Source organism: Coffea arabica, chromosome 8e, assembly GCF_036785885.1.
Source record: "Coffea arabica cultivar ET-39 chromosome 8e, Coffea Arabica ET-39 HiFi, whole genome shotgun sequence".
Lineage (NCBI taxonomy): Eukaryota > Viridiplantae > Streptophyta > Magnoliopsida > Gentianales > Rubiaceae > Coffea > Coffea arabica.
The window spans coordinates 12,627,892-12,772,070 of record NC_092324.1 but is presented as its reverse complement, the minus strand read 5'-3'; the positions used below and the strand labels follow the sequence as shown (position 1 = coordinate 12,772,070).

General features: G+C 34.8%; 8 protein-coding genes and 1 long non-coding RNA gene across 26 annotated transcripts; 4 read left to right on the top strand and 5 right to left on the bottom strand.

Annotated features, from left to right (window-relative positions):
- The first annotated feature begins 10,553 nt into the window (after positions 1-10,553).
- On the top strand, positions 10,554-11,744 carry LOC140012660 (uncharacterized). Its single transcript, XM_072060940.1, has 2 exons — positions 10,554-10,860; positions 10,963-11,744. Exons 1-2 carry the CDS (start codon positions 10,554-10,556, stop codon positions 11,742-11,744), a joined length of 1,089 nt encoding a protein of 362 aa, XP_071917041.1.
- Positions 11,745-18,153: 6,409 nt separating this feature from the next.
- On the top strand, positions 18,154-24,415 carry LOC113704359 (uncharacterized). 13 transcript variants are annotated; one of them, XM_072061262.1, is made up of 7 exons: positions 18,155-18,596; positions 19,051-19,254; positions 19,788-19,845; positions 20,021-20,083; positions 23,142-23,220; positions 23,349-23,478; positions 24,077-24,125. In XM_072061262.1, exons 1-6 carry the CDS (start codon positions 18,397-18,399, stop codon positions 23,429-23,431), a joined length of 687 nt encoding a protein of 228 aa, XP_071917363.1. In that variant the 5' UTR covers positions 18,155-18,396; the 3' UTR covers positions 23,432-23,478; positions 24,077-24,125. The 13 variants fall into 13 exon arrangements, 9 of the variants coding, with proteins under 9 accessions (XP_027082021.1, XP_071917363.1, XP_071917362.1 ...); XR_011819832.1 differs by lacking the exon at positions 24,077-24,125 and adding an exon at positions 20,887-20,959 and having other exon boundaries at positions 18,157-18,596; positions 23,142-23,237; positions 23,349-23,997; XR_011819833.1 differs by lacking the exon at positions 24,077-24,125 and adding an exon at positions 20,887-20,959 and having other exon boundaries at positions 18,157-18,596; positions 23,349-23,397.
- Positions 24,416-24,848: 433 nt separating this feature from the next.
- On the bottom strand, positions 24,849-32,530 carry LOC113704355 (disease resistance protein RPM1-like). 2 transcript variants are annotated; one of them, XM_027226212.2, is made up of 5 exons: positions 32,402-32,530; positions 32,200-32,257; positions 32,061-32,103; positions 31,317-31,388; positions 24,849-27,903 (listed from the first exon to the last, which is right to left on the bottom strand). In XM_027226212.2, the coding sequence occupies exon 5, from the start codon at positions 27,845-27,847 to the stop codon at positions 24,965-24,967; it is 2,883 nt and encodes a 960-aa protein (XP_027082013.1). In that variant the 5' UTR covers positions 27,848-27,903; positions 31,317-31,388; positions 32,061-32,103; positions 32,200-32,257; positions 32,402-32,530; the 3' UTR covers positions 24,849-24,964. The 2 variants fall into 2 exon arrangements, with proteins under 2 accessions (XP_027082013.1, XP_027082012.1); XM_027226211.2 differs by lacking the exon at positions 32,402-32,530 and having other exon boundaries at positions 32,200-32,367.
- A 13,860-nt stretch (positions 32,531-46,390) lies between these two features.
- LOC140013053 (uncharacterized) lies at positions 46,391-47,390 on the bottom strand. Its single transcript, XR_011820121.1, has 2 exons — positions 46,902-47,390; positions 46,391-46,539 (listed from the first exon to the last, which is right to left on the bottom strand). It is a non-coding gene; the product is annotated as an uncharacterized lncRNA (long non-coding RNA).
- Positions 47,391-47,626: 236 nt separating this feature from the next.
- LOC113706697 (uncharacterized) lies at positions 47,627-81,283 on the top strand. Of its 2 annotated transcripts, none has more exons than XM_072061259.1 (9): positions 47,627-48,010; positions 73,537-73,740; positions 74,275-74,332; positions 74,508-74,570; positions 77,644-77,719; positions 79,901-80,016; positions 80,198-80,287; positions 80,375-80,506; positions 80,793-81,283. In XM_072061259.1, the coding sequence occupies exons 1-9, from the start codon at positions 47,679-47,681 to the stop codon at positions 80,925-80,927; spliced, it is 1,206 nt and encodes a 401-aa protein (XP_071917360.1). In that variant the 5' UTR covers positions 47,627-47,678; the 3' UTR covers positions 80,928-81,283. The 2 variants fall into 2 exon arrangements, with proteins under 2 accessions (XP_071917360.1, XP_071917361.1); XM_072061260.1 differs by lacking the exon at positions 47,627-48,010 and adding an exon at positions 72,119-72,572.
- Positions 81,284-82,311: 1,028 nt separating this feature from the next.
- LOC113704530 (disease resistance protein RPM1-like) lies at positions 82,312-85,197 on the bottom strand. Its single transcript, XM_027226425.2, has one exon. The coding sequence runs from the start codon at positions 85,195-85,197 to the stop codon at positions 82,312-82,314; it is 2,886 nt and encodes a 961-aa protein (XP_027082226.2).
- A 17,512-nt stretch (positions 85,198-102,709) lies between these two features.
- Positions 102,710-111,561, top strand: LOC113704358 (uncharacterized). Its single transcript, XM_072061428.1, has 9 exons — positions 102,710-103,153; positions 103,658-103,861; positions 104,395-104,452; positions 104,628-104,690; positions 107,723-107,822; positions 110,163-110,278; positions 110,457-110,546; positions 110,634-110,765; positions 111,034-111,561. Exons 1-9 carry the CDS (start codon positions 102,954-102,956, stop codon positions 111,166-111,168), a joined length of 1,098 nt encoding a protein of 365 aa, XP_071917529.1. The 5' UTR covers positions 102,710-102,953; the 3' UTR covers positions 111,169-111,561.
- A 1,816-nt stretch (positions 111,562-113,377) lies between these two features.
- Positions 113,378-116,260, bottom strand: LOC113704532 (disease resistance protein RPM1-like). Its single transcript, XM_027226426.1, has 2 exons — positions 116,101-116,260; positions 113,378-116,016 (listed from the first exon to the last, which is right to left on the bottom strand). The coding sequence occupies exons 1-2, from the start codon at positions 116,258-116,260 to the stop codon at positions 113,378-113,380; spliced, it is 2,799 nt and encodes a 932-aa protein (XP_027082227.1).
- An 8,202-nt stretch (positions 116,261-124,462) lies between these two features.
- Positions 124,463-128,249, bottom strand: LOC140012574 (cyclin-B2-5-like). Of its 4 annotated transcripts, none has more exons than XM_072060810.1 (8): positions 127,219-128,249; positions 126,626-127,090; positions 126,430-126,528; positions 126,288-126,346; positions 125,942-126,176; positions 124,958-125,006; positions 124,790-124,842; positions 124,463-124,702 (listed from the first exon to the last, which is right to left on the bottom strand). In XM_072060810.1, exons 2-5 carry the CDS (start codon positions 126,725-126,727, stop codon positions 126,068-126,070), a joined length of 369 nt encoding a protein of 122 aa, XP_071916911.1. In that variant the 5' UTR covers positions 126,728-127,090; positions 127,219-128,249; the 3' UTR covers positions 124,463-124,702; positions 124,790-124,842; positions 124,958-125,006; positions 125,942-126,067. The 4 variants fall into 4 exon arrangements, with proteins under 4 accessions (XP_071916911.1, XP_071916909.1, XP_071916908.1 ...); XM_072060808.1 differs by having other exon boundaries at positions 124,790-124,839; XM_072060807.1 differs by having other exon boundaries at positions 124,790-125,006.
- Between the last annotated feature and the right edge of the window lie 15,930 nt (positions 128,250-144,179).

Genomic DNA, 144,179 nt, shown 5'->3' with positions numbered 1-144,179 from the left:
TTTTTTTAATTTTTTTCCTTTATCTTATATTTTCTTCACATGCTTGTTTCTTGGTGGGAAACCTTTTTTTAGAAAAAAAATATTTCTTAAATCTTTGATGAATGTGTAAAATATAAAATTAAATTAGTATAAATCAAATTTTTTAATTAAATGATAAATGGGGCGAGGCGGGTACCCGTTGACCCGACCCTATCTCAGCGGGTACCCGATTATTGGGTACCCGCTGATATGCGGGGCGGGTAAGGATCAAAAAATGGCTGACCCGCAAGGTGCGGGTCGGGTCAGTCAAATGGTGAATGGGGCGGGTACCCGACCCGCGCCCACCCCTACCTGCTGCTGTTGAAGGATTTTGTGATACAGACTAGAATACATTGTCTGGAGATTCATTATCTACTACTGCATATATTTTTACTTTAGTTGGTGGTGCTATATCTTGGAAATCAAAGAAGCAACAAATTATGACAAAATCTATAATGGAAGCCGAATTAATTGCATTAGCTTCTTCTTGTGAAGAAGCAAGTTGGCTATGGGATCTTACACATGAGATTCCATTATGGGAAAAGTCGGTGCCGCCAACATTGATACATTGTGACAGCATCACAACAATTGGCAGGGTAAATTATCGATACTGCAATAGAAAATCAAGAGCAATAAGAAGAAAACATAGTATTGTGTGAGCATATATTGGAAATGGTACCATCAATGTAAATTATACAAGGTCAAGGGATAATATATCTGATCCCTCATCAAAACTTCTAGCTAGAGGAAGAGTTTGGGATACCTCAAGAGGGATGGGATTAAAATCCATAATTACATAAATCACATGTAAAGATACCCAACCTAATAATTGGAGATCCCAAGAGTTAGGTTCAAAAGGGAAAAACGAATTACATAGTGATTTGAATAAAGATATACACAACTATATATTAATACTCCATCCCTATGGTGTATGTGCATATATCCTGTAATGTAAGTAAGATTGAGTTTTTTTGCTCTTAATGAAATCTATAGGTCTTATGAGTAGAGTGTTTGAATTACAGGAGCACTCTTGATGGATTTCACCTATATGAGTGTTATGGGTGGGGATGCCCTGAAGAGAATTGGGATTTATTCTCTAATACACCCATGAAACTGGGATTTAGCACAGGGCCGAAAAGTGCCAGCTCTGAGAGTTCATGAGAACACCTAGACTATTATATATGTAAGGTAATATCTAATATCCCATAAGCAGCCATAGTTCAAGACTGTAGTTCACTACTGGCTCTGGTAGTAGAAATTACTGCAATACTAAATATAGGTTCAATGCATTACTACATATATTATGTATGATAGTCCTTTTTTGCCATTTAAATTTTATACTATTTTATCAAAATAAGTGGGGGATTGTTGTAGTATTTTAATAAAATAATTAAATTCTCAATTAAATATGCATGTTACAGGGGAAATAAATTAGTTAAATTTTCTGAAATTTATAGGTGTTTGAATGGTTTTTACTAAAGATTTATTGTATGAAATTATGGCTTTTCAATTACATTGAAGTTTTGTAACTTGCAATTCAAATTTGGATTGAATATGTATCATTATATGAAATTATGATTTTTTAATTACAATAAGTTTCTTGTAACCTACAACACAAATTTTAATGTGTTTTGAATGGCCAATAATTTCAGCATTTACTTGGTGTCTTATTAGTAACATAGGTTATGTTTGTCTAACTTTTCTTCATCTATATATATATATATGCATAGTTCAGATAGAAAAGTGATACTACAATAACTTATGTCTTTTCAGTCTAAATTCACTATTTTCTATCTCATTGTTAGACAAGAAACAAAAGGTATTTGTAGAGTTTTACTCTCCTAGTTGTGTAGTCTAGAGAGAGTGTTCGCAAGTATGGCTAGGCTGTTATATCTTGGGGGTGACAAATTAAAGAACCTGCTGCACTGGAGTTGATTCTTCCGTGGAGGCTTGAATCACCTTAAAGAGAGCGAGATATCCGTGCTTCAACCCTTCACACTTGAGTATCAATATATTATTATTGTCTAATCTTTCTTTTGCATGTTTGCTCTTAATTTTTGTTTCAGGTGAACAACAAGATGCAAAATTATCATGTTAAGTTGTGAAATCTCTGTCCAGATGTCCTCTAAAGTAAATTACATCTTTATGTTCTTGTATCATGGTATCAAAAAGTATGTTTTCCAAAAGAAATGCAAGGTTCTTAAGCTGTGACTTAGTGACAAACCATTCTGTACATGTTTTTCTTGATTTTATTTTATGCTTCTAATACAAGATTAGTGAGATGATGTAACACTGGGAATCTTCAATCTTATATCCATTTTGTAGTTATTAAAATGTATTTACAGATTGACATGTTTTCTGCTAAATAATGAAAGCACCAACATTATTTAGACCGTCCTCTAATTTATGTGTTAAGAATCTGAGAGATTTAGTTCTCTGGTCTCTCGATCATCCTCTGACTTTCCAATAAGGAAGCTGGTTATCCTTCATAGTTCTTCAAGTTTCTGCCATGGTCCGAGTCAGTCAAACAGGTTCACGATGTACCATGGTAAAAAATCTCTCTTTGCTAGCACAGATGTCTTTCTGTGTGGATCTTGACTTTGTTTTTGCTAGTGATTCACATATGTATCTGACTGGAAGATTGAAACAAGTCAATCATGTAATGTGCAGTTGTGCACTTTTGAAGACATCCTATTGCATCAAGTATACAATTTGGAATTTCCTTGTCATTTTCCTTGTCTTTAGAACTAATCTAAAACACAAGATTAGATCGTTAATTGAAAAGGTTCAAAATTTCTAAAGCAATTTTCTGTAACTCTCATTTTGTTCATTTTGAGCAGCAGTGCAGAAATTTTGTAAATATATATGCTTTTGCATTGACATTCAGTTCATAAAATTGCTAATCTCATCTTTAAGTGGTGCGTTTCTATTGATCTGATGTGAGTTTTCAAATGTGGCAGCAGCAGTAGTGCTTTTCCCATGGTGATTGTAGCACATCCGTCCGATCCAAGAGCAAATTGGTATGAGTGATGATGCTATTCATGTAATCGAGCCATCGGATACAGGGCCAAAATGGAGTAGTTTGAGCTCTCAGGATAACGGAACTCTGCCGACTAATCCCTCAAGTTCTACATTGAATAGTCAGCCATTTGAAATGCCTCCTAGGTGACATTTTGCACCAGTTACTGTTTCGGTAGGATGAAGATACTTGTTTGCTTGCCTTTCACCCTGATAGTTAAACTGTAAAGTTAAGTTCCTTGTCCCTCCTAGTGAGCCAAATGTTGAAAGGCAAAGATACATTTTTTTTATTAATTAGTTGTTTGCTTTTGAGACCTGCAAGGTTTCTTGATTTTTGACCAATGATTCATTTGTAAAATTTCAACAGTTAATCCTGCTATTTTGCAAAGTCCAATCACTCTCTCCCTAATGCAACTATTGAAGAAACTTAGGTCACTACCAGAAAGATCAAAAGAGACTGTTGACATAGTTGCCAATTCTGCCTTGGGCATTTTAAGACTTTTTTCAAGACACTTGTCGCTATTTTATACCATTTGCTCCTCCCCTTTTACGCCATGGTCCCAATTGTTTGCATCCATAAGAATGCAATACTAACGTGCACTTTGATTGCGGTTTATAGTTTCATTAAGAAGAGGAATGTGCGACTGCTAAAAATTGCAATGATTTGAATTTCCAAATTTCCCACTTCCACATCGAGAATTTTCCAATCATATCTATTAAGAATTCTAATTTTGCAACTTCACTGTATAGGTCCAGATCTACTTTGAAAATTTTTTTGTCAGTCCAGATCAATTGCTTGACTTGCCTAATAATTGGTTAACACATCTAACATTCATCTAATCTATCAAGGATATACGCATATTAATAATTATTACTCTCTTTTACATTTATGTACTTTTCTTATTTAATCTTACTTACACTTCCTTGTATTTATTTATATTTCATAATTAATCTTACATTTGAAAAATATATGGATGGTCTAAAGTAATAGCATTATGACAAAAAACTAGAACTTTAGTCAAACCCCAATGTCTTCTTCATTTAATCCAAGCTCTAGCAAATGACTAAATTCATATCTACTAGGTATGGTATAAATTGAGCACTAGTGTTGCTCTTCACACCTACAGGACAGTACATAAATAGTTTATTACGTACTAAAACATGAATATGCAGCAAGGTTGAAAGCTTTCTGATGTCGGTTGCAACACCACAAAGCAATCCAAGCTCCTTCTGGATCATGGAATTCAAAGTATTTATGAGAATTCCCACAAATGTTTCCATCACGTGTGACCTGAAAATCATAGTTCAAGAAAGTTAAATCAATGTTACCTACATTCTTACAAGTAAACCTAGAGAAAGCTAGATATCTTCACCAGAGTAACCCTACCCATAGGGTTAACGAGGTAGAGACGTCATCCATTCAACAGCAGCTATCAGAGCTAACATCTTTTGTTCGCCAATTAGTTATGGGGAACATGCATCAAGCTAAGGTCTGTGGAATCTGCACAAACGTAGGCCACCCCACTAACTCATACCCAATTCTGCAAGAGGATGGGGTTGAACAAGTAAACATGGCTGGAGGCGTGCCTCGTAGGTAGTACGATCCATACTCCAACACGTACAATCCGGGTTGGAGAGATCATTCCAACTTCAGTTATGGAAACAGGCCACAAAATTCGTTCTCAAATCGTCCACCAGGATTTCAACAACCATGGCAACAAAAGCCTCAACCTTCATCCTCCAATTCAGGAAGCTCTTTGGAGGATATTGTCAAAAGTCTGACCACGAGTACTGCTCAGTTCCAGCAGGAAACTAGATCCGACATGAAGAATCTGGAGACTCAAATAAGTCACATGGCAACTGCAATTAATCGCTTAAAGTCCCAAGTTTTTGAAAAATTGTCATCGCAATCCGAGACAAATTTCAAGAATGTAAGTGCCATGATACTGAGGAGTGACAAGGAAGTGAAGGGGTCTAAGACCACGAACCTAAAGAGTAAAAGTGAAGAAGAGATTGAAGAAGAAGGGAGCATTCGCGAAGACCCTAAGGTAAAATTTACTCATTCAACTCTTATTAAATTTAACTTACCTCCTTTTCCTTGCAGATTGGAAAAGACAAAGAAGCAAAATAAGAAAAAGAAGATTTTAGAGATGTTTCGAAAGGTGGCAATCAATATCTCTTTGTTGGACGTGATTAAGCAAGTGCCAAAATACGCTCAATTCTTGAAAAACTTATGCGTCAACAAGAAGAAATTGATGGGGGATGAACAAATTTTGGTATGTGAGAACGTTTCAGCGATTTTACAAAGGAAACTATCACCTAAATGTGGAGATCCAGGTATGTTTACTATCCCCTGTAAGATTGGACGTTCTAATATCGAAAATGCCATGCTAGATTTAGGAATTTTATTAATGTGATGCCTAAATCAATCTATGATTCCCTAAATTTAGAACTTTTAAAAGAAACAGGGATAATAATTCAATTAACTGATCGTAAATTTGCTTATCAAGATGGGATAGTTGAGGATGTTTTAGTGCAAATAGATGGATTAATTTTTCCTGCTGATTTTTATGTACTTTATATGGATGATAGAAGTGCTTCAAATCCATCCCCCATTATATTAGAAAGGCCATTCTTAAGTACTGTCCAAACTAAAATGGGTAAAATACATAAAACCCCCCTGTGGTTAAGGAAATTGGCACGAAACTTCCTCATTATTCAAAAACTCCCACATAACCTCCTTGTGTTTTGGGCTAATTTGGAAAATGGACGGAAATCATCCAAATTAACGGCGTTTGAGATGCGCTCGTCTATTAAGGGAGTTTCAAGTGATATTGTCAAGGACAATTTAGTATTTTGCAGTGTTTTGTTATTTTCTTTTTTTTTTTGTTTATTTTCCTTCTCCATTTCTTTCCTGCTCGCAACCAAACTGGTCAATAACACCAAAATGGTCAACGACTCCAGTGAACACCAATCATAATCAGTACCGCCACTGATCACCAGTAGCTCCACCAATCACCAGCAACTCTACCACCAATCATCACTGATTTCAACACTCAATGATCCCAAAATAACACCAAAAATTTTCTAATTAGATAGAGCACAAAATAACAATAAAAATTCTCAATCTAATAGTCTCAAAAATTAACAAAAAGTTCTCGATCAATTGATCCCAACATAACACCAATTGATCGTGAATGCAAAGAAGTAGAATAGCGGCCGTCCAGGGAGAGGGGATTGGGAAAAACAACGCCAACAACAACAAGTACCATTCCTTCAGAGATCGATTCTGATTCGGCGGCAGAGACAGTAGCAAGAATGCTGCTGTGCCGGAATCTAAAGATGGTGAACAAGGCGAGGCCGATAGACCTCAGCCGATCCACCGTATAAAAGGTTGAGTGCCTAGAGCATCCAAAGAGATGGTATGAAGGCCTTTGATGCCAATATGCTGCTGATTCCACTTCAAATAAGGCAATGGACGGGTTGAGTTCCCTGGCTCTGTCTTAGCTCCGAAGCTAGGAAGCTCGAAGATGGTATGTGGGATGAATCCGGAATGACCGCAAAGCCCAGAACGCAGTTAAATAGAAGAATGACGATAAAGAGGAAGTGATTCAAATTCAAGAAAAAAAGTAGAATTGGGCATCAAACCATTTGACGGAGTAAACTTGATTTGAGGAAACAGAAGGATGAACCCCACTAAAATAGCTAAATCTATGTCACTTGGGCGGGATCTAGCGCCTGCCTGTTCAACCGCCAAAGAATCAGACCTTCTTAAGGCACGGTGGGGCATTTCTCAAGGCCGGGAACGAATCAATTTAAGTCGTTGGGAAGTATAAAGCCTGGCTATCTACTAAGAGCTACTAGGAGCATGCCGCGAGAAATCCATCTCTGTTTCTTTGGCGGCGTCTTAGCTCCGAAACTAGGAAGCTCGAAGATAGTATGTGGGATGAAGCCGGAATGACCGCAAAGCCCAGAACGTTCTGACATTTCTTTGAAGAAGATGATACATCTTATAAAATTTCAAATGAGCCCCTTAGTTCTACCTTTGTTTCAAATGAAGGAAGAAAGCTTTTAAAACTTTAATTGAGCCCTGAGTTAAACTTTGATTCAGTTTGTAAATAGGGTTAATATAGGAAATTTATATCTTTCCATCAATTTGGATGATTTCCGCCCATTTTCCAAATTAGTCCAAAGCACAAGGAGGTTACGTGGGAGTTGTTGAATAATGAGGAAGTTTCGTGTCAATTTCCTTAACCACAGGGGGGTTTTATGTATTTTACCCAACTAAAATTGATGTTAGTAAAGGTACTCTCACGATGAAATTTGATGGAGAAATAGTCCACTTTAATATTTTTTATACAATTAAACATCCTATTAACTCTCATTCTGTATTTGCTATTTATGCCACTAATCCCTCTATGCAAGAATTCTCTGAGTTTGCTTGTAGGAGTAAATTCAAAGTTGCTGCGAACAAGTATAATGGGATGAAAGCAATTCATGAGTTGAAAATGGGTAGAAAATTAAGGAAAAATGTTGCACTCAATGGCTATTTGGATCTCGGAGGAGAGTCACCGATTACAAGAAAACTGAATTACATCCAGACTGAAGAGTGTTGTTTAACGTCTAGCCAAAGACGTTAAAGAAATGCGCTACTTGGAAGGCAATTCAAGGATTTCAATTGTGTTTTATTTCATATTTGTGTGTTCAAAATCAGTGGATTTAGGTTTCTATTGATAAACAATCTGTATTGTAAGTCATAGGTGTTTCTGTGCAGTTTTATTCTGAGTTGGGGGCACAAATTCGTGGGCAGAAAACTTTATGTTACAAGGCGTGCCCGCGTCTTGTATTCACAGAGCATGGATATTTGTCAAACTTGATGATCAGAAAACCTCGCCCTCCAAGGCGTGCCCACGCCTTCCAACCTTTGCGACAACGAAAGTTAAACGTAACCAGGACCATCTCTAACCCCACTTTTCTACTTTCCTCTTTTTTTGTCTTGTCAGGATTTTTCAATTTCCTTTGTTTGTCTTGGTTTCAATTTCTTTTTTTCCCTTTTCTTATTCGTCCACTGTCGCTCTGCATCCCGCACCACCACCGCGTCGCCTTTAATCTCACGCCACCTATCACACACCGCTATCCGCACCACTGTCGCCTCATCCTCTTCCACCTTAGTGTCTCGCTACACCCTCTTGGTGGTCAGGGAAGTTTCTCCCCGTTTTTGTCCTTACGCTTTATTTGTCTTTGCTACATTGAGAACAATGTAGATTTCAGATATGGGGAGATGGTTTCTATTGTTTCTTTTTGTTTCTATTATTTCTTTTTGCACAAAAAACAAACAAAAAAAACCAAAAAACTAAAAAAAATGGTAGTTAGTTGACTTTCTTTTTATTTTTACATTTGTTAGCTGTTAGAGTATGTTGCTATGATGGATTGCACAATTAGGATGCATGTGTATGTGGTCATATATGCTAGTTGTGCATTTTACTTTTCTTTGGCAATATCGTTGAATGTTGAATATGCTAAACTTGACCCATTTTTGAAACTTTTGGAAGCTTTTGAGCCATGCGCAAGCACATTATTCTTGTTTGCTTCTTTTGGGTTGTTGAGTGGGTATCACACATGGTATTGGTATTCTAGAACTTGCTATTTTATACATATCGAGACCATATTTTGTTGAACTGGATGCATTTGAAATGATAAGAGCATTTAGGATTAGGGAGAATTGTAATTTTGGTCCTCAATCTATAGTGTATGCCCGGATTGAGTCCCCAATCTATTTTGAAAATCAATTTTGGTCCCTAATCTATTCAATTTTGCGCTAAAAGTGGACAATTGACGGAATTTGTTCAATTTCAACCGGAACCATGTCACGTAAGATCACGTGCCGGCACTAAAACCCCCTTTTCAATTTTTTTAATTTTCGAAACACCTTTTTTAATATTTTCAGCTCTGTCTTACCTTTGGACATATTAAACAAAGACATTAATTGCTAAAATTCTCTAATTAATGACTGGAGCCCACCAAAAAGGTTGAATATCAGACAGAGAAAAAGAAGCTGTCGTCCACTGCTCAACCTAGTCAAACTCTCTTCAGCAAACAGCTCACCGAACTCTAAGAGCCAAAATCAAGAATCAAAACGTGAAAAAATTACGAAAAAATCTGTTGAATTCAGTCAAGCTGAAGGTACTCGTGGCATTGCAAAGTAGAAATGGCAGTGAGACCTAAGGAAATGAACAAGCTGGCAGCACCTAATTATGGTATGGAATTTTGCCTTGTTTTTGTGATATATATGCACAATCGCCAACTATAATGTTAGAATGTAGTGGAAAAAGATGCTTTTTGTACTTCCGGGGGGAAAATCTGACAATTTTGGCTTTATTAACGACCAATCTTGAAAAACTAAGGAAAAAATTTGTCATTTGTGGTGTGGTCCATGTGTATCTCTAAACGGGATCTTATTATGCTGGTTCTTACTATATAAGTGGGACTTATTTTACTGCAATTGATAGTCATTGTCTTTAAATGTTTGCTAAAGTATGCATTTTTTATTGTCGGTTTGTTAGCAGGACCTATTTCTGTCATCTAAATTATGGCCTGTGTTGTTTTTGTTTTTTTTTAATGTAGACAGTGATAGCACGGAAGTTACTATGAAGTGTCACTTATGAAAAAAATGCGAAACTAAACCTGATATTCATTATGAGAGAGGTGAATTAAGGGTATTTGATCATGTAAAGGTCACAGGTATAAGCCTTTTTGAAATGGATAGAATGTTTGAAAGTCAGGTTGGAACTATAGGTGACAAAAAATACCACATTTTGATAGAGAAACATGGCTTCCGTTTGTTAGAGCATGATAGAGAATTGCATGCCTATTGTGTTGATCAGTTTGAGTATGGAAGGGTAGTTGAGTTGTATATAGATGTTTCTTTTAGTGAGTTATTAGCATCACAATGGGGGTCTGATGTTGATGATGAAGATTTTGTATTAAAAGATGAAGATGATGAATCTGATAGTCAATACACCTTAGGTTTTGATTCCAGAGAATTTTCAGGAAAAGATTCTGATTATGAGCAAAATTCTGATGATAATGAGTATGAATAAAATGTTAATCATAATTTAGAATGGTTAGGGGTAGAAAATCACAGAAAAGAGCAGCTTAAGAGGAATGAAAAAAAGGAATGTGTAAAGGAAACTAGGTGACAAACAGTGAGTAATTTTGATACTGATGATGATAACTCTGACATGGATGTTGCACCAGATTCAAGTTCAGATATTGATAGTCTTTAAGGTTCAGATGAAGAGGGTCATTGTAGACCCCCTATGTATGACCCCAAGCATGCAGATAACCCTAACCTTGAAATTAGGTAGGTATTTACCATATTCAAGGAGTTTAAAGAGGCAGTTAAAACCTGAAATATCAAGCAGGATAGACCATTTAAATTTATAAAGAGTGACACCATTAGATGCAGGGCAATTTGTCCTAAAAAAAGTTGTGACTGGTACATATATGCTAGGAAGATGAAAGGTGATGGCAGACTAGAAGTTAGGACATTCCAGCAGAAACACAAGTGTGGGTTTTCATATCATAACAAGAGTGTGAAATCTGGGTCGATTGACAGTAAATATGTTAACACATTTAGAGAGAATCCCAAGCTGGATAATGGTAGCTTCAAAAACCTGGTAATGAAAGAGAACAAGTACTATTTTAGTAGACATCAAGGCTATAGAGTTAGAAAAATTGACAGAGAGTTGGCCCAAGGTAGTGATGTGGACCAGTACAATAAGTTGCCCAAGTATATTAATGAAATCTTGAGAAGTAAACCAGGTAGTACTGTAGTAATGAAGCTGGCAGAAGACTACTGTGATTCAGTCACCAAATAAGGAAAATTTTAAAGATTGTACATGTGCTTTGTTGGGGTGAAAAAAGGATTTTTAGATGCTTGCAAGCCTGTATTTGGGTTAGATGAAACTTTTCTCAAAGGTGCAGTTGGTGGAGTATTACTGAATGCAGTTGGAGTTGATCCAAATAATGGTTTGTATCCAATTGCTTATGCAGCAACTGAGGGAGAAACTAAGGATTCCTGGATTTGGTTTCTTACTTTACATAAGGAGGATCTAAAAATTGAAAATGACTATGAATGGACCATAATGAGTGACAAGCAGAAGGGCATAATTCAAGCATGTGATTCAGTTTTTCCACGGGCTGATCATAGATTTTGTGTGAAGCATATGCATAGCAATATGGTAGCTGCTGGATTTAAAGGGACAGCCATAAGGCAAGCCTTATGGAAAGCAGCTAAGGCAACTACTCATGCACAATTCATAAGAAGAATGGAAGCCATAGCAGAACTGGATGCTGATGCAATTAAGTGGTTAGAGGACAAGAATCCAGCAGAGTGGAGTAGATCATACTTCAGAACATTCCCTAAATGTGATATGTTGTTGAATAACATATGTGAATCATTTAACAACAAAATATTAGATGCCAGGAAAGGGTCCATTGTTGTCATGATGGAGGCATTGAGGCATGTTGTCATGCAAAGAATGCAAGAAAATAGAGATATAGCTAGGAAAAAGTGGAGCAAATTTGGTTTCTATCCAAAAATTAGAAAAAAGATGAAGGTCAATATTGACAAGGTAACTTACTGTGTGCCTTACAAATCAAATGATGTCAGTTTTGAAGTTGCTGATCCTTATGCTGAAAAGTAGGCAGTCAATATTGAGGATAGGACTTGCTCATGCAGGAAATAGGATTTGACAGGGATACCATGTGCTCATGCAATTTCAGCTTTGTGGATTGCTATGAAGGACCCTATACAGTACATTGATGACTGTTACAGTGTTGAAACATATCTTAAGTGTTATGATCCTTGCATTTTACCTGTGAATGGAGAGAATGAGTGGAAAGATGTAGATGTTCAGCCACCCCTGCCACCAACTTATGGAAGAGCACCATGAAAACCAAAGAAACAGAGGAGAAAATCTACTGATGAGATACAGCAAACAAAGGAGCAGGGCAAGAAAGTGAGGAGATTTGGTCAAATTTGTAAATGCTCATTCTGTGGTAGGCAAGGCCATAACACACGAATATGTAAGCTTAGAGAGGAAGCAGGTGTTGCAGCCAGTCAAATGAGTGAACAGGGACAGGAAACACAAGCAAATCAGGAGGATATGAGTATCTCACAACTAGATGACATGAGAGTAGATAACTCTGCAAGTCAGGTGTGTAATTTGTGTAAATAGCTATACATGAACTATGCTTGTAACATTGTAGCAGCTAATGCATTTTATGCTTTGTTTCAGGTCAGGGGCAACACTTCAAATGCAAAGAAAAGAAGAACAAAAAATCAAGAAAATCTGTTGTAATTTTATTACTTAATGTACATAATGCTATTGTTTCTTATGAGTTTAATATTTAGTGATTAAATGTTGATGTATTGCAGAGAAATGACACCAAATGAAATGCAAAGCAAATAGATTCATCACAGAATAACCCAGCAACTGGTGATGACAATATAATCAGTTCTGCCCCTACTGCTCAACCAAACTTGTATGAAGCTTTTGGGATCCCAGAGAATTTTGTGGTACATAGCAGTCAACCAGTTGGCCAAGGAGGAACAGGGATACCTTTTAGGATCAGAGATGTTCAAATCCACCTTGGAATGACAGAGGAAAAGCCAGCATCAACTAACTGAAGAGTAGCTAATCAGTACCTTTTGGATGTTGCTAATCAGTACCTAACTTAATGTTGTTAATCGGTAGCTTTTGGAGTGGTTGTGTTGTTGAATTTGGTTAGTAGTAGCTTTTGTCAGATTAGTAGCTTTTGTACATTGGTATTTGGAACTCATGTATCTTGAGAACAAGCCAGCGTGAACATGACATTCTGGCCATTTTGTAATCATTTCTGGCAAATGACAAAACAGTGTCTATTTGATGATTGTAATGATCACTGAATGTATCTTTTGTTCATTGGTTCCAATCTAGCAATGAATTCTTCTTTTATCTTGCACATAGATTGTGAACGTGAATTCTGACCATTTTATTTTGCTTACTTTCACATTTTGAAGTTCAGTTTTCATTCTGTTTTCTGGAAGTTCTGGATTGTGGAAATTATCATAGCTCGCTCCTTCAACTTTTATATAGGATTCTAGGCAGGGATTGTAGTGAATTTACTTCATTCCGTTTTCTGGTGTTTCTTTATATTTTGCTTTCATTCAAGTTTTCATTCTGTTTTGTGGTGTTTCTTAAATTTAATTCATTTTTCAAGGAGAACTCAACCTCTAGTTAAATTGTAAATGAACTTTAAAAACAACTAATTAAAAGCAGATTGGAACATCCAATATATGCATTCATTCAATAAACAGAATGTATTAGCCTGATAGTACATTCTAACTTACACATTCACCCATTCCAACAAAAAAAATCAAAATTACAATCTGGATGAATGTCTTTCATCTCTAAGTTCAGACAGTAACTAGCTTAGCTTAATACTTAACAAATTTTCCTTGAGCTGCTTAGTTGATACCAAGACTATCCAACCTTCGTGAGTTTTACACCAATAACACAATAACCAACAGAAGTAGCAACAACAAAATTGCTACCAGTAATTTTCTTTCTCTTTCTCTTAGCCTCTCAATTATAGCATTCTTAGAGTTCATGATATGTAGTAGTCCAGGAATCAGGGCTGTTGACCTTCTACACATTTTCGGATCATGCCATTCAAAATAATCGCATCCTTTTCCTCTGTCACCCTTCACAGCCAACATCATAAAGCTTTAGCACAAAACTCAGAAATAGAGACAGAAATCTCGAAATTAGAAATAGAGATAATCATACCTTCTTCATTGCACAAGTGAAATATCTTCTCTCAGGATTGTTGTCTGTCCAAGAAGTAACCATTATTGCTCGCTGTTTGCAGTCACAATTTTTCATTGGTTCCATGAGGAGCTAAATTGAAAATAGAATAAGCTTGATACAAAGGTTTTTGCCCAGATCTTGCAACTTTTTGTCACAATAACGTGAAAATGGTTTTGTCTGATTAGAATGGGATTGAAGCTCCTAGGGTTTCTTCTTGAGTTGGAAGAAAGAAGATGAGGAAAGAAGGAAGTAGTGGACGACAGCTTCTTTTTCTCTGTCTGATATTCAACCTTTTTTATGGGCTCCAATCCTTAATTAGAGAATTTTAGCTATTAATGTCTTTGTTTAATATGTCCAAAGGCAAGACAGAGCTGAAAATATTAAAAAAGGTGTTTCAAAAATTAAAAAAAAAATTGAAAAGGGGGTTTTAGTGCCGGCACGTGATCTCACGTGACATGGTTCCGGTTGAAATTGAACAAATTCCGTTAATTGTCCACTTTTAGCGTAAAATTGAATAGATTAGGGACCAAAATTGATTTTCGAAATAGATTGGGGACTCAATAAGGGCATACACTATAGATTGGGGATCAAAAATACAATTCTCGCTAGGATTTAACCTTCTTTAACTTTCTACAAACCACGCCTTCATCTTGTCTCCCAATAGTGAACCGATTTGAGTTTTTATCCTTCTCTTTTGTGTGTTAGTCGTATTTGATAACTCAGGACCTTTTTAGACTTTCTTATTCAACTTTATGTCGTTAAGAGATGTCTGAATTTCATTGCTTGTGCAAGACAAATAAATCTAGGGTCGCAAGTGTTGTCGGAATAGAAGTTGTATGGTGCCAGTTTTGTGCATCTGAGATCGGGAAAAAAAAAACTATCGACAAGCTGGTGAACAGAAGACTCTGTCTTATAGGGCGTGCCCGCGCCTTGCAAGACGTTCTTCAAAAAAAAAAAAAGAGAGAGAGTTTTGACACTTGCACAGTGGAATAGAAAATGGAAACGCCTTGCTTGTGAAATTTCTCCGGAAAGCGTTGTGATTATGTAGTGGATATTGAACATTCTCTTGACACATTACCCCCTGTCTTTACCTTCTTATCCCGCCTTTTACCTAAACCCCATTACAACCCTATTAAAGTCCCTTTGATTTGTGTATTTAGTTCACTTTTTAGTGGTAGAGATGTGATAAATGTGCAAGTCTATGGTAATGTCATCCCGTGATGTTGATTTCAGCGTTCCTAGTAGTTATACATTTTCTTGAAAGTGACGTGTAATACTGTTCATATTCTTTAAATAACCACCTGTCTGGTATGTTCTAATTTTGGCGATATTGTCGGGAATGCGGGATATTTGTGTTAGTATAGATGACTATGAAATCGTTGCTATCTTGATTGTGCTTCTGAGTTTCGAAATGCTTGAGCGCAAGCATTGTCTAGGTGTGGGGGGATTTGATAGAGCAATTGTTGGGCACTATTTTGTGATATTATTTGATCATAATTTTGGTTACTTACTGTGCGAAATATAGAGATTTTGCTCATATTTGATGTTTGTATAAATTGCAGGTGATTGGTGTTAAAAGTGGTATCTTGGGGAGAATTTCCAAAAGACATTTCATCTCAGGACGTGCCCACGTCAGAAACTGTAGAAGGATACCCAAAAGCGGACCCACGAGATTGGTAGCAGCAGGGCCAATCAAAAAATCAGGTCCACGTGAACCACGGAGATGCATGGGATTAAAATCCCTAGACAAAGTCTTGCTCCTGGACGTTTCTTTGCTTCTACTAGCGGCGGCTACAAAAGGCTCAAAAAAGCCAGAATTATTTGTAATCAGGAGATTTAGCTTTTAGTTTCTTTTCCTTGGCTGTCAGACGTAAAATTGTTTTACTTTTGCTTTGGTTCTGTACAATTTTAGGGTAGCTTTCCTTTCGCTACCCCTGGGAGACGATTTGGTTTTCGGCTTTTGCTTTTTTGTGTCGTACGACTTCTTCTTTAGACTTTGCTGTTACTTTTCTTCAGTACGAACACGAAACAAAAAAGGACGAAGACTTTTCGTTTGCCTCTTCATTTATTTCATCTTTTTCAATTCTTTGGTAATTGTGTGGATGGAATTAATTAAACCACGCGAGATCGATATGATGAGGAGCGGCTAGATTTCTCCTCTACCCAAAGATCGACGCGAAGGCGCGGTCCATAACATCTGTGAGATCTAATCGAACTTTCACTATTTCTTCCAATTTGTTACTATTCGTGCGTTTCCTAGATTAATTGTTCATGGTTGTTTTATTAATTGAGTATCAATAGCCGGATATTTTATTTAATCTAATAGCCTACTATCACGATTGACTAAATTGTCCGTAATTGTTCGCTTAGTTGATAATTAGTGATAACCACCATAGTTGACTTTATGTTGGGGAAACGTAAGATCTAATTTAAATAAACCCTCTTAGCGTGTTTATTGGTTAGGGTTGAGTTCGTCTAACTTTAATGCAACAGGATAATTAAATTCATACGGTCGTACCTAGGGTTGTTTTCTGATTAGAGAAGCAGTCAATGGTCGTACCTTGATTGTCGAAAAAGTAAGGAAGAATTGGCTGTCAGAACTTGTTGATGGCTATAACCAACCTAGTGACGAATGAATGAAATATTTTTGCATCGATAATCATTTAACTGAACCGTACTTGAAAAATTGATCCTTTGGGTAGAGTTTTATTAATTGCTATTTTTAGTAAATTGTGCTTGGTGAGTTAGCTTTTGAATTTTGTTTATTTTATTTTCATTTTCATTTCCTCAAATATCCCCCAATTTTGTTCTATTGATTTGGAAAGAAACAACTTCCTACCCGCTCCCTGTGGAGTCGACCCTACTTGCCATGTATGCAAATTTAATATTTTTATAGACAATTCTGGCATATCGGATTAAGCACACTCTTCGGGAACAGGATGAATCAAGTAATTCATTGCACACCTAAGATCCCTGCTCCAGTACTTGGATTTGTTTTATAATTAATTGTAGTGGTAACTAGGACTTTTTAGTAATTATTATTGCACAAGCTCGACACCTGTCACCTATAATTTAAAATACAAAATATTAACTTTCCCCAATTACAAAACAAATGGAAGGGAAATAAATAAATAAATAAGAATAAAAAAAGATGGAAGCGAAATATAAAACAAATAAATAAGAAACAAAAATACCAATTTTTTTACTACAAATATCATTATAGGTTTTTAAATCAAAATTTTAATGGTATTTTCTAGTTCTTATTTATGTAGTTTTTATTTCAATTTCTTCTTTTTTACATTTGGAGGGAAAAAAGAAATAATAAAAGCATAAGTTTGTCAATTTATTAGTTTGATTTTGACTTTTTACTATTGATCGTTAGTTTTAATGGAAAAATTAAAGGTGATATTTTAACCCAAACCATGAAGAGGTTTTATATACCTGGCAATTTGGGCGGATTGGACGGGTTTTGGGCGGGTTAATATTGGGTTTTCACTTAAATGGGTTATACCCAACCCGTCCAACTTTAAATTGGATTGATTTTGGGTTGGGTCATATTGGATTATCTCAAACCCATGACCCAAATATGACCCAACAAATTAATTAATACATTTTAATACATAAACTTTTCCACATACATTTTAACACACAAATTTTTTTTTCACATATATAAACACATTTTCACATACATAAATATATTTTCACACACACAAACACACACTCACTCCTTAAGTTCCTTGGAAACACATCATAAATAGAGTAATATTTTATATTGCTTGTATTGTGAATTTTAGATAATAAATTATACATTTAAATAGATTAGCTAAAAATATTGTTTACTTTGTACTTTTTTTAATATTACTAATTGATTGAAACTTATTTTTGTCATAACTTATTAACACTTATACATAGATTATTAAACCATAGAGGTATTATCTGATAAAGTATCAAACCACTGGAGAATAAAAAGATAATTTATCCAAACTTAAATGTGAAGTATAATTCGTGTGCATCTTAAAATAGAGACACATCTAATTTTACAATCAGTAGTCTCTTAATTGTACATGCATACATAAATGATTACTACACTAATACAATACTAATGATTTTTGACCAAAAAAAAAAAAGACTCAAAGACACAAATTGCATGTAAGGCCAAAAAAAAAAAGGAGAAATTAGACAATTACTCAATTATCACCAAACAAATGCACAAAATCCACTAAAATGGAGACTCCAAATCTAAATAGGAAATGTAGCGGACACAAAGGAGGCGCAATTAAAATGCCACGTACTGCCTCCCGCGCTTCACAATTTTAGCTCCAAATTTCCCCTCCCAACACCCAACTAGAACCTCCGAGTGAAGAAGGCCGGCCATGGCCGCCGTGGCTAGCACCACTTCTATTCTCAACAAATTCCAAGAATCAACAAATTTAAAGAAAGCCCTTTTCTCAATTATCTCTCCAGAGGGGTTTTCCCCACTGAGAATTGCGCAAGACCCTCAAAAATGACAATTTGCAGGACCCAAATGAAAATGGTTAAACCCAATAGCTTCAAGAACACTTCTTTTGTGAATCATAATGGTAGAATTTACGACAGGCTTGAGTCTTGTTTGGTCATTCCTCCTCCAAGAGGGAAAAAACCCAAAGCCATTATTAAATTTTTGGGAGGTGCTTTTGTTGGAGCTGTCCCTGAAGTTACTTACAGGTCAATCAACAATTTACTCTGTTTCAAACTTGACTATTATAGTTGATAATTTTCATGTCTTTTTTTTTTTTTTTGCTATTTTGATGAAGTGCTGTTAGATTTCTGGGATGGAACATTTTAATTTAATTTCTGGATTAATATATGTGGCAACTTGCTTGTCCAACTACAGTTTTAACACACTATATTAGATTAATCCTTGGATTAATTCTTGAAACACAGAAATTTTTTCCTGTGGTTAAAGTAATTTTTTTTTAAATCGGGAAAAGAGGAAGGAAACATTTTGCTGGAAAAACAAGGTCTACTTGATTGAAATTCAAACTGTGATGACATTGCGCTGGTGATGTTTACTACAGAACAGAGGGTTGTTAATTCAATTTTTTCTACTGTAAACTAAAATGCTAATAGAGTCTTATGATCTGTTTTGTTTGATTAGTTGTTTTTGTTGTGGTGGCAGCTATTTGCTTGAGCAACTGGCAAATGAAGGCTATTTCATTATCTCGGTGCCATATAACGTGACGTTTGATCATGAAAAAGTAATTAGGGAGATTTATGAGAGGTTTCGTGCTGGCTTTGATTTGATTTTGGGGTCTGAATTGCCAGAATATGGCCTTTCACCTGATGATATTGTTGATCTTCCACTTTACTCGGTTGGCCATAGGTGAGTGGAGGTTAATTGAGCATTAATGATCACAAATTAAACTTCATAAAGCCTTAATTGTGTTGTCTAACGTTAGTTTGTATGTTCAATGATATACTTTGTCCCGAGGATGTTAGGCATGTCCTCTTTTTTTCTTGAGGAATCTTTACATCAATGTGTATTGGAGCTGCTAACCTTCAGAGCAACATTCATTTTATCATAGTAGAGGTTCAGTAAAGCTGTTTTGGAGCTGAACATGGGATAGTTTTCCAATGAATTGTTTTTTGAACGTAAGATGATCGAGTTAAGCTTGGGTAGATTGGAGGAACTTGTGACTGATTGAATTAACAAAATGCTGGGAACGTTTAATTTGAAATGGTGAGGGTGATGAAGAACACTTCAAGGTTAAAAACCTCGCTAGTACTCCTAAGTTTCATTCCGATGAGACTCCGTTATAGATAACCATGCCTAAAATGCTATGTAATTTATCTAACTTTTATTTCAATCATATCACGAAACTATCTTTGATGTTATTTGGTTTAACTATAATGCAGCAATGGTGCACTTCTACAAGTGCTTACTGGAAGTTTTTTTTGTGAGAAGATACCCAAGGTTCCTTCTTTCTTCCAAAGTTTCATAAGTGCTTAACCAAAATTGAACTTAATTAAGATAAGAAAAATATAACTAAAAAGTTATGCTTTTGCAGCTTTAATGTGTGAAAATGCACCATAGTTCAGTGTTTAGTACTTTTTGACTTAATGAATGTTATACTTGTCTCTCAATGAAGGCAAATGCAATAATATCATACAACAACAGGCCAGCGTCGGAGGCAGTACCATACTTTGAGCAGGTAATTCTGTTCCAATGCTAATTTAAGGGGCTTAGCTGTTATCCTGATTATCCAAAAATAAAAAAAAGGTGGCTTTTAACCTTTTTTGCTGTTGAAGTTGAGCAATTAATCTTTATTAAATTGGATGTTTGCTAATTTTTTATTTATTTCAACGCTAAAGGTCTTTCTTTATTTAAGTATTTACAGTACTTACCCTTATTCCTTCACACAAAAAAGAAAGAAAATTGCCCTTTTTGCCCCCTTCATCTCTAACTGCCATAAATTGGGCTATTCATGCAATGCTCCTGAGGAAGGAAAAATTTGCAGTTTCTGCTTTAGTTTCTTTCATTTTCCTAGTTCTGGCTTTTACTGGCTTCCAAGGAACATGGATGGGGATTTCCTTTTCTTATACAGTTGTGGCCATGAACTCTTGAAGGCCACCCTTCAAGAGCCCAAAAACCTTTGGGGATTACAATTCTTCCTGGCTGGCTCATAATGACTAAAGAGCTGTTATGTAATATGTGAAGCTGGGAATGGACTTCTATGGGTAGAATGAATAGTTCAAAACAATGTTTAGTGAATCAGGATGCATCTGTGTTATGCCACTTGCTGAAATAGTCTGTATGAGTTCATGCACAGGATGGCAGCAACTCGTGAGTGTAGAAGTTGGTGTTGCACCTGCACCCTAGTTGAATCCTGCAAATTGATTCATTTCAGTGCTATCTGACAAATTTGCTTAGATTTGGGTATTCTTTCATATATATCATTTTTACTATGGATAATAAGATTAGTTTGTAAAATCATCCTTTTCGATTTGTATATAGGGCATTTTGTTTCCCTCTTAGTTCCGACCATGTGACATAAGAGCTGCTGCATACTATGCCAAGCAGGTAACAGGTAATGGTGCTCTAGGGTGGATCAAATAATTGTAGCCACGGCTTAGCTAGTGTGACGCAAGACATGAAAGACATCAATATATCGAAGGAAAAAAAACTTCAGTTTCACAATCTTTTAGCTCTGGATTTGATTTAAGATTCAGATTGTGGTTCATTTGCCAATTTTCTGTGTGCAACTGTTGAGCTTGTTGCTGTAACTTTTGTTGGCAAGTAGTTGGCTGCCTGATAATGATACTGTACTTGAAACTAGTAGTGGAAGTCTAAGGGTAAAGCATGATTGGAAGTCCAATGGGCAGGCATGGGTGGACTTTCAAAGAACACCCATGGTTGGGAGTTCAATGGTCATCCTACATAGCTACTATTGTAGTGGACAACAATTGCCACAGACTCTACTCTTGAACGGCTGCTTTTTTTTACAAGAGAAAGCTTTTAGGTTGCTGTTTTAGACTCTTTGAATAGCTTGCATTAGTTTTTGTAAATGAGAGTGAGTTTGAATCAAGAAAGTTTCAGAACAAAACCCCTCTTAATCTCTTACCTGTGAAGTCTTAGTAGTCATCTTTCCTTCCTTCCTTTCTTTTGCCCTTTACCTCTCCTAATCTCTATTTAACCTCTACTTCTTAAATCTAATTTCAGCTCAAATTTCACCAGGCAAACAGCCTATTCTTTCATTGCCTCTCTAAATCTTCAAACCAATATATATATAGGGTAAATTTAAAAGAATCGTGGTTTCTATTGAGGATCTATGATAGCGATGCAACTGACTGATGTATTTTGTCTGAGTTCATGAACAAGGAACTCTATGATTTGTGAGTGTAGATGTTGCTGAAGCGTTGCACTCTAAGCCCTCCCCCACCAGTGAAGTAAAAGTCATGTCCTGTAGATATTTGACATTTATCCAGCTACTGCCATTTGTGAGAGCATACTTGGTGGATGAAGGGCTCTTTAGCTACTAAGATTGCTTTCATTATCGAGCCATGGCATGAGTTTATTACCTTTTTCAAGTGCAATTCTACTAATCCTTCAATAATCCTATGGATGATAACATCTTAGTTGTCGAAAGATGTATACATGACCCATTGTGTCGGATCACATGCCTATCATCCTCAAAATCTCCTTAATTGTCATGTTATTCCCTTTACATTGGAATATGTATAAGATGTAAAATGTTAAAACAAACATGAAAAAGCTAATGCATAAAGGAATGTAAAGGTGCCATCACATCAATGTCATACTATGACTGTCAATTAACAAAGAAATTTTTTTATAATATTTCAGATAGTATTTGCTCATATAATGGGTGGATTGTGAGTAACTTATATTGCTTCAGCTATGCCATGAAGTTGATGTAAAGTGAAGATTTTTTTTTTGGAAAGGAAATAATTGGTGACGTTACAGGGAGCAAGAAAATGGGTAAACTTATAAGTGAAACAGGACAAATGGTAACTGAACGTAGCAACTCAGAAAATAAAGGGAAAAAAATGTGAAGTAGAAAGTGTAATATGCAGTTTATAAATTAAAAGAGTGTCCATAGTAGATTGCATATATTTGTGGAAATGGTATGTCTGTGCATATTACTGACTTTGCACTTCATTTCTAGATCTTTCTGCTTTGAGTTTTAGCATCTATGCTTCTGCTTGCTGATGGCTTCTACAGCAACTAACGCACTTTTGTTCATTTGTGATTGTTGTAATTTTGTCCTTATACTGAACTGTTCACCAATTATTATTCATCCAAATGGTGAAGTCATATCAGTCTTCCATTCATTCAAGAATACAAATTAGTTCATTATAAAAGGGAATTGATGTAAACAACATTATAGTTGATGGTTGAACTGGAGCCAATCAACATTGAGGATTATATGGAAATTTGGATCTAAACATTTATCTAGTTTGTTTAATTTATATTTTGATATTGCATAAATATTATACCTTGAGATTTGGTGGATCAATTTTGTCATATGTTTTTGAACCTTAATTTCATTTTAAATCTTATATACCAAGGCGGAGTTGATTGTAAATATGCTTATATGATGAGTTGTTACTGTACTCGTTCAATTGGTAGGGCTCCAGTTTCTCAGCCCTTGCTTTAGAATCCGTGTCAAATTTTGTCTACTGCCTCTCAAAGAACTAATATTGCTTTTGTAACATTCCTCATTTTTGAAGTTGTATTATGCTATGATGCAGTTAGGACCTCTTGTCAGTCAAATATTTCCAATTATGGAAGCGTCTCCAGTACTATATTCATTCACTCGAAATGCCTCAGGTTGATCACAGTGAAAGGTTTCTTAATTTTCTTAATACTCCTTTAAAATTAAACATCATTAGTTATGTTGCTTTACCTACTCATACATCAATGCTGCGTTAGTCTAATAGAAATCTTTTGAATCCCAGGATTAATTGTATGCTCTTTACAAAAGCAGCCTACTGAGAAATTGCCAAATCAATCCCTCTGTTGTTATTATAATCACCATTGACATTAGCTTTGATGAGAAACAGCGTGGCTTTGTTTGGACTCTTGAAGGTCATTTTTTGCTCTCACCTTCCTGTGATCTAACTTGTACTTTGGGTTAGGTGGAGGAATTTGTGTTGTAAACTGATGAGTATTGGTGGAGTGGAAGAAGGGATGGGGTGGTAGGGAACGTTCCTGTTCTGTTTTATTTATCTATTGTAAATTGCAGTGATAGTGTAGAACTATTTTCTTTGAGTTAGTCTAACTTTTTAGGGTTAAGTTCTGTATAAGGGTGTTAAACAACAGAGTGGAAAACTGGTTACCTATGAGGTGGTTTATATAGAAGAACTCTATTGATGGTCATAGATAGCTCAAGAATGAGGGGTAGGTCTTAGGCTTTTCAGAAACTAGCAAGGCATGCTGTAGAAATTGTATCCTACAATTTGTGTCGACACAAATACTTGTGGAGCTACTAATGTGTGGATATCATGAATTTGTAGCCAAATCAAAGCTTCTAGTTGTAGGTACCAACTTTATTATCCACAGATTGACGATCTGCACTCAACATGGTTGGGTAGTTTTCTATCTGCACTTAATTGAGTAGTTCGCGTGACTGTTGTGACATTCTTACCAATGTTTATTTACCTTTTTCATTTTCTCTTCTATTCAGAAAACAAACCTTCTGTTAATGTAATGGAGGATGAGTACATCTACCGTATTGGACAAAATTTGAATAGGTACCACCAGTTAGATTTAATCTTATACTAATTCCCTGTCCTGAGCAACTCTTTGGGTTCCTGAAGACCAATTATTTGGAACTATAGTTTGTTGAAATGTCTCTACCCTTGATTTCCTTATAGATATGCTAAAAGAGAATTTTCTTGCAACCATTTTTTTCTGTGGCGTTGAAACATACGCAAGATTACCCAGGCATACAAGTGCTCTTTGGTCCTGATTCCATTTTAATGCTTTGAAAGAGGCCTCAACACTATCTGCATTAAACAGGAAATGAGACATTATTTGATTTTTTTTTGGGGGGGGGGGGGGGGGGGGGGGGGAGGGAGAGTAAGTGAGAGATCCCGGGTTCAAGCCCTCCCACTTACATTAAAAAAAGGAGACGTTATTTGATATTTTGCAGAGAGTGTACTTCATTGCAACTTTCAAATGTTAATACGCTATTGAATGAATTGATTTTGGGCTAGGCAAAGAATAGCCGCACAAGGTTTGAGGCTTTATGTTTCTAGAGTACTCTCAATTCTTTCCTGAAACTTCAATATTATTAATCCGAGGCTATAATTACTAGACCTGAGCTTTCCTATTTCTCTGTGTTGTTTTGGGCTATATTATTTTGGGCTATTGTTTTAGATTGTATATAGGCACTTCTGACCTGCAACCTCTAAATTATTTGTTAAATCAATTAAAGAAAAAATTAAACAAGCAAAAACAAAAAATATAGAGTGCAATAAGATAAAAGATAAAGCAAATTATAAACTCAGAAGTTACAAACAAACGTGCAAAAAAAAAAAAAAAAAAAAAAAAAGAAATAGGAAGGAAATATTTACATCATCTTCCCCCACAGCCGGTGCTTTCTCCATCCCTCCTCATCTGTCCACAATTCAATGACAACTTCAGAAATGTGTGCAATTTTTCTATAATCTTCAGTCTCTTCATTTAGATTCTCTAGCTTCTCCATCAGTTGAGAACTCAACTCAGACAAATACAGCTTTCGAAGATTCCTTGAGTGCTGAATTCCCAAAGGCAACTCCTCTAGCAATGGAAGTCTATCCAGACTAAGTTCGTGGAGACTGGGTAACGCACCCTCTTCCACTTTCAGCCATTTCAACTTCTCTAATTTCACTAGGTACAATTCCTTTAACTTCGGGAATCCTCCAGCCTTGAAACACAGCCCCTCTCCTTGGTAAGATCCGCAAAAAATAATCCTAACCAAATTTGGCAAATGGTGGAGCGGTTCAAGCGGATCCTCTTCAACCCTTAAACGGCTCCACCTCAAATCTATTCTTACCAAGCTTTGAAGATGAGCTATCCATTTCGGCATCTTTTCTAAGGGGCCATGCAATACTAGCATACGAAGAGATTGGAGAAATGAAGAAGGCATTGAAGATGAAAGAGAATGTTGTTGTTGATCATGATGATTCAGATCCATTACCTCATAATCACCAGCTTCATTTCTAATTGAAGCAATGTTTAATTCCCATAGTCTAGTGAGGGTGGCAAGGGAGGAGCAGAGAACCTTTCCATCTTCTCTTCTCAGATTTGAAATCCCTAATTGTCTTAATTGAGTCAATTTCCCTATCTCTTTAACTACTACGGATCCGCTACTCGCATCTATGGTATCTAATGATTGTAGTGCAATAAGCCCTCCCAATTTTGATGGAGCTTTAAACCCATGATATCCTTGACTGTCATCAGAAGAATCAACTTTTTGGTATACCATAAGATGCTCAAGCTTTTTTAGCTTCAGGATTTCCACGGGTAATTCCTTGACTTTAGTTTCACGCAAATCCAAATACTCCAAATTTCGCAGCTTTCCTATGAATTTCGGGACTGCTTTAACTCCTGTCCTATATAGGTTCAGATACCTGAGACGATACAAGTTGAAAATCTCATTTGGGAGTTCCTCCAATGTCTTTTCATGACTCAAATCCAAAACCTTTAACAATCTACTACTCTTTAAAACTTCTGATAACAAGGTTCTGGATATTAGTGGATTCATGGATTCAATCGTAATAAAGGATCGAAGGTGGTTAAAGCTATAACATTGGCTTTCTTGGTGCTGCTCGGTGGTGTTGCTGCTACTATGGACTACCAAACGGCGTACCTTCTCAGATGGCCACTTTGTGTATTGTCCAGTAGTAATTGTGATCATATTTTGCTCCCTTGACTTGGAAAGAACAACTTCTCGCACTAAGTCATGGATTCGACAAGTGTCGGGGATTCCTTCATAAAAACTTTGAGTCACTTGAATTAGACTCCTATTGACAAGTTCTCTGAGGTAATTGTAGCCTACATCTTTCATTGTCATTCCTTCTCTCTTTCCTAAAAATCTTTCAGCTGACCATAATTGAACAAGTCTATGACAACCTATTTCATAATCCTCTGGGTAAATGCTTAAATACAACAAACAGGTCTTAAGATGGCAGGGCAGATCATTGTAACTAAGAGAAAGTATCTTTCTGACCCGGTCCAGCATACCAGAGCCTTCTAATTCACCTCCTAGGCTGTGTCGAACCATCTCCCACTCTGCAATACTGAAGTCTTTCAAAGCCCAAAGCCCACTGATTGCAAGAATCGCAAGGGGCAATCCCTCACATTTCCCCAGTATACCTTTTGCAACATCTATTAGATGGGCAGGACAACCATTTCCTTTGAAGATCTTGTTGCAAAATAGGGTCCATGAATCCTCGAAAGACAGGGGCACCATTTTGTAGACATAATCTTGAGATTTGTTGCAAGATGCAGAGGCTACATCGGCTTTTCGTGTCGTTAGCATGACACGATTGCCATAGCCATTTTCGGGCAGTGCAAATCTAATCTCATTCCAGAATTCCACATCCCATACATCATCAAACACAATTGCATACCTTCCAGCTTGTTGAAGAAAATTTTTAACACATAGTTTCAGCTGAAATGCAGTCATTGCCTCAATCGATTCCGGAACTGGTTTCTTCAAATCATTGTGTAACTGCCGAGTCAAGTCTTTCAGGAGCTCCTGGAAGTTGCATGGTTGAGAGACAGTTACAAAGGCACGAACTGGGAAATGCCTTCTAATATCTAAATCTTCGTGGACTTTTTTCACTAAGGTAGTTTTACCGAGTCCTCCCATGCCAACCACAGAAACAACTTTGAGTTGGGAATCATCCCCCTCGAGTAGTTGAGAAATTAGCTGTTGTTTGGGGTTGTCAATGCCAACTAGTTCAGCTTCTTCCACGAGAAGTGCATCATCCCTGCTATAGCGCCATGTTGTGTTGTTAGCAGCAGCAGGAGACCCAGATACCTTAGTAGTAACACCGAATTCTAATTGGTATCTCTGATGCCCTTCAGAAATATTCTTTATTCTGGCCTTCATGCTTTGCATTTGCACAGCAAGCTTATGACGAGTTCGCAGAGTCTTTATGGAGTTGAAAATTCTCCGAACAGAGCCACGGAACCCTGTTACTGAATGGCGAGCAAAGCGAGCTACGAATTCATCAAGAACATCTTCAGTGTCATAAGCTGCTTCTCGTACTTGCTTGATCCATTCTTGGAGCCTGAGATCAGCATCTTCTTCTTTTGTTTCTGCCACTCCCAGGAAAGCTCTCATGTGCCCCAACTCATCGCTGATGAGTTGAACCTCTTGGCGAAGCCCTCCCAATAATCTGCCCTCTTCACGCAGAAAAATTGAGAGCTGATCTAACACAAAAGCGAGAACTGTTTCTGCCATTTTCAGTCCTTTTCTTTAACTTGAGAATATCAGGAAAGGAAGAGAGGCTCCTTGACCTTGTACAGAAAAGGAAGAAATTAGAGTTGGTCATCGGTTCGTAATATGATGAAGTTTAATAATGGGCGATTCAGTACTATTGGTCAACAAATCAAACCGCGTTCAGATCTGTTAATATAAAAGGTGTGGGGCTAAACTTACACACTTCCAGACAATATTCACATGTGAATCTGTCCTTTACTGATTTACTCATGCAATGATGTCTAATTTGTGGGACAGTTGTGTTACGTATCATTGTGATGACTCTAAAAGAATATTTATTTTTTTAATTGCTCTTAAACATGTTTTACAATTACTTATTTATCTTAAATACATTATACTACAAAACATGCTACAGTGAATTATACAAAAGTTTTTCTAAGTAATATTCTATCCATGCAATCCCAACAAAAAAAAAAAATAAAAGGAATTCTTTTATTGGCTTTTCCTGAATATATTTTGGAGTGATAGGCTAAAAAGCAGTAGTTCAATTGATTGAGTTATTACCTTTTATTTTTTTCAAATTCCTATATCAAAACAGTTACCTTAGTTAAATATTTAAAATTTACCGGTGAAATTTGTTGCTAGTTATAACTTGAGAGTCAATTACTCGAGTTACTTGAATCCCATGACAACTAAAACCATATTCTTTTCGGTAAGTGTTTGTCATCTTGATACCATTCCTACAAAAAGAATTGTTATAGTCGTGTGAGAAAGATATCTTGTCATTTTTTTACTTTTTTTAGGGGTACACTTTAATAATTTAATATTGTTGGCCATTATTTTCTAAATATATATAGTCTAAGCAGTTTTTAGTAGTACCAATATTTATAAGATGATAAGTTCCACAAATTTTTGAGTGCATTTGTGATTTCAAGGACATTAATAAAATTCTAATCCATATCTTTATTTCTTAAAAGCAACCAGAAACTAGAAAAAAATACTGTGAGAAAAATAAGACAAACCGGAAGAGGATAGTATTTTAGGGATTATCAAGAACTGCATTGTCAAAAGGAAAAACAAGAAAAGTGTAAAAAAAAAAAGAAAAAAAAATAGAGCAGTAGTTCAAATAGGATAATCATAAAGCACAAATAAGTGATTCTACCCTTTTTTTGGTTTATCCTTTAAAGGGATATACTCTTTTTTTTTGCTGTCACTATTAACTCGTATAAATGATTATGCTCTTTTTTTTTTCTTTCTGAAAAGTGCGGAAGATAGAGGCAAAAATCAGCATAGCCTTTTCTGAAGTAATGATCTTGTCACTTGACAAATGGAGTTTGTGGCAGTACTTTTCACCTGCAATGGTATGTTCTTTAAAAAGCAACATTTTTATTTGGCATGTGATTAAAGTTAGTAGGAAAAACAGGAAAAATCTCCTACTAAAGTATTTTTAATACTAGCCCAAAAGATTTAAGAATGTGAGCATTAGTTGTGTTTAACTTTTTCTAAGATATTTCTCTTTTCCATTCTTCTTCAGTTTCCAAGAAGTTTGCCAACAAGTAGCATCAAATTCACTTAATTTTCCTAAAGTCCTGTTTAGTCTGCCATACTATTTTTCATTAACGAAGTTACAAAAGTTCCCCACTAATTGCAATGTGCTGCTCGTGTTTTATAAGTTCCCAGCTTTTTAACCACTAACTAGATGGAATGGTTCAATTAAATAGCTTTAAAATTTTAGTGGGTCAATCCATACGAAAAAGATGGTACAGCAAAATTCTGAAGTATTCTAACATTATCCTAAACTTTAGGAATATTGATTTTATAAGACATTTGTGTGCTTCTTTAAAATCTCGAGTGTTATGCTTCCAAAAAAAAAAAAAAAAAGATCTCAAGTGTTTTTAGTTTTAGATACATTTGGACCTTGGAATTATTTTATAGGGTTTTGTGTTCTCTCCCTCTTTTGTACTCTTTTAGTTACTTATAGTGATACTGTGTTGCTTCTTAACCCATGATCCACGATAGTGGTTCCTCAGAAGAAAGAAACTGTAGGGAAATGAAGTATTAATTGTCAAGAAGGAAAGAACACCCTAAAGCAAAATGATGGAAATTAAAAAGAAGAAGCCAGACAACGACTACCCTGTCTGCAAATGAAGCTAAAATGCAAATTCGTGGAAACTATTAGAAAGACTTTGCTGTCCGTCGGGTCTTCACCCTTCAGGACCTTTCGTATGATTTACTTTTGCACCCTCTTGCAAAAGTAAATAAATGATGGACGAAAAAGTGTAATATATGCCTTTTTGTGTATGTGTGTGTGTGTTTTAACTACTGTAATTTGTGTAATTTTTTGTTAATGTGCCACGATGATTTACAATTTTAAATCAGGCCAACTAAAAGAATTGAAAGTCATAACTGATAAGTTACTTGCGATTTGACTTTTACTTTTTTTACTAACCAGTACCATCCTCTTTTAGTTGTGATAGGTGTTCATGCAGATTTTTAAAATTTTGAATGTTTCAAGGTAAGACAGTAACATTATGAATCCTGGTCCTAATAGTTTGTGGTTGAAAAGCGTGCAGAGAAGGGAGAAAGTATAAAACAAAAAAGGTGAGATAGTAAAAATTTGACTTTACATAATTGTGTATTTGATTTTCCCCACTCATTTTTTTTAACCACTAACTACACGGAATGGTTCAATTAATTAGCTTTAAAAGTTTAGTGGGTCAATCGATACGAAAAAGATAGTATAGTGGAATTTTGAAGTATTCTAACATTATCATTATATCATTATCCTAAACTTTAGGATAATTAGTGTCCCTATTTCACTTCTCATTTTCTTTTCAAGGACTGTTAATTTTTCTTTTTTGGTTTCTCATTTCAAGTTTCTGATCTAAGAAAATGTCATGAATTATGACTCTATCAAATTTTCATGATTAATTGCAGAAAGGAAACTCTTGAAAGACAAAAAGCACTGTCACTAAGATAAGGTATGAGACTGACACAAAATGTCTTACATACACAAATTACTCTTTAAAAACTACAGTAGAAAATTCATGTAAAAAATACAAGTTTAAAAATGTTATGCATAAAAACTTATCCATGAATATTATTAGAAAGCATGTCAACCTAGAATTTCCTACTCCAATCATTCCCTTCCAAAAGATAGATTATTCATCTATATGCCCATAACGGAGAAAAAAGGAAAAGCTTTCATTCTAAAACTTACCTAGCATTAAAAAAATAATTTAAAAAACCACGCAATATAAGAAAATTATCACCGAACACGGGTAATGTGCAAAGCACGTGCATCCAAACTAGTATGATATACTACCAAGAACAACAGGAAGCTAATTCCCAGTCCTGGAAGCTACTCGGCAACATATAAAAGTACATAGTAGCAGAAGAATAAATGTCAAAAGCACATGGAAGCCAGATATATATATTTCAACCAAAAATGTGTATAATAATAATAATAAAAAAGAAATTCAGCACTTACTTTGGAGAGAATAAACACTCTGGCAAAAGCTGATCTGTTGGATTTGCAGAAATTCCCTTTATACTGGCGAGGCTACGTCGAAAAAAATAGAAAAAATAAAAATTCCTTTAAGTTTGAGGGAAAAAAAAAAACAAAATTAAGCACTTACTTGAGAGTAAAATAAAAGAAAGAAAGAAACCACTGGGAGTAGCTGATCTATTGAATTTGGGAAAATTGCTAGTATATCGCGAAGCTACTTAATTACTCAAAAGTAAAGTTTAAGAAAAAAATGTAGAAACTGTTCGTATATGCAAGGCTTTTTGGCAATGGAGATGATCCATTATTGAGGAGAAAGGAGTAGTATTGTTGTTGATAAGAAAGTAGATCTGTGAAATTGGTCATGAGTTTCCTAGCCTTGTAGCAGTACAATTATTGAATGTGGTGGACCTATAGATTAGAATTTTTCCAAGCAATGGCATAATAAAGTAGAATGAAAAAATAACTGCATGACCTTTCAGGGTTGTCTAGTAATAGAGTTTTGAACAGGGGATGCATATTGCACATTTGCACTGTACAATTTTGAGTGTCTTACCCTTCTTATTAGTTTCAAGAATAGCAGGAAGCAAAAATTCTAGCCTTGGAAGCTAGTCGCCAACATATGAAAGTATGCTAGTAGAATGAATGTCATAAACACATGGAAGCCATTTATATTTCAACCAAAATATGTGTATGAAAAAAAAAAAGAAAAAGAAATTCAGCACTCACTTTGGAGAGAATGATCACTCCGGCAACGGTTGATCCGTTGAATCTGCAGATATTCCCTTATATGGTGAGGCTATGTTTATAAAAAAGAAAAAAAAAAAGCCTTGAACTTCAAGAAAAGTAAACAAATCTCAGCACTTACTCTGGCAATAGCTGATCTGATGAATATGGGAAAATTGCCTGTTTATCGTGAACCTACCCTGTCAAATCCAAGTTTGATGAAAAAGAGAACACGGGCGAGGAAGATGATAATTTGAATCAAAATTAAAACAATTATGCAGTATGTGCAAGGCTTTTAGCTAGGAAGATGGAGTATCATATAGAGGAGAAAGCAGGAGCAGTACCGTAATTGATAAGAAAGTGGGGTGAAATTGGCCGTGACTTTCCTGGTTGGATAGTAGAACAATCACTCAACGTGCTGGACCTATAGAGGCATGCTCAAATTATTGCATGACCTAACTTCTGAATATGGGGGACCTAAATTAAGATTTCATCTTACCGGTTGGAACTTGCAAGTTAAACTTTAAATGTACCAATTGAAAAAGAAAGGTTTGATAATTACCATGCTTCTTTTGTTTTTGCTTGTACAGTAGCTTTTTTTTCGCAAGATTATTTTAAGTCGAAAATAAAGACACTAAAATAAAATTATGAGAAACCCGCAAGATGAAATGAAGTTAAAGATGGAGATGTTAAAATAACTTCCAGGACATGTTAAATTAACCCATACTCAAAAATCATACAAGTAATATAGAATTCGGGGCATTTTCTTGCGATCTTGAAATGGTTGAGAAGATTAAAATTTTGGCACTAGATTGCAATTGTTTATGACCCAATAATTGTCAAGATGAGTCAGCACAAGTAGTAAAATCTAGCCCGTTTGGATTGCTATTTTAAGAGTTTCTGCAAAAAAAAAAAAAAAGGTATATTGTAACAGTTTGATGTATGTGAGGTAAAAAAGTAATTGAAAAATATGTTCGTGAAAAACATAAAAATTTTTCTGCGAAATATCACAATCGGGGTCAAAGTTTTTGAATGCCATCTTCAATATCATTTTTATAGTAGGCTATTTGTAGTTACAACCATATGATCCCATTGAAAATTGTTGAAGACGTGAAATACCTTATTTGGGAGTGAAATAACTTCCATTGTGTTTTTGTTCAATCATTCTATGATTCCCTCTAAGAGCCGCATTTACTCCTATTTATCGGTAGAAATTTCTCGAATATGATGCAGGAACATTTTTAATTTTTTTCCATTCCCAAAGTAAATGACTTTTTTCTTTTTTATTTGTTTTATGGAGAGTTTGAAATTGATCATTTGTGTATGCAAGGTTTTTTTGGCAATGGAGATGGTCTATTAACGAAGACAAAGTAGTGGTACTGTTATTGATAAGAAAGTAGACTTGCGAAATTGCTTGTGAGTTTCCTAGCAGTGTAGTAGTACAATTATTGAATGTGGTGGACCTATAGATTACATTTTTCCAAGCAATGGCATAAGAAAGTAGAGTGAAATAACTGCATGACTTTTTTGGTTGTGTAGTAATAAACTTTGAACATGGGGGACACAATTTAGATTCCATCCTAGAAAATTTTTCACGAACATGGAAGCTAACTATGAACTAAAATTTGCCATTGTGTATTCTTCTTTTGTTTTTGCTTATACAGGAAGCTTTTTCACAAGATTATTTTAATTAAAAAATAAGGATGCTAAAATGAAATCACAAGAAATTCACATGATGAAATGAAGCTAAAAATAGGTATTTTCATGGTAGGTTATTTGTAGTTACAACCATATGATCGCGCTGAAAATTATTGAATATATGATTTTTTTCTTATTGGATAGGGGATTATTTGAAATATTATTTGGAATAATTACTGTAGCACTTTTTGTGATGTAATGTATGTGAGATAAAAAATTGATTGGAAAGATAAAAAGGTGTTTTGAAAATTATGTTTGTGATGCAAACAAATAATTTGAAGCCAAATAATGGCTATCGAAACACACTTAAGTTGAAATGTTTTTGTTGAATCATTCTATGATTCTCTCGTAAGAGCAGCATTTATAATTATTAACCTAGTAAGTTGAAATTTCTCAAATATGGCTCAGGAACTTTTTCATTTTTTACTTTGCCAAAATTCTCAAATTACATGGAAGAATCAATAGTGGTGATCATAAGGAGTTTCAAATTTTATCACTCTATAAGAATCTAAAAATAATGTAGGTGTGAATGTTACAAATCAATTAACACTCAAGGAGTTCATTAAAACTTTGATGGAAGGGAGGAGGAAGTAGGATGAAATTTAACAAAAATTAAAATAATGAAAATTAAAGAATAGGAAAAGAACATTAAATATGCCTTTGCAAAAAGTAGAGTATAATTATTGAATTGGTAGTGATTTAAATTTACTTACTAACGATTGAATTTGAATCTACATCTAATTTAATTAGCTCTAAATAAGTGATCCCATTCCTTCCATTTAATAGTCACTAATTAATGGGTGTCATTAGGTTATCCATTTGAACCTAAGTAGACGGCATACCCAAACTCATTTGTTCAAGAACAAGTTGCAAAATTGGTCACTATTTATAACTATAAATGGGTGGAAAGAACAATAGGATGGCAGTAAATAGATTACGAAATTAGTAAGAGATTGCGCAATTTGAAAAAAGCAGAGTAGGGTGAAGGGAAGGTAGAGTTTGTGGGAGAGAAAAAAGTTGGAGGAATGTGGGAAGTTTGAATTAAGAAGGTAAGAAAGAGGGTAATGAAGAGTAGTGGAATGTTAAGAGAAAGTGGCACAAAGAGGAAGAACATGGAGGGGGGAGGGGGGGGTTAATAATGTTGTGTTTGATGCACTTTTAATATTTCTTTAGGTATTTTTGTGATCTTTGTTCATATTTTTTAATATACTTTAAAGTTTTAGACAATGTACATAAATACAATAAAAATTAGATACAAAAGTAGCACTTTTTTTATTTCTTAACTTTTTTTTTTCGTGTAATTAATAAAAAATAATTTATTTATTATTATTATTATTATTATTGTATTAAATATAAATTCGTGCTTAGCATTGGTCAAAATACTAGTTGTGTAATGGGAGTTGGGTACGTGGGAAGCAGTGGTAAAATAGAGTGGAAGATCGGTACAAGTTGAAGAGAAAAGTGCGTAATATATGAAGCCAAAATTTTCAGGAAGGGAATCAAAGATCTGAAAATAATTATAAAAAAAAACAAATGTTCAACCGAAAATGATTTTCAATGAAAATATTTTTCCCATGAAAAGATTTTACATCCAAGCAAACAAACCCTAAAATATGTTGATTTTCTGTGTTCAAATGCCACTACCTGCAAAACATAAAGGAATTGTGTGCACTTAACCCATCTATGTTCACTAGTTAAAAGATCAATTCGTGCATGCGCCCGTAGTTCGTGGGGAGTATTGGGCTTCCATTATGTCTTCCATTATGTGCACTTATGGATTTCATCCTCAAATGCTTGCCTAATCTAATTTGAATCACATTGTTCTGAGTTCTGAGACAGAAGTTGATGGATAACATTCAACCATTGAAAGCTTTCAGAGACTGAGTCATTTCGCTGTGTTCCTTTCGAACAACTAACTCAATAAGCACTAATTCAACATCATGGACATCGATGCTTCTTTAAAGAACCTGACATCCATACTTTTCACAGCGATTGCTGGATTTTTTGCTAAAAATTAAAAAGAATGATCAATAAAATTATTACTAGCATTATATAAATATATAAAGAGAAAAAATAAGACTAAATAAAAACTGAAAATGGCATTGGGGCAGGACAGGTGCACCTGCGAGAGTAACGAGGCTAGTCGGGATGGGGGACGAGTGAGGATTCCTCCACCTCAAACCCGTCCCATTGCCATCCCTAAATGTATGATTTTGGGACGTATCTTGACTTGTGGTGGTTATTAGCGTTAAAACCATTTAAATATTTATTTTACCAAAAAAAATTTAATGGACAAGACACTGAGTATGCCCACTATTTCTTTTTTCAGTCTAATCTTTAGCCTTAATTGCAAAGTTATATATGCTGTTTAAAATCGACCGCAACAAGAAAAAGTTTCTCCATTCATATTAGTACAGAGTTGATTAGTTCATACTGCTTGAGTTAGAGAATTACAATTAATCAGATGTAGTTTGCATTGGACTGTTTGGCCAGTTATTTTGCAAGTGCAAGATTTTTAGCAAGGGAGATGGGATTACTTAGAGGAGAAAGTAGAGTGAAATTGATCGTGACTTTCCTGGCTGGGTAGTAGTACAATAATTCAATGAACTTGGTGGGCCTATAGAAGCAGAGTGAAATTATTGCATGACATTTATGGGTGTGTAGTAGTAATAAACTTTTGAATGTAGGGGACCTAAATTCCATCTTAGAAATTTTTCCACCTGCTGGAACTTGGAAGTTTATTTTGAGGGTACTAACTGAATAAAGTGAAGGTTGAACAATGGCAGTCAGGACCCTAGGTCAGCAGGGACAAAAGATAGAATAGGAAAGGAAAATTTTCGTAGATTATGCACTAAAATCACAGTTATATGAAGATCTTAAGCAAGTTTTTTATCAAGTTTATTTGCTACAAGTGTTTTAATAATTTTAACTATAATAATTTTAAAAAACTTCTCAAATTTTTTAAACCATATACTTTGAAATATCCATATGTTTATACACTTCAAAAATTTTTTCTACAACTTCTACAGTAAATTACAATACAATTTTAGATAAGCATCCAAAAAACTCACTTGCCAAATGGGACCTATATGTGATCAAATAGCAACACACTTAGGACGAATGCGATCATTTGCCTGCCTGACTCACTTGGCCGTGATTTTCTAATTCGATTTGTTTAGCGAGTGTCTTGTGGACATGCATTAAAATATATTTCAAGTGTTAAAATTTTAAAAATATAAAATTAATTAATATATATAAGGAGATTAATTTTAAAAAATTTATAAATGTAAGAAAAAATAATTATTATTGGTGTGTGTGTGTGTATATATATATATATATGATAGATTGAGTGAAATATCGATATGTTAACGAATACAGACAACATTCGTTGCGGAAATCCTTCCTAATTCGCACCACTCTTAGACCCTGTTTGGCAAATGAGTTTTTTAGGTGTTTGTCTAAAACTTTACTGTAATTTACTGTAAAAGTTTTTTAAAAAATTTTGGAAGTGTGTTTTTTTTTAATATTTTGAAGTGTATAATTTAAAATTTTTGAAAAATTTTTTGAAGTTACTATAATTAAAGTTTTTAAAAAACTTGTAGCAGAAAAACTTGTCTGTCAAACAAGGCCATTATTTTCAATTACATATTTTACAATGAACAATGTACAATATATAGATGTTCAGTAACTGATTGGGGATGTCATGAGCCATAGTGATAACTTGATCTAAAACCACGTAAACGTTTATTTTTCCAATAAAACCAAAAAAAAAAATCACCGAAATTGACATCGAGTATGCCCATTGTTTCTTGTCGGTCCACCAACGTTGACGCTGAGTCTTCCCGCAATAATGTGATGGATGGAGACAAAATAAATATGGAGAGGACTTGAAAAACGATCTGGTGTCCCGTGACAAATTTGTTGTGCATACAGTTTTGAAAAATAAAATGAGATATACTTCTACGAAAAGAGAAAATATTTTTTGGAACTTATTTTATAATTTTGTTAATAATCAATATCCATGATCAAAGGAATGGAGACACTAACAAAACATATAGGTAAATCATTAGGAGATCTATGGCAAACGGTTATCAATTAGTACCCAATCCATGTAGAAGGAAAATGTAATTTTTTTTATTTGGATGTCCAACTGAGGGAAAATATTCTTAGGTCCCTTAACTCAATTTAGTAAGAAAATGTACATATAATCTCATCTTTAGCCTTAATTGTGGATATTTGTTAGCCTTAATTGTGGATATTTGTTACTTAAAATTGACCGCAAGTGGATGGGAACAGCTGCAACGAGGAAAGGTTTCTCCCTTCATATTAGTAACGAGTTCATTACTTCAAACTATTTTAGTCTGCATTTAGATTGAATGATTTGACAAAAGATTTGAAATTTTTTCAAAATGTATTTGAATTTATAAATCATCAATTATTTTAGTATTTAAAATATATTTTGATAATTGATACAAATCTAAATACTTCTTAAACAATTTAAACTACTAGAACAATTCAGATGAATTTGAAATCCTTTGTTAAATTCCTTAGCCTAAACGAAAAGACTACCATTAATTAACGAGCAAATTATTTGGATAGCCACTAAATTTTTTGAATAGTCAATATTTGCCCACTCAACTATTATTAGTATATTTTTACCCATTGAACTATAAAAAAAGCAAATTTTCGGTAATTTCATCTAATTTTACTATTAACTCTGCCGGATCTTAGAATTTGCACTGTTCACGAGACATACTATTAATTGTTAGATCTAGTAGAATTAATGGTGAAATCAGATGGAATAATTCAAAATTTATATTTTTTTAATTCAGTGGATAAAAATATATTATTAATAATTGAGTAGCCAAAACTTGATTATTCTAAAAGTTCAATGGCTACCAGGGTAATTTGCTCTTAATCAACACTAGTTTGCATTGGATTGTTAGGTCAGCTAATTTAGTTTAGCAAGATGTTTCTAGGGGCGGGCACGGGCCATGTATCTGCCTCGTGTACCAATTGGCTGACTCAATCCGCATCTTACGGGTCAGACATTTTCTTACCCTTATCCGCTCTAATAGGTAGTCGCTCTACCTTGCTTATCATTTAATTTTTTTTAAAAAACTTATACTAATTTAATTTTTGTATTTTACATATTCATCTATAATTTAATAAAAAGTCTCCCACTAAGAAACAAACATGCGAAGAGAATACAAGAAAAAGGAAAAAATTAAAAGAATTCAAAATCAATGAAATTTTGAAATAAGTAGTACCTTTTTTTAAGTATATATTCCACATTAATTAAACTCTTTTCTAAAAAATATAGGATCATGATTTCTGCAAATAAATCTTGTGAACAGACTATAGTCTCCCGTATTTGTAATGTAATTTAAACAATGAAATTACTTATTTAGCTCTAAAAATATTATTTTGTGGTATGTGTATAAAAATAATACATATATGTGTGTGTGGTGGGGGGGAGGCGGATTGGGTACCTGTGGCTTTTTAATTTATGTGATCCTACCCCATCCCGCATCTAAGCGGGTATCTGACACTCTTTTGATTCGGTCAAATAATACAAATTGGATATTCTAATTTTCAGGTCCGATCGAATTAGGTATGACGAATTTTTGAGTTAACGGTTGTTTTTGTCCACCTCAAATTGTTTTTGCATTGACATATGGGCCAGAAATGTCACTAAAAGTTCTCTACAAAGGCCCATGTATCCAAATCATATCATGGGTCTCTATAAACCTTGGTGGCCTTGCGAAGTCCAGGTATACGAGGCCCATCATTTACATTTTTAATTTTTTTATTTTTTGGTGATTACTTTCAATTATTGATTCAATTTATATGGTAATATGGTTGCGGTTTGCGCATATTATTGTGCACTTATGGTACCAATGCTGTGTTTTTGTAGAATAATTTTTACAAAAAAATATATATATAAGCATAACACTTTTGATTAGAGTAAATTCCCTCAATTATTTTTCAGACAAGGTAGAGTCATAAGAGATATCATCAGATGAAAAGAAAATAAAATAAAAATGAGAATACATCTAAGAAATTAATTAATGTTTGCCAAGTGGATATAGATTATGCTCCATGTAGCATGTGATTTCACCTGCAAATCATGATTTCGCATAAAGTTACAGATGATTGCTATACGAATTACATCCATCGTGAATCAAGATAAAGCTGAGAAATTTTTCAAGTCTATTCTACTCTCTATCATGGATTTAGAATGTCTAGCTAGTATTGCAGTGGAATCCACAAGACTCATTTTCTTCCTCTGCATTGCAAGTGCAACATATTGCTGTGATGGCCTCTGGTATATATAGGCTTTTCTGATGGTGCAATTGGAATATATGATGCCCATAGCTTGAGGCTCAATGTTGGATAGTCGCCTGGCATACAATACAGAATTTCCTTGGCATTTTTCTTATCTATACTGAAATAGTTTGAAATACAAGAGCAAATTATTAGCTGTAAGAGTTCGAAACTTCTTGAGGTATTTTCTGTAACACTCATCTAGTTCCTTTTGCATGGCAGTGCAGAAATTCTGATTACATATATGCTTTTGTATTTACATTTGGTTCTGAAAATTGCTAATGTCACCTTTAAGCGATCTGTTTCTCTATTGAACTGACATGAGCTTCAAATAACAATCCAAGTCATTTTCTGAATTTTATCCAAATATAGTAAATTCCAAAATTTTAACAAATAATAAAGCATTAAATTGCTACATTTGAACATGTAAACATATTTAAACAATCTTAATAAGTATATTGAAAGTCAATTTTAGCCATAAACATCAATATAAAGGGCTTAAATAACAATCCAAACTATTTTTTCAATTTTATCCAAATATAGCAAATTGTAAAATTTTTAACAACTAATAAAATATTAAATTGCTACATTTTAACATGTAAACATGTTTAAACAATCTTAATAAGCATATTGGAAGCCATAAACATCAATAATCATCATCAAAAATTTGAAATTAGAAGATGTCTGAAAACTCAGGAAATTGAAAAATACAAACTTCTAAAATACAAAGATTTAATAAAGAAACTTACCTCAATCACGTAGAATGATGTTTAACGATGAAAATTATGGAAAAAAAACCCTATGAAACACTCTCTAATTGGCCCCCAATTGCTTGGACAAAAGTAAAGAAACCCTAATATTTAATATTTTTTAAATCATTTCAAATCATCAATAATCATCCAAATATCTTCTTACTTAACTCCCTTTGATGATTGAATCATTAAACCTATAAAACATAAAATTTTCACCATTAAATCCATAGGAATGCAATTTTTAATAGTTAAACTACAAAATGCATAACTTCACTAGAAACTTAGGCCCCGTTTGGTAAGCGAGTTTTTTAGGTATTTGTCTAAAATTTTACCGTGACTTTCTATAGAAGTTGTAAAAAAATTTTTTTTTGAAGCCTGTAAATTTTTGGATACTTTGAAGTGTATAGTTTAAAAATTTTGAGAAGTTTTTTTGAGGTTACTGTAGCATATAAATTTGACCAAAAACTTGCTTGCCAAACAAGGTCTTAGTTTATAAGCTATAAAAATGGATAAAACACACCAAAACTAGATAATAAAACACACTTAAATCACTCAAAATACACACTTATCATCTACATTCATTATCAATCAATTTTTCATGTCAAAACTACCTTCACCCCTTGGCCCACCACTAGGACTGCAAACGAGTCGAGTCGAGTTGAGTTTTGGCTTAATCGAGCCGAACCTTGACTTAATTTTGTTGAACTCGAGCTCGAGCTCAACGATCTAACAATTTTGAAGCTCAAGCTTGAAAAAATAAAAATAATTATTTTATTTTTTAAAAAATAAATAAAATAACATTTTTTTGATAAATAATAAAATATTAAGGATATTTATGTAATTTTATTATTAAAATAAAAAATAAAAAATATATATATTCGAGGCTCGCGAGCTAACGAGCTCAATATTTTGAATTCGAGTTCGAGCTCGACTTTGACTTGACCAACTCGAGCTAGACTCGAGTTCGATATTGATCGAGTTTGAGTCGAGTTGCACCCAATGTTTTTAAAACCGGACCGTTCATTGAACCGGTGAAGTGAAAGGGTCGAGGTTCAACCGGTCGGACCGGTTCAACCTCGGTTCAATGAATTTTTTTAAAAATTATTTATATAAATATATATATGTACAAAATAAGACATGTAATGGATTAATTTAATACTTTATATGATGAAAGGTTTACTATTTTTTAATAACTTGGATTTTTTAAAAATAAATTTTTTAAATTATAAGTTAAAACAAATAAATTTCATCTCAATTTCAATTATATCTAAATCCAACCCAAAAATATCACAATATTTTGAAATTATACAAAATTCACGTCTATGAGAATTTAGATATTGTGAACTTAAATTTTAATTTACGTTTTAGAGATTGCAATTTAAAAAAGGAAGTTTGGAGTTCGAAGGAAGTCAAGAAAATCGAAAATAGAAATGTAAACTTGATAAGAAACAAAAAATGAGATAAAAGTGAGTGGTTGTAGCATTAAATAATTTGGGTTAAAAAAATAATTCTTTTTGAACTTTTTTCAATTTAATGGACAAAAACAAAATTAAAAGATGGAAGAAAACATCAATAAATTAAAAATAAAGAGGTTTGATTAAAAAGGGAGTGACAAAAAAAAGAGGATAGAGAGAGAGTTGAAAATTAAAAAGAAAGAGCCATGGGAGAATGAGATTTTGTAAGAAAAATGAAAAAAAGAAATATGAGTGTTTGCTTTATATAAATAAGTTATAAAAAAAAACTAATAGGATGTGATGGTGCAACGGTTAATACATTAGTCTTGTATTACAAAGGTCTTGAGTTCGAATCTTAATAGCTGCATTTTGCAAAAAAAAAAAAAAAAGGGGAAGGTTGAAAACCGGTTCAATAGCGGTTCGACCGCGATTTTTACGGTTCGACCGGTTCTTGACCGGTTTTCTGACAAAGTCAACTGTGGCATTGAACCGGACCGGTGCCATGGCTGGTTCGCGGTTTAACCGGTCGAACCGGCCGGTCCGGTCCGGTTTTCAAAAACATTGGTTGCACCCCTACCCACCACTGACCAAACTAAAATTATTGTCCCTATTGCACTTCTCATTTTCTTTTCAAGGATCGTTAATTTTTCCTTTTTGTTTCTCATTTCAAGTTTCTGATCTAAGAAAATGTCATGAATCATGACTCTATCAATTTTTCATGATTAATTGCAGAAAGAAAACTCTCGAAAGACAAAAAGCACCATTACTAAGATAAGGCATGAGAATGACACAAAAAGTGTTACATACACAAATTACTCTTTAAAAAGTACAGTAGAAAATTCAGGTGAAAAATACAAATTTAACAAAGTTATGCATGAAAACTTATCCATGAATATATAATACAAACATGTTTGAAAATTATGCAATTAAAAAATACGAGTGTCTAATATGACTTTCATGTGCTAAGCTATATTAATATTAGGTTTAATTTTTTTCTAACCAGGGAGGTTTTGATCTAGTGATTAACATCTTAACACTAAGAATTAGAGGTCCTAGACTCTTCCCCTGCCCCCTCCCCTCTTCTTAATACCCATCCTCTCCTGTTAGGAAAAAATTTAGTTAAAAGAAAAGGTTTAATTTTTTTCTAACATTAGTTTAAGCTTGTATTTTTTGTTACGAGATATTTATTTTATCAAATTGTTGATATTGTGTTCATTGAAAAAAATGATATAAATCTTTGTTATATTTTGCACAACTCATAAGTTACATGTTTATCTAAATACAAATTATGAAAATTTTTCATAAATGGAAGTGTTACTTTTTAAAGTATATGAATGGAAGTATTATTCGTGAAGTATAAATTAGCATCCATTATGATATGAATCCGGTCACTATCCATGAGAGTGTGATAGTTCCAATTGGTCTAGTGGCGAGTATTCAAATATCGTTGCATTGTGCGACAATTCAACCTTTGGTTCGTGCTAAACAAAAGCAAATTGAAACACATAAACTCATACAAGGATGCTTGCTCGAGTTGAAGAAGGTGAGGAAAATGCTGATTGACATGATCCGCGACCCGACCCGCCCGCGAATCACCTCGCGGATGGGATGCAGGTGGTTGTCCCGCTTTCACGTTCTTTTTTGTTTTCGTTTCTTTAGGAGAGAATCGGCCATGAATCCGTGGAAGAATCTGGCTATGGATTCCCCTCGTTAATTTTCTAGGTTTTTTTTTATTTTTTATTTTTATGTTTTGTTCCATTTTGCCGAGTTCATTCAAGACTTTGTTGACTGTTTAATTAGTGGCTAATATGAATAAAATGGCCTACTTTTTTGGTATTTGGACCAATAGTTTATTAGATTAATAGTTTTAATGGAATAAGTGACGTAATCCATGTCCATTTTGGATCTAGATTAGTTTAGGACTTTGGCCTATAAATAGTTCTTATTTTTACTTGTAATAGGAAGATCTGATAATTAAGATTGAAAATTTTCTCTCGTTTCCTTTAGAACTATTCTTGAATTCATTTTGAGTGTGTCTCAGCATTTTCAATTTTGCTTACCAATCAAGAACCGCGCTTGATTATGGTGTCTTTTGCCTTATACAAACATTCTTTAATTATTCTTTCGCGTCGGGTTGAGATATTATCAAGGTTCGTGTGTTACTGTTCTTGTTGGTTCAAACTTTCCGCAACTCTAAATTTATCCATAAAACGATCCTGTGACTTATCTAGGTATCGAATTTTGCTATTCTAGAGATTTGTACTGGATTATTTTTCAAAATATTTGTTAATAACACTATACGAGAGTGATTTTGAATTTTATAATATGAATTATACAAAATTGAGGAATTCTTAATCTAGTGGTTAAAATTAACATTCTAAAACTTAAAGATTTTGAATTCAAAATCTCCTTTTCCCTTTTGATTCTTGAATTTCACTCCTCCTTTGATGAAAAAATAAAGAAAAAGTATGAGGATAACACGAGTTTTTACTAGCTATAATCAAAAGAAGCTTGAGAAGAAGACATCATATATTTTCCATCTTTTGCGCAAATGGAGGCGGCAAGAAAACGATGCACTATAAACAAACAATAATAATATGTTTTCGCCCTTTAATGAAAGAAAAGCTAGTGAGGGCTTGTGGATATCGTTAAGGGTGAGCCCTTTAACAAATGCATTAGTGAAAGCAAGTCTGGCAGAATAGCTAAAAAGTTAACTTTTTTTCGGTTTCAAACAAAAGTGAATAATTAGAAAAAGAAAATGAATCATTAGCTGCATATTGAATCTGAAAATCTTGCATTTGGTTTCCTTTTTTTTTTTTTTTTTTAATTTTGCAAATGTTACTAACAGTTAATTCCCTCTGTGGCCAAAACATTATTTTCCTGAACCGTAGAGGTTTATTTACCTTTTTTTTTCCTATTGGTTGGAAGAGGGGTAGGAAAAGCATGCTAGCAATTGTTTGACAAAATTTACCATTCAACTGAACCAAATTCCTATGTGCGAAATATAGCTTTTTATGTGCCTTAAAATAGAGACACATCTAAATTCTACATTAGGGTCCCTTGAGTGTACATGCTTATATAAACGATTATTACGATGATACAATACGAATGACTTTTGACCCAAAAAAAAAAACTCGATCATGTTAGCAATTGTTTGACAAGATTTACCATTACTAAACCAAATCTTAAACGGTTGATTACCTTTCACCTCTATGGTTTGATGCTTTACTACATAAGTCTCTATAATTTAAAAAACTATATATAGCTCTCTTGTAGTTTAGGTTAAAGTGTCATTACTAGTTTTTTTGGTTAAAACTAACTGTCAATAGTAAAAAGTCAAAATCAAACTAATAAATTAACAAATTCATCATTTCATTACTTTTTTTTCTTTTTTTTTTTCTTTCTTTCTCTCTCTGTTTTTTTTGGGAAGAGAAGAGATTATTTTGAAAGCATACAAAATCTTAACTTTCTCCAATTACAAAACAAATGGAAGGGAAATGAAAAGTAAATAAATAAGAAACAAAAAGAATGGAAGCAAAATATAAAAAAATAAATTAGAAATGAAAATACCAAATTTTTTTTACTACAAATGTCATTATGGTTTTAAACCAAAATTTTAATGGTAATTTCTAGTTTTTACGTTTGGAGAGAAAAAAAGAAGTAATAAAAGAGTCAATTTGTCAATTTATTAGTTTGATTTTGATTTTTTACTATTGACCATTTGTTTTAATGGAAAAAGTAATAGTGACATTTTAACCCAAAAACATGAAGGAGTTATATATAGATTTTTAATCTATAGAAGGCTTATGCGGTAAATTATCAAACTTCAAGGGATAAAAGAAAATTTATCCAATCTTATATACAAAGTATAATTTCCTGTGCATCTTAAAATAGAGATACATATAAATTTTACAACCAGTAGTCTCTTAATTGTACATGCTTACATAAATGATTACTACACCTAGGGATGGCAATGGGGCGGGGTGGATCCCCCGTCCCTTGCCCCCCATCCCCACCCCGCCCCCGCCCCCACTCCGTTTCCCCCGCGGTCCCCGCGAGGAAAGCATACAGACAATTGCTTTCTGAATTCAGAGCACAAAAATTTTCTGAAAGTATTGGCAGATGAGTTTTTGGACCATCACAGATACGGCATCAATTTGATCAACCCACTTGGTAAGTCTCTGTAGTTAGCAGTGTTCTCTGAGAAAATTTAGGAGCGGGTCCACCTCCCAGTGGCAAAATATTGGCAACCTGCAATATGTTTACGATTGCATATACTCAGGAAACAAATACTACTCAACAAAATGGTCAGTCTAAACAAGTAGAGAAGCCTCAAATTCTGGGTATATGATGCAGGAGTGGATTATAAAACACTAGATTTATGAACCTTCTAGGTGTCTAAGCACAGAATATATCTTCAAGGGCATTACTAGGCAAAATATAGATGGGTGGGTATTTACAGAGTATTAGAAGTTAGAGTTTGTAATGCACCCAAAAATTAATTCAGGAGATGCTATAGATCTCCGAGGAGGCAGTATAACCTTTTTTCATACGTGTCCTCTTTAAATATCATCTTCATATGTTAAGACACAGAACATGAAGCGAAAGCCAACCTTCAAGTCACTAAATGTGCTTGCAGCAGTAAAACGCACGGAATTTGGGAAAAAGGATGCTGGGTCTGCTGGGGGAACCACAAATTCCATAGATCCACTGCCAAGATCACATGCAATCAATCAGAATAAAAATGCCAACTGTAGTTTAGGTTAAAAGGATAAGATTCCAAATCAAACAGATCTGCGGTTTGAATTATCAATGAGTACAATAGACCACTCCAAAATAGAAGGGAACGAAGGAGGAACTGAGGGGATAATAAGGGACGGCAGTGGCTAAGAAGGAAGGAACGAAGAAGTAGGGTTTTGTTACTTTTGTGTATAATATATATATTTTGTATATATAATTTTTTATGCGGGGAACGGGGCAGGGGATGGGACGGATGTATGTTGCCCCATCTCCCGCCCCGTTTTAAGGCGAGGGTAAATTTTTTGCCCCCGCCCCCGCTCCATTTCTATCCTCGCGGGACGGGTGTCCGCGCGTTGCCATCCCTAACTACACCAATACAGTGCAAATGATTTTTGACGAAAAAAAAGACTCAGACATAAATTGCATGCAAGGCAAAAAAAAGAGAGGAGAAATTAGACAATTACTCAATTATCACCAAACAAATGCACAAAATCCACTAAAACGGAGACTCGTAATCTAAATAGGAAATGTAGCTGACACAAAGGAGGCGCAATTAGAATGCCACGTACTGCCTGCCGCGCTTCACACTTTTAGCTCCAAATTTCCCCTCCCGACTCCCAACTAGAAGCTCTGAGGGAAGAAGGCCGGCCATGGCCACAGTGGCGGGCACCACTTCTATTCTCAACAACTTTCCAAGAATCAACAAATTTAAAGAAAGCCCTTTTCTCAATTATCTCTCCAGAGGGGTTTTCCCCACTGAGAATTGCAAAAGACCCTCAAAAATGACAATTTGCCGGAGCCAAATGGAAATGGTTAAACCCAATAGCTTCAACAACACTTCTTTTGTGAATCATAATGGTAGAATTTACCACAGGCTTGAGTCTTGTTTGGCCATTCCTCCTCCAAGAGGGAGAAAACCCAAAGCCATTATTAAATTTTTGGGAGGTGCTTTTGTTGGAGCTGTCCCTGAAGTTGCTTACAGGTCAATCAGCAATTTACTTATGTATATTCACCTGTCGTTAATATCTCTGTCTCAAACTTGACTATTATAGTTGATAATTTTCATGTCTTTCTTTTTTTTTGTTGCTATTTTGATGAAGTGCTGTTAGATTTCTGCGATGGAACATTTTAATTTAATTTCTGGATTAATATATTTGGCTACTTGCTTGTCCAACTATAGTTTTAACACACTATATTAGATTAATCCTTGAGTTAATTCTTGAAACACAGAAACTAAAATAAATTTGCTTGTAGTGTTAATTTTTTTTGGAAGATTTTTTTCTGTGGGTGAAGTAATTTTTTTAACTTGCTGAAAAGAAGAAGGAAACATTGCTCTGGAAAAACAAGGTCTACTTGATTGAAATTCAAACTGTGATGTTTACTACAGAACAGAGGGTTGTTATTTCAATTTTTTCTACTGTAAACTAAAATGCTAATAAAGTCTTATGATCTGTTTTGTTTGATTAGTTGTTTTTGTTGTGATGGCAGCTATTTGCTTGAGGAACTGGCAAATGAAGGCTATTTCATTATCTCGGTGCCATATAACGTGACGTTTGATCATGAAAAAGTTACTAGGCAGATTTATGAGAGGTTTCATGCTGGCTTGGATTTGATTTTGGGGTCTGGATTGCCAGAATATGACATTTCACCTGATGATATTGTTGATCTTCCACTTTACTCGGCTGGCCATAGGTGAGTGGAGGTTAATTGAGCATTAATGATCACAAATTAAACTTCATAAAGCCTTAATTGTGTTGTCTAATTTAGTTTGTATGCTCAATGATATACTTTGTCCTGAGGATGCTAGGCATGTCCTTTTTTTTCTTGAGGAATCTTTACATCAATGTGTATTGGAGCTCCTAACCATCATAGCAACATTCATTTTATCATACTAGAGGTTCAGTAAAGCTGTTTTGGAGCTGAACATGGGATAGTTGTCCAATGAATTGTTTTTGAATGTAAGATGATCGAGTTAAGCTTGGATAGATTGGACGAACTTGTGACTGATTGGATTAACAAAAATGCTGGGAACGCTTACTTTGAAATGGTGAGGGTGATGAAGAATACTTCAGGGTTAAAAACCTCGCTAGTACTCTTAAGTTTCATTCCGATGAGACTTCATTATAGATAACCATGCCTAAAATGCTATCTAATTTATCTAACTTTTATTTCATTCTTTTCACGATACTATCTTTGACATTATTTGGTTTAACTATAATTGCAGCAATGGTGCACTTCTACAAGTGCTTACGGGAAGTTATTTTTGTGAGAAGATACCCAAGGTTGCTTCTTTCTTCCAAAGTTTCATAACTGCTTAACCAAAATTGAACTTAATTAAGACAAGAAAAATATAACTAAAAAGTTACGCATTTGCAGCTTTAATGTGTAAAAATGCTCCTTAGTTTGGTGTTTAGTGCTTTTGACTTAATGAAGGTTATACTTGTCTCCCAATGAAGGCAAATGAAATAATATCATACAACAACAGGCCAGCGTCAGAGGCAGTACCATACTTTGGGCAGGTAATTCTATTCCAATACCAATTTAAGGGGCTTAGCTGTTATCCTGACTATCCAAAAATAAAAAAAGGTGGTTTTTAACCTTTTTTGCTGTTGAAGTTGAGCAATAAATCTTTATTAAATTGGATGTTTGCTATGTTTTTGACGCAGCACGAAAACTTGGTAGGCACAACAGCTTTATAGAAAAGCTTAGGTGTTGGATGTCACCGAACTTATAATAGCAACTTGGAATAGGATGTCAGAATATGCTTAAGAAGGTGAAAACTGATTGGTAATTCCAGGAATCACTCCTAGGAATCTTTAGGCCTCACACCTAAAGTTGGGATGTATCACACAGCCCTAAGGAAGATGTTAAGTCTGCAGGAAATTTTGTTAATGACCAAAAACTGACTTTTCTTTGTGGAAAGGTGGTTATTTATAGACCTTAGAGCGAAGCTCATTCCAATCCTAATTAGGACTCCTAACTAGAATAGAATTCTAGTAGAAAGCTAGAAAGCTAGAAAGCTAAGGTTGTGTTTGGATTGCATTTTCCGTGATTTTTCATGGAAAAATTACTGTAGCGATTTGATGTATGTGAGGGAAAAAGGTAATAGGGAAATGTGATCACGAAAAACGACGTAATTTTTCGACGGAAACCGGCAATCCAAACAAGGCCTAATCAAATAGAAAATTACCATAAACATAAAATTCCTGCAGCTAATTCAAATTACTAAAATACCCCTGCCGGCAATAATCAGAAAATAAACTCCATAGAATTCAAACCAACTCCCAAGTTGGTTCCTGGTCATCAAAAGAATGCCAAATCAATGCTTGGGCATTCGACGCATCCTTTCCACGTCTCCTATAAACCTTAGTGGATTTTTGCAATTTATCTCTATCAGTTTTATTTATTTCAATGGTAAAGGTCTTTCTTTATTTAAGTATTTACAGTACTTACCCTAATTCCTTTGCTCAAAAAATGAAAGAAAGAAAATTACCCTTTTTACCCCTTTCATCTCTAACTGCCATAACGTGGGCTATTCATGCAATGCTCTTGGGGAAGGAAAAATTTGCAGTTTATGCTTTAGTTTTTTTCATTTTCCTAGTTCTGGCTTTTACTGGCTTCCAAGGAACTTGGATGGGGATTTCCTTTTCTTATACAGTTGTGGCCATGAACTCTTTGAGGCCACCCTTCAAGAGCCCAAAAACCTTTGGCGATTACAATTCTTCCTGGCTAGCTCATAACGACTTCTATGGATATGTGAAGCTGGGAATGGACTTCTATGGATAGATTGAGTAGTTCAAAATAATGTTTAGTGAGTCAGGATGCATCTGTGTTATGCCACTTGCTGAAATAGTCTGTATGAGTTCATGCATAGGATGGCAGCGACTCATGAGTGCAGAAGTTGTGTTGCACCTGCACCCTAGTTGAATCCTGCAAATTGATTCGTTTCAGTGGTATCTGACAAATTTGGTTAGATTTGGGTATGCTTTCATATATATCACTTTTAATATGGATAATAAGAGTAGTTTGTAGAATCATCCTTTTTGATTTGTATATAGGGCATTTTGTTTCCGTCTTAGTTCCGACCATGTGACATAAGAGCTGCTGCATACTATGCCAAACAGGTAATGGTGCTCTGGGGTAGATCAAATAATTGTAGCCACGGCTTAGCTAGTGTGACGCGGGACATGAAAGACATCAATATATCGAAGGAAAAAAAAAAACTTCAGTTTCACAATCTTTTAGCTCTGGAATTGATTTAAGATTCAGATTGTGGTTCATTTGCCAATTTTCAGTGTGCAACTGTTGAGCTTGTTGCTGCAACATTTGTTGGTAAGTAGTTGGCTGCCTGATAATGATACTGTACTTGAAACTAATAGTGGATGTCTCAGGGTAAGGCCTGATTGGAAGTCCAATGGGCAGGCATGGGTGGACTTTCAAATAACACCCATGGTTGGGAGTTCAATGGTCATCCAACATAGCTACTATTGTAGTGGACAACAATTGTTATTGACTCTACTCTTGAATGGCTGTTTTTTTTGTAGAAGAGAAAGCTTTTAGGTTGCTGTGTTAGACTCTTTGAATAGCTTGCGTTAGTTTTTTGTAAATGAGAGTGAGTTTGAATCAAGAAAGATTCAGAATGAAACCCCTCTTAGGCTCTTACCTGTGAAGTCTTAGTAGTCATCTTTTCTTCCTTCCTTTCTTTAGCCCTTTACCTCTGCTAATCTCTATGTAACCTCTACTTCTTAAATCTAATTTGTGCTCAAATTTCACCAGGCAAACAGCCTATTCTTTCATTGCCTCTCTGAATTTTCAAACCAATATATAGGGCAAATTTAAAAGAATCGTGGTTTCTATTGAGGATCTATCATAGTGATGCAACTGGCTGATGTAGTTTGTCTGAGTTCATGAACAGGGAACTCTACGATTTGTGAGTGTAGATGCTGGTGAAGCGTTGCACTCTAAGACCTAACCCCCCCCCCCCCCGGCGTGATATAAAAGTCATGTCCTGTAGATATTTTACATGTATCCAGCTGATGCCATTTCTGAGAGCGTACTTGGTGGATGAAGGTCTCTTTAGGTACTAAGATTGCTTTCATTATCATGCCATGGCATGAGTTTACTACCTTTTTCAAGTGGAATTTCTACTAATCCTCCAATAATCCTATGGATAATAACGTCTTAGTTGTCGAAAGATGTATACATGACCTGTTGTGTCAGGTCACATGCCTATCATCCTCAAAATCTCCATAATTGTCATGCTATTCCCTTTACATTGGAATATGTATAAGATGTAAAATGTTAAACACGAACATGAAAAAGCTAATGCATAAAGCAATGTAAAGGTGCCATCACATCAACGTCATCTTATGACTGTCAGCTAACAAAGAAAATTTTTTTATAATATTTCAGACAGTATATGCTCGTATAATGGGTGGATTGTAAGTAACATATATTGCTTCAGCTATGCCATGAAGTTGACGTACAGTGAAGATTTTTTTGGAAAGGAAATAATTGGTAATATTACAGGGTCCAAGAAATTGTGTAAACTTATAATTGAAACAGGACAAATGATATTGAAGGTAACAACTCAGAAAATAAAGGGAAAAGAAAAAAATAAAAAAAGTGAAGTAGAAAGTGTAATGCGCAGTTTATAATTAAAAAAGTGTCCACAGTGATTGCATATATTTGTGGAAATGGTATGTCTGTACATGTTACTCACTTTACACTTCATTTCTAGATCTTTCTGCTTCGAATTTTAGCACCTATGCTTCTGCTTGCTGATGGCTTTTAGAGCAACTAACGCACTTTTGTTCGTTTGTGGTTGTTGTAATTTTGTCCTTATACTGAACTGTTCACCAATTATTATTCCTCATATCAGTCTTCTGTTCATTCAAGAATACAAATTAGTTCAGTATAAAAGGGAATCGACGTAAACAACATTATAGTTAACATATCCTTGATCTTGGTGATGGCTTAACTGGAGCCAACCAACATTGAGGATTATATGGAAAGTTGGATCTAAACATTTGTTTTGTTTGTTTAATTTATATTTTGATATTGCACAAATATTATACCTTGAGCTTTGGTGGATCAATTTTATCATTTGTTTTTAAACCTTAATTTTATTTTAAATCTTATATACCAAGGTGGAGTTGATTGTAAATATGCTTATATGAGTTGTTACTATCCTCGTTCAATTGGTAGGGCTGTAGTTTTCTCAGCCCTTGCTTTAGAATCTGTGACAAATATTTTGTCTACTGCCTCTCAAAGAACTAATATTGCTTTTGTAACATTCCTCATTTTTGAAGTTGTATTATGCTATGATGCAGTTAGGACCTCTTGTCAGTCAAGTACTTACAATAATGGAAGCATCTCCAGTATATTCATTCACTGGAAATGCCTCAGGTTGACCACAGCGAAAGGTTTCTTAATTTTCTTAATGCTTCTTTAAAATTAAACATCATTAGTTATGTTGCTTTATCTACTTATACATCAATGCTGCATTAGTCTAATAGAAATCTTTTGAATCCCATGATTAGTTGTATGCTCTTTACAAAAGCAGGCTACTGAGAAATTGCCAAATCAATTTATCTGTTGTTAATATAATCACCATTGACATTAGCTTTGATGAGAAACAGCATGGCTTTGTTTGGACTCTTGAAGGTCATTTTTGCTCTCACCTTCCCATGATCTAACTTGCAGTTTGGGTTAGGTGGAGGAATTTGTGTAGTAGACTGATGAGTATTGGTGGACTGCGAGAAGGGATGGGGTGGTAGGGAATGTTCCTGTTTCTGTTTTATTTCTCTATTGTAAATTGCAGTGATAATTTGGAACTATTTTCTGAGATAGTCTAACTTTTTAGGGTTAAGTTCTGTATAAGGGTGTTAAAACAACAGAGCAGACAACTGGTTACCTATAAGGTGGTTTATATAGAAAAGCTCTAGTGATGGTCATAGATAGCACTAGAATGAGGGGTAGGTCTTGGGCTTTTTGGAAATTAGCAAGGCATGCTGTAGAAATTGTATCCTACAAATTGTGTGGACACAAATACTTGTGGAGCTACTACTGTGTGGATGTCATGAATTTGTAGCCAAATCAAAGCTTCTAGTTGTAGGTACCAACTTTATTATCCACAAATCGACAGTCTGCAGTCAACATGGTTGTGTAGTTTTCTATCTGCACTTAATTGAGTAATTCATGTGACTGTTGTGACATTCTTGACAATGTGTATTTGCCTTTTTCATTTTCTCTTCTATTCAGAAAACAAACCTTCTGTTAATGTAATGGAGGATGAGTACCTTTACCGTATTGGACAAAATTTGAATAGGTACCACCAGTTTGATTTAATCTTATACTAATTCCCTGTCCTGTGCAACTCTTTGGGTTCCTGAAGACCAATTATTTGGAACTATAGTTTGTTGAAGTGTCTCTACCCTTGATTTCCTTCTAGATATCCTAAAAGAGAATCTTCTTGCAAATGTTATTTTCTGCAGCTTTGAAACATACACAAGATTATCCAGGCATACAAGTGCTCTTTAGTCTTGATTCCATTTTAATGCTTTGAAAGAGGCCACAACAATATCTGCATTGAACGGAAAATGAGACATTATTTGATTTTTGGGGGGAGGGGGAGGGGGAGGCGGAGGGATGGGTTGGGTGGTTCAGGGAAAGGGAGAGTAAGTGAGAAATTCTGGATTCGAGCCCTTCCACTTACACTTAAAAAAAAAAGAGACGTTATTTGACGTTTGCAGAGAGTGCACTTCATTGCAACTTTCAAATGTTAATATGTGCATTTTCATTGTAGACAGCAAGTGTAGCAGTAACAACAAAAAGTAATTTTTTTGGTTTGTACAAAACTAAATAAATGAAAACGAAAATGAATCATTAGCTATATTTGAATTTGTACTCTTGCATTTGGTTTCTTTTTCTTAATTTTGCAAATGTTTACTAACAGTTAATTCGTTGTGTGGCCCTGTTTGGATTGCTATTTTTAGGAATTTTTGTAGGAAAATGTACTGTAGCGATTTGATGTATGTGAGGTAAAAAGGTGATTGGGAATGTGTTCATGGAAAACGTAAATTTTTTTTTTTTGCAGAAAATCGCAATCCAATTATTTTCCTGAACCATAGAGGCTTCCCACCCTCCCCCTATCTCTGATTGTGTTGGGGGGAGGGGGGGATGGGGAGTCTGCACATGCTAGGCTGTAATCTACGTCCTCCCAAGTCCTTCCTTCACACAACCCACATAATGTTGTTTCTCATTTATTCCTGAAGATATGAGTGTGATGGACACTGAAGCAAGTAGTGTATTCGTTTAATCCTTGATCAAGCAAATCGTGCATAAAGCTTTTATAACACTGCGATGCAGATTGATGCTTGAAAACTGGGCTTTACCAAGAAGAGGAACTTAATGCATGAAGTGTTTTGATGTCAGGCTTTAGATCATCTAAAACATCATTCTTCTATTTTGTGTTGAGGGAGTAGAATATTGTTTTTAGGGTCTTAGGAAATACAGAGATATTTACCTGCAAACTATGGCAGGCTATGTTTCATGTACTTTATTATTCCTGAACAAGCAATAGAGCACAAGAGTGACATATAATTAACTTGTCTTTTCATTTTTTATGATTTACAAGAAACAGAAATCAATTCAAGACCTTGAAATTATTATTTTTAAAACTTTTATTAAATCCTCCTCAAGTTTCACAATTACCAAATATAAGGTATCTCTGTAAACCAAGGCAAGCCTTCAAGTAGTAATGAAAATATCCTAGTAATGGTTTTAACATCAAATTTGGATTTTTTTCATAGGTATGATACTATGCTTCATTTGATTGAAGACATATAGCTGATGAGGTTGAATAATTGCTTTTGTTGTCTTTCTAATTCTAATGCCTTCTCCTTTCATTGATACTAATAAACAGCAGATGCATGGAAAGGACTACTCGATACTGCTGGAACCATGATTCCAAATTACGATCCGGAAGTTGCCAGTCAACAAGTCTGTTGATCAGTTGCCAGCTGTTTTTAATCAAGTGACATCCCACTTACATGATGATGCCTATCCAACCTGGAAAACAAATCCTGCCACCTTTGTGGCTGAACATGTCTATATCTCCATCATTTATCTGTCAAATGGTGAAATGGCTTTGTTGCTTTCTGTCTTCTGGTCATTCTCTAATCCTCAATCTGCCTCAATGGATGTTACTTCAGCTTGCTGAAGGAATTTCAGAGTTCAGGCCAACGCCCTTTGAGAATCTTGACTGTTTCCAGAAGTCATACAATGTTCAGCATACATTACTGGTTTGAACATGTTATTCAAGTACCAGAATTGATTGAATTGCTCCAACTTCAATGTTCACTTTTAAGTCTATATGATTCTTTTTTCAGGTCAAGTTCAATGTTGATGCAATTGATCAGACTGATCTCCTTGAAGAGACACTGAAGCCTCGAGTGGAATCTATTGGTGGAAAACTACAGAAAATAATATTGAATGGAACTCATATTACACCTTGCATACAGGTTTGCTGCAGTAACTTTGTGCTCCTTTTGTATCATAATCTTTAGTCCTTTGCTTTCTGGGAATTTATGCTGACACGTTGTGCTGCGCCTTGTATCTTGTGCCAATTGTGTATGTATTACTTAGCATGATCTTTAAGTTACTTTTGGTAAAAAATTGGAAAGTGGCACGGTAATCAGAACAATCAAGATTCAGAAAATGACATGGTCAACGATTGTTCTCTAACTAAATTTCTTCTTTTTATTCTCCATTTATGCTGAAATTTGTTTTGTTGGACGATCAGGAACCTAGATGGCAAGTGGGAGATATATACACGCCTGTAGATGCTGTTGCTCAAGGTCTTAAGACAATTTCTTTGAACGACACTAGAGTCCTCACAAGAACAATTACAGACTGGTTTAGTCAACTTGAAGGATAGAGACACATGAATCAGACCCATGATGCGGCAATATCTGAATCATGTGAATCCTTCCTGGTATTGGGTTGACCTTCTTCCCTTTGGGTTGTTTGCATAGAATTTTTCTCGGAAAGTTTTGCATGGAAAAGCATCCTATGTTTGCATAGAACTTTCTAGGAATTTGCAGGGAAAAGCATCCTATGATGCATAGGATGCACGGAATTTGGTTAGATATGATATAAATACGTAGTTTCGATAGTTGTTACAAGTTACATGACTTGTAAAATATAAATCTCAGACACTCTCTCTCTACAGTTCTGCACACACTTACACAGATGCAGCTTCAAATGGCACGTCAACATTTAGCCTACTTTTGGTAATTGATACCAGCAATCATTTGCTTTCTGTTTGGTGATACTGAGATTTAAGGGGTAGCCTTGTGCATAGTTTGCGGGGAAGGGCAGACTGTACATCTAAATCTCCTATTAGCATCATCTGATATGCTTTGTCATGTCTTGTAATCTTTTCCTTTAGGTGTATGTCATTTGCAGCGTGGAAATAGACTATTTTATGGCTTTTCATCAAAAGCTGCAAGAAAGTTTAAACAGGCCTTCAGTAATTGAAGTAATTTGAGCTCTCTATCAGATCAAAGATTTCTTGTCCATCAGTTGCACCAATAATCACTGGCACGAATTGCAGCTATGGAATGAATTGATTTAGGACTAAGCAAAGAATAGCCGCACAAAGTTTGAGCCTATATGTTTCTAGAGTACTCTCTCAATTCTTTCCCGAAACTTCAAAATTATTAATCCGAGGCGATAATTAGTAGACCTGAGCTTTCCTATTTCTCTGTGTTGTTCAAGGACTCTTCCACTACCAACACGTTAGTTTGTTGTAACGCCATGGTCTTTGACAATCCCAAATAATGTCCAGAAGTATTTGTGTTTTAAGGACACTAAAAGTCTCATTTGGATTGTTATTTTTTAGAATTTTTATATAAAAATGCGTTGTAATGATTTAATGCATGTGAGATAAAAAGGTGATTCAAAAATATATTAACAAAAAATTTAAAATTTTTTTGGGAGAAAAATTGCTTTCCAAACAAAGCACTATTATTTGCTTTTTTTTATACTTCTGTGTTGCCTTACAAATATTGACTGCATTCATCAACAAATTGTAGTAAGTATTAAAACAAGATTGTGATGTATTACACCAGTAGTCATCACAAGAAGAAATTATAGCCTGTGATGTAGAAGTTCTCAATTTTAGCAACTTCAATATTTTTGGTTTAAAAATGAACCTTGGTGGATTGGGCATGGAAAAAGAAATTGTTTTACTTGACATAATATTAATTCATACGTAACAAGTGGGCATGATTGAAAATAATTTACTTGAGAATATTAATTTGTCCAAAAGGACAGATGGATGAGCATAAAGGACCGATACAACCATTATTTGTCCAAAAATTACTATATTATTAATTACAAGAGAAATCAATTTCTAAGTCATACTAGCGTATAAACATAAGCTTCATGTTTTAATTTTGTACCAAAATTTTAGGCTGTTGTTTTAGATTGTATATTGAAATTGTGTGCAAGATGCTAAGGCACTTCTAACCTGCAACCTCTAAATTATTTGCTAAATCAATTAAAGAAAAAAAATAAACAAGCAAAAAAAAATATAGAGTGCAATACCGTATATAAACAAGATTATGCAATACAATATTTATACAATAAGATAAAAGATAAAGCAAATTATAAACTCAGAAGTTACAAACAAACGTGCAAAAAAAAAAAAAAAAAAAGAAATAGGAAGGAAATATTTACATCTTCTTCCCCCACAGCCGGTGCAGTCTCCATCCCTCGTCTGCCCACAATTCAATGACAACTTCAGAAATGTGTGCAATGTTTCTATAATCTTTAGTCTCTTCATTTAGATTCTCTAACTTCTCCATCAGTTGAGAACTCAACTCAGACAAATACAGCTTTCGAAGATTCCTTAACTGTTGAATATCCAAAGGTAACTCCTCTAGCAATGGAAGTCTATCCAGACTAAGTTCTTGGAGACCGGGTAATGCACCCTCCTCCACTTTCAGCCATTTTAACTTCTCTAATTTCTCTAGGTACAATTTCTTTAACTTCAGGAATCCTCCAGCCTTGAAACACAACCCCTCTCCTTGGTAAGATCCACAAAATTGAATAGTAACCAAATTTGGCAAATGGTGGAGGGGTTCAAGCGGATCCTCTTCAACCCTTAAACGGCTCCAACACAAAACTATTCTTACCAAGCTTTGAAGATGAGCTATCCATTTCGGCATCTTTTCTAAGCGCCCATGCAATATTAGCATACGAAGAGATTGGAGAAATGTAGAAGGCATTGAAGATGAAAGAGAATGTTGTTGTTGATCATGATGATTCAGATCCATTACCTCATAATCACCACCTTCATTTCTAATTGAAGCAATGTTTAATTCCCAAAGTCTAGTGAGGGTGGCAAGGGAGGAGCAGAGCACCTTTCCATCTTCTCTTCTCAGATTTGAAATCCCTAATCGTTTTAACTGAGTCAATGCTCCTATCTCTTTAACTATTACGGATCCGCTACTCGCATCTATGGTTGTTAATGATTGTAGTGCAAGAAGCCCTCCCAATTTTGATGGAGCTTTAAACCCATGATATCCATAACTTTCATCAGAAACATCAACTTTTTTTAATACCATAAGATGCTCAAGCTTTTGTAGCTTCAGAATTTCCACGGGTAATTCCTTGACATGAGTTTCACGCAAACCCAAATACTCCAAATTTCGAAGCTTTCCTATGAAATTGGGGACTGCTTTAACCCCTGTCCTACATAGGTTCAGATGCCTGAGATGATACAAGTTGAAAACCTCATTTGGGATTTTCTCCAATGTCTCTTCATCACTCAAATCCAAAACCTTTAACAATCTGCTACTCTTCAAAACTTCAGATAACAAGGTTCTGGATATTAGTGGATTCATGGATTCAATCGTAATAAAGGATCGAAGGTGGTTAAAGCTATAACATTGGCTTTCTTGGTGCTGCTCGGTGTTGTTGTTGCTGCTACTATGGACTACCAAACGACGTACCTTCTCAGATAGCCACTTTGTGCATTGTCCAGTAGTAATTGCGATCATATTTTGTTCCCTTGCCTTGGAAAGAACAACTTCTCGCACTAGATCATGGATTCGACAAGCGTAGGGGATTCCTTCATAAAAAATTTGGGTCACTTGAATTAGGCTCCTATTGACCAGTTCTCTGAGGTAATCGAAGCCTATATCTCTCGTTGTCATTCCTTCTCTCTTACCTACAAATCTTTCAGCTGACCATAATTGAACAAGTCTATGACAACCAATTTCATAATCCTCTGGGTAAATGCTTAAATACAACAAACAGGTCTTAAGATGGCAAGGTAGATCATTGTAACTGAGAGAAAGTATCTTTCTGACCCTGTCCAGCATACCAGAGCCTTCTAATTCACCCACAAGGCTGCGTCGAACCATCTCCCACCATTCCTCTGCAATATTCAAGTCTTTCAAAGCCAAAAGCCCACTGATTGCAAGAACCGCAAGGGGCAATCCCTCACATTTCCCCAATATACCTTTTGCAACGTCTGTTAGATGGGCAGGACAACCATTTCCTTTGAAGATCTTGCTGCAAAATAGGGTCCATGAATCCTCGAAAGACAGGGGCGCCATTTTGAAGACATAATCTTGAGATTTGTTGCAAGATGCAGAGGCTACATCGGCTTTTCGTGTTGTTAGCATGACGCGATTGCCATAGCCATTTTCGGGCAGTGCAAATCTAATCGCATTCCAGAATTCCACATCCCATACATCATCAAACACAATTGCATACCTTCCAGCTTGTTGAAGAAAATCTTTAACACATAGTTTCAGCTGAAATGCAGTCATTGCCTCAATCGATTTCGGAACTGGTTTCTTCAAATCATTGTGTAACTGCCGAGTCAAGTCTTTCAGGAGCTCCTGGAAGTTGCATGGTTGAGAGACAGTTACAAAGGCACGAACTGGGAAATGCCTTCTAATATCTAAATCTTCGTGGACTTTTTTGACTAAGGTAGTTTTACCGAGTCCTCCCATGCCAACCACAGAAACAACTTTGAGTTGGGAATCATCCCCCTCGAGTAGTTGAGAAATTAGCTGTTGTTTGGGGTGGTCAATGCCAACTAGTTCAGCTTCTTCCACGAGAAGTGCATCATCCCTGCTATAGCGCCATGTTGTGTTGTTAACAGCAGCAAGAGACTCCGCCGCTTGGGTAGTACCGCCGAATTCTGATTGGTATCTCTGATGCCCTTCAGATATATTCTTTACTCTGGCCTTGATGCTCTGTATTTGCTCAGCAACCTTACGACGAGCTCGCAAAGTCTTCACGGAGTTGAAAATTTTCCTAACAGAGCCATAGAACCCTGTTGCATGATGGTGAGCAAAGCGAGCTACGAATTCATCAAGAACATCTTCAGTGTCATAAGCTGCTTCTCGTACTTGCTTGATCCATTCTTGCATCCTGGGATCTGCATCTTCTTCCTTTGTTTCTGCCACTCCCAGGAAAGATCTCATGTGCCCCAACTCATCGCTGATGAGTTGAACCTCTTGGCGAAGCCCTCCCAATAATCTGCCCTCTTCAAGCAGAAAAATTGAGAGCTGATCTAACACAAAAGAGAGAACTGTTTCTGCCATTTTCAGCCCTTTTCTTTAACTTGGGAATATCAGGAAAGGAAGAGAGGCTGCTTGACCTTGTACAGAGAAGGAAGAAATTAGAGTTGGTCATCGGTTCGTAATATGATGAACTTAATAATGTGTGATTCAGTACTATTGGTCAACAAATCAAACCCGCGTTCAGATCTATTAATATAATATAAAAGGTGTGGGGCTGAACTTACAGGTTCCGGGGCTGAAACGGTTGAGAAGCAACAGTTTTTTGAGACTATATGTATTTTACGCACGATATAATTCTATTTAATCATGATATAACTTACTTTTAATAATACATGATTCTAAAATAAAATTTTATGAGTTTCATATATATTATTAAAGATGTGGTATAAAATAAAATCTAAACCTTACCATTTTTTTTTTTTTTTATCAAATCTTGGCCGTAGCAACCGTCCGTGCCCATCCGAACTTACAAGTCGTTGATCCTGCAAAGACTTCCAGACATATTCACATGTGAATCTGTCCTTTGCTGATTTAATTTGTGGGACACTTGTGTTACATATTATCGTGATGACTCTAAAAGAACATTTATTTTTATTAATTGCTCTTAAACATGTTTTACAATTACTTATTTATCTTAAATATATTACACTACAAAACATGCTACAGTGAATAATACACAAGTTTTTCTAAGTAATATTCTATCCATGCAATCCCAACTAAAAAACAAAAAAGGAATTCTTTTATTGGCTTTTGCTGTTATTACCTTTTTGCAGATTCCTATATCAAAACAGTTACTTTAGTTAAATATTTAAAATTCACCGGTGAAACTTGTTGCTAGTCATAACTTGGATGTCAATTACTCGAGCTACTTGAATCCTGCGACAACTAAAACCATATTCTTTAATTCTTTTGTAAGAGTTTGTCATCTTGATCCTGTTACTACAGAAGAATTGTCAAAATCGTGTGAAAAAGTTAAGGATGAAATGCTTAGAAAATATATATCGTAATCACTAATCAGAAGAAAGAAATCGGTGGGAAAATGAAGCCATAATCGTCCAAAAAGGAAGAAAAAAACTAAAGCAATAGGATGGAAATTTAAAGAAAAAGCCAAACGGCGATTTGATTTTGAAAGACGAAGCTGCCTTACCGACAAAAGAAGCTGCCTAAAATGCAAAAATGAGGAAATTATCATGAAGACTTTTTTAGTCAGTGGAGTCTTCACTCTTCAGGGATATTTAATTGACTGTGGGTTCTTCGAACGGATAAAGGAGCAGCCATTGCACCATCTTGCAAAAGGAAGATTGTTTATATTTATATGCCTTGTGTTTATTTGTGTGTGTCTCTGTGTGTGTGTCAATGTGCATTTTATTTTAAATTACTGTAATTTTGGGTTAATATTTGCCATGAGGGTTTGGAATGATAAATCACGCCAACTAAAGAAAGTCAAAAGTCATTTTTTCACTTTGTTTTTTTAGGGGCACACATTAATAATTTAATATTGTTGGCCATTATTTTCTAAATATATAGAGTCTAAGCAGTTTTTAGTCTTACCAATATTTATAAGTTGATTAGCTCCACAAATTTTTGGGTGCATTTGTGATTTCAAGGACATTAATAAAATTCTAATCCATATCTTTATTTCTTAAAAGCAACCAAAAACTAGAAAAAAAATACCATGAGAAAAATAATACAAACTGGAAGGGGATAGTTGACAAGTGTCGGCCCTATGTAATAATAAAAATCTATTCTAATAAAAGTACAGATTTTGTATATAGTGGTGAGTAGGGTTGAATTCACAGAGATTGGAAAAATTTTGTTTCTTTTAGAATCTAGAGTACGGGAGGTGTTTAAAAAAAGAGAATAATTAAACAGCTCAAATAAAGAAAATTACTAAATTTTTCTTTAGTATATAGAGTCTAAGCAGTTTTTAGTCTTACCAATATTTATAAGATGATAAGTTCCACAAATTTTTGAGTGCATTTGTGATTTCAAGGACCTTAATAAAATGGGAAAAGAGTCCCAATGGCCCTCCAACTCTTTTCCAAGTAAAGTTTTAGCCCTCCAACAATTAATAGTAAAAGTTTGGCCCTCAATCTAATAAAATAGCATATTTGTGGTCCTTCTGTCAAATCCAATAGTTAAAATTAACGGAAAGCATCATCTCGTGAGACGCGCAGCTAAATATCAAGGGCATTATAGTCTCTTTCCTGGACAGAGTAAAAGCATTTTCACCACTGATTTTCGCTCCAACAATTTCCACTCCTTTTCCCTCCAACATTTTCACCACTGATATGATCCACCACCGGTGAGTGAGTTTGCACCACAGGCAGCGAAAGCAGAGACGCCTCTCGCCGATCCACTGAATCAAGAAGAGACACACGTTTCTTGCTTCGACAAGGTGTTCAGGCCACCGGAAAGGGGAGAAGATCACACAATCCTGCAAGCAGTGTGCAGCATCGATATGCTAATTCTGTTCGCGGCTAAAGACAGAAACAAATCCAGTGCTGACTTGAGGCAAAATTGGTAATCGATTTAACGGCAATTGATAATTTGGGCCAAATTGGTAAATCCTTGGGCTTTCCCAAGAAGAGCATTGCCACATTCGTGTCACTAGTAAGCATATGGTCCTATTTAGGACATGTGGCCGCCGGCTTTGCTTCTGAAATCCTACTGGCCAAGTATAAGTTTCCACATCCCCTGATGCTAACGATGGTACTTCTCGTCTCCTGCGCCGGCCATCTCCAAAGGGTCAAGAGGGTTCTCAAATCGACCACGGAGGCGGTGGGGGTAGATGTAGATGAGGAGAGGAGGAGGAGGGATGGAGTGATTTTTTCTTGGATTGGATGATTGTCGAGGAGAGATTGGGCAAGATATATGCCATCCCAGGAGTTCCCGAGTAAGTAGCAATTTGTGTTCTTCTTTTATTTGGCAGAATTTGTGTTCTTCTTCAGAGACTATAATACCCTTGATATTTGATCGCGCGTCTTACGAGATGATGCTTCCTGTTAATTTTAACTACGGGATTTGACAGAAGGGTCACAAATATGCTATTTTATTAGATCGAGGGCCAAACTTTTACCGTTAATTATTGGAGGGTTAAAACTTTATCTAGGAAAGAGTTGGAGGGTCATTGGAACTCTTTTCCCTAATAAAATTCTAATCCATATCTTTATTTCTTAAAAGCAACCAGAAACTAGAAAAAAATACTGTGAGAAAAATAAGACAAACTGGAAGAGGATAGTATTTTAGGGATTATCAAGAACTGCATTGTCAAAAGAAAACACAGGAAAAGTGTAAAAAAAAAAAGAAAAAAAAATAGAGCAGTAGTTCAAATAGGATAATCATAAAGCACAAATAAGTTATTATAACCTTTTTTTGGTTTATCCTGTTAAAGGGACATACTCTTTTTTTTCTGTCAATAGCAGCTCATATAAATGATTATGCTCTTTTTTTTTTCTTTCTGAAAAGTGGGGAAGATAGAGGCAAAAATTACCATACCCTTTTCTGAAGTAATGATCTTGTCACTTGACAAATCGAGTTTGTGGCAGTATTTTTCACCTGCTACGGTATGTTCTTTAAAAAGCAACATTTAATTTGGCATGTGATTAAAGTTAGTAGGAAAAACAGGAAAAATCACATGGTCACCTACTAAAGTATTTTTAATACTAGCCCAAAAGATTTATTAAGAATGTGAGCATTAGTTGTGTTTCACTTTTTTTAAGACATTTCTTTTTTCCATTCTTCTTCAGTTTCCAAGAAGTTTGCCAACAAATAGCATCAAATTCACTTAATTTTCCTAAAGTCCTATTTAGTCTGCCATACTATTTTTCATTAACGAAGTGACAAAAGTTCCCCACTAATTGCAATGTGCTGCTCGTGTTTTATAAGTTCCCAGTTTTTTAACCACTAACTAGACGGAATGGTTCAATTAAATAGCTTTAAATTTTTAGTGGGTCAATCCATACGAAAAAGATGGTATAGCAAATTTCCTAAACTTTAGAATTTTGATTTTACAAGACATTTGTGTGTGTGTGTTTTTGTTTAACTACTGTAATTTTGTGTTAATGTGCCACGATGATTTACAATTTTAAATCAGGCCAACTAAAGAATTCAAAGTCATAACTGATAAGTTACTTGCGATTTGATTTTTACTTTTTAAACTCACCAGTACCATCCTCTTTTAGTTGTGATAGATGTTCATGCAGATTTTTAAAATTTTGAATATTACAAGGTAAGACAGTAGTAACATTATGAATCCTGGTCCTAATAGTTTGTGGTTGAAAAGCGTGCAGAGAAGGGAGAAAGTATAAAACAGAAAAGGTGAGATAGTAAAAATTTGACTTTACATTTGTGTATTTGATTTTCAAATTTACAAGGGTAATTTTACAATTATGATCCTTTTATAAAATAGCAATTTTACTTGGCTTCGAGTCCCCATCAGTTTTGGCTCAACCAGTACGTGGTGCAAAATTTTTTATCAACAGAGCAAAACCATGACTTCCTAGCAAGGTCCTACTTCACTTTGGTTCCTTTTTGATGACCCGTTCCTTTTTGATGACATATGGGTCCATAATCTTTAAAAAAGAGAGAGTAAACCAAGGCAAAAGATGGAATCTTAAAAAGAAAAAGCCAAACGATGACTTGATTTTGAAAGAAGATGCCTAGGCTACGACTGAAGCTAAAATGCAAAATCATGGAAATTATATATTTGGAAGATTGTGTCACTCTTCAGCAACTTCCAATTGATTGTAGGCACTTCAACCGCATAAAGGAATAGCTACTGCGCCATCTTGCAAAAGTAAATAAATAAACGAAGAACTGAAGATTTTAAACATGCCTTGTGTGTGTGATTGCATGGTTATTTTTAGCTACTGAAATTTTGGGTTACTATTTTATAACACGATACATTATGTCAACTAAAGAAAGCTAAAAAGTTACGAGTACTGTTTTTTTTTTCCTTTGAACGGGAGACTTCAGCCTTACAATGGGGAAGAAAAAAATGAAGGACTTGATAGTCGAACGTCTGATCTTATAGTCATCTGACTAAAGTATCTCTGATACTAGCTCAAAAGATTTGAGAATGTCAGCAGTAGTTGTGTTAAACGTTTTCTACGACATTTCTTTTTTCTATTCTTCTTTAGTTTCCAAGAAGTTTTCCAACAAATTGTATCAAGATTCACTTAATTTTACTAAACTCCCATTTAATCCGCCATACTATTTACCATTAACAAAGTGGCGAAAGTTCCCCACTAATTCCGAAAGTTCCATATATTTGAATCAGTAACTAGGCAGAATGGTTCAATTAATTAGTTTTAAAAGTTTAGTGGATCAATCGATACGAAAAAGATAGCATAGTGGAATTCTGAAGTATTCTAACATTATCATTGTATCATTATCCTAAACTTTAGGAATTTTGATTTTATAAGACATTTGTGTGCTTTTTTAAGATCTCAAGTTTATGCTTTAAAAAAAAAAGATCTCAAGTGTTACGGTCTCGGAGAATAAAAAATCGAATTCACATTTGTGATTGTGCTTTTCAGAACTAAAGTGATTATGATACTACTTATGATCCTTTTCTGAAATAGAAAAGAATTTTAGGTAGTGTCATAATCCCCTTTGTGTTGAAAATCACAAACCTATGTTTCTGTTGATGTTTGAAAAACGAGGAAGGCCCCAACATTTTTTCTAAGTGATGAACAAGAAAGTTTTTAATGAGCTTTGATGAACAGATATAATATTCATAAATGATATCCGCATAACTCAAAACTACCTTCACCCGTTGGCCCACCACCCGCCAAACTAAAATTAGTGTCCCTATTTCACTTCTCATTTTGTTTTCACGGACTGTTAATTTTTCTTTTTTGTTTCTCATTTCAAGTTTCTGAACCAAGACAATGTCATGAATTATAACTCTATCAACTTTTCATGATTCATTGCAGAAAGAAAACTTCTAAAAGATTTTCTAAAAAAAAAAAAACCATTACTAAGATAAGGTATGAGAATAATACAAAGCGTTTTACGTACAGAAATTACTCTTCAAAATGTACAGTACAAAATTCAGTTGAAACGTACAAGTTTTACAATGTTACGCATAAAAAGTTATCCAAGAATAATACAAACATGGTTGAAAGTTATAAAATAAAAAATACGAGTGTCTACCATGACTTTTATATGTTAGGTTGCATTAATTTGTATTTCTAACCGAAGAGATCTTAATCTAGTAGTTAAGGTTGAGACTCTAGGAATTAGAAGTCCTGAATTTCAATCCTCCTTCCCTCCTTTCCACTTCTCCCTTACTAGAATTTCAAAAAAAATTTAATTCTTTCTAACATTAGGTTATGCTTGTATGATACAAAAAATGAGTTGTATCTTTTGCTACAAGATATTCATTTTATCAAATTGTGGATATTATGTTCATTATTTGAAAAAAAAAATGATATAAGACTTTGTTATTTTTTTTGCATAACTCACAAGTTACATGTTTATCTGAATACAAATTATGAAAATTTGTCATAAATTTCAATATATTTGTTAATAATACGTAATATAAGAGTCTTTTTGAATTTTAAACTGATATTTTCCATCTTTTGCACAAATAGAGGTGGCAAGAAAATGATGTACTATAAGCGAAAACTGTTTTAGCCCTTTAATGAAATAAAAGCTAGTGATGGCTTTCGTTTTGTCCTAAAGAAGCAATAAAGCACAAGAGTGATACACAATTAATCTGTTCTTTCATTTTTTTTTAATGCTTTACAAGAAACAGGAATCAATTCAACCATGTTCCCTGCAGACCTTGAAATTATTATTTTTGAAACTTTTATTGAATCCATTCCAAGTTCCACAATTACCAAATATAAGGCATCTTTGCAAACCAAGGCAAGAATTCAACTAGTGATAAAAATATCCTTGTTACAAAACTTACTATTTTAAAGCAAAACTTTTGACTTCATTTGACTAATCTTTCTACTTTTTTGGTAAAACTTACGACATCATCATCAAACCTTACTAACTTTCAAGCAAAACTTACTATTTTTATACATAACTTACTAATTTCTTCAAGCAAAACTTATGACTTAATTAACAAACTTTACTCCATTTTTAGCAAAATTTTTAGTATGTTTCTAACTAATTTTACAATTTTTTAGTACTAAACTTACTGCATTATTAATGAACCTTACTAATTTTCAAGCGTAACTTACCCATTTTTTTTTACACAAAACTCACTTCTATTACAAGTGAACTTATGATTTCATTAAGAAATCTAACCACATATTTAGCAAAATTAGTTTATTGAAATATTTTACTAATTTTGTGGCAAAACTTAAGAGAACACAACAAGTTTTTTAAGTTTCTTGTGAAATATGCAACTTTAATTTTACAACATAAAATGATACTTGACTTAAAAGCTTTGCTAAATTGCAGCAAAACATATAACATTTTTTTAGGAATAATATTATTAACTTCCCTTCCAGTTTTCCATAATATCAAAATGAATATATTAAGCCTCACTTGAGACTTAATTCCCATGTCAAACAAATGGAGCTGAAAAACTTAAAGAAAAAGAATAGATGCTAGTGACATTAAAGAAAATCTCAGGGGAATTTTTTTTGATGTTAACCCTTTTTAAGCAAAACTTATCTATTTCATTGAAAAATCACCGCATTCCAAGCAAAACTTGCTTCGTTCAAAGAAAATTGTTAAATCTTCATTAGTTATAAATTTACTGGTGTAGATGTAAATTTACTAAGAAAATGGTATATTTTGTAATAGAAAAAGACTTTGCAATAAAAATAATAATTTTTAGAGAAAAATGATATACCTAAGGGCTAGTTTAATGAGAACACTCAAGGCATTGGTTAAGTAGAGATGAATAGTTAGTAGTTTGTGAAAATGAAGATTTATTTTTTAAAAAAAGTATTCAAATGTAAAGAGATAATGAATGTGAATATATAACCCACGGATGGAAAAGTTAGTGCACTAACTAAGCTGATGATGAAAAATCTTTTTTGGAATAAAAAAACAATTTTTGCTAGTCGTATATATATGTTTCTGCCAGGTAAGATTATGTTTAAAAAAGTACTAAAACTGCTTAAGGAAATTTGAATGTCACTGATTAACATAATAGTACATTTTACTCAAAACTTTATTTGTCAAAAAGTACTAAAAGTCGTTGAAGAAGTTGTAAGTTTGACTAAAAGAATTAAATTACTTAAGAACTGGTACATTTTATTTGGTATGCTTTCTTTTTTAACTTGTGGTAACTTTTATAATTACTGAACTTTATCGATTCAAGAGTAAAACTAACTAATTTTGATGGTAAACTTACAAAACTAATAGATTCACTTTGATGATTGGTCACAACAGGTGGTTACAGAAAAGCACCAAGCTGATAACCACATATGACAAGCTTCAGCAGTACGTCATATCAATGAAACAACAATTTTTACAAAAGAAAATGTAGTAAGATTTTTTAATGAAGTTACAAGTTTTTGCTTAAAATAGTATTGACTTTTGTGCAAAGTTGCTTGAGCTTAGTTTTGTTAAAAAATAGTAGTGAGTTTTGTTAACAATATAGTAAGTTTTACTAAAATATGGTAAGTTATACCAATGGCCATTTATATCATTTAGTAAAATAGTAGGTTTTGGAGAAAAAGTAGTAAGTTTTAATTAAAAACTTAGATTGTTATTTAAAATGTAAATTACAAAAATTATGAAATCAGTAAATTTTGAACAAAAAGTTGTAAGGTTTAGTTAGAAACTTAATTACCAAAAAATAGTAAGATTTTTTAATGAAATCATAAGTTGTGCTTGACAAAAATAGTAAATTTTGTATAAAATAAAGTGTTAGTTTTGCCTGAAAGTTCGTAAGATTGATTAATAATGTAGTGAGTTTAGTATAAAAGTGGTAAGGTTTTGAAAATATTCATAAGCTTCGATTGAATAAAGTAGTAAGTTTTATATAGGAAATGGTAAGTTTTGGAGAAAAAGTGTTATGTTAAAATTTTAGTAACTTTTGTTATTTAAAAGTAATTTACATGAATCGCAAAACATACTTGACTTACACAAGAAAACAAACTTACTATTATTTGCAAAAAATTACCGCTGCAATTATGTACCCAATAAAACCTGTAATAGCAGGTTAAAACCTACACATGGCATCATTTAAGCCACTCATTTGTGGGAAAGATAATATTCATAAATAATATCCACATACTCATGGAAAAGATTTGGGACTTGTCTTGGAAGCATTAGGTTTTAAGTTCGGTGCTAACTATAGTGTTGTTGGTAAACTATCTGTAAAAATCCTTGTAAATTACATAGTTGTCGATGGCATACGCCTGGTAAAAATCATTACTAAAACATCTATTCAGAAGAATTGTCAAGGTCTTGTGAGAAAAATAAGGATGGAATAGGAGGAAATATTGTACTCGTAAGAGAGAAATTGCAGGAAAATTAATCGTAATTAAGGAGAGAACAAACTAAAGCAAAAGAATGGAATATTTAAAAGAAGAAGCTAGACGATGACTTGGTTTTAAAAGAGGATGCCTTGCTTACAACTCAAACTAGAATCCAAAATCATGGAAATTATTAGTGCTCTTCACTCTTCAATACCTTTCATTTGATCCTGGGTTCTTGAATCGAATAAAGGAATAGCTATCGGGCACGGGTCTAAACCCTTAGCGTGCAGCATGGGTCTTTTATTAGTGCTCTCTCTCTCTCTCTCTCTTTTGGGAAGAGAAGAGATTATTTTGAAAACTTATATAATTTAAAATACAAAATATTAACTTTCTCCAATTACAAAACAAATGGAAGGGAAATAAATAAATAAATAAATAAGAAACAAATAAGATGGAAGCGAAATATAAAACAAATAAATAAGAAACAAAAATACCAATTTTTTTTACTACAAATATCATTATAGGTTTTTAAATCAAAATTTTAATGGTATTTTTTAGTTCTTATTTATGTAGTTTTTATTTCAATTTCTTCTTTTTTAGTTTGGAGGGAAAAAAGAAGTAATAAAAGCATAAATTTGTCAATTTATTAGTTTCATTTTGACTTTTTACTATTAACCGTTGGTTTTAACAAAAAAATTAACGGTGCTATTTTAATCCAAACGATGAAGAGGTTGTATATAGATTATTAAACCATAGAGGGATTATGTGGTAAAGTATCATATCACAAGAGATTAAAAAGATAATTTACCCAATCTTAAATGTGAAGTATAGTTCATGTGCACCTTAAAATAGAGACACATCTAAATTTTACAATCAGTAGTCTCTTAATTGTACATGCATACATAAATGATTGCTACACTAATACAATACAAATGATTTTTGACCCAAAAAAAAAGACTCAAAGACACAAGTTGCATGTAAGGCCAAAAAAAGAGTGGAGAAATTAGACAATTACTCAATTATCAGCAAACAAATGCACAAAATCCAGTAAAACGGAGACTCGTAATCTAAATAGGAAATGTAGCTGACACAAAGGAGGCGCAATTAGAATGCCACGTACTGCCTCCCGCGCTTCACATTTTTAGCTCCAAATTTCCCCTCCCTCCCAACAGCCAACTAGAACCTCCGAGTGAAGAAGGCCGGCCATGGCCGCCGTGGCTAGCACCACTTCTATCCTCAACAACTTTCCAAGAATCAACAAATTTAAAGAAAGCCCTTTTCTCAATTATCTCTCCAGAGGGGTTTTCCCCACTGAGAATTGCGCGAGACCCTCAAAAATGACAATTTGCAGGTCCCAAATGAAAATGGTTAAACCCAATAGCTTCAACAACACTTCTTTTGTGAATCATAATGGTAGAATTTACAACAGGCTTGAGTCTTGTTTGGTCATTCCTCCTCCAAGAGGGAAAAAACCCAAAGCCATTATTAAATTTTTGGGAGGTGCTTTTGTTGGAGCTGTCCCTGAAGTTACTTACAGGTCAATCTACAATTTACTTATGTATATTCGCCTGTCGTTAATTTCTCTGTTTCAAACTTGACTATTATAGTTGATAATTTTCATGTCTTTCTTTCTCTCTCTTTTTTTTTTTTTTTTGCTATTTTGATGAAGTGCTGTTAGATTTCTGGGATGGAACATTTTAATTAATTTCTGGATTAATATATGTAGCTACTTGCTTGTCCAACTACAGTTTTAACACACTATATTAGATTAATCCTTGAGTTAATTCTTGAAACACAGAAACTAAAATAAATTTGCTTGCAGCGTTAAAATTTTTTTTTTGGAAGATTTTTCCTGTGGTTGAAGTAATTTTTTTTTTTTTTAAACTCGGGAAAAGAAGAAGGAAACATTGCGCTGGAAAAACAAGCTGGGAAGGGTGCCATCTCGTTTTAGAATGGATCTGAGCCGAGGAGTCAAGAATTCCACTTTGTCAAGAATCCCGTGCTTTTACACTGTCTGCCGACATAGAACAGACCGGACTCTAGGAGGGGTCAATACCTGTAGCAAATAAATCGGTGAGATAGGCAGACGGGGAGTGCGCAGCCGAACAAGTTTGATCGATTTTGCTGTTTTTGTCTTTCTGTGCAATAGTTTAGTCTGCCTTGATGAGTGGGAGAGGTAGCCGAATTAGGATATCACTACGGGCACCGACTTCGCAGGAAATTGCGATCCTTACGGGCTAATTGCCACGGTAGGAGGAGTAAAGGAGTAGCGGCGAAAGTACTTCGTTCATTCTTCTTTAGCAGCGGTTAGCAGACCCCGACATTGCTTGATAGGATCCAAAAAACTACTTGATTGAAATTCAAACTGTGATGACATTGCGCTGGTGATGTTTACTACAGAACAGAGGGTTGTTAATTCAATTTTTTCTACTGTAAACTAAAATGCTAATAGAGTCTTATGATCTGTTTTGTTTGATTAGTTGTTTTTGTTGTGGTGGCAGCTATTTGCTTGAGCAACTGGCAAATGAAGGCTATTTCATTATCTCGGTGCCATATAATGTGACGTTTGATCATGAAAAAGTTACTAGGGAGATTTATGAGAGGTTTCATGCTGGCTTTGATTTGATTTTGGGGTCTGAATTGCCAGAATATGGCCTTTCACCTGATGATATTGTTGATCTTCCACTTCACTCGGTTGGCCATAGGTGAGTGGAGGTTAATTGAGCATTAATGATCACAAATTAAACTTCATAAAGCCTTAATTGTGTTGTCTAATGTTAGTTTGTATGTTCAATGATATACTTTGTCCCGAGGATGTTAGGCATGTCCTCTTTTTTTCTTGAGGAATCTTTACATCAATGTGTATTGGAGCTGCTAACCTTCATAGCAACATTCATTTTATCATAGCAGAGGTTCAGTAAAGCTGTTTTGGAGCTGAACATGGGATAGTTGTCCAATGAATTGTTTTTTGAACGTAAGATGATCGAGTTAAGCTTGGATAGATTGGAGGAACTTGTGACTGATTGAATTGACAAAATGCTGGGAACGTTTACTTTGAAATGGTGAGGGTGATGAAGAATACTTCAAGGTTAAAAACCTCGCTAGTATTCCTAAGTTTCATTCCGATGAGACTTCGTTATAGATAACCATGCCTAAAATGCTATCTAATTTATCTAACTTTAATTTCATTCTTTTCACGTTACTATCTTTGACGTTATTTGGTTTAACTATAATTGCAGCAATGGTGCACTTCTACAAGTGCTTACTGGAAGTTATTTTTGTGAGAATATACCCAAGGTTCCTTCTTTCTTCCAAAGTTTCATAAGTGCTTAACCAAAATTGAACTTAATTAAGATAAGAAAAATATAGCTAAAAAGTTATGCTTTTGCAGCTTTAATGTGTGAAAATGCACCATAGTTCAGTGTTTAGTACTTTTTGACGTAATGAAGGTTATACTTGTCTCTCAATGAAGGCAAATGCAATAATATCATACAACAACAGGCCAGCGTCGGAGGCAGTACCATACTTTGAGCAGGTAATTCTGTTCCAATACTGATTTAAGGGGCTTAGCTGTCATCCTGACCATCCAAAAATTTAAAAAAAGGTGGTTTTAACCTTTTTTGCTGTTGAAGTTGAGCAATTAATCTTTATTAAATTTGATGTTTGCTATTTTTTATTTATTTCAATGCTAGAGGTCTTTCTTTATTTAAGTATTTACAGTACTTACCCTTATTCCTTCACACAAAAAAAAGAAGAAAGAAAATTGCCCTTTTTGCCCCCTTCATCTCTAACTGCCATAACTTGGGCTATTCATGCAATCCTCCTGCAGAAGGAAAAATTTGCAGTTTATGCTTTAGTTTCTTTCATTTTCCGAGTTCTGGCTTTTACTGGCTTCCAAGGAACATGGATGGGGATTTCCTTTTCTTATACAGTTGTGGCCATGAACTCTTGGAGGCCACCCTTCAAGAGCCCAAAAACCTTTGGGGATTACAATTCTTCCTGGCTGGCTCATGATGACTAAAGAGCTGTTATGTAATATGTGAAGCTGGGAATGGACTTCTATGGGTAGATTGAGTAGTTCAAGACAATGTTTAGTGAGTCAGGATGCATCTGTGTTATGCCACTTACTGAAATAGTCTGTATGAGTTCATGCATAGGATGGCAGCAACTCGTGAGTGTAGAAGTTGGTGTTGCACCTGCACCCTAGTTGAATCCTGCAAATTGATTTGTTTCAGTGGTATCTGACAAATTTGCTTAGATTTGGGTATTCTTTTATATATATATCATTTTTACTATGGATAATAAGATTAGTTTGTAAAATCATCCTTTTCGATTTGTATATAGGGCATTTTGTTTCCGTCTTAGTTCCGACCATGTGACATAAGAGCTGCTGCATACTATGCCAAGCAGGTAATGGTGCTCTAGGGTAGATCAAATAATCGTAGCCACGGCTTAGCTAGTGTGACACAGGACATGAAAGACATCAATATATTGAAGGAAAAAAAACTTCAGTTTCACAATCTTTTAGCTCTGGAATTGATTTAAGATTCAGATTGTGGTTCATTCGCCAATTTTCAGTGTGCAACTGTTGAGCTTGTTGTTGCAACTTTTGTTGGTAAGCAATTGGCTGCCTGATAATGATACTGTACTTGAAACTAGTAGTGGAAATCTAAGGGTAAAGCATGATTGGAAGTCCAATGGGCAGGCATGGGTGGACTTTTAAAGAACACCCATGGTTAGGAGTTCAATGGTCATCCTACATAGCTACTATTGTAGTGGACAACAATTGCCACAGACTCTACTCTTGAATGGCTGCTTTTTTTTACAAGAGAAAGCTTTTAGGTTGCTGTGTTAGACTCTTTGAATAGCTTGCATTAGTTTTTGTAAATGAGAGTGAGTTTGAATCAAGAAAGTTTCAGAACGAAACCCCTCTTAGTCTCTTACCTGTGAAGTCTTAGTAGTCATCTTTCCTTCCTTCCTTTCTTTTGCCCTTTACCTCTCCTTATCTCTATTTAACCTCTACTTCTTAAATCTAATTTCAGCTCAAATTTCACCAGGCAAACAGCCTATTCTTTCACTGCCTCTCTGAATCTTCACACCAATATATAGGGTAAATTTAAAAGAATCGTGGTTTCTATTGCGGATCTATGATAGCGATGCAACTGACTGATGTAGTTTGTCTGAGTTCATGAACAGGGAACTCTACGATTTGTGAGTGTAGATGCTGGTGAAGCGTTGCACTCTAAGCCCTCCCCCACCAGTGATGTAAAAGTCATGTCCTGTAGATATTTGACATTTATCCAGCTGCTGCCATTTCTGAGAGCATACTTGGTGGATGAAGGGCTCTTTAGCTACTAAGATTGCTTTCATTATCATGCCATGGCATGAGTTTATTACCTTTTTCAAGTGCAATTCTACTAATCCTTCAATAATCCTATGGATAATAACATCTTAGTTGTCAAAAGATGTATACATGACCCATTGTGTCGGATCACATTCCTATCATCCTCAAAATCTCCTTAATTGTCATGCTATGCCCTTTACATTGGAATATGTATAAGATGTAAAATGTTAAAACAAACATGAAAAAGCTAATGCATAAAGGAATGTAAATGTGCCATCACATCAATGTCGTACTATGACTGTCAATTAACAAAGAAAATTTTTTATAATATTTCAGATAGGATATGCTCATATAATGGATGGATTGTAAATAACTTATATTGCTTCAGCTATGCCATGAAGTTGATGTAAAGTGAAGATTTTTTTTTGGAAAGGAAATAATTGGTGACATTACAGGGAGCAAGAAAATGGGTAAACATATGAGTGAAACAGGACAAATGGTAACTGAAGGTAGCAACTCAGAAAATCAAGGGAAAAAAATGTGAAGTAGAAAGTGTAATATGCAGTTTAAAAATTAAAAGAGTATCCATAGTAGATTGCATATATTTGTGGAAATGGTATGTCTGTACATATTACTGACTTTGCACTTCATTTCTAGATCTTTCTGCTTTGAGTATTAGCATCTATGCTTCTGCTTGCTGATGGCTTCTACAGCAACTAATGCACTTTTGTTCATTTGTGATTGTTGTAATTTTGTCCTTATACTGAACTGTTCACCAATTAGTAGTCATCCAAAGGGTGAAGTCATATCAGTCTTCCATTCATTCAAGAATACAAATTAGTTCAGTATAAAAGGGAATCGACGTAAACAACATTATAGTTAACATATCCATGATCTTGGTGATGGTTTAACTGGAGCCAATCAACATTGAGGATTATATGGAAATTTGGATCTAAACATTTATCTAGTTTGTTTAATTTATATTTTGATATTGCATAAATATTATACCTTGAGATTTGGTGGATCAATTTTGTCATATGTTTTTGAACCTTAATTTCATTTTAAATCTTATATACCAAGGTGGAGTTGATTGTAAATATGCTTATATGATGAGTTGTTACTATACTCGTTCAATTGGTAGGGCTCCAGTTTTCTTAGCCCTTGCTTTAGAATCCGTGTCAAATTTTGTCTACTGCCTCTCAAAGAACTACTATTGCTTTTGTAACATTCCTCATTTTTGAAGTTGTATTATGCTATGATGCAGTTAGGACCTCTTGTCAGTCAAATATTTCCAATTATGGAAGCGTCTCCAGTATATTCATTCACTCGAAATGCCTCAGGTTGATCACAGTGAAAGGTTTCTTAATTTTCTTGATACTTCTTTAAAATTAAACATCATTAGTTATGTTGCTTTAGCTACTCATACATCAATGCTGCGTTAGTCTAATAGAAATCTTTTGAATCCCAGGATTAATTGTATGCTCTTTACAAAAGCGGGCTACTGAGAAATTGCCAAATCAATCCCTCTGTTGTTAATATAATCACCATTGACATTAGCTTTGATGAGAAACAGCGTGGCTTTGTTTGGACTCTTGAAGGTCATTTTTGCTCTCACCTTCCCATGATCTAACTTGTAGTTTGGGTTAGGTGGAGGAATTTGTGTTGTAGACTGATGAGTATTGGTGGAGTGCAAGAAGGGATGGGGTGGTAGGGAATGTTCCTGTTCTGTTTTATTTATCTATTGTAAATTGCAGTGATAGTGTAGAACTATTTTCTTTGAGTTAGTCTAACTTTTTAGGGTTAAGTTCTGTATAAGGGTGTTAAACAACAGAGTGGAAAACTGGTTACCTATGAGGTGGTTTATATAGAAGAACTCTATTGACGGTCATAGATAGCTCAAGAATGAGGGGTAGGTCTTAGGCTTTTCAGAAACTAGCAAGGCATGCTGTAGAAATTGTATCCTACAATTTGTGTCGACACAAATACTTGTGGAGCTACTAATGTGTGGATATCATGAATTTGTAGCCAAATCAAAGCTTCTAGTTGTAGGTACCAACTTTATTATCCACAGATTGACGATCTGCACTCAACATGGTTGCGTAGTTTTCTATCTGCACTTAATTGAGTAGTTCGTCTGACTGTTGTGACATTCTTGCCAATGTTTATTTACCTTTTTCATTTTCTCTTCTATTCGGAAAACGAACCTTCTGTTAATGTAATGGAGGATGAGTACATCTACCGTATTGGACAAAATTTGAATAGGTACCACCACTTTGATTTAATCTTATACTAATTCCCTGTCCTGTGCAACTCTTTGGATTCCTGAAGACCAATTATTTGGAACTATAGTTTGCTGAAGTGTCTCTACCCTTGATTTCCTTATAGATATGCTAAAAGAGAATCTTCGTGCAAATGTTATTTTCTGAGGCCTTGAAACATACGCAAGATTACCCAGGCATACAAGTGCTCTTTGGTCCTGATTCCATTTTAATGCTTTGAAAGAGGCCTCAACAATATCTGCATTAAACAGAAAATGGGACATTATTTTATTCCACTTACACTAAAAAAAAGAGACGTTATTTGACATGTTGCAGAGAGTGTACTTCATTGCAACTTTCAAATGTTAATACGTGCATTTTCATTGTAGATAGCAAGTGTAGCAGTAACAACAAAATATAATTTTTTCGGTTTGTACAAAACTTAATAATTAGAAATTAGAAAAAGAAAATGAATTATTAACTATAATTGAATTTGTACTCTTGCATTTGATTTCTTTTTCTTAATTTTGCAAATGTTTACTAACAGTTAATTCCTTGTGTGGCCTAAACATTATTTTCCTGAACCCACCCTCTCTTTCTGATTGTTGTGGTGTCTGCACATGCGAGGCTGTAATCTACGAGTCCTCCTAAGTCCTTCCTTCACATAACCCACATAATGTTGTTTCTCAAGTAGTGTATTCATTTAATCCTTGATCAAGCTAATGGTGCATAAAGCTTTTATAACAATGCGATGCCGAATGATGCTTGAAAACTGGGCTTTATCAAGAAGAGAAACTTAATGCATGAAGTGTTTTGATGTCAGGCTTTAGATCATCTAAAACATCGGTCTTCTATTTTGTGTCGAGGGAGTAGAATATTATTTTTAGGGTCTTAGGGAATACAGAGATATTTACTTGCAAACAATGTTAGGTTATATTTCGTGTACTTTATTATTCATGAAGAAGCAATAGAGCACAAGAGTGACAATTACCAAGTTTTGAAATTATTATTTTTGAAACTTTTATTAAATCCTCCCCAAGTTTCACAATTACCAAATATAAGGTATCTCTGTAAACCAAGGCAAGCCTTCAAGTAGTAATGAAAATATCCTGGTACTGGTTTTAAAATCAAATTGGGATTTTTTTCATAGGTATGATACAATGCTTCATTTGATTGAAGACATATGGCTGATTTGGTTGAATAATTGCTTGTGTCATCTTTCTGATTCTAATGCCTTCTCCTGTCATTGATACTAATATACAGCAGATGCATGGAAGGTACTACTTGATACTTTTGGAACCATGATTCCAGATTACGATCCAGAAGTGGCAGTGTCAGTCAACAAGTTTGTTGATCAGTTGCCGGCTGTTTTTAATCAGGTGACACCCCACTTACATGATGATGTCTATCCGACCTGGAAAACAAATCCTGCCACCTTTGTGGCTGAACATGTCTATATCTCCATCATTTTTCTGTCAAATGGTGAAATGGCTTTGTCGCTCTTTCTTTCTTCTGGTCATTCTCTAATACTCAAACTGCCTCAAATGGATGTTACTTCAGCTTGCTGAAGGAATTTCGGAGTTCAGGCCAACACCCTCTGAGAATCTTGACTGTTTCCAGAAGTCATACAATGTTCAGCATACATTACTGGTTTGAGCATGTTATTCAAGTACCAGAATTGATTGAATTGCTCCAACTTCAATGTTCACTTTTAAGTCTATCTGATTCTTTTTTCAGGTCAAGTTCAATGTTGATGCAATTGATCAGACTGATCTCCTTGAAGAGACACTGAAGCCTCGAGTGGAATCTATTGGTGGAAAACTACAGAAAATAATATTGAATGGAACTCATATTACACCTTGCATACAGGTATGCTGCAGTAACTTTGTGCTCCTTTTGTATCATAATCTTTAGTCCTTTGCTTTCTGGGAATTTATGCTGACATGTTGTGCTGCGCCTTGTATCTTGTGCCAATTGTGTATGTATTACTTAGCATGATCTTTAAGTTACTTTTGATAAAAAAAATTGGAAAGTGGCACGGTAATCAGAACAATCAAGATTCAGAAAATGACATGGTCAACGATTGTTCTCTTAACTAAAATTTCTTCTTTTTATTCTCCATTTATGCTGAAATTTTGTTTTGTTGGACGATCAGGAACCTAGATGGCAAGTGGGAGATATATACTCGCCTGTAGATGCTGTTGCTCAAGGCCTCAAGACAATTTCTTTGAATGACACTAGAGTCCTCACAAGAACAATTACAGACTGGTTTAGTCAACTTGAAGGATAGAGACACATGAATCAGATCCATGATGCGGCAATATCTGAATCGTGTGAATCCTTCCTGGTATTGGGTTGACCTTCTTCCCTTTGAGTTGTTTGCATAGAATTTTTCTCGGAAAGTGTTGCATGGAAAAGCATCCTACGTTTGCATAGAACTTTCTAGGAATTTGCAGGGAAAACCATCCTATGATGCATAGGATGCAAGGAATTTGGTTAGATATGATATAAATACATAATTTTGATAGTTGTAGGCATCGTTACAAGTTACATGACTTGTAAAATATAAATCTCATACACTCTCTCTAGAGTTCTGCACACACTCACACAGATGCTTCTTCAAATGGCACGTCAACATTTAGCTTACTTTTGGTAATTGATACCAACAATCATTTGCTTTCTATTTGGTACACACTGAGATTTAAGTGGTAGCCTTGTGCATAGTTTGCAGGGAGGGGCAGACTGTACAACAATCTGAGATGCTTTGTCATGTCTTGTGTAATCTTTTCCTTTAGGTGTATGTCTTTTGCAGCGTGGAAAAAGACTATTTTATGGCTTTTCATCAAAAGCTGCATGAAAGTTTAAACAGGCCTTCAGTAATTGAAGTAATTTGAGCTCTATTAGATCATAGATTTCTTGTCCATCAGTTGCACCAACGATCACTGGCACGAATTGCATCTATTGAATGAATTGATTTAGGGCTAAGCAAAGAATAGCCGCACAAGGTTTGAGGCTTTATGTTTCTAGAGTACTCTCAATTCTTTCCTGAAACTTCAATATTATTAATCCGAGGCCATAATTACTAGACCTGAGCTTTCCTATTTCTCTGTGTTGTTCAAGGACTCTTCCACTTCCAACACGTTAGTTTGTTATATAACGCCATGGTATTTGTCGAGAAGTATTTGTGTTTTAAGGACACTAAAAGTCTCATTTGGATTGTTATTTTCTAGAATTTTTATATAAAAATGCGTTGTAATGATTTAATGCATGTGTGATAAAAAGGTGATTAAAAAATATATTCACAAAAAACTTAAATTTTTTTTTTTTTGGAGAAAAATTGCTTTCCAAACAAAGCACTATTATTTGCTTTTTTTTTTATACTTCCGCATTCATCAACAAATACGTCTGTGTGATGTGGGCTTCATGTTTTAATTTTGAAATTGTGTGCAAGATGCTAAGGCACTTCTAACCTGCACCCTCTAAATTATTTGCTAAACAATTAGAGAAAAAAAATAAACAAGCAAAAACAAAAAATATAGAGTGCAATACCATATATAAACAAGATTATGCAATACAATATTTATACAATAAGATAAAAGATAAAGCAAATTATAAACTCAGAAGTTACAAACAAACGGACAAAAAACAAACGAAAAGAAATAGGAAGGAAATATTTACATCTTCTTCCCCCACAGCCGGTGCAGTCTCCATCCCTCCTCATCTGTCCACAATACAATGACAACTTCAGAAATGTGTGCAATTTTTCTATAATCTTCAGTCTCTTCATTTAGATTCTCTAGCTTCTCCATCAGTTGAGAACTCAACTCAGACAAATACAGCTTTCGAAGATTCCTTGAGTGCTGAATTCCCAAAGGTAACTCCTCTAGCAATGGAAGTCTATCCAGAAACAGTACGTGGAGATTGGGTAATGCACCGTCCTCCACTTTCAGCCATTTTAACTTCTCTAATTTCTCTAGGCACAAATCCTTTAACTTCGGGAATCCTCCAGCCTTGAAACACAACCCCTCTCCTTGGTAAGATCCAAAAAATTGAATAGTTGCCAAATTTGGCAAATGGCGGAGGGGTTCAAGCGGATCCTCTTCAACCCTTAAACGGCTCCACCTCAAATCTATTCTTACCAAGCTTTGAAGATGAGCTATCCATTGTGGCATCTTTTCTAAGCGGCCACGCAATATTAGCATACGAAGAGATTGGAGAAATGAAGAAGGCATCGAAGATGAAAGAGAATGTTGTTGTTGATGATAATGATCCAGATCCATTACCTCATAACCAGCACCATCATTTCTAATTGAAGCAATGTGTAGTTGCCGAAGACTAGTGAGGGTGGCAAGGGAGGAGCAGAGCTCCTTTCCATCTTCTCTTCTCAGATTTGAAATCCCTAACCATCTTAATTGAGTCAATGTTCCTATCTCTTTAACTATTACGGATCCGCTACTGGCATCTATGGTTGTTAATGATTGTAGTGCAAGAAGCCCTCCCAATTTTGATGGAGCTTTAAACCCATGATATCCATGACTCTCATCAGAAGAATCAACTTTTTTGAATACCATAAGATGCTCAAGCTTTTGTAGCTTCAGGATTTCCACGGGTAATTCCTTGACTTCAGTTTCACGCAAATCCAAATACTCCAAATTTCGAAGCTTTCCTATGAATTTCGGGACTGCTTTAACCCCTGTCCTACATAGGTTCAGATGCCTGAGATGATACAAGTTGAAAATCTCATTTGGGAGTTCCTCCAATGTCTTTTCATCACACAAATCCAAAACCTTTAACAATCTGCCACTCTTTAAAACTTCTGATAACAAGGCTCTGGATATCAGTGGATTCATGGATTCAATCGTAATAAAGGATCGAAGGTGGTTAAAGCTATAACATTGGCTTTCTTGGTGCTGCTCGGTGTTGTTGCTGCTACTGTGGACTACCAAACGGCGTACCTTCTCAGACAACCACTTTGTGTATTGTCCAGTAGTAATTGCGATCATATTTTGTTCCCTTGCCTTGGAAAGAACAACTTCTCGCACTAGATCATGGATTCGACAAGCGTAGGGGATTCCTTCATACAAACTTTGAGTCACTTGAATTAGGCTCCTATTGACCAGTTCTCTGAGGTAATTGTAGCCTACATCTTTCATTGTCATTCCTTCTCTCTTACCCACAAATCTTTCAGCTGACCATAATTGAACAAGTCTGCCACAACGTATTTCAAAATCCTCTGGATAAATGCTTAAATACAACAAACAGGACTTAAGATGGCAGGGCAGATCATTGTAACTGAGAGAAAGTATCTTTTTGACCCTGTCCAGCATACCAGAGCCTTCTAATTCACCCGCTAGGCTGCGTCGAACCATCTCCCATTCCTCTGAAATATTCAAGTCTTTCAAAGCCAAAAGCCCACTGATTGCAAGAACCGCAAGGGGCAATCCCTGACATTTCCCCAATATACCTTTTGCAACATCTGTTAGATGGGCAGGACAACCATTTCCTTTGAAGATCTTGTTGCAAAATAGGGTCCATGAATCCTCGAAAGACAGGGGCACCATTTTGTAGACATAATCTTGAGATTTGTTGCAAGATGCAGAGGCTACATCGGCTTTTCGTGTTGTTAGCATGACGCGATTGCCATAGCCATTTTCGGGCAGTGCAAATCTAATCGCATTCCAGAATTCCACATCCCATACATCATCAAACACAATTGCATACCTTCCGGCTTGTTGAAGAAAATCTTTAACACATTGTTTCAGCTGAATTGCAGTCATTGTCTCAATCGATTCTGGAACTGGTTTCTTCAAATCATTGTGTAACTGCCGAGTCAAGTCTTTCAGGAGCTCCTGGAAGTTGCATGGTTGAGAGACAGTTACAAAGGCACGAACTGGGAAATGCCTTCTAATACCTAAATCTTCGTGGACTTTTTTGACTAAGGTAGTTTTTCCGAGTCCTCCCATGCCAACCACAGAAACGACTTTGAGCTGGGAATCATCCCCTTCGAGTAGTTGAGAAATTAGCTTTTGTTTGGGGTGGTCAATGCCAACTAGTTCAGCTTCTTCCACGAGAAGTGCATCATCCCTGCTATAGCGCCATGTTGTGTTGTTAACAGCAGCAAGAGACTCCGCCGCTTGGGTAGTACCGCCGAATTCTGATTGGTATCTCTGATGCCCTTCAGATATATTCTTTACTCTGGCCTTGATGCTCTGTATTTGCTCAGCAACCTTACGACGAGCTCGCAAAGTCTTCACGGAGTTGAAAATTTTCCTAACAGAGCCATAGAACCCTGTTGCATGATGGTGAGCAAAGCGAGCTACGAATTCATCAAGAACATCTTCAGTGTCATAAGCTGCTTCTCGTACTTGCTTGATCCATTCTTGCATCCTGGGATCTGCATCTTCTTCCTTTGTTTCTGCCACTCCCAGGAAAGATCTCATGTGCCCCAACTCATCGCTGATGAGTTGAACCTCTTGGCGAAGCCCTCCCAATAATCTGCCCTCTTCAAGCAGAAAAATTGAGAGCTGATCTAACACAAAAGAGAGAACTGTTTCTGCCATTTTCAGCCCTTTTCTTTAACTTGGGAATATCAGGAAAGGAAGAGAGGCTCCTTGACCTTGTACAGAGAAGGAAGAAATTAGAGTTGGTCATCGGTTCGTAATATGATGAACTTTAATAATGTGTGATTCAGTACTATTGGTCAACAAATCAAAACCGCATTCAGATCTGTTAATATAAAAGTGTGGGGCTGAACTTACAAGTCTTTGATTCTGCAAAGACTTCCAGACAATATTCACATGTGAATCTGTCCTTTACTGATTTACTTATGCAATGATGTCTAATTTGTGGGACAGTTGTGTTACGTATCATTGTGATGACTCTAAAAGAATATTTATTTTTTACAATTACTTATTTATCTTAAATATATTACACTACAAAACATGCTACAGTGAATAATACACAAGTTTTTCTAAGTAATATTCTATCCATGCAATCCCAACTAAAAAACAAAAAAGGAATTCTTTTATTGGCTTTTGCTGTTATTACCTTTTTGCAGATTCCTATATCAAAACAGTTACTTTAGTTAAATATTTAAAATTCACCGGTGAAACTTGTTGCTAGTCATAACTTGGATGTCAATTACTCGAGCTACTTGAATCCTGCGACAACTAAAACCATATTCTTTAATTCTTTTGTAAGAGTTTGTCATCTTGATCCTGTTACTACAGAAGAATTGTCAAAATCGTGTGAAAAAGTTAAGGATGAAATGCTTAGAAAATATATATCGTAATCACTAATCAGAAGAAAGAAATCGGTGGGAAAATGAAGCCATAATCGTCCAAAAAGGAAGAAAAAAACTAAAGCAATAGGATGGAAATTTAAAGAAAAAGGCCAAACAGCGATTTGATTATGAAAGACGAAGCTGCCTTACCGACAAAAGAAGCTGCCTAAAATGCAAAAATGAGGAAATTATCATGAAGACTTTTTTAGTCAGTGGAGTCTTCACTCTTCAGGGATATTTAATTGACTGTGGGTTCTTCGAACGGATAAAGGAGCAGCCATTGCACCATCTTGCAAGAGGAAGATTGTTTATATTTATATGCCTTGTGTTTATTTGTGTGTGTCTCTGTGTGTGTGTCAATGTGCATTTTATTTTAAATTACTGTAATTTTGGGTTAATATTTGCCATGAGGATTTGGAATGATAAATCACGCCAACTAAAGAAAGTCAAAAGTCATTTTTTCACTTTGTTTTTTTAGGGGCACACATTAATAATTTAATATTGTTGGCCATTATTTTCTAAATATATAATAGAGTCTAAGCAGTTTTTAGTCTTACCAATATTTATAAGTTGATTAGCTCCACAAATTTTTGGGTGCATTTCTGATTTCAAGGACATTAATAAAATTCTAATCCATATCTTTCTTTCTTAAAAGCAACCAAAAACTAGAAAAAAATACCATGAGAAAAAAAAGACAAACTGGAAGGGGATAGTTGACAAGTGTCGGGCCTATGTAATAATAAAAATCTATTCTAATAAAAGTACATATTTTGTATATAGTGGTAAGTAGGGTCGAATTCACAGAGATTGGAAAAATTTTGTTTCTTTTAGAATCTAGAGTACGGGAGTTGTTTTAAAAAAAGAGAATAATTAAACAGCTCAAATAAAGAAAAATACTAAATTGATTATAAAGCAATAGAGCAGTACTTCAAATAGGATAATCATAAAGCACACTATTTTTCATTAACGAAGTTACAAAAGTTCCCCACTAATTGCAATGTGCTGCTGTGTTTTATAAGTTCCCAGCTTTTTAACCACTAACTAGACGGAATGGTTCAATTAAATAGCTTTAAAATTTTAGTGGGTCAATCCATACGAAAAAGAGGGTATAGCAAAATTCTGAAGTATTCTAACATTATCCTAAACTTTAGGAATTTTGATTTTATAAGACATTTGTGTGCTTCTTTAAAATCTCGAGTGTTATGCTTCCAAAAAAAAAAAAAAAGATCTCAAGTGTTTTTAGTTTTAGATACATTTGGACCTTGGAATTATTTTATAGGGTCTCGTGCTCTCTCTCTCTTTTGTACTCTTTTACTTGTAGTGATACTGTGTTGCTTCTTCACCCATGATCCACGATAGTGGTTCCTCGGAAGAAAGAAACTGTAGGGAAATGAAGTGTTAATTGTCAAGAAGGAAAGAACACCCTAAAGCAAAATGATGGAAATTAAAAAGAAGAAGCCAGAAAACGACTTGATTTTGAAAGACGAAGGTGCCCTGTCTGCAAATGAACCTAAAATGCAAATTCGTGGAAACTATTAGAAAGACTTAGCTGTCCGTGGGGTCTCTTGCAAAAGTAAATAAATGATGGACGAAAAAGTGTAGTATATGCCTTTTTGTGTGTGTGTGTGTGTGTGTGTGTTTTAACTACTGTAATTTGTGTAATTTTTTGTTAATGTGCCAACTAAAGAATTGAAAGTCATAACTGACAAGTTACTTGCGATTTGATTTTGAAAGTAATAAACTTTGAACATGGGGGACACAATTTAGATTCCATCCTAGAAAATTTTTCACGAACATGGAAGCTAACTATGAACTAAAATTTGCCATTGTGTATTCTTCTTTTGTTTTTGCTTATACAGGAAGCTTTTTCACAAGATTATTTTAATTAAAAAATAAGGATGCTAAAATGAAATCACGAGAAATTCACATGATGAAATGAAGCTAAAAATAGGTATTTTCATGGTAGGTTATTTGTAGTTACAACCATATGATCGCGCTGAAAATTATTGAATATATGATTTTTTTTCTTATTGGATAGGGGATTATTTGGAATAATTACTGTAACACTTTTTGTGATGTAATGTATGTGAGATAAAAAATTGATTGGAAAGATAAAAAGGTGTTTTGAAAATTATGTTTGTGATGCAAACAAATAATTTGAAGCCAAATAATGGCTATCGAAACACACTTAAGTTGAAATGTTTTTGTTGAATCATTCTATGATTCTCTCGTAAGAGCAGCATTTATAATTATTAACCTAGTAAGTTGAAATTTCTCAAATATGGCTCAGGAACTTTTTCATTTTTTACTTTGCCAAAATTCTCAAATTACATGGAAGAATCAATAGTGGTGATCATAAGGAGTTTCAAATTTTATCACTCTATAAGAATCTAAAAATAATTTAGGTGTGAATGTTACAAATCAATTAACACTCAAGGAGTTCATTAAAACTTTGATGGAAGGGAGGAGGAAGTAGGATGAAATTTAACAAAAATTAAAATAATGAAAATTAAAGAATAGGAAAAGAACATTAAATATGCCTTTGCAAAAAGTAGAGTATAATTATTGAATTGGTAGTGATTTAAATTTACTTACTAACGATTGAATTTGAATCTACATCTAATTTAATTAGCTCTAAATAAGTGATCCCATTCCTTCCATTTAATAGTCACTAATTAATGGGTGTCATTAGGTTATCCATTTGAACCTAAGTAGACGGCATACCCAAACTCATTTGTTCAAGAACAAGTTGCAAAATTGGTCACTATTTATAACTATAAATGGGTGGAAAGAACAATAGGATGGCAGTAAATAGATTACGAAATTAGTAAGAGATTGCGCAATTTGAAAAAAGCAGAGTAGGGTGAAGGGAAGGTAGAGTTTGTGGGAGAGAAAAAAGTTGGAGGAATGTGGGAAGTTTGAATTAAGAAGGTAAGAAAGAGGGTAATGAAGAGTAGTGGAATGTTAAGAGAAAGTGGCACAAAGAGGAAGAACATGGAGGGGGGAGGGGGGGGGGTTAATAATGTTGTGTTTGATGCACTTTTAATATTTCTTTAGGTATTTTTGTGATCTTTGTTCATATTTTTTAATATACTTTAAAGTTTTAGACAATGTACATAAATACAATAAAAATTAGATACAAAAGTAGCACTTTTTTTATTTCTTAACTTTTTTTTTTCGTGTAATTAATAAAAAATAATTTATTTATTATTATTATTATTATTATTGTATTAAATATAAATTCGTGCTTAGCATTGGTCAAAATACTAGTTGTGTAATGGGAGTTGGGTACGTGGGAAGCAGTGGTAAAATAGAGTGGAAGATCGGTACAAGTTGAAGAGAAAAGTGCGTAATATATGAAGCCAAAATTTTCAGGAAGGGAATCAAAGATCTGAAAATAATTATAAAAAAAAACAAATGTTCAACCGAAAATGATTTTCAATGAAAATATTTTTCCCATGAAAAGATTTTACATCCAAGCAAACAAACCCTAAAATATGTTGATTTTCTGTGTTCAAATGCCACTACCTGCAAAACATAAAGGAATTGTGTGCACTTAACCCATCTATGTTCACTAGTTAAAAGATCAATTCGTGCATGCGCCCGTAGTTCGTGGGGAGTATTGGGCTTCCATTATGTCTTGTTATAAGTATTATAAATGGTATTCTTATATCTAAACGTTATAAGTATCCCAATTAGTGGATATGGAAACACTGTTCTGAAGATCAACAAAAGGAAAAATCATCCATGCTGGGAAAGCCAAATTCAAATTCCCACCAGTCCTGAATCATTTGCGAGGACACATCTTTAGCTCAACATTTTGTACACTTTTTAGCATGGATGACCTTTTCTCGGATCAAATTAAATGCAGTTAACTAAAACTCTAACAAACTTATGGATTTCATCCTCAAATGCTTGCCTTATCTAATTTGAATCACATTGTTCTGAGTTCTGAAACAGAAGTTGATGGATAACATTCAACCATTGAAAGCTTTCAGAGAATGAGTCATTTCGCTGTGTTCCTTTCCAACAACTAACTCAATAAGCACTAATTCAACATCATGGACATCGATGCTTCTTTAAAGAAGCTGACATCCATACTTTTCACAGCGATTGCTGGATTTTTTGCTAAAAATTAAAAAAAAATGATCAATAAAATTATTACTAGCATTATATATATATATAAAGAGAAAAAATAAGACTAAATAAAAACTAAAAATGGTATTGGGGCAGGACAGGTGCACCTGCGAGAGTAACGAGGTTAGTCGGGATGGGGGACGAGTGAGGATTCCTCCACCTCAAACTCGTTCCATTGCCATCCCTAAATGTATGATTTTGGGACGTGTCTTGAGTTGTGGTGGTTATTAGCGTTAAAACCATTTAAATATTTATTTTACCAAAAAAAATTTAATGGACAAGACACTGAGTATGCCCACTATTTCTTTTTTCAGTCTAATCTTTAGCCTTAATTGCAAAGTTATATATGCTGTTTAAAATTGACCGCAACAAGAAAAAGTTTCTTCATTCATATTAGTACAGAGTTGATTAGTTCATACTGCTCGAGTTAGAGAATTACAATTAATCAGATGTAGTTTGCATTGGACTGTTTGGCCAGTTATTTTGCAAGTGCAAGATTTTTAGCAAGGGAGATGGGACTACTTAGAGGAGAAAGTAGAGTGAAATTGATCGTGACTTTCCTCGCTGGGAAGTAGTACAATAATTCAATGAACTTGGTGGGCCTATAGAAGCAGAGTGAAATTATTGCATGACATTTATGGGTGTGTAGTAGTAATAAACTTTTGAATGTGGGGGACCTAAATTCCATCTTAGAAATTTTTCCACCTGCTGGAACTTGGAAGTTAATTTTGAGGGTACTAATTGAATAAAGTGAAGGTTGAACAATGGCAGTCAGGACCCGAGGTCAGCAGGGACAAAAGATAGAATAGGAAAGGAAAATTTTCGTAGATTATGCACTAAAATCACAGTTATATGAAGATATTAAGCAAGTTTTTTATCAAGTTTATCTGCTACAAGTGTTTTAATAATTTTAACTATAATAATTTTAAAAAACTTCTCAAATTTTTTAAACCATATACTTCGAAATATCCATATGTTTATACACTTCAAAAAATTTTTTTACAACTTCTACAGTAAATTACAATACAAATTTTAGATAAACATCCAAAAAACTCACTTGCCAAATGGGACCTATATGTGATCAAATAGCAACACACTTAGGACGAATGCGATCATTTGCCTGCCTGACTCACTTGGCCGTGATTTTCTAATTCGATTTGTTTAGCGAGTGTCTTGTGGACATGCATTAAAATATATTTCAAGTGTTAAAACTTTAAAAATATAAAATTAATTAATATATATATAAGGAGATTAATTTTAAAAAATTTATAAATGTAAGAAAAAATAATTATTATTGGTGTGTGTATATATATATATATGATAGATTGAGTGAAATATCGGCATGTTAACGAATACAGACAACATTCGTTGCGGAAATCCTTCCTAATTTGCACCACTCTTAGACCCTGTTTGGCAAATGAGTTTTTTAGGTGTTTGTCTAAAACTTTACTGTAATTTACTGTAAAAGTTTTTAAAAAAATTTTGGAAGTGTGTTTTTTTTGAATATTTTGAAGTGTATAATTTAAAAATTTTGAAAATTTTTTTGAAGTTACTATAATTAAAGTTTTTAAAAAACTTGTAGCAGAAAAACTTGTCTGCCAAACAAGGCCATTATTTTCGATTACATATTTTACAATGACCAATGTACAATATATAGATGTTCACTAACTGATCGGGGATGTCGTGAGCCATAGTGATAACTTGAGCTAAAACCACGTAAACATTTATTTTTCCAATAAAACCAAAAAAAAATCACCGAAATTGACATCGAGTATGCCCATTGTTTCTTGTCGGTCCACCAACGTTGACGCTGAGTCTTCCCGCAATAATGTGATGGATGGAGACAAAATAACTATGGCGAGGACTTGAAAAACGATCTGGTGTCCCATGACAAATTTGTTGTGCATATAGTTTTGAAAAATAAAATGAGATATACTTCTACGAAAAGAGAAAATATTGTTTGGAACTTATTTTATAATTTTGTTAATAATCAATATCCATGATCAAAGGAATGGAGACACTAACAAAACATACAGGTAAATCATTAGGAGATCTATGGCAAACGGTTATCAATTAGTACCCAATCCATGTAGAAGGAAAATGTAATTTTTTTTTATTTAGATGTCCAACTGAGGGAAAATATTCTTAGGTCCCTTAACTCAATTTAGTAAGAAAATGTACATATAATCTCATCTTTGGCCTTAATTGTGGATATTTGTTAGCCTTAATTGTGGATATTTGTTACTTAAAATTGACCGCAAGTGGATGGGAACGGCTGCAATGAGGAAAGGTTTCTCCATTCATATTAGTAACGAGTTCATTACTTCAAACTATTTTAGTCTGCATTTAGATTGAATGATTTGACAAAAGATTTGAAATTTTTTCAAAATGTATTTGAATTTATAAATCATCAATTATTTTAGTATTTAAAATATATTTTGATAATTGATACAAATCTAAATACTTCTTAAACAATTTAAACTACTAGAACAATTCAGATGAATTTGAAATCCTTTGTTAAATTCCTTAGCCTAAACGAAAAGACTACCATTAATTAACGAGCAAATTATTTGGATAGCCACTAAATTTTTTGAATAGTCAATATTTGCCCACTCAACTATTATTAGTATATTTTTGAATAGCCAAAGACGTTAAAGAAATGCACTACTTGGAAGGCAATTCAAGGATTTCAATTGTGTTTTATTTCATATTTGTATGTTCAAAATCAGTGAATTTAGATTTCTATTGATAAACAATCTGTATTGTAAGTCATGGGTATTTCTGTGCAGTTTTATTCTGAGTTGGGGGCACAAATTCATGGGCAGAAGACTTCATGTTACAAGGCATGCCCGCGTCTTGTATTCACAAAGCATGGATATTTGTCAAACTTGATGATCAGAAGACCTCGCCCTCCAAGGCGTGCCCACGCCTTCCAACCTTTGCGACAACGAAAGTCAAACGTAACTAGGACCATCTCTAACCCCACTTTTCTACTTTCCTCTTTTTTTGTCTTGTCTGGTCTTTTCAATTTCCTTTGTCTTAGTGTCTATTTTTCAATTTCTGTTGTTTTGTCTTGGTTTCAATTTCTTCTTTTCCCTTTTCTTATTCGTCCGCTGCCGCTCTGCATCCCGCACCACCACCGCGTCGCCTTCTGTCTCGCGCCACCTATCGCACACCGCTGTCCGCACCACTGTCACCTCATTCTCTTCCACCTTAGTGTCTCGCTACACCCTCTTGGTGGTCAGGAAAGTTTCTCCCTGTTTTTGTCCTTATGCTTTATTTGTCTTTGCTACATTGAAGACAATGTAGATTTCAAGTGTGGGGAGATGGTTTCTATTATTTCTTTTTGCACCAAAAAAAACAAACAAACAAACAAAAAAAACCAAAAAACTTAAAAAAAAAGGGTAGTTAGTTGACTTTCTTTTTATTTTTACATTTGTTAGCTGTTAGAGTATGTTGTTATGATGGATTGCACAATCAGGATGCATGTGTATGTGGTCATATATGCTAGTTGTGCATTTTACTTTTCTTTGGCAATATCGTTGAATGTTGAATATGCTGGATTTGACCCATTCTTGAAACTTTTGGGAGCTTTTGAGCCATGCGCGAGCACATTATTTTGTTTGATTCTTTTGGGTTGTTGAGTGGGTATCACACATGGTATTGGTATTCTAGAATTTGCTATTTTATACATGTCGAGACCATATTTTGTTGAACTGGATGCATTTGAAATGATAAGAGCATTTAGGATTTAGGGAGAATTGTAATTTTGGTCTTCAATCTATAGTGTATGCCCGGATTGAGTCCCCAATCTATTTCAAAAATCAATTTTGGTCCCTAATCTATTCAATTTTGCACTAAAAATGGACAATTGATGGAATTTGTTCCATTTCAATCGGAACCATGTCACGTGAGATCACGTGCCGGCACTAAAAGCCCCTTTTCAATTTTTTTAAATTTTTGAAACACCTTTTAAATATTTTCAGCTCTGTCTTGCCTTTGGACATATTAAACAAAGACATTAATTGCTAAAATTCTCTAATTAAGGACTGGAGCCCACCAAAAAGGTTGAATATCAGACAGAGAAAAAGAAACTATCGTCCACTGCTCAAACTAGTCAAACTCTCTTCAGCAAACAGCTCACCGAACCCTAAGAGCCAAAATCAAGAATCAAAACGTGAAAAAATTACAAAAAAATCTGTTGAATTCAGTCAAGCTGAAGCTACTCGTGGCATTGCAAAGTAGAAATGGCAGTGAGACCTAAGAAAATGAACAAACTGGCAGCACCTAATTATGGTATGGGATTTTGCCTTCTTTTTGTGATATATATGCACAATCGCCAACTATAATGTTAGAATATAGTGGAAAAAGATGCTTTTTGTACTTCGGGGGGAAAAATCTGATAATTTTGGCTTTATTAACGACCAATCTTGAAAAACTAAGAAAAAAATTTGTCATTTGTGGTGTGGTCCATGTGTGTCTCTAAACGGGATCTTATTATGCTGGTTCTTACTGTACAAGTGGGACTTATTTTACTGCAATTGATGGTCATTGTCTTTGAATGTTTGCTAAAGTATGCATTTTTTATTGTCGATTTGCTAGCAGCACCTATTTCTGTCATCTAAATTATGGCTTGTGTTGTTTTTATTTTTTTTAATGTAGACAGTGATAGCACGAAAGTTACTATGAAGTGTTACTTATGGGGAAAATGCGAAACTAAACCTGATATTCATTATGAGGGAGGTGAATTAAAGGTATTTGATCATGTAAAGGTCACAGGTATAAGCCTTTTTGAAATGGATAGAATGTTAGAAAGTCAGGTTGGGACTATAGGTGACAAAAAGTACCACATTTTGATAGACGAACATGGCTTCCGTTTGTTAGAGCATGATAGAGAATTGCATGCCTATTGTGTTGATCAGTTTGAGTATGGAAGGGTAGTTGAGTTGTACATAGATGTTTCTTTTAGTGAGTTATTAGCATCACAGTGGGGGTCTGATGTTGATGATGAAGATTTTGTATTAGAAGATGAAGATGATGAATCTGATAGTCAATACACCTTAGGTTTTGAATCCGGAGAATTTTCAGGAAAAGATTCTGATTATGAGCAAAATTCTGATGACAATGAGTATGAAGAAAATGTTGATCATAATTTAGAATGGTTAAGGGTAGAAAATCACAGAAAAGAGTAGCTTAAGAGGAATGAAAAAAAGGAATGTGTAAAGGAAATTAGGGGACAAACAGTGAGTAATTTTGATACTGATGATGATAAATCTGACATGGATGTTGCACCAGATTCAGGTTCAGATATTGATAGTTTCTAAGGTTCGGATGAAGAGGGTCATTGTAGACCCCCTATGTATGACCCCAAGCATGCAGATAACCCTAACCTTGAAATTAGGCAGGTATTTACCACATTCAAGGAATTTAAAGAGGCAGTTAGAACATGAAATATCAAGCGGGGTAGACCATTTAAATTTATCAAGAGTGACACCATTAGATGCAGAGCAATTTGTCCTAAAAAAGGTTGTGACTGGTGCATATATGTTAGGAAAATGAAAGGTGATGACAGACTAGAAGTTAGGACATTCCAGCAGAAACACAAGTGTGGGTTTTCATATCATAACAAGAGTGTGAAATTTGGGTGGATTGGCAGAAAATATGTTAACACATTTAGGGAGAATCCCAAACTGGATAATGGGAGCTTCAAAAACCTGGTAATGAAAGAGAACAAGTGCTATTTGAGTAGACATCAAGGCTATAGAGCTAGAAAAATTGGCAGGGAGTTGGCCCAAGGTAGTGATGTGGACCAGTACAATAAGTTGCCCAAATATATCAATGAAATTTTGAGAAGTAAACCAGGTAGTACTGTAGTAATGAAGGTGGCAGAAGACTACTGTGATTCAGTCACCAAACAAGGAAAATTTCAAAGATTGTACATGTGCTTTGCTGGGGTGAAAAAAGGATTTTTAGATGCTTGCAAGTCTATGTTTGGGTTAGATGGGACTTTTCTCAAAGGTGCAGCTGGTGGAGTATTACTGACAGCAATTGGAGTTGATCCAAATAATGGTTTGTATCCAATTGCTTATGCAGCAACTGAGGGAGAAACTAAGGATTCCTGGATTTGGTTTCTTAGTTTACATAAGGAGGATCTAAAAATTGAAAATGACTATGAATGGACCATAATGAGTGACAAGTAGAAGGGCATAATTCAAGCATGTGATTCAGTTTTTTCAAGGGCTGATCATAGATTTTGTGTGAAGCATATGCATAGCAATATGGTAGCTGCTGGATTTAAAGGGACAGCCATGAGGCAAGCCTCATGGAAAACAGTTAAGGCAACTACTCATGCACAATTCATAAGAAAAATGGAAGTCATAGCAGAATTGGATGCTGATGCAATTAAGTGGTTAGAGGACAAGAATCCAACAGAGTGGAGTAGATCATACTTCAGAACATTCCCTAAATGTGATATGTTGTTGAATAATATATGTGAATCATTTAACAGCAAAATATTAGATGCCAGGGAAGGGTCCATTGTTGTCATGATGGTGGCATTGAGGCATGTTGTCATGCAAAGAATGCAAGAAAATAGAGATATAACTAGGGAAAAGTGGAGCAAATTTGGTTTCTGTCCAAAATTAGAAAAAGGATGAAGGTCAATATTGACAAGGCAACTTACTGTGTGCCTTACAAATCAAATGATGTCAGTTTTGAAGTTGCTGATCCTTATGCTGAAAAGTGGGCAGTCAATATTGAGGATAGGACTTGCTCATGCAGGAAATGGGATTTGACAGGGATACCATGTGCTCATGCAATTTCAGCTTTGTGGATTGCTATGAAGGACCCTATGCAGTACATTGAAGACTGTTACAGTGTTGAAACGTATCTTAAGTGTTATGATCCTTGCATTTTACCTGTGAATGGAGAGCATGAGTCGAAAGATATAGATGTTTAGCCACCCCTGCCACCAACTTATGGAAGAGCACCAGGAAGACCAAAGAAACAGAGGAGAAAATCTGCTGATGAGATATAGCAAACAAAGGAGCAGGGTAAGAAGGTGAGGAGATTTGGTCAAATTTGTAAATGCTCATTCTGTGGTAGGCAAGGCCATAACACACGAATATGTAAGCTTAGAGAGGAAACAGGTATTGCAGCCAGTCAAATGAGTGAACAGGGGTAGGAAATACAAGCAAATCAGGAGGATATGAGTCTTTCACAACTAGATGACATGAGAGTAGATAACTCTGCAAGTCAGGTGTGTAATTTGTGTAAATAGCTATACATGAACTATACTTGTAACATTGTAGCAGCTAATGCATTTTATACTTTGTTGCAGCTCAGGGGCAACACTTCAAATGCAAAGAAAAGAATAACAAAAAATCAAGAAAATCTGTTGTAATTTTATTACTTAATGTACATAATGCTATTGTTTCTTATGAGTTCAATATTTAGTGATTAAATGCTGATGTATTGCAGAGAAATGACACCAAACAAAATGCAAAGCAAATAGATTCATCACAGAATAACCCAGCAATTGGTGATGACAATATAATCAGTTCTGCCCCTACTGCTTAACCAAACTTGCATGAAGCTTTTGGGATCCCAGAGAATTTTGTGGTACATAGCAGTCAACCAGTTGGCCAAGGAGGAATAGGGATATCTTTTAGGATCAGAGATGTTCAAATCCACCTTGGAATGACAAAGGAAAAGCCAGCATCAATTAGCTGAAGAGTAGCTAATCAGTACCTAACTTAATGTTGTTAATCGGCAGCTTTTGGAGTGGTTGTGTTGCTGAATTTAATTAGTAGTAGCTTTTGTCAGATTAGTAGCTTTTGTACATTGGTATTTGGAACTCATGTATCTTGAGAACAAACCAGCGTGAACATGACATTCTGCCCATTTTGTAATCATTTCTGGCAAATGACAAAACAGTGTCTATTTGATGGTTGTAATGATCATTGAATGTATCTTTTGTTCATTAGTTCCAATCTAGCAATAAATTCTTCTTTTATCTTGCACATAGATTGTGAACGTGAATTCTGGCCATTTTATTTTGCTTACATCCACATTTTGAAATTCAGTTTTCATTCTGTTTTCTAGAAGTTCTAGATTGTGGAAATTATCATAGCTCGCTGCTTCAAGTTTTATATAGGATTCTAGGCAGGGATTGCAGTGAATTTACTTCATCCTGTTTTCTGGTGTTTCTTTACATTCTGCTTTCATTCAAGTTTTCATTCTGTTTTGTGGTGTTTCTCAAATTTAATTCATTTTTCAAGGAGAACTCAACATCTAGTTAAATTGTAAATGAACTTTAAAAACAACTAATTAAAAGCAGATTGAAACATCCAATATATGCATTCATTCAATAAACAGAATGTACTAGCCTGATAGTGCATTCTAACTTACACATTCACCCATTCCAACAAAAAAAATCAAAATTACAATCTGGATGAATGTCTTTCATCTCTAAGTTCAAACAATAACTAGCTTAGCTTAATACTTAACACATTTTCCTTGAGCTGCTTAGTTGATACCAAGACTATCCAACCTTCTTGAGTTTTACACCAATAACACAATAACCAGTAGAAGTAGCAACAACAAAATTGCTACCAGTAATTTTCTTTCCCTTGCTCTTAGCCTCTCAATTGTAGCATTCTTAGAGTTCATGCTATGTAGTAGTCCAGGAATCAGGGTTGTTGACTTTTTACACATTTTCGGATCATGCCATTCAAAATAATCGCATCCTTTTCCTCTGTCACCCTTCACAGCCAACATCATAAAGCTTTAGCACAAAACTCAGAAATAGAGACAGAAATCTCGAAATCAGAAACAGAGACAATCATACCTTCTTCATTACACAAGTGAAATATCTTCTCTCAGGATTGTTGTCTGTCCAAGAAGTAACCATTATTGCTCGCTGCTTGCAGCCACAATTTTTCATTGGTTCCATGAGGAGCTAAATTGAAAATAGAAGAAACTTGATATAAAGTTTTTGCCCAGATCTTGCAACTTTTTGTCACAATGACGTGAAAATGGTTTTGTCTGATTAGAATGGGATTGAAGCTCCTAGGGTTTCTTCTTGAGTTGGAAGAAAGAAGATGAGGAAAGAAGGAAGTAGTGGACGACAGCTTCTTTTTCTCTGTCTGATATTCAACCTTTTTTGTGGGCTCCAGTCCTTAATTAGAGAATTTTAGCAATTAATGTCTTTGTTTAATATGTCCAAAGGCAAGACAGAGCTGAAAATATTAAAAAGGTGTTTCAAAAATTAAAAAAATTGAAAAGGGGGTTTTAGTGCCGGCACGTGATCTCACGTGACATGGTTCCGGTTGAAATTGAACGAATTCCGTCAATTGTCCACTTTAACTCAAAATCGAATAGATTAGGGACCAAAATTAATTTTCGAAATAGATTGGGGACTCAATAAGGGCATACACTATAGATTGGGAACCAAAATTACAATTCTCCCTAAGATTTAACTTTCTTTAACTTTCTACAAACCACGCCTTCATCTTGTCTCCCAATAGTGAACTGATTTGAGATTTTATCCTTCTCTTTTGTGTGTTAGTCGTGTTTGATAACTCAGGACCTTTTTAGACTTTCTTATTCAACCTTATGTCGTTAAGAGATGTCTGAATTTCATTGCTTGTGCAAGGCAAATAAATCTAGGGCCGCAAGTGTTGTCGGAATAGAAGTTGTATGGTGCCAGTTTTGTGCATCTGAGATCGGGAAAAAAAAAACTATCGACAAGCTGGTAAACAGAAGACTCTGTCTTATAGGGCGTGCCCACGCCTTACAAGAGGTTCTTCAAAAAAAAAAAAGAGAGAGAGAGTTTTGACACTTGCACAGTGGAATAGAACAAGGAAACGCCTTGCTTGTGAAATTTCTCCGGAAAGTGTTGTGGTTATGTAGTGGATATTGAACATTCTCTTGACACATTACCCCCTGTCTTTACCTTCTTATCCCACCTTTTACTTAAGCACCATTACAACCCTATTAAAGTCCCCTTGATTTGTGTATTTAGTTCATTTCTTAGTGGTGGAGCTGTGATAAATGTGCTAGTCTATGGTAATGTCATCCTGTGATGTTGATTTGAGCGTTCCTAGTAGTTATACACTTTCTTGAAAGTGACGTGTAATACTGTTCATATTTTTTAAATAATTACCTGTCTGGTATGTTCTAATTTTGGCGATATTGTCGGAAATGCGGGATGTTTGTGTTAGTATAGATGACTATGAAATTCTTGCTATCTTGATTGTGCTTCTGAGTTTCGAAATGCTTGAACGCAACATTGTCTAGGTGTGGGGGGATTTGATAGAGCAATTGTTGGGCACTATTTTGTGATATTATTTGATCATAATTCTGGTTACTCACTGTACGAAGTATTAAGATTTTGCTTATATTTGATGTTTGTATAAATTGCAGGTGGTTGGTGTTAAAAGTGGTATCTTGGGAAGAATTTCCAGAAGACATTTCATCTCAGGGCGTGCCCACGTCAGAAACTGTAGAAGGATACCCAAAAGCTGGACCCACGGGATTGGTAGCAGCAGGGCCAATCAAGAAATCAGGTCCACGTGAACCGCGAAGATGCATGGGATTAAAATCCCTAGACAAAGTCTTGCTCCTGGACGTTTCTTTGCTTCTGCTAGCGGCGGCTACAAAAGGCTCAAAAAAGCCAGAATCATTTGTAATCAGGAGATTTAGCTTTTAGTTTCGTTTCCTTGGCTGTCAGACGTAATTTTGTTTTACTTTTGCTCTGGTTCTGTACAATTTTAGGGTAGCTTTCCTTTCGCTACCCTTGGGAGACGATTTGGTTTTCGACTTTTGCTTTTTTGTGTCGTACGACTTTTTCTTTAGACTTTGCTGTTACTTTTCTTCAGTACGAACACGAAACAAAAAGGACGAAGACTTTTCGTTTGCCTCTTCATTTATTTCATCTTTCTCAATTCTTTGGCAATTGTGTGGATGGAATTAATTAAACCACGCGAGATCGATATGATGAGAAGCGGCTAGATTTCTCCTCTACCCAAAGATCGACGTGAAGGCGCGGTCCATAACATCTGTGAGATCTAATCGAACTTTCACTATTTCTTCCAATTTGTTACTATTCGTGCGTTTCCTGGATTAATTGTTCATGGTTATTTTATTTATTGAGTATCAACGGTCGGATATTTTATTTAATCTAATAGCCTACTATCACGATTGACTGAATTGTCCGTAATTATTCGCTTAGTTGATAATTAGTGATAACCACCATAATTGACTTTATGTTGGGGAAACGTAAGATCTAATTTAAATAAACCCTCTTAGCGTGTTTATTGGTTAGGATTGAGTTCTTCTAATTTTAATGCAACTGGATAATTAAATTCCTACGGTCGTATCTAGGGTTGTTTTCTGGTTAGAGAAACAGTCAATGGTCGTACCTTGATTGTCGAAAAAGTAAGGAAGAATTGGCTGTCAGAACTTGTTGATGGCTATAACCAATCTAGTGACGAATGAATGAAATATCTTTGCATCGATAATCATTTAACTGGACCATGCTTGAAAAGTTGATCTTTTGGGTAGAGTTTTATTAATTGCTATTTTTAGTAAATTATACTTGGTGAGTTAACTTTTGAATTTTGTTTATTTTATTTTCATTTTCATTCCCTCAAATATCCCCCAATTTTGTTCTATTGATTTGGAAAGAAACAACTTCCTACCCGCTCCCTGTGAAATCGACCCTACTTGCCATTGTATGCAAATTTAATACTTTTATAGACAATTCTGGCATATCGGATTCAGCACACTCTTCGGGAACAGGGTGAATCAAGTAACCCATTGCACACCAAGGGTCCCTGCTCCAGTACTTGGATTTGTTTTATAATTAATTGTGGTTGTAACTAGGACTTTTTAGTAATTATTATTGCACAGGCTCGACACCCGTCACCTATAATTTAAAATACAAAATATGAACTTTCCCCAATTACAAAACAAATGGAAGGGAAATAAATAAATAAATAAGAATAAAAAAAGATGGAAGCGAAATATAAAACAAATAAATAAGAAATGAAAATACCAATTTTTTTTACTACAAATATCATTATAGGTTTTTAAATCAAAATTTTAATGGTATTTTCTAGTTCTTATTTATGTAGTTTTTATTTCAATTTCTTCTTTTTTACATTTGGAGGGAAAAAAGAAATAATAAAAGCATAAATTTGTCAATTTATTAGTTTGATTTTGACTTTTTACTATTGACCGTTAGTTTTAATGAAAAAATTAAAGATGATATTTTAACCCAAACCATGAAGAGCTTATACATAGATTATTAAACCATAGAGGGATTATCTGATAAAGTATCAAACCACAGGAGAATAAAAAGATAATTTACCCAATCTTAAATGTGAAGTATAATTCATGTGCACCTTAAAATAGAGACACATCTAAATTTTACAATCAGTAGTCTCTTAATTGTACATGCATACATAGATGATTACTACACTAATACAATACAAATGATTTTTGACCAAAAAAAAAAAAGACTCAAAGACACAAATTGCATGTAAGGCCAAAAAAAAAGGAGAAATTAGACAATTACTCAATTATCACCAAACAAATGCACAAAATCCACTAAAATGGAGACTCCAAATCTAAATAGGAAATGTAGCGGACACAAAGGAGGCGCAATTAAAATGCCAGGTACTGCCTCCCGCGCTTCACAATTTTAGCTCCAAATTTCCCCTCCCAACACCCAACTAGAACCTCCGAGTGAAGAAGGCCGGCCATGGCCGCCGTGGCTAGCACCACTTCCATTCTCAACAAATTCCAAGAATCAACAAATTTAAAGAAAGCCCTTTTCTCAATTATCTCTCCAGAGGGGTTTTCCCCACTGAGAATTGCGCAAGACCCTCAAAAATGACAATTTGCAGGACCCAAATGAAAATGGTTAAACCCAATAGCTTCAAGAACACTTCTTTTGTGAATCATAATGGTAGAATTTACGACAGGCTTGAGTCTTGTTTGGTCATTCCTCCTCCAAGAGGGAAAAAACCCAAAGCCATTATTAAATTTTTGGGTGGTGCTTTTGTTGGAGCTGTCCCTGAAGTTACTTACAGGTCAATCAACAATTTACTCTGTTTCAAACTTGACTATTATAGTTGATAATTTTCATGTCTTTCTTTCTTTTTTTTTTTTTGGTTGCTATTTTGATGAAGTGCTGTTAGATTTCTGGGATGGAATATTTTAATTTAATTTCTGGATTAATATATGTGGCAACTTGCTTGTCCAACTATAGTTTTAACACACTATATTAGATTAATCCTTGGATTAATTCTTGAAACACAGAAACTAAAATAAATTTGCTTGTAGCGTTAATTTTTTTTGGAAGGTTTTTTCCTGTGGTTAAAGTAATTTTTTTTAAATCGGGAAAAGAGGAAGGAAACATTTTGCTGGAAAAACAAGGTCTACTTGATTGAAATTCAAACTGTGATGACATTGCGCTGTTGATGTTTACTACAGAACAGAGGGTTGTTAATTCAATTTTTTCTACTGTAAACTAAAATGCTAATAGAGTCTTACGATCTGTTTTGTTTGATTAGTTGTTTTTGTTGTGGTGGCAGCTATTTGCTTGAGCAACTGGCAAATGAAGGCTATTTCATTATCTCGGTGCCATATAACGTGACGTTTGATCATGAAAAAGTAACTAGGGAGATTTATGAGAGGTTTCATGCTGGCTTTGATTTGATTTTGGGGTCTGAATTGCCAGAATATGGCCTTTCACCTGATGATATTGTTGATCTTCCACTTTACTCGGTTGGCCATAGGTGAGTGGAGGTTAATTGAGCATTAATGATCACAAATTAAACTTCATAAAGCCTTAATTGTGTTGTCTAACGTTAGTTTGTATGTTCAATGATATACTTTGTCCCGAGGATGTTAGGCATGTCCTCTTTTTTTCTTGAGGAATCTTTACATCAATGTGTATTGGAGCTGCTAACCTTCATAGCAACATTCATTTTATCATAGTAGAGGTTCAGTAAAGCTGTTTTGGAGCTGAACATGGGATAGTGTTCCAATGAATTGTTTTTTGAACGTAAGATGATCGAGTTAAGCTTGGGTAGGTTGGAGGAACTTGTGACTGATTGAATTAACAAAATGCTGGGAACGTTTAATTTGAAATGGTGAGGGTGATGAAGAACACTTCAAGGTTAAAAACCTCGCTAGTACTCCTAAGTTTCATTCCGATGAGACTTCGTTATAGATAACCATGCCTAAAATGCTATCTAATTTATCTAACTTTTATTTCATTCATATCACGATACTATCTTTGATGTTATTTGGTTTAACTATAATGCAGCAATGGTGCACTTCTACAAGTGCTTACTGGAAGTTTTTTTTGTGAGAAGATACCCAAGGTTCCTTCTTTCTTCCAAAGTTTCATAAGTGCTTAACCAAAATTGAACTTAATTAAGATAAGAAAAATATAACTAAAAAGTTATGCTTTTGCAGCTTTAATGTGTGAAAATGCACCATAGTTCAGTGTTTAGTACTTTTTGACTTAATGAAGGTTATACTTGTCTCTCAATGAAGGCAAATGCAATAATATCATACAACAACAGGCCAGCGTCGGAGGCAGTACCATACTTTGAGCAGGTAATTCTGTTCCAATACTAATTTAAGGGGCTTAGCTGTTATCCTGATTATCCAAAAATAAAAAAAAAGGTGGCTTTTAACCTTTTTTGCTGTTGAAGTTGAGCAATTAATCTTTATTAAATTGGATGTTTGCTAATTTTTTATTTATGCTAAAGGTCTTTCTTTATTTAAGTATTTACAGTACTTACCCTTATTCCTTCACACAAAAAAAGAAAGAAAATTGCCCTTTTTGCCCCCTTCATCTCTAACTGCCATAAATTGGGCTATTCATGCAATGCTCCTGGGGAAGGAAAAATTTGCAGTTTATGCTTTAGTTTCTTTCATTTTCCTAGTTCTGGCTTTTACTGGCTTCCAAGGAACATGGATGGGGATTTCCTTTTCTTATACAGTTGTGGCCATGAACTCTTGAAGGCCACCCTTCAAGAGCCCAAAAACCTTTGGGGATTACAATTCTTCCTGGCTGGCTCATAATGACTAAAGAGCTGTTATGTAATATGTGAAGCTGGGAATGGACTTCTATGGGTAGAATGAATAGTTCAAAACAATGTTTAGTGAATCAGGATGCATCTGTGTTATGCCACTTGCTGAAATAGTCTGTATGAGTTCATGCACAGGATGGCAGCAACTCGTGAGTGTAGAAGTTGGTGTTGCACCTGCACCCTAGTTGAATCCTGCAAATTGATTCATTTCAGTGCTATCTGACAAATTTGCTTAGATTTGGGTATTCTTTCATATATATCATTTTTACTATGGATAATAAGATTAGTTTGTAAAATCATCCTTTTCGATTTGTATATAGGGCATTTTGTTTCCCTCTTAGTTCCGACCATGTGACATAAGAGCTGCTGCATACTATGCCAAGCAGGTAACAGGTAATGGTGCTCTAGGGTGGATCAAATAATTGTAGCCATGGCTTAGCTAGTGTGACGCAAGACATGAAAGACATCAATATATCGAAGGAAAAAAAACTTCAGTTTCACAATCTTTTAGCTCTGGATTTGATTTAAGATTCAGATTGTGGTTCATTTGCCAATTTTCAGTGTGCAACTGTTGAGCTTTTTGCTGTAACTTTTGTTGGTAAGTAGTTGGCTGCCTGATAATGATACTGTACTTGAAACTAGTAGTGGAAGTCTAAGGGTAAAGCATGATTGGAAGTCCAATGGGCAGGCATGGGTGGACTTTCAAAGAACACCCATGGTTGGGAGTTCAATGGTCATCCTACATAGCTACTATTGTAGTGGACAACAATTGCCACAGACTCTACTCTTGAACGGCTGCTTTTTTTTACAAGAGAAAGCTTTTAGGTTGCTGTTTTAGACTCTTTGAATAGCTTGCATTAGTTTTTGTAAATGAGAGTGAGTTTGAATCAAGAAAGTTTCAGAACAAAACCCCTCTTAGTCTCTTACCTGTGAAGTCTTAGTAGTCATCTTTCCTTCCTTCCTTTCTTTTGCCCTTTACCTCTCCTAATCTCTATTTAACCTCTACTTCTTAAATCTAATTTCAGCTCAAATTTCACCAGGCAAACAGCCTATTCTTTCATTGCCTTTCTAAATCTTCCAACCAATATATATATAGGGTAAATTTAAAAGAATCGTGGTTTCTATTGAGGATCTATGATAGCGATGCAACTGACTGATGTATTTTGTCTGAGTTCATGAACAGGGAACTCTATGATTTGTGAGTGTAGATGTTGGTGAAGCGTTGCACTCTAAGCCCTCCCCCACCAGTGAAGTAAAAGTCATGTCCTGTAGATATTTGACATTTATCCAGCTGCTGCCATTTGTGAGAGCATACTTGGTGGATGAAGGGCTCTTTAGCTACTAAGATTGCTTTCATTATCAAGCCATGGCATGAGTTTATTACCTTTTTCAAGTGCAATTCTACTAATCCTTCAATAATCCTATGGATGATAACATCTTAGTTGTCGAAAGATGTATACATGACCCATTGTGTCGGATCACATGCCTATCATCCTCAAAATCTCCTTAATTGTCATGTTATTCCCTTTACATTGGAATATGTATAAGATGTAAAATGTTAAAACAAACATGAAAATGCTAATGCATAAAGGAATGTAAAGGTGCCATCACATCAATGTCATACTATGACTGTCAATTAACAAAGAAAATTTTTTATAATATTTCAGATAGTATATGCTCATATAATGGGTGGATTGTGAGTAACTTATATTGCTTCAGCTATGCCATGAAGTTGATGTAAAGTGAAGATTTTTTTTTGGAAAGGAAATAATTGGTGACGTTACAGGGAGCAAGAAAATGGGTAAACTTATAAGTGAAACAGGACAAATGGTAACTGAACGTAGCAACTCAGAAAATAAAGGGAAAAAAATGTGAAGTAGAAAGTGTAATATGCAGTTTATAAATTAAAAGAGTGTCCATAGTGGATTGCATATATTTGTGGAAATGGTATGTCTGTGCATATTACTGACTTTGCACTTCATTTCTAGATCTTTCTGCTTTGAGTTTTAGCATCTATGCTTCTGCTTGCTGATGGCTTCTACAGCAACTAACGCACTTTTGTTCATTTGTGATTGTTGTAATTTTGTCCTTATACTGAACTGTTCACCAATTATTATTCATCCAAATGGCGAAGTCATATCAGTCTTCCATTCATTCAAGAATACAAATTAGTTCAGTATAAAAGGGAATTGATGTAAACAACATTATAGTTGATGGTTGAACTGGAGCCAATCAACATTGAGGATTATATGGAAATTTGGATCTAAACATTTATCTAGTTTGTTTAATTTATATTTTGATATTGCATAAATATTATACCCTGAGATTTGGTGGATCAATTTTGTCATATGTTTTTGAACTTTAATTTCATTTTAAATCTTATATACCAAGGTGGAGTTGATTATAAATATGCTTATATGATGAGTTGTTACTGTACTCGTTCAATTGGTAGGGCTCCAGTTTCTCAGCCCTTGCTTTAGAATCCGTGTCAAATTTTGTCTACTGCCTCTCAAAGAACTAATATTGCTTTTGTAACATTCCTCATTTTTGAAGTTGTATTATGCTATGATGCAATTAGGACCTCTTGTCAGTCAAATATTTCCAATTATGGAAGCGTCTCCAGTACTATATTCATTCACTCGAAATGCCTCAGGTTGATCACAGTGAAAGGTTTCTTAATTTTCTTAATACTCCTTTAAAATTAAACATTATTAGTTATGTTGCTTTACCTACTCATACATCAATGCTGCGTTAGTCTAATAGAAATCTTTTGAATCCCTGGATTAATTGGATGCTCTTTACAAAAGCAGCCTACTGAGAAATTGCCAAATCAATCCCTCTGTTGTTATTATAATAACCATTGACATTAGCTTTGATTAGAAACAGAGTGGCTTTGTTTGGACTCTTGAAGGTCATTTTTGCTCTCACCTTCCTGTGATCTAACTTGTACTTTGGGTTAGGTGGAGGAATTTGTGTTGTAAACTGATGAGTATTGGTGCAGTGGAAGAAGGGATGGGGTGGTAGGGAATGTTCCTGTTCTGTTTTATTTATCTATTGTAAATTGCAGTGATAGTGTAGAACTATTTTCTTTGAGTTAGTCTAACTTTTTAGGGTTAAGTTCTGTATAAGGGTGTTAAACAACAGAGTGGAAAACTGGTTACCTATGAGGTGGTTTATATAGAAGAACTCTATTGATGGTCATAGATAGCTCAAGAATGAGGGGTAGGTCTTAGGCTTTTCAGAAACTAGCAAGGCATGCTGTAGAAATTGTATCCTACAATTTGTGTCGACACAAATACTTGTGGAGCTACTAATGTGTGGATATCATGAATTTGTAGCCAAATCAAAGCTTCTAGTTGTAGGTACCAACTTTATTATCCACAGATTGACGATCTGCACTCAACATGGTTGGGTAGTTTTCTATCTGCACTTAATTGAGTAGTTCGTGTGACTGTTGTGACATTCTTGCCAATGTTTATTTACCTTTTTCATTTTCTCTTCTATTCAGAAAACAAACCTTCTGTTAATGTAATGGAGGATGAGTACATCTACCGTATTGGACAAAATTTGAATAGGTACCACCAGTTTGATTTAATCTTATACTAATTCCCTGTCCTGTGCAACTCTTTGGGTTCCTGAAGACCAGTTATTTGGAACTATAGTTTGCTGAAGTGTCTCTACCCTTGATTTCCTTATAGATATGCTAAAAGAGAATCTTCTTGCAAATGTTATTTTCTGAGGCCTTGAAACATACGCAAGATTACCCAGGCATACAAGTGCTCTTTGGTCCTGATTCCATTTTAATGCTTTGAAAGAGGCCTCAACACTATCTGCATTAAACAGAAAATGAGACATCATTTGATTTTTTTTTTGGGGGGGGGGGGGGGGGGAGGGGAGGGAGAGTAAGTGAGAGATCCCAGGTTCAAGCCCTCCCACTTACATTAAAAAAAGGGGACATTATTTGACATTTTGCAGAGAGTGTACTTCATTGCAACTTTCAAATGTTAATACGTGCATTTTCATTGTAGATAGCAAGTGTAGCAGTAACAACAAAAAATAATTTTTTCGGTTTGTACAAAACTTAATAATTAGAAATTAGAAAAAGAAAATGAATCATTAACTATAATTGAATTTGTACTCTTGCATTTGGTTTCTTTTTCTTAATTTTGCAAATGTTTACTAACAGTTAATTCCTTGTGTGGCCTAAACATTATTTTCCTGAACCATAGAGGCTTCCCCCCACCCCGGGACTGGGGAGTCTGCATATGCTAGGCTGTAATCTACGAGTCCTCCTAAGTCCTTCCTTCACATAACCCACATAATGTTGTTTCTCATTTATTCCTGAAGATATGAGCATGATGGACACTGAAGCAAGTAGTGTATATATTTAATCCTTGATCAAGCTAATGGTGCATAAAGCTTTTATAACAATGCGATGCAGAATGATGCTTGAAAACTGGGCTTTATCAAGAAGAGAAACTTAATGCATCAAGTGTTTTGATGTCAGCCTTTAGATCATCTAAAACATCGGTCTTCTATTTTGTGTCGAGGGAGTAGAATATTATTTTTAGGGTCTTAGGGAATACAGAGATATTTACTTGCAAACAATAGTTAAGTTTCGTGTACTTTATTATTCATGAAGAAGCAATAGAGCACAAGAGTGACATATAATTAACTTGTCCTTTCATTTTTTATGATTTACAAGAAACAGAAATCAATTCAAGACCTTGAAATTATTATTTTTTAAACTTCTATTAAATCCTCCCCAAGTTTCACAATTACCAAATATAAGGTATCTCTGTAAACCAAGGCAAGCCTTCAAGTAGTAATGAAAATATCCTGGTACTGGTTTTAAAATCAAATTGGGATTTTTTTCATAGGTATGATACAATGCTTCATTTGATTGAAGACATATGGCTGATTTGGTTGAATAATTGCTTGTGTCATCTTTCTGATTCTAATGCCTTCTCCTGTCATTGATACTAATATACAGCAGATGCATGGAAGGTACTACTCGATACTGCTGGAACCATGATTCCAAATTACAATCCGGAAGGGGCAGTTTCAGTCAACAAGTTTGTTGATCAGTTGCCAGCTGTTTTTAATCAGGTGACATCCCACTTACATGATGATGCCTATCCAACCTGGAAAACAAATCCTGCCACCTTTGTGGCTGAACATGTCTATATCTCCATCATTTATCTGTCAAATGGTGAAATGGCTTTGTTGCTTTCTGTCTTCTGGTCATTCTCTAATCCTCAATCTGCCTCAATGGATGTTACTTCAGCTTGCTGAAGGAATTTCAGAGTTCAGGCTAACACCCTCTGAGAATCTCGACTGTTTCCAGAAGTCATACAGTGTTCAGCATACATTTCTGGTTTGAGCATGTTATTCAAGTACAATAATTGATTGAATTGCTCCAACTTCAATGTTCACTTTTTAGTCTATCTGATTCTTTTTTCAGGTCAAGTTCAATATTGATGCAATTTATGAGACTGATATTCTTGAAGAGACACTGAAGCCTCGAGTGGAATCTATTGGCGGAAAACTACAGAAAATAATATTGAATGGAACTCATATTACACCTTGCATACAGGTACGCTGCAGTAACTTTGTACTCCTTTTGTATCATAATCTTTAGTCCTTTGCTTTCTGGGAATTTATGCTGACATGTTGTGCTGCGCCTTGTATCTTGTGCCAATTGTGTATGTATTATTTAGCATGATCTTTAAGTTACTTTTGATAAAAAATTGGAAAGTGGCACGGTAATCAGAACAATGACATGGTCAACGATTGTTCTCTTAACTAAATTTCTTCTTTTTATTCTCCATTTATGCTGAAATTTTGTTTTGTTGGACGATCAGGAACCTAGATGGCAAGTGGGAGATATATACTCGCCTGTAGATGCTGTTGCTCAAGGCCTTAAGACAATTTCTTTGAATGACACTAGAGTCCTCACAAGAACAATTACAGACTGGTTTAGTCAACTTGAAGGATAGAGACACATGAATCAGACCCATGATGCGGCAATATCTGAATCGTCTGAATCCTTCCTGGTATTGGGTTGACCTTCTTCCCTTTGAGTTGTTTGCATAGAATTTTTCTCGGAAAGTGTTGCATGGAAAAGCATCCTACGTTTGCATGGAACTTTCTAGGAATTTTCAGGGAAAAGCATCCTATGATGCGTAGGATGCAAGGAATTTGGTTAGATATGATATAAATACGTAATTTTGACAGTTGTAGGCATCATTACAAGTTACATGACTTGTAAAATATAAATCTCAGACACTTTCTCTCTAGAGTTCTGCACACACACACACAGATGCAGCTTCAAATGGTACTTCAACATTTAGCTTACTTTTGGTAATTGATACCAGCAATCATTTGTTTTCTATTTGGTACATACTGAGATTTATGTGGTAGCATTGTGCGTAGTTTGCGGGGAGGGGCAGACTGTACATCTAAGTCTCCTATTAGCATCATTTGATATGATTTGTCATGTCTTGTAATCTTTTCCTTTAGGTGTACGTCTTTTGCAGCGTGGAAAAAGACTGTTTTATGGCTTTTCATCAAGAGCTGTATGAAAGCTTAAACAGGCCTTCAGTAATTGAAGTAATTTGAGCTCTATCAGATCAAAGATTTCTTGTCCATAAGTTGCACCAATAATCACTGGCACGAATTGCATCTATGGAATGAATTGATTTAGGTCTAGGCAAAGAATAGCCGCACAAAATTTTAGCCTATATGTTTCTGGAGTACTCTCAATTCTTTCCTGAAACTTCAAAATTATTAATCCGAGGCCATAATTACTAGACCTGAGCTTTCCTATTTCTCTGTGTTAGTTTGTTATATAACGCCATAGTCTGTGACAATCCCAGATAATGTCGAGCAGTATTTGTGTTTTAAGGACACTAAACGTCTCATTTGGATTGTTATTTTCTAGAATTTTTACATAAAAAATGCGTTGTAACGATTTAATGCGTGCGAGATAAAAAGGTGATTCAAAAATATATTCACAAAAAACTTAAAATTTTTTTGGAGAAAAATTGCTTTCCAAACAAAAGCACTATTATTTGGTTTTTATATTTCTGTATTGCCTTACAAATATTGACTATGAATATGACTGCATTCATCAACAAATAGTAGCAAGTATTAAAACAAGATTGTGATGTATTACACGAGTATTCATCACAAGAAGAAATTATAGCGGTGATGTAGAAGTTCTCAATTTTAGCAACTTCAATTTTGTTGGTTTAAAAATGAACCTTGGTGTATTGGGCATTATAGTGCAAACAATCGATTATGAATTCATAGAAAAAGAAATTATTGCGTCTGGAACAACCTATGATGGAGTCCAATAACAAGGAATAAAAGTGATTTAGAAGTAGACCTTTGTAGGATGGACTAAAATTATTAACAAGTATCTGTCAAGAAGGCACAAATTTTTCCTATCCATTCACATTAAAAGATTACTGTTTTACCATAATTTACCTTTGTACCGGTATTTACCATGCCTCTCCTCTTAACCAACTTCAACAATATGATTCACCTCTAGTCATTTCTTAAAACTCAAGACTCCAGTTTTTAAACTTACCAATACATGCTTACTCTCTCACTTCATATTAGAAGACAATTCTTTTCTGCCAATCTGTGCACTCATCAAAGATAAAGATGGACTAAAAAGAAAATATTTGACTAGGATTCACATTTTGAGTGTCCAACACATCAGAAAAATTCGATTTGTCATATCTTTGACATAATATTAATTCATACATAGCAGTTGGGCATAATATTAATTCATACATAATATTGAAAATAACTTACTTGAGAATATTTGTCACAAAAGGACGGATGGATGAGCATAGAGGACTGATACAACCATTATTTGTCCAAAAATTACTATATTATTAATTACTAGAGAAATCAATTTCTAAGTCATACCAGCGTATAAACATAGGCTTCATGTTTTAATTTTGTATCTTGAAATTGTGTGTTCTAACCTACAACCTCTATATTATTTGCTAAATCAATTAAAGAAAAAATAAACAAGCAAAAAAAAATATATATATATAGAGTGCAATACCGTATATAAACAAGATTATGCAATACAATATTTATACAATAAGATAAAAGATAAAGCAAATTATAAACTCAGAAGTTACGAACAAACGTGCAAAAAAAAAAAAAAAAGAAATAGGAAGGAAATATTTACATCTTCTTCCCCCACAGCCGGTGCAGTCTCCATCCCTCCTCATCTGTCCACAATTCAATGACAACTTCAGAAACGTGTGCAATTTTTTTATAATCTTCAGTCTCTTCATTTAGATTCTCTAACTTCTCCATCAGTTGAGAACTCAACTCAGACAAATACAGCTTTCGAAGATTCCTTGAGTGCTGAATTCCCAAAGGTAACTCCTCTAGCAATGGAAGTGAATGCAGACGCAGTTCGTGGAGACTGGGTAATGCACCCTCCTCCACTTTCAGCCATTTCAACTTCTCTAATTTCTTTAGGTACAAATCCTTTAACTTCAGGAATCCTCCAGCCTTGAAACACAACCCCTCTCCTTGGTAAGATCCAAAAAATTGAATAGTTACCAAATTTGACAAATGGTGGAGGGGTTCAAGCGGATCCTCTTCAACCCTTAAACTGCTCCACCTCAAATCTATTCTTACCAAGCTTTCAAGATGAGCTATCCATTTCGGCATCTTTTCTAAGCGGCCATACAATATTAGCATACGAAGAGATTGGAGAAATGAAGAAGGCATCGAAGATGAACGAGAATGTTGTTGTTGATGATGATGATTCAGATCCATTACCTCATAATCACCACCATCATTTCTAATTGAAGCAATGTTTAGTTGCCGAAGACTAGTGAGGGTGGCGAGGGAGGAGCAGAGCACCTTTCCATCTTCTCTTCTCAGATTTGAAATCCCTAATTGTCTTAATTGAGTCAATGTTCCTATCTCTTTAACTACTACGGATCCGCTACTCGCATCTATGGCTGTTAATGATTGTAGGGCAAGAAGTCCTCCCAATTTTGGTGGAGCTTTAAACCCATGATATCCTTGACTGTCATCAGAAGAATCAACTTTTTGGTATACTATAAGATGCTCAAGCTTTTGTAGCTTCAGGATTTCCACGGGTAATTCCCTGACTTGAGTTTCACCCAAATTCAAATACTCCAAATTTCGAAGCTTTCCTATGAATTTCGGGACTGCTTTAACTCCTGTCCTAAGTAGGTTCAGATGCCTGAGATGATACAAGTTGAAAATCTCATTTGGGATTTCCTCCAATGTCTCTTCATCACACAAATACAAAACCTTTAACAATCTGCCACTCTTTAAAACTTCTGATAACAAGGTTCTGGATATCAGTGGATTCATGGATTCAATCGTAATAAAGGATCGAAGGTGGTTAAAGCTATAACATTGGCTTTCTTGGTGCTGCTCGGTGTTGTTGCTGCTACTATGGACTACCAAACGGCGTACCTTCTCAGATAACCACTTTGTGTATTGTCCAGTAGTAATTGCGATCATATTTTGTTCCCTTGCCTTGGAAAGAACAACTTCTCGCACTAGGTCATGGATTCGACAAGTGTAGGGGATTCCTTCATAAAAACCTTCAATCACTTGAATTAGGCTCCTATTGACAAGTTCTCTGAGGTAATTGTAGCCTACATCTGTCATTGTCATTCCTTCTCTCTCACCTACAAATCTTTCAGCTGACCATAATTGAACAAGTCTATGACAACGTATCTCAAAATCCTCTGGGTAAATGCTTAAATACAACAAACAGGTCTTAAGATGGCAGGGCAGATCATTGTAACTGAGAGAAAGTATCTTTTTGACCCTGTCCAGCATACCAGAGCCTTCTAATTCACCCACTAGGCTGCGTCGAACCATCTCCCATTCCTCTGCAATATTCAAATTTTTCAAAGCCAAAAGCCCACTGATTGCAAGAACCGCAAGGGGCAATCCCTCACATTTCCCCAATATACCTTTTGCAACATCTGTTAGATGGGCAGGACAACCATTTCCTTTGAAAATTTTGTTGCAAAATAGGGTCCATGAATCTTCGAAAGATAGTGCCACCATTTTGTAGACATAATCTTGAGATTTGTTACAAGAAGCAGAGGCTACATCGGCCTTTCGTGTTGTTAGCATGACGCGATTGCCATAGCCATTTTCGGGCAGTGCAAATCTAATCGCATTCCAGAATTCCACGTCCCATACATCATCGAACACAATTGCATACCTTCCAGCTTGTTGAAGAAAATCTTTAACACATAGTTTCAGCTGATATGCAGTCATTGCCTCAATCGATTCCGGAACTGGTTTCTTCAAATCATTGTGTAACTGCCGAGTCAAGTCTTTCAGGAGCTCCTGGAAGTTGCATGGTTGAGAGACAGTTACAAAGGCACGAACTGGGAAATGCCTTCTAATATCTAAATCTTCGTGGACTTTTTTGACTAAGGTAGTTTTTCCGAGTCCTCCCATGCCAACCACAGAAACAACTTTGAGTTGGGAATCATCCCCCTCGAGTAGTTGAGAAATTAGCTGTTGTTTGGGGTTGTCAATGCCAACTAGTTCAGCTTCTTCCACGAGAAGTGCATCATCCCTGCTATAGACCCATGTGTTGTTGACAGCAGCAAGAGACCCGGCCGCTTGGGAAGTACCGCCGAATTCTGATTGGTATCTCTGACGCCCTTCAGATATATTCTTTACTCTGGCCTTGATGCTCTGTATTTGCTCAGCAACCTTACGACGAGCTCGCAAAGTCTTCACGGAGTTGAAAATTTTCCTAAAAGAGCCATAGAACCCTGTTGCATGATGGTGAGCAAAGCGAGCTACGAATTCATCAAGAACATCTTCAGTGTCATAAGCGGCTTATCGTACTTGCTTGATCCATTCTTGGAGCCTGGGATCAGCACCTTCTTCTTTTGCTTCTGCCACTCCCACGAAAGCTCTCATGTGCCCCAACTCATCGCTGATGAGTTGAACCTCTTGGCGAAGCCCTCCCAATAATCTGCCCTCTTCACGCAGAAAAATTGAGAGCTGATCTAACACAAAAGAGAGAACTGTTTCTGCCATTTTCAGTCTTTTTCTTTAACTTGAGAATATCAGGTAAGGAAGAGAGGCTCCTTGACCCTGTACACAGAAGGAAGAAATTAGAGTTGGTCCTCGGTTCGCAGTATGATGAACTTTAATAATGTGTGGTTCAGAACTATTGGTCAACAAATCAAGACCGCGTTCAGATCTGCTAATATAGGTCTTGATTCTGCGAAGACTTCCAGACATATTCACATGTGAATCTGCCCTTACTGATTTACTTGTGCAATGATAGCTAATTTGTGGGACACTTGTGTTACATATCATTACAATATATATATATATTTTTTAATTGCTCTTAAACATGTTTTACAATTACTTATTTGGGTAAAAAACAAAAAAATCTCATAAACTTATTATACAGAAAAGCCCTTCATAGTTTTAAAATATATAACACGACCCCTTATACTTTGAACTAAATTGTAAATGTGACAGAATCTGTTAAACTTAATAGAAATGGATGAAATGACCAAAATGCTGATATAATTAAGTAAAAGATAACTCAAAAAAATCATTTGTTTTATTCTCTAAATAGAGAGAATTGAGGGTTAAGGGGTAGAATAGGTATATTTGATAAAAATTAGGTATAATTTTTTTTTTTAGGTTCCAATAAGTCATTTCCATTAAATTTAACGAATTCCGTCACATTTACAATTTAGTTTAAAACATGAGGTATCGTATTGTATATTTTGAAACTATAAGAGACTTTTCTGTATATTAAACTTATTACAGGGAACTTTTTTGTTTTTTACCCTACTTATTTATCTTAAATACATTACACTACAAAACATGCTACAGTGAATTATACAAAAGTTTTTCTAAGTAATATTCTATCCATTCTATCCATGCAATCCCAACTAAAAAAATAAAAGGAATTCTTTTATTAACTTTTCCTGAATATTTTCTATCCATGCAAAGACTACTATCTTTGTTAAATTATCTAGGTACTGTTCATATGAAATTATCTTACTGGTGCCAGGCTTGAGGGCATTTGTAGCATCAGGTCATTTTCTCTCTCCAGCTCCCAATTTTTATTATTTGTCTTTTTGAATTGGATTGGATTTGATTTGATACTAGCTACTTATTTTTGTAATAGGCTTTTGATATTTCGAAAATCTCAAAAGAGAGGAGTGAGAATGTGAGAAACCACAAGGGAGGTTTTTGAAATTATCCCATTTGAATTTGTGCTGTGTATTTGATTTTCAAATTTACAAGTAGAGGTGGCAATTTGTCTCAAATCCCAATGGACTATCCATGCCCAAATGAACTTTAGGCGGAATGGGTATTGCAATTTGATACTAGATTTAAAATGGGACATATCCCAATTATACCCATTAATTGATGAAAAATGTTGGGAAATACTTGGGTACCCATTGAGCCCAAATATCTTCCCAAAAACGTTTGGGAAAAAGGGATTTGGGTTTTGAAGGTTGAGCATTCCTGGGTTCTTTTCTTTATTCTTTATTTTCGTTTTGGGCAAGATTTTTTGGACTGGGGATACAAAGAAAGAATTTTGAGGATCAAGCTACGTACGGTTGCTTTCTGGAGAAAAAAGGCCTGGATTCTTGTTTTTGAGTCTTAAAGGTTGTTTCTCTGTCTTTTCTTGCTCTCTGCAGGTCTGGTTTTTGGAGGGGCAAAACAAGTGATTTTCCTTTTTCTTTTTCTTCCTTTTTTCCTTTGACGAGACTATAGTTGATAATTAGAACTTATCTGCATTGCTACTTAGTCATTGCCCAACTTGTACGGCAAGTAACTGTTGATCGTTCTAGAGTGTAAAATGAATTCATGAAAATATAAATTTACAATAAGACTAAAAGAAATTTAATAAATAAAAAATATTAAAGTTATTTAAAAAAAATAAAAAATGAATTAACGGAAAAAAAATATGTAGAAAATAGATTTGGGTATTGGACGGGATCAATCTAAACTCATTCCAAAGTGATCCCGCTCAAGTTAGTCTCAAAACACATATGGATAAGGTTGAACCCAAACTCATATAACTCTGTTCTATCTCAAATCTAAGTAAATCTCGTCCATCTTGCCCGTTTTGCCACCTCTATTTACAAGGGTAAGGGTTATTATACAATTATGATCCTTTTATGAAATACAATTTTACTTGGCTTCGAGTCCCCGTCAGCTAACGCACTATCAGTTTTTGCTCAACTCGTATGTGGTGCAAAATTTTTTATCGACAGAGCAAAACCATGACTTCCTAGCAAGGTCCTAGTTCACTTTGGATCTAGGTTCCTTTTTGATGACATATGGGGTCATAATCTTTAAAAAAAGAGAGCAAACTAAAGCAAAAGGATGGAATCCTATAAAGAGAAAGCCAAACGATGACTTATTTTGAAAGAAGATGCCTAGGCTACGACTGAAGCTAAAATGCAAAATCATGGAAATTATATATTAGGAAGATTTTATCACTTTTCAGCAACTTCCAATTGATTGTAGGCACTTCAACACGATAAACGAATAGCTACTGCGCCATCTTGCAAAAGTAAATAAATAAACGAAGAACTGAAGATTTTTTACATGCCTTGTGTGTGTGATTGAGTGGTTATTTTTAGCTACTGAAATTTTGGGTTACTATTTTATAACAATACATCATGTCAACTAAAGAAACCTTAAAAGTTACTCTGTTTTATTTTTCCTTTGAACGGGAGACTTCAGCCTTACTATGGGAAAGAAAAAAAAATGAAGGACTTGATAGTCGAACGTCAGATCTTATGGTCATCTCAGTAAAGTATTTCTGATACTAGTTCAAAAGATTTGAGTATGTGAGCATTAGTTGTGTTAAACATTTTCTACAACATTTCTTTTTTCCATTCTTCTTTAGTTTCCAAGAAGTTTTCCAACAAATTGTATCAAGATTCACTTAATTTTACTAAACTTCCATTTAATCCGCCATACTATTTTTCATTAACAAAGTGACGAAAATTCCCCACTAATTCCGAAAGTTCCATATTTTTTAATCAGTAACTAGACGGAATGGTTCAATTAATTAGTTTTAAAAGTTTAGTGGGTTAATCGATACGAAAAAGATAGTATAGTGGAATTCTGAAGTATTCTAACATTATCATTGTATGATTATCCTAAACTTTAGGAATTTTGATTTTATAAGACATTTGTGTGCTTCTTTAAGATCTCAAGTTTATGCTTAAACAAAAAAAAGATCTCAAGTGTTACGGTCTTGGAGAATAAAAAATCGAATTCACATTTGTGATTGTGCTTTTCAGAACTAAAGGGATTATGATACTACTTATGATCCTTTTCTAAAATAGAAAAGAATTTTAGGTAGTGTCATAATCCCCTTCGTTTTGAAAATCACAAACCTATGTTTCCGTTGATGTTGGAAAAACAAAAAATGGGAAGGCCCCCAACATGTTTTCTAAGTGATGAACAAATATAATATTCATAAATGATATCCGCATAACTCAAAACTAACTTCACCTTACTTGAAAAAGTCTGACAAAAAAAAAAAAAACTAACTTCACCCGTTGTTTGACAAAAAAAAAAAAAAAAAAAAAAAAAACTTCACCCGTTGGCCCACCACCCACCAAACTAAAATTAGTGTCCCTATTGCACTTCTCATTTTCTTTTCACGGACTGTTAATTTTTCTTTTTTGTTTCTCATTTCAAGTTTCTGAACCAAGACAATGTCATGAATTATAACTCTATCAACTTTTCATGATTCATTGCAGAAAGAAAACTTCCAAAAGATTTTCTTAAAAAAAAAACATTACTAAGATAAGGTATGAGAATAATACAAAACGTTTTACGTACAGAACTTACTCTTCAAAATGTACACTACAAAATTCAGTTGAAACATTCAAGTTTTACAATGTTACACATAAAAAGTTATCCATGAATAATACAAAATTCAGGACTCTAGGAATTAGAAGTCCTGAATTTCAATCTTCCTTCCCCCCTTTCCACTTCTCCCTTACTAGAATTTCAAAAAAAAATAATTTTTTCTAACATTAGGTTATGCTTGTATGATACAAAAAGTGAGTTGTATCTTTTGCTACAAGATAGTCGTTTTATCAAATTGTTGATATTATGTTCATTATTTGAAAAAATATGATATAAGTCTTTGTTAGTTTTTGCATAACCCATATATCTGAATACAAATTATGAAAATTTGTCATAAATATCAAAATATTTGTTAATAATACGTAATATGAGTCTTTTTGAATTTTAAACAGATATTTTCCATCTTTTGCACAAATAGAGGTGGCAAGAAAATGATGTACTATAAGCGAAAACTGTTTTAGCCCTTTAATGAAATAAAAGCTAGTGATGGCTTTCGTTTTGTCCTAAAGAAGCAATAAAGCACAAGAGTGATACACAATTAATCTGTTCTTTCATTTTTTTTTAATGCTTTACAAGAAACAGGAATCAATTCAACCATGTTCCCTGCAGACCTTGAAATTATTATTTTTGAAACTTTTATTGAATCCACTCCAAGTTCCACAATTACCAAATATAAGGCATCTCTGCAAACAAAGGCAAGCCTTCAAGTAGTGATAAAAATATCCTTGTTACAAAACTTACTATTTTAAAGCAAAACTTATAACTTAATTTGACTAATCTTTTCTACTTTTTTGGTAAAACTTACGACATCATCATCAAATCTTACTAACTTTCAAGCAAAACTTACTATTTTTTATATATAACTTACTAATTTCTTCAAGCAAAACTTATGACTTAATTAACAAACTTTACTCCATTTTTAGTAAAATTTTTAGTGTGTTTCTAACTAATTTTACAATTTTTTAGTGCTAAACTTACTGCATTATTAACGAACCTTACTAATTTTCAAGCATAACTTACCATCTTTTTTACACAAAACTCACTACTATTTCAAGTGAACTTATGATTTCATTAAGAAATCTAACCACATATTTAGCAAAATTAGTTTATTGAAATATTTTACTAATTTTGTGGCAAAACTTAAGAGAACACAACAAGTTTTTTAAGTTTCTTGTGAAATATGCAACTTTAATTTTACAACATAAAATGATACTTGACTTAAAAGCTTTGCTAAATTGCAGCAAAACATATAACATTTTTTTAGGAATAATATTATTAACTTCCCTTCCAGTTTTCCATAATATCAAAATGAATATATTAAGCCTCACTTGAGACTTAATTCCCATGTCAAACAAATGGAGCTGAAAAACTTAAAGAAAAAGAATAGATGCTAGTGACATTAAAGAAAATCTCAGGGGAATTTTTTTTGATGTTAACCCTTTTTAAGCAAAACTTATCTATTTCATTGAAAAATCACCGCATTCCAAGCAAAACTTGCTTCGTTCAAAGAAAATTGTTAAATCTTCATTAGTTATAAATTTACTGGTGTAGATGTAAATTTACTAAGAAAATGGTATATTTTGTAATAGAAAAAGACTTTGCAATAAAAATAATAATTTTTAGAGAAAAATGATATACCTAAGGGCTAGTTTAATGAGAACACTCAAGGCATTGGTTAAGTAGAGATGAATAGTTAGTAGTTTGTGAAAATGAAGATTTATTTTTTAAAAAAAGTATTCAAATGTAAAGAGATAATGAATGTGAATATATAACCCACGGATGGAAAAGTTAGTGCACTAACTAAGCTGATGATGAAAAATCTTTTTTGGAATAAAAAAACAATTTTTGCTAGTCGTATATATATGTTTCTGCCAGGTAAGATTATGTTTAAAAAAGTACTAAAACTGCTTAAGGAAATTTGAATGTCACTGATTAACATAATAGTACATTTTACTCAAAACTTTATTTGTCAAAAAGTACTAAAAGTCGTTGAAGAAGTTGTAAGTTTGACTAAAAGAATTAAATTACTTAAGAACTGGTACATTTTATTTGGTATGCTTTCTTTTTTAACTTGTGGTAACTTTTATAATTACTGAACTTTATCGATTCAAGAGTAAAACTAACTAATTTTGATGGTAAACTTACAAAACTAATAGATTCACTTTGATGATTGGTCACAACAGGTGGTTACAGAAAAGCACCAAGCTGATAACCACATATGACAAGCTTCAGCAGTACGTCATATCAATGAAACAACAATTTTTACAAAAGAAAATGTAGTAAGATTTTTTAATGAAGTTACAAGTTTTTGCTTAAAATAGTATTGACTTTTGTGCAAAGTTGCTTGAGCTTAGTTTTGTTAAAAAATAGTAGTGAGTTTTGTTAACAATATAGTAAGTTTTACTAAAATATGGTAAGTTATACCAATGGCCATTTATATCATTTAGTAAAATAGTAGGTTTTGGAGAAAAAGTAGTAAGTTTTAATTAAAAACTTAGATTGTTATTTAAAATGTAAATTACAAAAATTATGAAATCAGTAAATTTTGAACAAAAAGTTGTAAGGTTTAGTTAGAAACTTAATTACCAAAAAATAGTAAGATTTTTTAATGAAATCATAAGTTGTGCTTGACAAAAATAGTAAATTTTGTATAAAATAAAGTGTTAGTTTTGCCTGAAAGTTCGTAAGATTGATTAATAATGTAGTGAGTTTAGTATAAAAGTGGTAAGGTTTTGAAAATATTCATAAGCTTCGATTGAATAAAGTAGTAAGTTTTATATAGGAAATGGTAAGTTTTGGAGAAAAAGTGTTATGTTAAAATTTTAGTAACTTTTGTTATTTAAAAGTAATTTACATGAATCGCAAAACATACTTGACTTACACAAGAAAACAAACTTACTATTATTTGCAAAAAATTACCGCTGCAATTATGTACCCAATAAAACCTGTAATAGCAGGTTAAAACCTACACATGGCATCATTTAAGCCACTCATTTGTGAGAAAGATAATATTCACAAATAATATACTCATGTGACTAAATTGGTAAAGATTTGGGACATGTGTTGGATGCATTAGGTTTTAAGTTCACTGCTAACTATAGTGTTGTTGGTAGACTATTTGTTAAATTTCTTGTAAATTACATAGTTGTTGATGGCATATGCCTAGTAAAAATCATTACAAAAATATCTATTCAGAAGAATTGTCAAGGCCTTGTGAGAAAAATAAGGATGAAATAGGAGGAAATATTGTACTCATAAGAGAGAAATTGCAGGAAAATTAATCGTCGTTAAGGAAAGAACAAACTAAAGCAAAAGAATGGAATATTTAAAAGAAGAAGCTAGACGATGACTTGGTTTTAAAAGAAGATGCCTTGCTTACAACTCAAACTAGAATCCAAAATCATGGAAATTATTAGTGCTCTTCACTCTTCAATACCTTTCATTTGATTGTGGGCTCTTGAATCCAATAAAGGAATAGCTATTGAGCATGGGTCTAAATCCTTAGCGTGCAGCTCAAAGAGGAGTTTCAAATCCCTTCTAGCGGCCAACTTGTCTTTTTCTTTTCTTTTTTTTTTTTTAAAGAGGATCAACATGATTCCCCACTTATTCCTTGACGACTGGAATCATGACTTGTTAATTACAGGTAAAGTGTCTTATCAACTTGTCTTTAACAAGTTAATTTTGTTACTTATCAATGTAAACGGAAACAATTGCATTGTGAAAGGGTAAACTCTTTTAAGCATAAATATTCTTGTTTCAAATAACAATATTAAACGCATAACAAATGTTTGACTTATTATACTTCAAATTTTGAAAAATTTTAAAATTTGAGTAAGAGAAGTGACATATATTTCCAAATTATATACACAATAGCAAAGACATATATCATAATTTTTATAAATTTACACACACATATAAAATCAATAAGGTTATAAATTTAATATCTCATATGCAAAAATACACTACAACAAAAATGCCCTTTAACGGCATTTAAAGGTGTCAGTATAGATAATTTAACCTGACACTTTACTTTTCCTCACACCTAGGACGAGTGTCGTCCCTTCCAATGTAGGGATAGGTATGTAATATTCAAATGTGTCAGGAAAACTGTGTTGTTATAACATCTCATCTGCCAACGAAAATTCCTTTTCTTGATAATCGAAAGTGTCAGGATAGCTATAGTACAACATTACAATATCAAATTCTATGCTGACACTTTTAATTGTCAGGATTTTTTTTTCTTTTTTTTGATATAGAAGCAACCTGCAGGTAGTGCTCCCTGCTATACATTCCGTCAATCAGAAACCCAAAGGACTTGTAAAATTATCCCAAAGAACAGAATGCATATAGTAATCTAAAAGCAAAAATCAATGCTCAAATATAATTTATTGAACTAAAAGTCAGTAACAAGTACTAACATAGCAAATTCCTAACAAGTACAAACTTGAAAGATTCTCTTGTGGACAAACTAAAAGATCCTCATGTGCACAAACTAAAAGATTCTCTTCCCTAACAAGTAGAAAGAACTTGCAGTAGCTGCCAAACTTTCCAATGAAATTAGACCCTTCAATCATAGCCACGAACACCCCATCAATCTTCAGCTGGTTCCACCTGTGCACAAAGTTTGTTGGGATCATTAGATCATCATAGCTAGCAATAAAATTCATTAATGTGTGAAAAGCATAAGGAACCACTTACAAAAGCTGATCTTCAGTGTAGTTTGTGTGCCTCTCGCATGTCTTAGTCCACTTCTTGAACCCATTGACAGAGCATTGCACAGTAAATTTGAAGGGACCAAACATGGTAACTCAAACAAAAAATTTGAAATAAAAAAAAACAAAAGAAGCAAAATCATCTTAGGATTACCATCCAGTTTATCCTTGTTTCTCGATTCGCAGATGGTAAGCACTTTAACCTGTTCAAAAAGAAAAGATTCAGCCAAGTTGTTAAGACATTAATCTGTTTCTGTATGGTAATCAAATAAACACGTCCAATCAACAATATATGCCAAGGAGTTACATGTCTGACATTTCTTCATTTTCAACATCTAGACCACTACACTCAGTTATTAACTTCCATAACACACATTATTCAAGCAAATTCTTGCTCGGGAGCCAAAACCAAAATGAACACGCTTGCTACCTACTAACTGCTTCGCATAATACACTTGTCCTGTACCATCTCTAGGTCCAATTCTAAATCCTAATTGTGGGACCATTAAAGCACCAGACATTCTCTGCTCACAATCAGTTAATCCAATTTACATAATAAAACAAAAAAAATAAATAAATACAAAAATTAAAGATGAAAACATCTCTGATCAGAGTAGTATAAATGCCTATCGAAATTTGCATCACAACCAGGTATGACCCCAAGCGAAGCATTTGACAGGAACATTAAACAAAGAGAAGTAATCAGAGTTTTGAATAGGAAAGGGCAAGACAACAACCTGTGGATGAAACTAATAGGTCCATATCTTGAAAGCAATGCACCGACAAAAAACTGCACCATGTATTTCAGAATGGAAAGGTTGACTATTTATTTCCTCATTCAAGCAGAATACAAGGTACTTGCAATCTACCCTATTCAGTAGCCATGTAATCATTGCCAATAGTGCAAGTGGTCCAAGCCTCTATCCATAGTCATGTAATCATTGCCAACAACAAGTGATCAGTAATCGTCTCACATTTCCCTTTTCCGTTATGTTAAGGGCACAAAAGCTTAGCTTCTGCTGTTATAATTCTAGAGAATAGAATTGGAATTCTCGTGCACATAAGCTCCCTCTCTCCATACACACCAAATTAAAAGAGAAAAAGGAAGTAAGCAGGAGCTAGGGATGATCAAAATTACCCTAATAGCAGTCATTTGATCCATCAGGGCCTGAGAATGTGAAGCCAAGCCTTCTCTAAACTCTTGCAGACCATATCATCAGTAGCAAAAAGAGAATAAGATGTTTAACACTCACAGTATGGAAACTCAAAAGGGTCTCACCTGAAATCTAACGTACAACCGCTTTTCGCCTATGTGGTAAGGGATAATCACGGGGCGTTTATCTACATATTCTTTACATACGAGTGGTTCTATTCTGTATAAAAAATGAATGTGGCAAGGAATAAAATGTCATAAACTGAGCATGGTAACTCAAACAAAAAATTTGAAATAAAGAAGCTGCTGCTACTAAGAGAGACGGGGGAACCTAAGCATTTCATACTCGACGAGGCACAGCTCAACGATAAAGAAGGACAGAAGCTCCAACTAGTCACCAGAAGATTATTGCCAGTTATTAGGCAGATCAAGATAGTGCAAAAAATTCACATACACTAAATACGAAACAATACCTTTTTATTAGATTGAGCAGCTTTAAGAAAGCGCCTCATGAAGACATAAGGAGTAGGCACTGAAAGATTAAACTGCAAGATATTGATCATTAAGCTCTCCTGCAGCGAGCCACAGTTCAATTTTAGTTATATGACAAAGGAAAGCTTCATATATCAAAGATCAACTCATAGACAATAGATGCCATAACAAACCTACCATCTCAAGCACATCATTTCTGGAGTAAGCCCTGTCAGAAATCAATATGAGGTCTTCAACGACAGGAACAGAAACTTCTTCATACTTGCAAGCCAGAAGCATTGCTGTCACTCCAACAAGTTGAAGTTTCTTGCGCACCAAAAAGACTGATGGTTTGGTAGTAATTCTGAGGATACAGCTGAAGACTAGAAGCACTGTTCTACTGCTGAAGACCTATAAGATTGCAGACAGTAGGTGAGCTCTGGACCCTGTGCATATGCATTCGGGTGCTGTGATAGCTGTTCTGGAGCATGGGTTCATGGGCATTTCCATCGGTGTTGCAGGCTTGCAGCTCTCAGGTGATCTTGGGGAAGAGCAGGCAGAAGATATGCCAAAGGAAGCCCCAGGGGCAGGATGTACAGTCAGAGTTGGGTGATTCTTTTTACCTCCCAGTTGACTTGTTTTGCCACCCCTTCCTAGTTTTGTCTTCGATCACAAGTTGCAACAATAGTTTCAGCAGTCCATATAAGACCAATATAAAGCACTAAAAAAATTGCAATTCTCAGCGAGTAAAGCATTCATAGATAAAATTATGCTAATTTAAAATGTACAACCTCTAAAGTACACGGCCAGCACTTCCATCATTGACAGTGAACAACCCAACAGCAATATGTTCCGGCGCAATATAATTATACACCATAGTCCTCGAATACTCCACGGCAGCCTCAAAAACCCGCTTAGTGCTCAGCGAAAATGGCACATCCATGGTCGAGACCTCTGCCCCCTCAGGACCAAGACCACTCCCATTACCCTTACCATTCTCCTCCTTATCATCAGAATTGGTATGCCAAATGCTCTTAACGGCTTGGTGAGCCATCTCGATTGTGATTCCAGAGCCTAAAAACCCACCGGAAGCACTATCTTCTGCGATAAGTCCTAGCAAAAGATGCTGGGTATACACCATTTCTACCTCCAAAGCATTTGCCTCCCTCTGGGAAAACATAGCCACTTTAATTGCTCTCTCAGTAAATTTCTCAAACACCTCAGCTACAATATACAACGATCGGTTTGACTTAGCTTTTCCAGACGCAACAGAAATCATAGTTTTGTCAGAAATCGAAATCCCAAAATAGGAGGAAGAAGAAGAAGAGGAAGAACAGCTAGTGCTGGTGCTGGTACTGGTACAGCTGCTGGTGATTGTAGAAGGAGGGTAGCTAGGGAAAAGAGAAATAACATTCCGGCAGCGGTGGTGGTGGCGGTTGAGGGGAGAAAGACGGCGGTGAGCTTGAGGAATGGAATGAACTGAAAGCGGAGACGATCAATCCCATGGCTGATTCTTCCTTACTTTAATTGGTCATGGGAGCCAGAAAGAGCGAAAGGAAAGAAAGTGGAAGAAAGTTTCATTTAGTACTTCGGTGGTCTATTATTTTCCAGGTTTCCTTTACCCATCTGCAATCGTCTTGCGCCATCTACAAAAAACTCCGGTCTTAACGCCCCTACTTGGCTGAGAGATAATTTGCCAAGAGTTAGTTTGCGGAGAGAGTGTTTTTTGTGAGAGAGATCAGAAGAAGCAAAATTTGACTAAGTGTTTTGGCCGGCAAATTGAAAGTTTTGAATATTTCACAGCAAATGAATCTTCCGCCAATTCACTATGATGTTGTTTTGTGCCTTTCCTTTTTTTTAGTATATCTCACATTTTCTCAAGTGTAATGATAGGTAATCTAAAGGCACATTATTATTTTTATATCAGATAAAATAAAAAAAAATTAGAGTGTATATTATTGAGTTGATAACAAGTGTCATAATAGATGTGTTATAATGACACAAACCAGCAAGTGTCCTTATAGACATGTCACGAAAAGTCATTTTTGTTGTAGTGACATGTGACTTGTTTATTCAGTTGTCATATATGTTAAATTAGATTTAATTATATTCAATTCAAGAGGTGTTTAAAAACTATTGCTCAAATGAAAAAATAAAATTTTGAAAAGGTTTTAGATTTTGAAAAAAAAATTTTGGATAATTTTTGTAAAAAAAAAGTAACCCATTTGGATTGCTATTTTTAGGAGTTTTGTAGAAAAATGTACTGTAGTAATTTGATGAATGTGAGAGAAAAAGATAATTGTAAAATATGTTAATAGAAATATAAAAATTTTTCTGTAAAAAATCACAATCCAAATTTGCCGGACTAGTTTTATCATAAAAAATAAGTTTTTTAACGTTGTCTAAATTTTAAAAAAAATTGAACAACTTTTGTGGTTGGAAATTTGATGAAAATTAGATTTTTCATTGGATCATATTTTTGATTTCATGAAATTATCAATTTGGCTATTATGGTTAATTATGAGATAATTTATTTGGATGAAATTTTGAATCTTGAATTTTGAATAATGATTAAGGCTGGTTTTTGTGGATTGATATTGCTGAAAATTTTTGTTGGAAGAGCATGTGTCCATGTGTTCTTTAATGAACAAAAGTTTTAGCATGATTCTTGTCAGAATTCGACCATGATTTTGATCCAAAAATTTTATCATTAGATGATGAAAAGTGTTATTTAGAAATCAAATAGTTTTTTTTTTTGGAAATTTGATGGCAAAAGAAATTAAAATAAAATTGGAAACCAATAAGGATTTCTTAAGAAATATGATTTCCTAAGGAATAAAGGTTCCTAATATTGTTTAGTTAGTTTGGTTCTTCTATATAATTTGGCAACTATAACTATGTTTTATTGTGAATAAAATAGAGATTTCTAAATTATTAGAGTTACCAAAATTCCATTGCTCAATTCTGGAAATTCGAAAAAACAAAAAAAAAGGGGGTTGTTAGAGAGCCTTTCATTAATTGGTAGGGCAAACTATACAGGTCACAAAGGCTGTCACTAAAGCCTTTGTGATGGGTTTTTGATATATGTACAAATTTAAATCCAATTTACACCCGTTTTTGACTGCAAGTATATAGGTCAAATTAGTAGTTTAGGGCATATATCGGGTTGATCCCATGAGAAAAATTGGACAATTATGGGCATTAATAAATCTTCTCTATTATTTAGACGATCAATGAATTGAAAGAAATAAAATTATGCTAAATTTATGCAAGAAAATAACAAATGAAAGATCCTTAGGTTATAGTATTCCTAACTACGTACTCATGCAAATGTTATTTTTGGATCATTGAGTACTACTACCTAAGTTAGTTATGGTGTAATTTCCTTATGCATGTAAAACCTATTCTCATAGTGAATCAACTATACTTATAACTAATCCATACCTACTCTCATGGTTATGAAATTAGCTACAAGTTCATTTCTTCTATGAAATTGCATGAAATGAATCACTAAAGCCACAAAGGTGCACCTCTACTCTCGTGAGCGTACTCCCTAGGTTTAACACTTCTTGAACTAGTATTAAATCTCAATTTTCACTGAAAAAACAACACCTTTAGATAATCACAATTAATGGTACCAAGTTAATCATGATTTAAAGAGTTAAAGTGATAAATAACTTGCTCAAAATAATAGCATCAAATGGCCAAATAATAAACTCTAACAATCATAGAAAGTTCAACCAAACCCAAGGCACAAACTGTTGAAACACATAATAAACATAGAATCCAAACTTGTATATTAACTAAACAATAGAATCAAGTATAAAAGACAGAGTTTGGAATGAAATGTAACCCTTATCACATGAGTTTATCTCTTTCTTTATCTTTGCCTAGCTAATAAACAAGAAGGATGAACTAACTAGCTAAACTCTCCTATACTACACTAACCTAATATTAAGAAAATGTAAGAACTACATTTTTGTGGTATATTTTACACTCTCCAAACTCTCTTGATTCTTGCAACTCCATGGCTATTTATAGATAAAATTAGTCAAGAAATGAGGCTTCAAATATCACTTTTACAGCTACAAAATGGTTGTCACATGTACATTAGTAACTGTGAATTATTGGAGGAGAAAACAAGTTGTGTCAGTAGAGAGCAGCTATTTTTGACCCAAATCAAGCCAAAATCCGGCCGGATTTCTCCCCTACTTTGCTTCTGAATTTCTTTCAAGGTCATTCCAATTTCGTATCAATTTCAACTGAAATTTTCTCAATGATAGAAGTTGAATTAACTCTTATCCAATACATAAAACTTGTTGCCCTTTGAGTTAGATTTCCAATGCTTCAACAATCATGTCATTTGGATTTGTGTAGACTGTGAAATGACTGAATTACCCTTGACTACTCAATGCTTTGCTTCAGCTTCGAACATACAAAATTGGCTACTGTAATTTGACTTTTTGACCTAGAACCTTTAAACTGAATTTTGATGTCTTCACAAGAATTGTAGATCCATCTCTTATCTTCAAAATGGTTCTAGAATCATCTCCATCCGATCATTATAACTCAAGTTATAGCCGAAATATGAAAATGTATCAAAGCTATCAACTTTCATTTTTCATCCAAATGAAGTCTGTGACGCCCCCACTTCTCCCTAAGGCGAACCAAAGGGTATCCGCGGGACGCCTGCTTAGCTCTCGCCAGGACTCAAGCAATTCCATTCAGCCTTATTACTGGACCACACAAAACGAGTCAATAACTTAGATACAATAAATGCGGAAGCGTTCAAGTTTAATAAAAATCATCCATTATCCAACCCGCACATCGGGTGTTCAACAACCATCATAAATCCCAAATATACATCATGCCCCAAAAGTTATATTCAGATTTCGAAAATACAACCCAAAAGCCAAGATATAGTCAAAAGTAATAGAACCCTAAACAAAAGCGTAGCAGGAAGGTTTCTTCGATACCTCGCCAAGTTCAATCCTGTTAAGAAAAACAAATCTACAGGGTGAGCAAAAACGCTCATGAGGCCAAGAACACACATGCAGACACATAGTTCAGGTAACAAGACCAAATAACAATTCAAGTAATAGCTTGCAAGTAATTAATAACGCCAACAAAAATGTAACCAGAAACAATTCAAGGATATGGAAGCTCTCAGGAGCTAAGTTCCACATTTTACCGATGTCATTCGTATATCTCCCCGATACGACTCTCCGTCAACCGGGTTGATATTTTCATATCCGTAGTTCACCACTTACTTCTCATCCGTCCACTATACACCGCTTCGGGCCCGCACAACATTTATAAGGCGATACTTCACGAGTATGCCAAGCGAGATCTCTCAATAGATCAAGCTTATCATGTGAATCTCATAGTTCACCGAGGTTCCAGACCAAACCCATGCCGGCTCGAGTTCCACGGTCGGCCTATGAGTTTGGGCGTCCCCCATGTATCATGTAAGTGTCGAGGAGATTCACTCCAACGACATATGCAGTCATAGCATACTATGTCATGTATTCAAGCATTTGACAGGTTTAAACATGTATTTCAGGTCATATAAACCAGGCAAAGCATGTCAGGCATGAGTCATTTGTTTCAACTGAGAACGAGTGCGATTAAGTACACGCTCGACTCCATTTTTTTTTTTTTCAAAACCAAATAGGTTAAGCATGTAATCAGGTAAGTCAAGCATGAATCAAGTCTATAGAGTTCAAGTAGTCATACACTTGACACTCACCAAGTTATGCAAGCAAGTAGGTTGGATGGAGGGTTCAAACTTCCACGGTAGGGTCCTCTTGGAGGTCCTCGTGCGTACCTGAACATCGAATAGTAGACAATTACTATAGGTCCCCAAATGGTGAGAAAGATTGAACACGAGTAGGGTTCGAAAATATTTTGAAAATTTCGTTTGGGCTTGCCTTTGAAGTTGGATTCTCAAAAAGGGTGCAGGACTCAAGTAAAAATCGGATTATTATCCTTAAAATCATTGGTTGGAAACGAGTACGAGCGAAACGATTGCAAAACGAACGATCGAAATCGAAAGTGGGTGGGCCACGTCACAATCCGGCCGGAACCTGGCCAGATATCCGGCCGGATTTCTGGCGGGATTTCTGGCCGGATTGGAGGCAGTGGCTAACCTCCCTTTTTTTCAAATTTCGCCGATAATCCGGCCAGAAACTGGCCGGATTCAAGGCCGGATTCTGGTAGAATAGTTCCCGCGCGGATTTCCTTTGAAATTTCAGAATTTTCGATTTTTGGTCAAATCTTTGAAAAATCATAACTTCTTTTCTACTAGTCGAAACTTGATAAATTTGGTACCGTTGGAATTATCTTCCAAAGTACTAAAAGTCCTTAGAAGACACTGTTCCATGAATCTAAGTGGAAGGTATTCAAAAATGAGCCTAAAGTTGCTGTTCTAGATTACCAGGATTGAGCCGGGGTTGATTTTTCGCTAACTTTGAAAATTTGGCAGAATTCACTCGTTGCAAACCAGCCCTTGAAACTTATAACTCAATTAGAGGTGCAAGTAAGGTTTAGGACAGAACAAGCGGCTCAAGAATCGGAGTTTCGAGCACCAAGATATGGTAGCTCAAAGTTGGGGAAAAATTCAAGACCGTTGAACAATTTTCCAGATTTGGGTTTCCGACTTTAGACCTTTAGTTAAGTGTCGAAACAGACTTGGATTGGTACCAAATTTTGCAGTATAGTACTTCTATATGAAGGGTATCTCTCTATCAAATTTTGTGGAAAAATACCTTCGGAAAGGTAGTTAACCAATCAACCAAATTTTTGAAATTAGTAAGGCAAAACTGCCTTTAGCTCCCTTTCTCTCCGTTTCCAAACATTCGGCTAAGGAAAAACCTCCAAACATGGTTCATTTGTGCAAGAAAGGTCTAAGGAACATACATGGTACTTTTAGTAGGTGTTTAGCACCAAGAAATTCATTTAGTAAGACCACAACAAATCTCACATCTAATCTGTCCAAATCTAAGAGTTTTCAAAAACGAGGCAGTTGTCGTATTTTGATCATAACTCACTCAATTTAGTTCGGAATTGGGAATGGTTGATAGTTTTGGAAAATAGATTCATAGGGCTATAATTTCACAGAAGAAATCATTTTGAATTTCGGTACACAACTAGCTCGAAATCGAGGTTCAAGTCACAGCTTCTGCATTCCATTCCAGCAGAACAGAGAAACAGAACAGCTGATTTCATAAGAGTGGTGCGGTTCACACACATGGAACCAAAACATGCATTTTATACCGTTGGAAAGAGGGGAATGTCTAGTTTCAAATGCCACTGATGGCACTTGATTTTGATGTCGGAACACGGAGTTATGGATGAAATACGAATACTGGTCTGGCCATGACGTGAACAGCTTCCAGATTACTAACTTTGGGAATAAATTCATTTGACCAACCAAAACTCAACATTTTTCAATGAAAATTTTTACACAACCACTACAACATGTAAACAACACAATCAAGCCATTAAATCCTCAAATTTCTACATTAAAGTGGCCGAACAAAGCAGGGGCAAAATGGTCAGATTTGGCCTTTGCACCCAACGTGAGTTTCCATCAACAAACCACTAATTTAAACACTAATCCAACATTATAACCATCATCAAGCACAAAATCAGCAATAACTCAAGAGTGGGAGTTCATAGAGCCCACTTTTCCAATTTTCCAACATCAACAACAACCCATAAGAAATTAAGAGCTAAAAGATATACTAGAACTTCCAAAAATTGAAGTTAGAAGGCTAAATTAAAACTTACTCTAGTTGATGTCTCAATCAGAGATTCGGTCCCTCCTTGCTCCTAAGTGAGCCGTGAAAATCCTCCCCTTTTTAGCTAGATGTGAACTCCAAGGCTTAGGCTAAGTAGTGCTAAATTTTGAGAAGATTTGGTGGTGATTTGAGTGAGTTTTGTAGAGGAAATGTTGGAAGTTTTTCGGTTGCTCCCTTGCTGACTGCTAGCCGTCCATGGAGCTTGAAGAAATGATATGTTTTGCTGATTCTATTGCGTACAAGGAACGCTGACCGTCTAATATTTTAAGTGCGTAAAAATCAATTGCAACTAGTGCGCCTACGCGCGCGTTTTGTGCTCAATTTCTCTTAAGTTTGTTGCACTAGTGCATTAAACCTCTAGGGCACTTACATTCATATAAATATTATTCATTCTTAATTGTTCCAAAATAATGGTCCAAGGTCCCTCAATTAAGCGCGCACGTGAAAACACGTATTTCCAATTTAGGCGCGATAAAATGAAACTTTCGAGAAATTCTTATAACAATCGTACTACCAACTATCACTTGAGTTTTTAAACCTAAAATTGCCTATTTTAGGACCATTGTATATGTCTCAAATTTTTGAGCTTATTGTACTCCCAATTGGCTAAAGTGTTTAGACACGTTTTCACTTTTCACTAAACAAGCTTATAAGAAAAATAATTTTTTTGAAACGAGACACTTTAAAAATATAACGAAACTATAAAACCCTGTACTTAGGTCTAATAAGGCTAGAAAATATTATTCGTGGCAAAATCCAAATAAATAATTAATTTAGCCAAAATTAGGGATTTTAAAATAATAGAATTTTCGAATCTTCACAAAGTCCATTCCAACTCATGTAAAAAATTATGGACAAAATGAAAGTAAAAAAGGACGTAAACCTCATTTAATCACTTAAGAGCATTTTAAACTAATTATATCCAAAATAATCCATTTTCTTCTTATATCATTGCAAAAGTGGCTAAAAATAACATAAAATGTCATTCAAATATGGCTCAAATTAGTCACGTATTAACTACCTCACACTTGAATCATTGCTTATTCTCAAGCAATCCACACATAATCAATTACAATGATTCAAGAAGTGAAACAATATATGCACTTTTTTCAAATTTAATTCCTCATGATTTGGCAAACAATCTTTATACAATTGTTCAATTTACACTAAATACTCATAATATCAAGTAAAGGAAACATAATTATATCCTAATTTTAACAAGTTAAACTTAATCTCTCACTCTAACCTAATTTCACAAACAAGCAAATCATAGTCAATTCATAGCTATCCTTTTTCTTCAATCATCTTTTTCTCAAATTTCACAACTAAGAGGGACTTATTCATACTAATTTATACTCAAATAGTAAAAATGTCTTTTGACGTGAAGATCGACACTTTTAGGTGAAGAGTTTCGGTTAATCAACATTTCACTTATTTAAATTACAATGCATACTCTTAATTCAAGTACCTTTTTATACGAATGTTGACATTTGTACCTCCGATTACTCAGTACAATAATTATTGGAGTAGAGCAAAAACGCTTATTCCCTCTTTTTTTTCCTTTCTTCTTTTTATTTCTTTTTTCTTGTTTATTCTTTTTTTAAATAAAAGACAATAAATAGATATTCCCTTGTAGCAAATATATAAGAATAATCAAAAGAAGAGTATAGCTTTTCTTAACTATATCAATTACTTGCAAAATTAAGTAAAGAGGAGAAATCTCATTAAACATGTAAAATAATAGGCATAATTCTCCCTATTTTACAGGATACACTTTTTAAAATATAAAAATTTAAATTGCATAATAACCATTTCCGAGTCAAATGAGAATTAAATCTTCCAAAATATATATAAATTTCAACAAGTGGAAAAATTACAATGCTTAAGATTGGAATAAATTGGCCCTTTTTAAAACAAAGACAAAAATTGCAAAACTTTTTGGGTCTTAGTGAAATATTGAAAAGATTTTTAAAAAATTTTGACAGTGTTTCCCCTTATAAATGGGCGAAACTCCCCGCCAACAAACCTAATTTCAAGAAAACTTCAACATGGTAATATTTCCAAACACAATTTCAACATTTTTAATGCATTTAAATCCACAAAATATCATCACGTAGCACTAGGATGTGAGTTCACATATTTCCCTCCCCCACACTTAAACTTCACATTGTCCTCAATGTGAGAAAGGAAAAATTACGAAAGTAAGAGAAAATAGTGCTCCCCTATTGAACTTGCGCTATCCAAATCTATGGTCAAGTGATGAATTTTCAATTTTAAGAAGTCTGAGCACTAAAATCACAACATAAGTGAAGATCACTTGGATGAGTTCTTATACAAAAAGGAATAAGGAAAACCACTAAAAAGTAAACATAAAAAACACTAAGGAAAACCACTAAAAAAAAAAAAAAAAACTAGCGGCAATGATAAAGCAAACATACAAATTTGGGAAAATGAACGAGGTTGATGGTGATGAACGTTCCCTCAAGTAGTCGCTTGGTCAGATGAGGAAGGTGGAGTCGGTGGAGTTTCAATGCGAAGTTTAGCCTCAATGCGATGAAGACGCTCGGAGTTCCGTTTGTACTCTTTTCGACTCCTCTTTACTTCAATCTCGATGCAAAGTAGCATATCCATCATCTTTTTGAGAAAAGATCGAGTGTCTTGAGGTGATGATGAAGGACGTAAAGAGGAGGGATCGGTTGAGACCGGTTGGGCAGTTGTCTCAACACCTTGATCTTTTTCAAGACATGCAATTTCAGTTTCTTCCTCTTGTCGAATGTCACCACCCGCGTTTTTGATCTTCAAAAGAAATTTGCAAAAATTCAATATAAAAATGTCCTTTTTCTTGAGGTACGTAGGGGTAGTATTAGAGAAATCAACTCCAACCCTTTGAAATACCAAGGTCAAAAAGCGAGCATATGGGAAAACATGTTTGACATCATTATTATGAACTACAACCCACATGTGGTTGATGATAATGCTTTCTAATGGAAAACCTTGGATGTTGCCTAAGGCATGCTCTATTTTGTCCAAGAAATAGATGTCATTTATGCGCGATTCATTGGCACCATTCGCTCTTGGAATTATATTGGAGGCAACCAAGTAGATGAGAAGACGATGAGACTCCGAAAATGAGGAAGTCATCATGGAATATCACCCAATTTTACGAGTGGTCTTATACTCAACTCCCAAGCGTACAAGTGCCTCTAGCATGTTCCATGAGTCCAAATCGCGAGGTTTAAATGCTTTCTTCAAATCAACCTTATATCCAACATCAGAAACTTGAAGAAGGCTTTGCAAATGAGATCTATGGATTCGGATACTGGTTCCTTGTAATGTACTTGTAATTTCTTCCGTGTCAAAGTGAAAAGACTGCTTGCCCTTCACAATTACATAAAGTTCATGGACAAGCTCTTCATAATAAATGTTTGGGAGGTTGAAGAAATTCTCCCATCCCAATTTAGCAGAGTAGGCCTTGAGATGGTAGACCTCCTCAACATCATGAGTGACGTTCTTCTCCTCCAACATCTTAACTCCCTTCGAGAATTATACCAAGTTTCATTTTCGGTGGAGGAGAAGCGCGAACTATCATATGGGATTTGCTCCTCTTGTTCCTCTTCTTGCTCTACTTCTTATTGAATCTCCTCTTTTGATGATGGTTCATCTTTAAGTATAAGTCGTCTACTTGCTTTTCTTTTTTTATGTTGTGGTCTAGAAGTAAACATAGAAGCTTCTCCTTTTCTTTTGGGAGGTAAAGATTTCACCCTAACTTTCTTAATGCGAGCCATTGTATCTAAATAAAATTATTAAACATTAATGTCATTCAATAGGTACATTGTTAAATAAAGGATAACGAATACTTGTTCGCATTTACCCTTATCTTTAAAGAGGCACACTCATTAACTTACTGACATAATGAGTATCAATCAACACCATAAGTAAGTACCAAAATTTACTATCAACAAGTGCTCTTATAATTTTTCCAAATGACACATATGAGTGCAATAAACAATAATGTCCAAGTAATTAAAGAAAACAACTAAACAAACACACAACTCACTCACATCTTAATGACTTAAATAAGCATAATTAAATTCTAAATAGTACTTTGACCATGAGTTTTAGGTTTAAAAAGGTCACTAATTTACTATTTATCAAAAATTCTAGAATAAACATGTCAAAAATTAAGAGGTAAGCAAATTAAGCCTAAACTTAGCATGTAAATATTCTAGAGCAACCCATCTATCTCATAAAATTTTCTTCAATCCAATTAGCTAAAGAAAGTAGCTAATAATTATTTAGTCACATTAATCCTCAAAAGTAGTTAAAAATTGCTAAATTCACCAAATAGTCATAAGCCCATAAGTTAACCGTTAACAATAATCATCAATAACCTCAATAAGTATAATGGAAAGTACCAAATTTCACAAAATAAAGAAATTCAAAATTGGCCAAAAATTTGAAAAAAAGTGAAAATAGCAAAATTTAAATGACAAAATTTGGTGAATATTTATTACCTCAAACTTATTGGTTGACGATTATGGATGCAAATAGTGAAGAAAGCCCCTAAAATCTCACTCTAATTCGGCCTCAAATGGAGTTCAAAAATTTGAAACCCTTATTCTTACCAAACTCAAATCTGAATTAAAGCTTATTTTTTGAAAAAGTTTAAACTATGAAATCATCTCTAGAGGTTAAGGGGATGTTTTGGTGAAGTTAGTTGAAAGATTTGATAGTGAAAAGAGAGATTTTAGTGAGTAGTGTGTATTTTAGGTGTTTGTGTGTGTGGGTTGAAGAAGAAGAGAAGGAAAGATTGAGGAATCCGTGAATCCGTTCACGGATTCCTCTTTTGGTCACAAAACCTGCCAAAATCCGCCCAGATTGTTGGCCGGATTCTAGGAGTGAGCAAAAAAATTTTTTTTTGCCTCCCCTGTGATAAGGCAACCCTAGGGGAAAACCCTCCTAGACCCTTCCAACCTTATAATTATCAGAGTTGGATCTTTTTTCCCAATGGAAATTGAACTCGATTGTTCTCATGAATTCAAGACCTCTGACACACGAAGGTAGTCAGCAACCTTAAGCAAATAAAGATGGATGAATAGACACCACGATTAGGGAACAAACTAATCGATAAAGTCTGATTTGAATCCTAAGCTATGAACTCAAGAATTCAAGAGTAAGTTCGATTAAAAACTTGAAGGAAAATTTCTCACGATTTCTAGTTGTAATAATCTCCCCCTTTCCACGCATACAATAGGTGCCTTTTATAGGCTAAAACTAGGGTAAATCTGGCCCAAATAAACCTGGAATAGGAATTCGGTCACATAAAGAGCCAGCTCTTTAAGGCTTCCCGATAAGGCCCAATAAGTAATAAAATACTCAACGACTAACAACTACTAAACTAGGCAGTCTTAAAACAACTATCAACTAAGCTAACAAGTATGAGATCATTCCTTCACTTCAAACGTACAAGTGAACAAGGTAACTTCATGGTCCATCAAATCTTCAAACTTAGCTTGCTCCTTGCATGTATGGTGAATGATCAAGGCTTGTAAAGCTTCCTTCACCTTCTTGGATCTTGATCTTGTCATCGGACCACCAATGTTGATCAAAGGATCCTTAACCCAAGGTTGAAGTTATTTATTGCACACCCGTATCCGCATCATTCTCTCTTTCCTCGAAAAGATTCGTCCTCGAATCTTCAAAGTCTCCTCTTGAAAGTGATTTGTCCATAAATCGATGGTGCGCTAAAAGGACAGCAATGTTGGAAATAGATGAATGACTACGAGCTATGTTGCATGTCGTTTGGTCAGTTTTGGGAAGCTCTCAAACAAGGACATGCGCCAAGGTAGGAAAGAGCTTGTGTAAGGCGTGTGAAAATCCCAAGTGGCAATCCAAAACTCTCTAATTAGCCTTTGGTCATGAATCTTCACATTGACACCTTGATTGTGCAAAGGTTTGGGATCTTGTGTGACACACAATTTCTCATCTTCCAACATATAAGGTAGCAAACAATTGAAGTCCACTTCATGAGGGTTACTCGAACTAGCACAAGTTGAAGTTGACAAATTGAGCACTTGGCCACCAGCTTTTGGCTGTGTGAATAAGCATGAAAGATCACCACCTTTAGTTGGAATAAGCACGAAATCAGGTTGTAAGTCTTTAATCAAAACTGGAAAATTTTGGACAGCTTTACAACCTACAAAAACAAAATAACCTTCAACTTGAAACAAATTAGAAATTGGGTAAAGAAGTAATGGTACATCATCAACTGAATGGTAAGAAGGTATAGAACAAGTTTTAAGTGTGAAAACTCCCTTTGACACTTCATCATTCCTTTCACCAATTGATTCAACTTGAGAAGGCATTGCTAGCCTTTTACACTTTCCTTCAAAATCTGCATAAGAAATACAAGTGTTAGGATGGAAATTATACTCAAAAGAAGGTAAAAATGATGAATGAACCATAGGTAGCAAATGAGAGTCAAAATTTGGAATTCTCCCTTCATGGTTGGTTTGAATTGATTCCCCTTTGGTATGGACAGATTTGAATTGAAATTGTTCCATGAGGTGATCCCAAATAGATTTAATTCCTAGAAGACAAACTCCATGGAAACTAGTGAATTGTACAAGTGACTTTGGAATGGAGCATGGCATGACTAACTTCACTTGACTTTGCTTAATCTGCACAAATGAAGAAACACTAAATACAGCATAGGTAAGTTCGTTAGAAAAACAATAAGCCCTCACATTTTTGCTCAAAATCAGCTCACTTTCTCTTTTTTCTTCCTTTTTACCACTCATCTCATCAGATTTTTCCATCTCTTTATCTAGCTTAACGCCCTCGATTGTTTTCTCATTATCAACCTCCTCAACAAATGGTTCAATAGGATGAGATACTCCTTTGTTGGGAATAGGGTCAGCTACCTCCTTCTTAGAAAACTCGCTTTGATAGCATCCATTTGACTCCATTTATTTTTGGTGTAGAAGACGTTGATATGTCTCCCAAAATGACTCCTCATGAGGTGATTCAACTCTAGGTTTAGGCCTAGAAAATGTTGAATGAACTTTCTTATCATCTCTTGTATAAACCGGCTTTAAAAAGGTAGATTGCATGGAACCCTTCCTCTTAAGAGATTCGTTTTCTCGCTGGGGTTTATGTTTGTGTTCCATCACTCCCCTTTGACCTTTCCTTGATCCAAATGAGGTGTTAGAATGATATCTCTCATCATCCACATCATGATCAGCATTCTGAACACTCGAAACCCTATTGTGTGTATTTTCGGTACCTCGCATCTCAATAGCAGCCAATCTGTCTAATAATTGTGTCATTACAACTTCATGTCTCTCCGCTTGTTTTCGAAGAGTTTGGAGCACCAGTTTGAGTGACATGTCGATCTCAGACAGCTCAGGCATGTTCCCCTCTTGAGACATATTGTCAAACCTGCAAAACAAGTGTATCCTAGTCTACCTTGCAAAGCACTCGTGTATCACTCAAGGAAAACACTCTCACTCTCAATTTTCCTTCTCAAAGTTCTTAAAATAACTCAAACTCTCAAAAATTCCAGAATTAATTACCCTATAAGCAAGTAACAAGACACAAAGCAGAATTTTGCAAATCTTAGAAAAACTCTACCCGAAGCTAGAACTTTTTTTTTTTGAGCTGCTGTTTTTTGCTGAGTTTCTGGCCAGTATTTGGATGGTAAATGGTGTTTGTGGTGGTTTAGGTTTGGTTTTGGGAACTGATTTGGGGGTGTTTGGGGCTGGTTAGGTCGTTTGGGGTTGTTGCAATTCAATTAAGGTTGGAGACTCAAGTTTTGGGAAACCAATCAATATTTGGAAACTATTCAAGAATTGAAAACCAATCAAGAATTGGAAACTCAAGATTTGAGATACTTGATTTCCTTTGTGTGAGAGCCGATTCCTTCTCTTCTTTGTTTTTTTTTTTTTGTTCTCTCTTTTTTTTTTTTTTTTTTTTTTGCTTCGGCTCTTCAAGGAACACAAATTCAGGTCACACCAACAAGTTCAAAAAAAACGGATGAAAGGTTATGCAAATTTCAAGAAGGCTCTGGTTCTTGATTTATTGTTCAAGAATTTTCAAAACAAGACTTGATGGTTCAAGAACTTCAAGAATTTGTTCAAGAAGCTCAAGAACTTCCCCAAATTGCGTTGTGGTGTTTAGGGTTTGCAAGAACAACAACCAATACTCAAGAAATAGGCACAATAAAATTTCAGCAATACTCAAAAGAAAATTCCAGCAATACTCTAGCAACTTGGACACTAAAACAATATAAGGTACGTGACTCTTTTTTTTTTTTTTTTGTCTTTAAACCCTAACAATCCAAACACAAGTATAACAGACCCAAGAACCTGGACAGAAAACACAAAAAGACAATACCCAAACAGATTTTTTTTTTGACTCGGATGAACAGTAACGTGAACAGTACGCTACAGTACGACGAACAGTAATCGCTACAGTAACAATGAACAGTAATCGCTACAGTATTTTTTTTTTTTTTTGACAAAAGACACAAACTAACAAGATATGAACAATTTCAATTAAAAGAGAATTAATCTGATGCTCTGATTACCAACTGATAAGGCAACCCTAGGGGAAGACCCTCCCAACCTTGTAATTATCAGAACTCAAGACCTCAAGACCTCAATTGTTCTCATGAAGTCAAGACCTCTGACACACGAAGGTAGTCAGCAGCCTTAAGCAAATAAAGATGGATGAATAGACACCACGATTAGGGAACAAACTAATCGATAAAGTCTGATTTGAATTCTAAGTTATGAACTCAAGAATTCAAGAGTAAGTTCGATTAAGAACTTGAAGGAAAATTCCTCACGATTTCTGGTTGTAATCATCTCCCCCTTTCCACGCATACAATAGATGCCTTTTATAGGCTAAAACTAGGGCAAATCTGGCCCAAATAAACCTGGAATAGGAATTCGGTCGCCTAAAGAGCCAGCTCTTTAAGGTTTCCCGATAAGGCCCAATAAGTAATAAAATACTCAACGACTAACAACTACTAAACTAGGCAGTCTTAAAACAACTATCAACTAAGCTAACAAGTATGAGATCATTCCTTCACTTCAAACGTACAAGTGAACAAGGTAACTTCATGGTCCATCAAATCTTCAAACTTTGCTTGCTCCTTGCTTGTATGGTGAATGATCAAGACTTGTAAAGCTTCCTTCACCTTCTTGGATCTTGATCTTGTCATCGGACCACCAATGTTGACCAAAGGATCCTTGACCCAAGGTTGAAGTTATTTATTGCACACCCGTATCCGCATCACCCTGTCAATCTGCAGTTTTTCCTCCAGTAAACTGCCTGACCAAGTTTCCGCACTCACTCGAATTTCAATTGTTTTCATGTTCTTCAAGAAAAGTTCACTTAAAACCATAAAAATATGCTTTTCTCAACCAAATACACTTGAAAATACATAACCATGAATTAATATAACTTTAACATAAAGTATTTTAAATGCATGAAATGCATCAAATGAACATGAAAATTTCCTTTTTGCTTCAATATAGACGCTTTTGCAATTGAGATCATTTGCATAAATCCTTGCCATTGCTACCTATAAAACACACAAAAATACTTATCAAACCACTAACACCTACTAAAAACAAGAAATTATTGGGTTGCCTCCTAACAAGTACTTCTTTATAGTCATTAGCTTGACTATATCACCTCATTTTTCAAGGAGGTTTTGTTAAAGAATAATTCACTATTAGAAGATGTGGTGGATTAACAAATGGTGGTTCAATGGCAAAAGACACATAATCTAATGATATGAGAGATGGAAGTGGCTTACCAATCTCAAGTGACTCATAGATATTACCTTGGATGTGCATCACTTGAGTACTCACCAAAGGAGATGCCATGAGGGTTTCTTGGACAATAATACCTTTAGAACCTATACTTTCAACACGCTCCTC

Bases quoted from the DNA above. Each gene is read 5' to 3' on its own strand.
- LOC140012660 (XM_072060940.1), top strand. From the start codon at position 10,554: ATGAAAGGTGATGGCAGACTAGAAGTTAGGACATTCCAGCAGAAACAC. The intron at 10,861-10,962 runs GTAGTACTGTAG...GGGTGAAAAAAG, and splicing joins AATCTTGAGAAGTAAACCAG to GATTTTTAGATGCTTGCAAG.
- LOC113704359 (XM_027226220.2), top strand. From the start codon at position 18,397: ATGACAATTTGCAGGACCCAAATGAAAATGGTTAAACCCAATAGCTTC. The intron at 19,846-20,020 runs GTTCCTTCTTTC...CTCTCAATGAAG, and splicing joins TTTGTGAGAAGATACCCAAG to GCAAATGCAATAATATCATA. The intron at 20,084-23,141 runs GTAATTCTGTTC...GCTATGATGCAG, and splicing joins CAGTACCATACTTTGAGCAG to TTAGGACCTCTTGTCAGTCA.
- LOC113704355 (XM_027226212.2), bottom strand. From the start codon at position 27,847: ATGGCAGAAACAGTTCTCGCTTTTGTGTTAGATCAGCTCTCAATTTTT.
- LOC113706697 (XM_072061259.1), top strand. From the start codon at position 47,679: ATGGCCACAGTGGCGGGCACCACTTCTATTCTCAACAACTTTCCAAGA. The intron at 74,333-74,507 runs GTTCCTTCTTTC...CTCTCAATGAAG, and splicing joins TTTGTGAGAATATACCCAAG to GCAAATGCAATAATATCATA. The intron at 77,720-79,900 runs GTTGATCACAGT...ACTAATATACAG, and splicing joins ATTCACTCGAAATGCCTCAG to CAGATGCATGGAAGGTACTA.
- LOC113704530 (XM_027226425.2), bottom strand. From the start codon at position 85,197: ATGGCAGAAACAGTTCTCTCTTTTGTGTTAGATCAGCTCTCAATTTTT.
- LOC113704358 (XM_072061428.1), top strand. From the start codon at position 102,954: ATGACAATTTGCAGGACCCAAATGAAAATGGTTAAACCCAATAGCTTC. The intron at 104,453-104,627 runs GTTCCTTCTTTC...CTCTCAATGAAG, and splicing joins TTTGTGAGAAGATACCCAAG to GCAAATGCAATAATATCATA. The intron at 110,766-111,033 runs GTACGCTGCAGT...TTGGACGATCAG, and splicing joins ATATTACACCTTGCATACAG to GAACCTAGATGGCAAGTGGG.
- LOC113704532 (XM_027226426.1), bottom strand. From the start codon at position 116,260: ATGGCAGAAACAGTTCTCTCTTTTGTGTTAGATCAGCTCTCAATTTTT. The intron at 116,017-116,100 runs GTGCTGATCCCA...ATGAATTCGTAG, and splicing joins GGCAGAAGCAAAAGAAGAAG to CTCGCTTTGCTCACCATCAT.
- LOC140012574 (XM_072060807.1), bottom strand. From the start codon at position 126,727: ATGCTTCTGGCTTGCAAGTATGAAGAAGTTTCTGTTCCTGTCGTTGAA. The intron at 126,529-126,625 runs GTAGGTTTGTTA...GGCTCGCTGCAG, and splicing joins GAAATGATGTGCTTGAGATG to GAGAGCTTAATGATCAATAT. The intron at 126,347-126,429 runs GTATTGTTTCGT...TCTGGTGACTAG, and splicing joins CTGCTCAATCTAATAAAAAG to TTGGAGCTTCTGTCCTTCTT.